This window comes from Barbus barbus (assembly GCF_936440315.1).
Source record: "Barbus barbus genome assembly, chromosome: 7".
Lineage (NCBI taxonomy): Eukaryota > Metazoa > Chordata > Actinopteri > Cypriniformes > Cyprinidae > Barbus > Barbus barbus.
Window position 1 is genome coordinate 24,541,756 of NC_136735.1, and position 144,179 is coordinate 24,685,934.

Sequence of the window (144,179 nt, forward strand, 5' to 3'; positions counted from 1 at the left end):
TCATCTGTCTTTGTACATCCACATACAGTGGAGATCAAAATTTGAGAACAATTTATGAACATTTGATTGTTTCAAAAATAATGTAATCTTTTATCATTCAAAATTTGAGGGAATTTTAGTTGTGGCTATACCATGCTATTAGAACAGTGTTTTATAATATAACCAAGGCACTTCGACAAAAACCCTTTATTTTGTGGGAAAACACAGTGATCAAAATTAGAGAACAGCAATGATCGTAACATGAAGAAAGAATACAACTGAAATTTCTGAAGGTTACAGCAGTCAGAAATTAGTAGGAAGTGTAGAGGATGTTGCTTTGCAAATCTGTAGCTACAGGACATCACTACTCTGGTATGATCTTGGTCCACTCTTCTTCCAGTCTCTTCCATAGTTTGGAGGAAGTGTCAAACCATGACACTTCCTCCTCCACCTTTCACTGAATTCTTTACACATTTGGGTTCAGGCTTTCCCCAGTTTGATGACGAACATAATGTTTCTCATCAGACCCAAATAAATTAAACTTGCTTTCATCACTGAAGAGAACTTTGGACCAGTTCTCCTCTGTCCACACAACATGCTCCTCAGTAAAGGTTAGTCTTGTTATGGAAGCAGACTTCACACAATGGGTTAATTCAATGCAGATGGATTTATTTGACAGCAGAGTAAAAGCAGATGAGGGGATGGTAAGTATTATTTTCAAATGTCAGATCAATGGAGAGATGAGTCGATAACTGGAATGTATTTGCCTTGACAGGAACTCGTGGACACTGGAAGAATCACACACCTCACTGTGAAACTTGAACAGACTGGCAGGAGATCGCTGGAAGAAACTGGACACAGGAGATTGGAGGACACGACGCTGGAGAGGACACAGGAGGTAGGTTAACAGGCAGGTAGTAACAGGTAAGTCACTGAGATAGCTTTAGGAGTCCACTTCGTTAGAACGTGACCAGACGTTTGAGTGCAGTGAGGTGTGTGGCTTTATGGTGCTTGGTGATGAGGCTCAGATGGCGTGCAGGTGTGCTCCATTAGTATTCAGGTGATGGTGTGCATTGTGATTGACTGGTGTGGGAGCCTGGCCGATCTGTGACATTACCCCCCTCTCCATGGCCTGCTCCAGAGGGCCGAGGACCCCGACGTCATGGTGGTCTACCTCTTCCCCTGGGAGCTGGTTGATCTGGATATATGTGGAATGGAATTGGAAGTGTTGGGTCTAAGATGTCATTTCTGGGGACCCATGACCTCTCCTCCGGGCCATAGCCCTCCCAGTCTACAAGGTATTCCAGCTGACCACCACGGCGCCGGGAATCCAGGATCTTCTTCACCTCATAGATGGCGCCGTCCTCCAGTATCAGCGGGAGAGGGGGTTCTTCACTCGGACCAGGCTCTGTGGAGGGAGAGACAGGAGAGTGGTAAGGTTTCAAAAGTGACACGTGGAAAGTGGAATTAATTCTGTATTGTGGAGGGAGTTGAATTTGGAAGGTGACTGGATTGATCTGTCTCAGGATGGTGAAGCGGCCAACATATCTGGGACTAAGTTTTTTGCAGGGCAGGCGCATCTGGATGTCCCTCGTTGACAGCCAGACCTTTTGTCCCGGTTGGTAGAAAATCCACATCTCCTCTCCTCTCCTCTCCTCTCCTCTCCTCTCCTCTCCTCTCCTCTCCTCTCCTCTCCTCTCCTCTCCTCTCCTACCAAGGTCACTTTCTATCACAACAAGATCAGCAACACTTCAGCCACACTGCCAACTATTCACAATATTCTTCTCTCTCCTCCTCCACCTCTCTCACTGTTGATGACCTTGCCACTTCTTCACTGATAAGGTGGAGACTATTAAACCGTCAACATGCAGCTCACTATCCTTCTTTTTCTCTTCTTATGGAGACTGATATCTTCAAGTTCTCCTTTTGAACTGTCCTCCCACTTGTCCTCCAGACCCCCCCCCCCCCCCCATCACGTTTTTACTTAATTAAAAAAACAAACGAGTCTCTCTCCTAATTTTCATGTCCAAAACATTCCAAAGAGTTGTTCAATGAACTATGCTTTTTTTTCTTACAAAACAACCTTTTCAATAACAACCTGGGTTCAAGAGCAGATACATCACAGAGAATACCTTGTTGTCTGCTGATGAATCAGCTGGCAAGAGTTAATTCCAAATCATCTGTCCTTCTCACTGCAACCAAGATCATACAAAGCTTTTTTTCAGCCTGGTCGTTTGCCGTTCTGGATGCAGGAATGCCACATTCAGAAGAAAGTACTCCTTGTAATCATAGCCAACTCATCAATCAATCCACACATGTCTATAGGGTTCTTCAATCTTAAAGCCAACTGAGGATATCCCCCCATCCCCCCTCTATAAACAACACACTAAAGACCAGACTGAAAAAAAGGGGAAAGAGAGGAGGAATTGAGATCTGGATGACCAAACAGACTCAAAACTGGATCCCTTGAGACAGCAGCTCATGCATGTATGAGATACAACTCTGACAGAGTCTCTTTGTTCAAAAATAATTTGAATTTGGACATATACAACCATTTAGTAGTCTCTCTACCTCTCTCTCTCTCTTTCTCTCTCTCTCTCTCACACACTCACTCTCTCTCTCTCTCTCTCTCTCTCTCTCTCTCTCACACACTCACTCTCTCTCTCTCTCACACTCACTCACTCAATTGTTTGTCCTCTTTTTTTCTGCCCGCCCTCTTTTGACTCTGCTTCCTCTTACCTCAAATGTACAGTAGCCATGCAGTTGGAATTGATATGCATTTCATATGATCTGACTGTATAATATGAGCTATACCACATTTTATCCCTTACTATTTTTTTTTTTGGTAAAGCATCAAATGTGTGAGATTTCCATTGTAATGTATAACTACTGTACGCTTTGGTGACTAATTTTGGTACACACATTTGTATTATCTCAAATACATTTTGCACAATCTTCTTATGCCCCACTTGCATTTCGAGTTGTGGGGTTGGAGTGGACCTTCATGCCTATTTTATTTTTTATTTTTAAAACCAAATTCATACAAAATTGCCACTGTCTAATATAGTTTTGATTTGTCATCAGATTGAGTTGGGCTGTATGTATTGGTTGTTGCAATGCCATTTTTGGTCTATTTAACCAGTAAGGTTTACATAGATACAATCCTTTACAATAATGAATGTGCCTGTCAATGGAACAATGCTGTCCTTACCTCCCCCTCACATGAACATATATAGACCTTTAGCCATGTTCGCTGTGGAGGAGGGGGATGGTTGCCACCAACCTAAAAGAGCTCTTTTCATCAGGGACTCATTAGAATTATAGAATATGTAGTCACGGGGAATCAGCAGTGTGTATAGAGTAACATGACCAAGATGAATCAGATGACTTTATATGCCTGACTCCTTCAAAGTAAGCACAAATAAAGTCAGACCTCCTCAGAGAGACAGGTATGGATTTACACAATGAGGGGAAGTCTTCTAAAATGTTATCAAAAATATGTGTGCAATAAATCAGCTTCTTTTTAAATTCTGCACTATTTGTTTTACTGTTAGTTAAAAGGGCTTCGTGCAATTTAAAACATGCCTGAATACATGCAAGAATTCATACAGAGCCCCTAAGTACGGAGCCCCTTAGAGCTCATGGTGGTGGAAAGATTTCGGGGTGGGTGAAAAAAATTCGGGGTGGGAGAAAAAAATATTTTTCAAATCTTTTGCGTTCTCTCGCAAATATTTAGAGAGCGCAAAGTTTTGCGAGGGAACGCAAACATCTTTGCGAGAGAACGCAAAAGATTTGAAAAATAATTTTTTCTCCCACCCCGAATTTTTTTCACCCACCCCGAAATCTTTCCACCACCATGAGCTCAAAGGGGCTCCGTATATTTTGGCCAACTACATACAAAAACATTTAATTACTTGGTTGAATTATTTGTTCTGCATTTACTAAAACACTTACAGAGCATATGAGTTACTTTGTTGGTGAATTATTACCTATAGCAAACAAGGCACAGGATAGAGAGAGAGAGAGAAAGAGAGAGAGAGAGAGAGATTATTCATAAGGCTGAGATAGCTATTTTATTTTTCCCAATTTTGTTTGTCTATTATAGTTTCCAAAATGGATTCAGTGATTCTGGTAGAGATTTGAGGTTCAAACTGAAAGTCATGCAGTAATAGTCATGTGGGATTGAATGCATGCCGTGTGAAAGCTGTATCAGAAAGACTGATATCCAAGGGGATAAAATTAGTTCAAAGTGACCTCAAAATTACACTCTGATATCAGCATGGATTTTACACACATGGACACTTTGTAAAATTAAAACATGTTGATCGATACTTTTGATATATGACCTGTATATTGATCCAAAATGGAGAAGGGGAATATAAAACAAATTCCTTGTGCATCTGAATTAGAAGCAGCATATTGAATTGTAAAACAGGCCTGTTTTCTCTCTCTCTCTCTCTCTCTCTCTCTCTCTCTCTCTCTCTCTGTGTGCATGTGTGTGTGTGTGACATAGATGCTCAGCTGGGCATTAACTCCATCTGTTCTCTCTGAGTGCCTTCCTCTTTCTGGACAGTTGGACTTCATATACATTTGTTAGAAGTGTGTGTGTGCATGTGTGTCACTTTAGTGAAATGGGGGAGGGGCACACATTAGGTTTAATGATAACATATTGAAATGTAAAGGCATCAGGACACATCTGTAGATTTATAATCCATGATTCACCACAGTTAAATGCACAGAGCACAACTGAATGATGAAAATAATGTACCCATAATTTTATCTTTTAAATTTTACTCGACGTAATGCAATATCTGGTTGATTCTCCTGATTGGTAAAGCTGTTTTTCTGAGCCACTTCTACAGTATTGTTAAACTAGCAGCAATTTTAGCACAGAATTACCATTATAATCAGCTTCTGGTTGATGATTAAACAGAAGGCTACAAACTGTTACATAAGAGCTGATAGTTTATGCACACGTTGTAAAGGTCTTGTACAACTGTGTGATTGATGATTATCACCATTGAGGTTGACAGGAAGAATGTTATTTCATGGTATGACAGGTGCAGACATGTCAACTTAACCTTACAGCGTTAAATTAAATTAAACACTGCTGGTATTCAAGTACACTGCATTCAGCTCATCAAGCAGCGACTGTAATTTCGCGTAACTCAAACAGCGCACAGCAATCTTACAAAATAAAGGCACATACCTATGGGGGTTGTTTACATCGCTAAGCCCCGCCCCCAGCCTGTTCTGACACGTGTCAATCAACCAGAGCCGTGCGGTGACGTCACGCTCAGAGCCGGGGGGAAGGTGGACGGACAGAATGGCGACCCAGTGCCGGAGCTCCAGATGCACGGCCGAAAGAAAAGGATTCCGGCGGGAACTCGACTCATGGCGACACAAACTCATCCACTGTGTCGGTAAGATTAATCACCCCGTGCTCGGAAAAGCCGTATTTGCGTAACGTTATTTCTATAAGCTCGCACCATCCATCCGCTCGGGTCCTTTCTCTCGCGGAGCTCCCTCCCCCAGCCGCTGCTAGCTCTCGGAGTTGCTAAGCGAGCGTGTGTCAAGTTCAAAAATAACATTTACATAGAGCTGTGGTCCGCGCGAGCCCAAGGTAATTAGCCTTTGTAGCTAACAGAAAAAAAACGGACACCGGCCAAGCGAGCTCTTCTGGCTCCATTTTCTTTGTCCTTACTTCTTGATTCCTCGATAACCGAATTATCTTTGCACTCACTGACCCTTTCTGCACCGAATACCGATCTACAAACAACCGTGTGATTGTATTATAATGATAATTCATCATTTGAATTTCTTGCGTGAATTATTTGGTCGTTTGCACCATTGCCCTAGATTGTTGTCAAACAGTAGTAAGTTAACAGTTAGAGTTTTAAGAAGTCATTGGGAGAGTGTTTCTTTAGTAATGTACTGAACGGTTTTTTGATTTTTTTAAAACGGGTACGTTAGTTGAATAGATACCCAGCTTACTCTTTTAAAATGTGGTAAAACCAGTGTTGTTAACATTTGTTTGGCAGAGTTCACGGTGTTCAGCGTAAATCCACAGTCACGTGACTAACGTTTACTGCTTAACCGGATCACTAAGTTAAATAACCTCCGGTTTAGCGTGAATCTGTTGACGTGTTTTATACACTGCTGTAAACGGTACTATATATTGAATTTGTGCAAATGAGTTGTTAAAATTGTTGTTTTACTACAACAGAATATAATTGATCTAAATAGAATGTAAATTTAATAGATTGTGATTTGTTGTATTGTTTCAAGGGTTGGATACAGTCGAGGTTTTTAAGGTTAAATTCAGAGATTTGGCCTGTTTAAAACTAGATTTGTAATGATAGGATGGTTCATCAAACATGTCTAAAATGTTTTGCGTCATAAAATGTCATTTGTGGCTTTAATGGTTTGAAAAAAGTCTCATGCAACCAAAAAATATTGATTAGTATAAAAACATTTACAGAATGTAGCATTCTTGGGTGGGCTTTTGTGTGTTTCTTCTAAGGACATAATGTGAATGTAGCCATGAAGGGCATCATTCATGCATACGATGCAGCAGCACTGCAAATATTAGCTTTTCTCACTTTTATACCACCTGAAATTTTTTTTATTAATTTTTTTTTTTAATGCATAGGCCTGTACTTGTCTTGCAACTAATGATTTTCTGTGCAGTGAGCATTTGTTTTTGTTGTTAGGGCATTTCATAGAATTATGTATTGCATGTACAATTATTTTGTATTATCCAGTTGTAAACCAGAAACAGTTTTACATTTGTAGACCTTTTACCTTTTAACAAAACCATCAGCCACCACTTTCTGGCAGGGAAGGGTTGTGGCAGATCTGTGTAGGTTTAAGGGCACTTTTTACTCTCGGATTTTATTTATTTATTTTTATACTTACAAATGACTTTTTTTTGCAGGGTTTGAAAGTATACTGGAGGGAATATATGGATCAAGGCTGCTGCAAGATCTCAATATATTTGATGGTGAGTTTTATGTGTGTGGTAATATTCATCCGTGCTTGGTCTTAGAAAATTCAGCCTTTTTTGATGTTGATGAATATTCATATGATTCTCCCTCAGAGTGTGAACCAGAGGCTGTGGATGATTGGTCCATAAATGCAAACTGCTCTTTTTGCAACTTGCAGCTAGAGAAACTGAATGTAAGTCAACCCTCAAAAGCCACAGAAAAAATTAGCTTATTCTGGGATGTTAGTTAGCAAGAAAAGTCATGCTTTGCTATTTGTATAGAACAAATAGTTGCGTGATTAGCAGCTGTTGTTCTGTTTGTTAATGCAGTTTCTTTATAATATATGGTTAAACAAGTTCATTAATTATAACTAAGGACAACTCAAGCCTGTGAGACTATAGTTAACACTTGTATGGGCTGTATGTGACAGGGGTCAGTAACTGACTATTATTTTTGTGACACAGGACCACCCTGCTGTGGCCGTGCCTGGCTCGCCACCCCCTGCTGAAACTCCCCCACCTCAGGGCCTGTCCACCTCTGATAAACTCCAGTGCCAAGCAGACCGATTCCTCAATGCTATATTTCGTAAGAAGGGTGAGAAATACATTTTTACTTCCATTATCCATAGGGAGTGAAGTCATTGTGACAGCTATTACGTATTTTACGATTGGTCCAGAGCAGTTTTTTTTTTTTTTCTCAACTGGTGGGGTCATAATCCAAAAATGACTGGTAGGTTTCCAGACAGCTGGGGGAAAATGATGCTTAATGCAATAAAATGCAGCTTACCATTAAACTCTGTAGACCAGTTTTTTCAATGTGTTTACGGTGAGTTTACACTAAAGATTCACAACAAAATGAGCTAAAACATTTTTGCAAAAATGTTGCATGATTTGCAACATTCAGAGTCCGTGTCTACACTGGACAGAATGGGACATCAAATTATTACTTGTGTTTACGGTGAGGGACTTGGGACTAGGGCTAGGCCATAAAACAATATCATATTGAGTCGCGATAAAATATGTCGATAACAATGATAACCTCTGGACATTTTTACTCGATATGGATTAATCTAACAGCCAGTCAGTGCTTGTCGCTAATAGGCTAACTCTGCATGTTCTGTATGTCTCTGCATAAATGAACGTCATGTTTTTGTCTGATACACGTGACGTTCACTGTGTTTTCAGCGTCTGCCTCTTAATAAATAAGGGCTGCTCTGAGAGTCATTTCACAACTTTTTGCCCTATCTTTTGAGCAAAGCTACTGTCAAATACACACTGAAACTGAAAGTAAAATGGAAAGACTTTCACAATAACCCATCAAAATAAAAGTCCAGTGAACAAATTGAAGAAATTATAATATAAATATATTACTATTGTATACTAATGTAATTCTCAAGTAATTAATAATATTAATAATAATAATATTTTTAAGGAATATCATACAACCAAGGTATTTTTTCATTAAGCTATATAGTTATACAGTGCTGTTGTGCAGCGTTTTGTTTGACAAAAAATACAAATGCAATGTTTTGTTGTAAGTTACATTTATAGTTAAGAGTATTTAAAAGATATTTAAAATACTGATTTAATTGTTAAAGTTTTATTGATTATTTTAATTAGACCCCATTTTTTATAATACATTTGTATTGAATCATAAAACACAGAATCCAGGACAAAATAAAATGAAATCCAGAATTTAGGGGAAAATAAAATGGATTTCATGGTAGCTCTGTGGAGTTTAATTCTGAACAAACAAAAAATCTTACAATTATTCTCAAGGTCTAACAGACATGTGGAAAGCATTTTCTTCCCCATTAATGCTAAATGAATTTGTGATAACTATCGATATTGTATGATATAGAAATAAACATTGTGATAATATTTTTCGCCATATCACCCAGCCCCACTTGGGACGCCTCCATTGTAGATGAGGCAGTGTATCATTTCACTAGCAACAGATCTTTATTTCAGTGTTTCTGTCAGCTTTCTGTAGCGCAGCTGCTGAGCTTGGCGCCTAGCATCCAGACACATATGTGACCCTGTTAGGGCTGGGCGATATATCGTATGCAATGATCATGTGCATCTCGTCAGTAAAGCCGGTTCTGTGATTAGCGGTAAATCTACATCACCTGCTTTCAAATGGAGCAGCATTTAATACACAGAGCCGTAGATCACTGACAAGCTACGCAATATCGAGTTCATTATCACAGATGAATCGCCTTCGATAAAGAACTCCATATTGCGTAGCTTGTCAGTGATCTACGGCTCTGTGTATTAAATGCTGCTCCATTTGAAAGCAGGTGATGGAGATTTACCACTAATCACGGAACCGGCTTTACTGACGAGATGCGCATAACAATCTCGCTCAATATATCGCCCAGCCCTAGACCCTGCCTATGAAAACCCAACTAAAGTCTCAGTCTAATTATGAGATAAAGAGTGCCAAAGTAGAATGAAATGAAAATAGGTTATTTGTGTTTATTACTATAACTGATAGATTATATCAAGGTATTTGAGGTACAGTACTCAGAAATTGAATAAAGCAAAATACAACACTATGAATGAAATGTACTTTTTTTTTTTCAGTCGAGCAGTAAGTGATTTTCTCTTTTGTTGTTTGATTAGCATTATTGACACAGACAGCAGCAAGTATATTAGGTTGCAGTTACTTTAGGACCAACTGCATACAGTAGATCTAACATATCAATGTGTTTTGTGTGAATTATTTGTTACTAAGTGCATAAAATCATTGAAATTCAAGAGACATTTAGAAACCAAATTTGTAAAAAAATTTCTAGTTGTGTCCAGTTCTAAGTAGATACTACACCAAAAAAAGTAAATAAATGATCTCTTCATTTACTCACCATCATGGCCTCCCGGATATATAACTGGATATAAATACACTGAACAACAATGTTAATATTGCTGGTTACTTCATTTTTATATTCAGTAATATTCAAAATGAGATTCTAGTAATATGTTACTGCCATGGATATTCCAAATCATAGCAACAAAAGCATCTCAGCTGCCATACCATATACCATGCAGTGGAAAAGCGCCATAAGGCTTCTCAGTAATTGGCCACTGTTATGATTGGCTAATGTCATTCCATAGGAAACAGTATCATCGTCCCCTCACTATTGCATGTTAGTGTTTTGAAAACACAATCAAAATAAAATATCCAGACAAAGCATTATTAACCCTTTAACGCGTACGATCACACGGTGTGATCAGCCTTGGCTGGTCCCTGGAGCGTACGATCACACCGTGTGATTAGAACCTTCAGTGAGTCACATCATCAACTGCTGAATTCAAATCTGCTTTCGCGCGTTGGCTGCCGAGCGCTTGTCATATTATCACAAATATTCAGTGTTTTCAACCATATAATGCTTATTTTAGGTTTCAGACATTTAAATACACATAAGTACTAGCAAAACCATACATTTATAGTTTGTAAAATACACGCTGATGTCTATGGAAGCAGCAATAATGATCCTTACAAATATAATCTGACAGCATGTTTTATTGATATCATATACAGATTGTGTAGATAACTTTAAAGTTTACTCTGCTCTTCTCCCAGTTTAACCGGAGACTTTAACGTTTTTCGGGAAGAGAGGATGAATTTACATGGTCTTATTCCCACAGCTCGGATTCAGCGCGAACAAACATGGCGGCGCCCATCACCCGGTATAGATCAACTAACACGGTCATTATAAAAGTAATACCAAAATAAATGTACTTGCACATATTTGAGAATCGGAATATCAGATATTTCACACAATATTATGAATATTTGTGTTTGTGAATATTAATAATAAAAAAGGAAAAAACGAAGTAAAAGCGATCCATGTGTCATACAGCGCTATTGTTGCTGCGGTGTGTCACATGACAAGCACGACGCGTCGCCATGGAAACAATAAGGCTATACATTCTAAAATAACGGTCGCCTGAAAAAACTCACGCTGGGGGCTCAGCTAGAATATTTTAAACTCACGTGTGAAAAGGTTAAATCGTTAACTTATTGTTGATGCAGCTGCAGTGAACTTTGTGAACTCGAACTAGGGGTGTGCGATATATATCGTCTGCGATAATATTGTAATTGTTGTTTTAACAATGTGCAGTTTGACACTATCGAGTATTTTGCAAAAACCAAACAAAACACCTACGGAGTGCACGCTTGCATTAGCCTATGTGGTGAGGAAGCGGGTTAAACAGTGCACGTGTGCATTTAGAGTGTGTTCTTTCACTGCATGATTCAGTATTAAAGGAACACTCCACTTTTTTTTGGAACTAGGCTCATTTTAAAACCCCCTAGAGTTAAACAGTGAATCCATTCAGCCGATCTCCGGGTCTGGCGGTAGCACTTTTAGCTTAGCTTAGCATAGATCATTGAATCGGATTAGACCATTAGCATCTCGCTCAAAAATGACCAAAGAGTTTCAATAACTTTCCTATTTAAAACTTGACTCTTCTGTAGTTACATCGTGTACTAAGACAGACGGAAAATGAAAAGCTGCGATTTTCTAGGCCAATATGGCTAGGAACTACTATCATTCCGGCGTAATAATCAAGGAACTTTGCTGCCGTACCATGGGTGCAGCAGGCCCAATGATATTACGCAGAGCCTAAAAGTACAAACCCGATTCCAAAAAAGTTGGGACACTGTACAGATTACGAATAAAAAAAGGAATGCAATGATTTACAAATCTCATAAACTTATATTTTATTCACAATAGAATATAGATAACATATCAAATGTTGAAAGTGAGACATTTTGAAATGTCGTGCCAAATATTGGCTCATTTTGGATTTCATGAGAGCTACACATTCCAAAAAAGTTGGGACAGGTAGCAATAAGAGGCCGGAAAAGTTAAATGTACATATAAGGAACAGCTGGAGGACCAATTTGCAACTTATTAGGTCAATTGGCAACATGATTGGGTATAAAAAGAGCCTCTCAGAATGGCAGTGTCTCTCAGAAGTCAAGATGGCAAGAGGATCACCAATTCCCCCAATGCTGCGGCGAAAAATAGTGAAGCAATATCAGAAAGGAGTTTCTCAGAGAAAAATTGCAAAGAGTTTGAAGTTATCATCATCTACAGTGCATAATATCATCCAAAGATTCAGAGAATCTGGAACAATCTCTGTGCATAAGGGTCAAGGCCGGAAAACCATACTGGATGTCCGTGATCTTCGGGCCCTTAGACGGCACTGCATCACATACAGGAATGCTACTGTAATGGAAATCACAACATGGGCTCAGGAATACTTCCAGAAAACATTGTCGGTGAACACAATCCACCGTGCCATTCGCCGTTGCCGGCTAAAACTCTATAGGTCAAAAATATAACATGATCCAGATGCGCAGGCGTTTTCTCTGGGCCAAGGCTTATTTAAAATGGACTGTGGCAAAGTGGAAAACTGTTCTGTGGTCAGACGAATCAAAATTTGTAGTTCTTTTTGGAAAATTGGGATGCCATGTCATCCGGACTAAAGAGGACAAGGACAACCCAAGTTGTTATCAGCACTCAGTTCAGAAGCCTGCATCTCTGATGGTATGGGGTTGCATGAGTGCGTGTGGCATGGGCAGCTTACACATCTGGAAAGGCACCATCAATGCTGAAAGGTATATCCAAGTTCTAGAACAACATATGCTCCCAGGGAAGACCTTGCATTTTCCAACATTACAATGCCAGACCATATACTGCATCAATTACAACATCATGGCTGCGTAGAAGGAGGATCCGGGTACTGAAATGGCCAGCCTGCAGTCCAGATCTTTCACCCATAGAAAACATTTGGCGCATCATAAAGAGGAAGATGCGACAAAGAAGACCTAAGACAGTTGAGCAACTAGAAGCCTGTATTAGACAAGATTGGGACAACATTCCTATTCCTAAAGTTGAGCAACTTGTCTCCTCAGTCCCCAGACGTTTGCAGACTGTTATAAAAAGAAGAGGGGATGCCACACAGTGGTAAACATGGCCTTGTCCCAACTTTTTTGAGATGTGTTGATGCCATGAAATTTAAAACAAACTTATTTTTCCCTTACAATTATACAATTTCTCAGTTTAAACATTTGATATGTCATCTATGTTGTATTCTGAATAAAATATTGAAATTTGAAACTTCCACATCATTGCATTCTGTTTTTATTCACAATTTGTACAGTGTCCCAACTTTTTTGGATTCGGGTTTGTACTTTCAGGCGCTGTGTAATATCACTGCGCCTGCTGCACCCATATAGCCATTTAATATTACAGTATAATTTAAATGTTATACTATTTTTAACATTTAACAGGCTTTGAAAAATATAACTTTTTATACGTTAACTTGCAACAATCTTCACATAAACTATAAATTGTATGCATAAGCTATATTGATTATTCTTTATTCATGCTACAAAAGTTAATCAGCAAGCAGAGCAGCAAACTATTCCTGCTTTGATAAAAATCTTCATCCAGTGTTGCTGCTATTCCTCGCCAGAAGTTATGACCGATAACACTGTCTTTAAACTTGTTTAAACTAGCGTTAGAATTGTGGATATCTCATAACTCCCTCACATAAGCGCTTGTCAACGCTGCCATCTATTGATGTTGTGGTCTCCGGTAGATTGTTGTTATTGCATCTCTCCCTTTTCTTTTTGGCTGGCCCGGGCCAGTGTTGCCAAGACTTTGGTCATACCCCTATTATAAACCATAGTTTTATTTTTCATTTTTGGGTGGTAAATCTCTTTAATATTACACCATGAGCAGTTAACATTTCACTGCAATGTTTCCTGTACTGCTATGAAAAGCTCGTATGAGACCTACGAATTATGTGTTTGAATCCGTCTTAGAAATTCTTTAAAGAGTGAATTCACTGACTAAATTATCTGATTAACTTGTTTAATGTCTAATTTTTGTTTGGCTTGGTACAATAAACAATTTTGGTCATAAATTTGGTACTTTAATGAGCCACATCTGGGTTGTAAAGAAGAACTAATTGAGATCCACTGCTCTACAGAAGAAATATTAATTTAATAATCAATATATTATGCACTTTTATAATTGCATTAAGGCCACCTATAATTGCAACATGTAATTATAGGTGGCATGTAATTATAGCCCCCCCCCCCCCCCAAATACTTCCATCCTAAAGGTTCTTTTGAGCAGAAGTGGTTTTGTTGGACCAGATTATCGATGGCTAAATAATATATTGCATGTCATATTTTACATGTTTTGGCCCATGGTGTTGGAAAAATTGTGAAAGCCTGTGTATGTACACGTCTAAAAAAGTATGATGAGGAGAGAAAGAGAGAGCAAGATTTCAGATTTGTGTTACGGTTGTTGTCTTGTACACCATGCATGCGTGATGCAAGTTCAGTTAATCAACTCTAAATTCTTGAAATGCATTGTTTTGTATTGACAAATGTAGTAAAAGTAGAAAATGTGTTTTTACATAAGGAGCAATTTGATGAGATCTTCAACTAGTTTTGTATTTTTCAATTTCTTAGAATTCCCTCAGAGCTGCGATTCCAGCATACCGTTGGTGGCGCAGGAGTTGATGCGCAAGATGATTTGGAGGTTTGCCTTAGAGTATGCGTGTAAAAGCCAGGCTCACGAGGGCCTGAATGGCCTAAGTGACACCTCTGAGCTTCTCCCTCATCAACCGGATCCTGATGGGCCTCTGGACCTCACCATCAGCCGAGCTTCTCAGGCCCTGGAAGGTAATCAAGGTTTTTTTTTTTTTATGGAAATCAAAACGGTTTTCTCTTCAACAGACCAGATTCAGGAGTTTGTAGCTCTGCAATATTAGATCACTGTTAATATTCAGAGAGTCTGATCTATTGACTTTAATTATGCTTATCATTGAAAGGTACACAACTCTGGATAAACAGGGTGAATTTACAGAGTGTGTGAATATTTCATTACTTGCAATGATCCTGTGCATTTCTCTCAAACTTGATATTAATTGCTGTTTTTTCATGGACTACCTTCTCATAGTTGGAGTACTTGACCTCTCTAAGAAAAACACATCAGCAGAAAATGAAACTACTCAAAGAAAGGATTCAGGGTGAGTACTTCAGGTTTTGTTTACCAAGCTGTGTGCTTGACTGTTTATCTTCATCCTACCAAAGCCAAAGAAAAGTTTGGGACCAAAATGGTAACATTTTGACCCAGTAATGTTGATGAGCTATTTATTCCAGAAAATATTTATATTATTTCCGAATCTTTGATTCATTTGTATCCTATCTGATTGTTTTGTGTGAACAAATTCTACTCCTCATTTTATGTGTTTTATGTATAATTTAGTAGCTGTTTTGTTGCACTGCCAAAGGGTTGACTCTTTTCTAACTTGTTGGAAGGTAACGTCACATTTGCCAGCAGTCAGGGTATTTACTTGTTCCTTTGTACCGCCTGTATTTATTCATTTGTGTATTGATCTATTCGTTGATTTATGCAATACTATTTTCACATGAGAAATAGATACCTGAGTCTTATAAAATGCATCTGCATTGCAAAGATACTGGAAGTAATCTCATAAGCCCTTGTCTTTCTCCACACAATTGACGAGAGACTGTCCTTCCAAGAAGTATCGTTTGCAACCTAAGGCCAAAGACAAAGTGTTATATACCCAAACAACTCAAAGGCTTTGTGTTATACAGACAATTGAGAAGCGAGTGATGTTACCAAAAGACAAGGCAGTAAAGGAGTGGACCCTGAGTGCGTCCTGTCATTGGTCCGCTCACCCGTTCGTTTCTCATCCTCCTACCCACCTCCCCTTAGGAGACCAATCAAAGAGGACTATTTGGATCGCAGCTCTGAGTTTGTAGAAGGTTTGCTCTCTAAAGCCTTGAAAGATATTCGGTCTGGATCACTGGACATTCATAAAGCAGCCATACTATACGGGATACCTCAGAAAACCTTACAGTTTCAGACAGAGGCCTTATTGCCAGAGTGGAAGGCAGGGGAACCATCGATTTTTGGCGGCAGGGGCAAAGAGGCAGTGTGCCCAACCAATGACACTCGACTCGTCCTGCAGAAGGTAGCAGCATGGGCTCGCTCGCAGTCAGAGCAGTCCGAAGTAAGAAAATGCAAATTTATGTCACCAGAGCACACCGAGCTAAATTTCCCAGCAGCCGTGACTGCCTCGTCATACCTTCACCATTTAACCTTGCAGAGGATGGTCTCGCAGCTACGGGAGCAGAACGATGGGCCTTTCGCCAGTACCGAGCCAGCCACATCTCCTCGGAGTCCTGCCACTGGGCCAGCTGTGCACATCCGAATCCCTCAGGTACGCGTCAGTGCTCAGCCCAAAGCCCAGCTGGATCTGGCTGGCCTGGTGGATGCTGTAAACCAAGACAACAAAGCCTCTGATGGCTCCACTGCTTTCCACAAACTGAAGACCATTCTCCCTAAACAGGGCTTGATCGAAAGCCACTCGGGCCTCGAGTCACGTCTACTCCAGGGTGACCTGCCTCCACTGTGTCTGAACATGAAGAACGGGAGCATTGGCGGGAGCGTCACTGGAAGTGTGGTTGACTCCGGAGATGATGACCGTCGAGACAAGCAGCCACGGAAAAAGCGGGGCCGTTATCGGCAATATGACCACGATATCCTGGAGGAGGCCATAGCCATGGTGATTAGTGGGAAGATGAGCGTGTCGAAAGCTCAGAGCGTCTATGGGGTGCCACACAGCACCCTGGAGTACAAAGTCAAAGAGCGAACGGGCATGCTCAAGACCCCACCAAAAAAGAAGCTCCGCCTTGCTGAAGCAGCAACCTCAGGCTCTGGAAAGTCAGGGACAACAACCAATGCCTCATCTACTGCCTACAAACAGTCTTAACTCAAAACCAAAACCTCAACTATTTCCTAGAGATGGTTTTAACTAAACATCGCCTAAAGTACAGCCAACGTGGATTTTTTTTTTTTTTTTTTTTTTTTTAACATGCAGTCAGGACCTCATTCAGACTTGGAAGATACACTTGAATCCTCAACCACAGGTTAAATGGTACATTTTATCAAGTTACAAAACATGCCTTTAAAAATTCTATTCAGGGGTTTCACTGTGGATATCTATATGAATATATATTTAAAATATTGTAAAGCACTGTTGATTTTTAAGTTAATTACTCTTTTAAAACTAAGAAATATAATATTCAGGTTTTGTTCAAACATAAGCTAATCTCAGCTTAATGATTGTTGTATGCAGTTTTCACACTAATTAGTCTTTGTAGTGACTGGTCATTTCATTTGAAGTCTATCAACAGTATTTTTTATGGTGTCTGTTTGACAGCCTGGTGACAGCATGACTGTAATGTCTCTTTTAACTCACCAGTGGGAGATGGCCATCCTTATATTCAATGGGTAGAGATAGGTACGAGTTTCCACTCCAGCAAAGGAACAACACTATTATGTAAATAGCTTATTGGCTAGTTTATTATAGAACATAAGTAATATATCAGTTTCAGTATTAATGAAGTACATCAATCTGGACTGTTGCCAGATCATTGGAGTGAAAGCTAGGACCATCTCAGGCTTTTTGTGGATGAGACTTCCCACATTCTGCACTGATAGTGTTTTTTTTTTGGTAAGTTCAAATACTTGTTTTTTTTATATATATATATATATATATATATATTACACATACACACACACACACACAACATTGCTTTCTTTTTATATCTTGCCCCTTTCCATTTTTTCCCTGCAAATCTGCTTAGCAAATCATATGGGGTGAGTTGGAAATGCAATGTAACGCAGGTCGGAATGAGGCACAGGAAAAAAAAAAATGCTTGATGGCAGTCTCAGTGAATGTTTGTTTTACACTGAACAATAGATTACATTTTTAGTAATTAGAACTACTGAAATCCTCACTCAATATTCTCTTTTCAGATTTGAATTTCTTCTTTATAATGTTGTGTTGTTCCTCAAACTAAAGACATCTTTGCATTATCTGTCTGCTGAAACCAAAACAGTTCAGGGTCATTTTGCCTCTCCACGTACACACTCCATTAATGAAGCAGTTCAGAGTAGGGTGCTGCTGAACTTGGATCAGAATTTCTCCTTGTTCGTATTTCATGATGCACTTACCATGGGACTGAAATGCAAAGCCTGATTCAAGTGCTGCTCTGAATTGCTTTGTTTTATGTCCAAGTTATGTCTATAGTTTTACATTTACATTATAGTTTTGCTGCTCTTGGTTGTTTTGTTCATGCTACTGATTACTATAACTTTTAATGGCCTATAATACAAATGCTTGATTTAATGATACTGGTAATTCAACTCCAAATCCATATTTATAGCATGGACTTTTTCTTTTTTACTGTATTTAGAAGCTTGTATAGTTGAAATATATTTAGTTGCACTTTACAAAAGTTGCACACATACTTGTGATACAGGTTTTTGTTTGGTACTTGCTATGAAAAATATTGCCATACACTGACTTTGAATGGCATCTTTTTTCAGTTATCTGATTCACAAGTATTATTGTAGTGCTTTGCAAAGTGTAGCTGAAATGTAAATTTTGTGATTGAAGCTTTGGAAATATTAACATTTCGATATGCAAAGTTAATGTGTTTATCTTTGTGTTGTGAATGTTCTGTAAATGGTTTACCTCTTGTTGTTCCTTAGTTAAATTCCCCTTCTTCCTTAAGAGAGAGAACAGATTTACAGATATATTCTTAATTTTAATTTAGAAGCATTTATCAAGCCACCCTGAATGTTCTTCACAGCTCTTAAAATGACAACACAGTGCCTGCTCTTACAGCTACTGCTCAGTTATTTTGCAGGCCAGTAGCAGTTTTACATAAATCTTTGAAAAAAAAAAAAGAAAGTATTTATATACGGCTGTGGATCGTATATAAAATCTGTATTGCCGATTTATATACTGTTACCACAATTACCAATGTAACTTAAATTTTTCAGTTTTTTTTCTCGGGGACAGATATGTCACAGGCACATTTTCATTTTTAATGTAAAGGGTGGTCATGTAAGCGTTAATGCCATGCAGATTTAAATCATATACATGTATATTGTCAGTGCTGCGTTCTCATTTTCATTGTATAGGATACTTTTAGGCTCCCTTTGGGGAATGCTGATCTGTTATTTCTCTTTTCTGTTCTCATTATACCTAATATTGTGTCCTGTATAATTTCAGTCCAAAAAACATTTGTATTCTCAGGGTAACAGTCCTATTGAAACATAGCGCATGATCGTTTTAGAACTGTTATTTTATATCAAAATAAGGGCCCTTAGGATTCTTTATCAAATATGGTTAATCCAAAGCCAATTAGTTTTCTCCCATATTATGGGGACAGTTTATGTTCAGGACTGGTTATAGATCAAGGCATAATATAAAATTATTTAAATTGGGTTTAACATTTTTTCCCTTTCAAAACAGTTTGGCTTGATTATAGATGGATCATTAAATAGATCAATATCACCAATTTAGGCCAAGTATTCCAAGTATGTGTAATATCATATTCATAACGGGTGCAGGATATGAGTCATTTTGCAATCAGTTATTTATGCATATTTGTTGCACTATGATTGAGTATGTATTATTCCTTCTAATTCTAATATCTAATTGTATTTGTGTTATTTCTTTCGATGTAATCAGAATATGAAGTTTAAATGTTGTGTTAGTTTTGTGTTGAAGCACTTTGTTGCTCTTGCACATTGATATGTGAAATGCTTTACTGCACTTGCATGCATAAGTGAGTTTCATGTCCTGTAATGTTTCTCAATATGCAACTTTTTTTTTTTTAATCCCAGGCAGATTGATATATATATATATAATCTTTATTACGTTTTGATCAACTTTAAAATGGGGAGAAAACTAAAAGCTAAATGGCTATTTAAGCATGTATTTGTGTCTGAAATATATTTGGTGTGGTCTCATTTATAACATTTCAGGATTAGGGTAAGGTTAATCAAAGAAATAATTTAATTGTAATAAGATGGAGATACTGAAGGCATATTACTATATTACTCCAGTGTGTTTTAATATCCTACATTTAAAACTGTGCAATTTATATACTTTTTAAGTTCTCTTAACTTTTCTCTCCATCCTTTACAAATCTGTGTTACCCCTTGGGCTAGTTTTATTTTAATTGAAAATAGATGACATATTGTCTGCAAATGTTGTTGGTTTGTAATTGGTTTTATCAAGAGACACATTGATTCATCAGGAAACAACATTATTCAGGTTTGATTAAAATAATTAAATATTCTGTATAGTTGTCCTGAGTGTAAGCGTTGCTACAATCGCCATCCTTTGCCTTCAAGTTACCAATAAAAATTGTTCCACGTACAGAGTTGTTTGTACTTTGTTGTAAATTTCTAATACATGCATAAACTTGACAGAGGTGGAATGTTACTTTATCTGTGGCATTAACACATTTTTAATTCTGCGCATATATGACCATATGCAATGCGGTGTCATGGGGTGCCTTTAACAAGATGAGGAGTGCTCTTGGATATATACCAAGATGGCGCCGCTGTGTTCGGACGCCGTTAGGGTCGCTCCACTGAGATTTTGCTTCAACTTTCTTTTTTACTTAGTTTTACTTTCTCTTTTTACACATCTCCCGTCGGCACTGATCACCTACAACATATAAACACTTTTGGACATTGGAAACCGCTACACCAACCTGTTTCAGGACACTTTATCCACGAATCCTGCGTGGCCTCTGGAGATTCTTCGGGAACGCGGAGATAAACAACACCCCCCCGAGGCGACGGATCAAGAAACACCGCAGGAAGCGCGCTGGAATTCGAGTCAGACTCAGGAAAAGGGCTCACAGTCCTCCTCTCCCAAGCATTCTCCTCGCTAATGTCCAATCCTTGGAGAATAAGATGGACGATCTTAGAGCCAGGATTAGTTTCCAACGGGACATTAGGGACTGTAACATCCTTTGTTTGTCAGAAACGTGGCTTTCGTCCTCGGTCCCGGACACTGCTGTAATGCCGAGTGATAACTACTCTGTCTTTCGGACGGACAGAACAGCAGAGGCCGGTAAATCCAGGGGTGGAGGAGTATGTTTCATGATCAACAAGAAATGGTGTGATCCCAGGAATATCTCCATTCTGTCACGTTCCTGCTCGCCTCATCTGGAACATCTTTCCATTATCTGCCGCCCATTTTATCTGCCCCGGGAGTTTTCATCGATCATTGTTACTGCCGTGTATATTCCACCACAGGCGGACACCGGCTTGGCTTTGTCTAAGCTTCACGATGTGCTCAGCGGCTACATTAACAAACATCCTGACGCTGCCTTCATCATCGCGGGGGACTTTAACAAAGCCAACCTCAAGCAGGTCATGCCGAACTTTTATCAACATGTATCCTGTCCAACTAGAGGACCAAACACACTGGATCATTGCTACACTCAGTTCAAGGATGCCTACAAAGCCCGCTCACTACCGGCTTTTGGCAAATCGGACCATGCCGCCATCTTTCTAACACCGAGATACAAACAAAGGCTCGTTCAGGAACCTCCGGTGCAGAGAGTAGTGACGCGCTGGTCCTCCCACTCAGAGACTATGCTGCAGGCGGCGCTTGATGACGTCGACTGGGACATGTTCCGGGCGAGTTCTTCTGACGTCAGCGAGTTCACGGATGTAGCATTAAGCTTCGTAAACACGCTAACCGAGCAAGCTACAGAAACAATAACGATAAGGACATTCTCCAATCAGAAACCGTGGGTGGACAGAACAATCCGTGCCGCGGTTAACACACGCACCGCCGCTTACAATGAGGCTCTTCTGTCTGGGAATACGAGTACAAAGCATCGTGCTATGCTCTCCGACGCGCAGTAAGAGCCGCCAAACACAGATACAGAGAGAGAATTGAGTCTCATTTCCAGCTCAACGACTCTCGACGGATGTGGCAGGGACTGAGGACCATCTGTGACTTCGGAAACAAATCCTCCGCGGAGGTGAGAGCAGATCCGTTGCTGGCCGACGAGTTAAACATCTTCTACGGCCGCTTCGATGGCAATGGCGGCGGCGCGTTTCTGCCGACCAGCGCGTTTCTGCCGACCAGCGCGTCAGGAAGCAACAGGCAGAGCAGCGATGATCCTGTAATCACCGTGTCGGAGGATGAGGTTCGGAGGGCGCTAAAGAAAGTGAACGTCAGGAAAGCTGCCGGACCTGATGGGATAATCGGCCGTGTTCTGAGGTCCTGCGCCGATCAGCTCGCTGGTTTGCTCACTTCTATCTTTAATGAGTCCCTTGCTACCGCCGTGGTTCCCACCTCATTCAAAAAATCCATCATTATCCCTGTGCCAAAGAACAATAAACCCTCTTGCCTGAATGACTATCGCCCAGTTGCCCTCACATCTATAGTCATGAAGGTTTTTGAGAGACTTGTAAAGAGCCACATTTGCTCCTCCATCCCTGATACTCTGGACCCTCTTCAGTTTGCCTATCGCCCAAACAGATCCACGGCGATGCCATTTCTCACGTTCTCCACTCTTCCCTCACACACTTGGATAGCAACAATGGAAATTATGTAAGGCTGCTATTCATTGACTATAGCTCAGCTTTCAACACTATAGTCCCCATCAAGCTGGCATCTAAACTCACAGACCTCGGCCTAAACTCCTCACTCTGTGACTGGATTCAAGACTTCCTCACCGGCAGACCTCAAGTGGTGAAAGTTGGCCAGTTCACCTCAAACTCCATCACTCTGAACATAGGAGCCCCACAGGGCTGTGTCCTGAGTCCCCTGCTCTACTCTCTCTACACGCATGACTGCGTGTCCTCTCACAGCTCCACATCTATTGTCAAATTCGCTGATGATACTGTGGTTCTGGGCCTCATCTCCAACAACGATGAGACCGCATACTTGGATGAGGTAGAGAGACTCACATCATGGTGCCAGGACAACTGTCTCTCTCTGAATGTGAGCAAAACTAAAGAGCTGATCATGGACTTTAGGAAGAGACAGCAGCAGCCCTACACTCCTCTTATGATCAGTGGGACCCCTGTGGAGAGGGTGAGCAGCTTCAAGTACCTCGGTGTAAACATCTCCGAGAACCTGACTTGGACTACACACATCCAAACACAGGTTAAGAAAGCCAGGCAAAGACTGTACCATCTGCGACAGCTGAGGAAATTCAGGGTCTCACCAGCAATCCTGAAAACTTTCTATTCAGGGACCATAGAAAGTGTATTGACTCAGTGCATCTCAGTGTGGTATGGAAACAGCTCCAATCAGGACTGCAAAGCACTACAGAGAGTTGTGCGCTTAGCTGAGCGCATCTCAGGGTCTGCTCTCCCCTCTCTGCAGGACATCTACCTCAAACGCTGCAAAAATAGAGCTGTCAAAATAATCAAGGACTCAAATCACCCTGGTAACCGTCTATTCACTTTGCTTCCATCTGGTAAGCGCTTCCGTTGCCTGATGGCAAAAACTGAGAGACTTAGGAGGAGCTTCTTCCCCCAGGCCATCAGGCTCCTAAACTCTAACTCTGTGTCATAACATCACTTGACTCCATGTAAATATCACCATATCAATAAGCTATTCATAATTTTTCTCTACCTCATATTGCTGCTATTATATACCCTGTACAACTTTTTTGCACATTAGTTTGCACATTCCTCTTAGTACTATTTAAGTCAACAACATACTGACCTGCACATTTATATTTATATTTTTTATCTTATCTTTTTATTTTATTCTTTTATTTTATTTTTTCTACTTTTCTTCTCTTAATATTTGTATACTTTATAATTGCATTGTCCTTGGAGCGGACCTGACCTACATTTCACTGCTGGTTATACTCTGTATAATTGTGTATGTGACAAATAAAACTCTTGAATCTTGAATCTTTTAAGTACAGCTATGCAAACTTTATAATTGTGGAATATGTCTTTTGGTAGGATTTTTTTTTTACTTTTAATCCAATTCAAATGTATTGCACATAACAGAGTAAAAAATAAAGAGATGAGAGGTGTAGCTCAGCTCACATTCATGAAAAGCTAATTATGTCAGTGATTGAGTAATAATTAACCCAATTTATTTATGTAGTTCTTTAGGGCCAAGTGTGGAAGACCGGTCCAGACTGGAGAAGGAAGATCTAATGAACAGAAGTTCTAATGCTCCAGTGGTCTGGAGAGTCACTGTGTTGGAGAAGGTCCTGTGTTCGCTTTGTTCCCATCATAGACTGCTACTCTATCATATTTTAAAGGACATGCAGGAAGATTACAACATCTCTGTAACACTGCGGGATGCTCACAGAAGACAGTTTAAGGCTGGATCTCTCTGTTGCCATGCTGATAAAAAATCACTTAATGAGGCCCCAATACTTTCATTAAGTGACTGCTCAGTAACTGCTGGCATTTGTTGCAGAACAGCTTGTAGACTTCCAACATGTGCATTTTCTCCTCTATGCGTCTGTCTGAGGAACATTCATGGAAATTCCTGCCAAAATACATCAATGGCATGTGTTGGCCAAGATATTGGTTCCAACCCCACTGTTTGTTGTACTCACTCAAAACTACCCTCATGCCACCTTCAGCACAATGGTGATCATGCCTACATTTCTCATGTAAGAGGAACTCGAATCACCCATCAGGGTGATTACAACTCTCACAATAGATGTAAAGGAAGCCGGAGCCCCTCCCCACCACCACTATCACCAAAGCCAGTGGACCTGGACTGTAAAATAGCTGTCAAGTCCAGTATCTTACAAATTCAGGACTGCAGGTCATTAAACATGGCACCTCCGTCTCTCCTACCTCACAGAACCGAGGATGAAGATACAGCTTTGTACTCAAACACTCCTCTTTGTGTGGGATCTCCTGATGAATGTTGTGAAAAGGTTGTACTGTTGCATACACAAGCAGAGAAGGAGAATGACCACCAGTGTGGGTCTTTTATAGGAGATCTAATGGAAAGAGTCACTGAAAAGCTCAGAAGTATCCAACCTTCAGAGAAGGAACACAATCTTCTTAGCCATGCCAGTCAAATCTCCAAGACAGATGACACCCATTTGACAGAGATTATAACAACTGTGCTACACAACAGTAGTGACAAAGATTACAACCTTAATGAGCTTTTACAACAGCATGTAGCCACCGAACAGCGATCCCCTCAGACACGTTCCCGTAAGAGACTGGAATCGTTAGTTGCCATGAGCAAGTCTCCTGATCTTCCTTCATCAAGAAGACAAAGCTTACAAATCAAGAGAGATCTGGCCAGACTTAGTCCATCATATTTTAAGAGGAATATAGGGTTTGAGCGAGAGAGGTCCTTAAAAACTGTTGAAAAATCTGATTATAGAAAGTTGGACAGAATACCCAGGACAGTGGACTCAAACCCTGTAAAAGATACCTTAGAAAATTCAACCATACATGCACCAACTAAGGAGACACCGAATAAACAAAAGAGCCAAGAAACTCAACCCCAACACGTATGTCTTGAAGAACCACTGCCTCTTGATGAAAGGGCACAATTGCAAACAACAGATGGAGACCGGAAGATAAAAGCAAAAACTCATAAAGAGAAAAATCTGACTGTTCAAGTTGGAAGAGCCAGACGAAATATTGTACCACCTCAGCGTTTCTCTTCCTATGTTACTGAGCCACGGAAAATGTATTTTGCAGCCTGTTTTGCAGAAAGTATATTCACCAAGCATTCCCCTAATGACAGTACCTCAACAGCACTTGGCTCTACAGAAGAAATTGTCTGGCCAAGTGATATATGTGACAAACAGCCTTTTCAAACTGAGGATAAACAAGAAGACCGTGATGTGCCACAGAACATAACTTCATCAAAAGATGAGATTTCATACAAAAAAGAGCCACCATGTGAGCACAAAGATAATGGAAGGAATCATGATAAAGAGAGTGCAAGTAAAAGGAAACCATGCCAGAATTCTACTTCACCATCAAAAAGATCCAAACGCCATAAGACCAACAGTCTAAACACTGACGCACACAGTCCTACTGAAACTATATCTAACTTGACTACCACTGAGAGTGGACAAGAAGCTAAAGCAAGCTTGTCTGGACTAAAATATGATAGTCCAATAAAGCTCATGTTTGTTTCCTCTGTGACAGGTGAAAATGGTGTAAAATATACTCTCAAAGCAGCTGCCTCGGGCTCAAGTTCCCATGGAGAGATGTTTGATCCGTGTGTGGAATCCTCGTGGGCAGGTAGTGCCATCGATGAACATTTCCAGGATTCAGTCCTTGAATCAGCTCCAGGAAGAACTGTTGAACATGGTGGAAACAAGTGCACCTCACCAAAAGTGGTTTCACTTGATGCAGTATTGCCCAGTTGTTCAAACAATGAAGATGAAATCCAAGAAACACTACCAATTGTACTTCAAACATCTCCTGTAAAAAGGCGTCCTGGGCGCCCCAAAAAAATAGGACCACATATTGTGAAGTCTGTGAAACGTCCCATTGGCAGACCTCCAAAACCCAAAACAACAAACTCGAGTTCAACTGGTAGAACGTGTTCCAGTGCAATAAATCATAGGACAACAGAAGTGTCTTGTAAGGATGATGGAAACAAAAATCTAAAAATCACCATAGTGTATGGAAGATCAAGAAGGGCAAAAAGAGTAGTTTCTGAAGATCCGAGTAATATCCCAGAACAGCAACATGTTTTTGAACTATTAAATGATGGCACGCACAAAATATGTTCTGGAAAGTCTAGTAGTAATGATCAAATGACCAAGGAACTGCTTAAAGATCACCATTTTGTTATGCCGATTGAAGACAGGAAATGTGTCTCTTCGAGCAGCAACATCAAATGTCAAAGACAGAGTGACACAGCAGTGTCAAGAAAACCAGGAAGACCTCCCAAAGTCAAAATTTCTGGGATCTCTGTCACTGTCACCACAGGGTCACCAAGGCAAAGAAAGATACATATAAAAAGGGACACAAAAGATTCACATCTGCTCAGAAAGACTCTTCTCGTTGATATTCAACCTTCCAAAGAGCAGAAGACAATCTGCATTCCTACTGTCATTCACAAGGATATAGTGAATGCACCAAAAGAACATAGTCAGAATACCAGAGGGCAGCTCATACCAGTGAGGCATTCTGTTCGAGAACGGAAACCCTCCATTCATTTGCTCCACTCTGTCGCTACTGCCAGATCCTGCGCATTGGTTCGCAGGTCAAGAAAACTACTGCTGAATAAGGTTAGCTGTGAGTCCAACCAGAATAAAAAGAACAGACAAGAGCAAAAAGTGCTCCCAAAAAATGCACTTTCCATGAGGACCAAGAATGTCAGTTGCGTACAAGACATTGTTCGTTTTTCTACCATTTCGATGGACTCAATTTTTTCATCAAATGAGGGCTTCAGGTGGTGGCCCACCTCAGCATCACCTGAAACTTTAAATGAAGAGTTAGCTACGAGGATCAGACTAATGTCCAACACTTGGGTATCAGATGTCCTCGAAGCTAAAAAGTCAGGAGAGATTAAATCAGATCTTAAACCAAAAACTTGTGAGAAGCTCAGAGGTTCTGCTAAGAAGTCTGCTTCTGCCATCAAAATGCTTTTTGAGAAAAACTATAATATGGAGAAGCTCTGTACTTGGTTTATGCAGTCCACAGAAACTCAGTCCCTTGCTATTGTAAAGAAGGCCACTGCAAGAAATCCCAAGGATGTCTTTCACTACAACCTCAGCAGACCCAATTGCAAAGGCAAAGTTTGCCCAAGTCCACAAGCAGACAGACTCAGGAAACATGTCAAGAAATTTGCTAAAGTTGTCCCAAAGAGTCCGTCAATGCACAAACAAGCTCAAGAAATGCTGTCCAAGTCAACAAGGTCACAAGCCAAGAGAAAGCTTTTTAATACATCATCATTTAAACAGAGGCATGACGTTAGGCAGCGAATGTATTGGTCTAGAAGCACATGGATTGTCTATAGAACAGCTCTGCTTAGAGCGAGCCTAAGGTTTAAAACCAGATCTAGGATAACATTAGCAGGTGATATGGCACAAAAAGTGTTTCGTGACCAGATGAGGACAAGGACTTCAGGTGATGAGACTCTAGAATTATGGAAAGAAATGCATAACTTGGTAGGTAAGACATCCAGACCAGTCAAGAAAGTTCAAAATGCATTAAACCTTCTAGTCAAAACTCCTCAGAAAATGATTGGAATTGAAAATATTTCAAAGCAAAACAGAATCGGCTCCAAAGCTTGGAGTCCAGAGTCCCTAAAGGAGTGCAGGGTGTTTCTGAAAAAGATCAACTCGCCAAACACAAAGTCAGCGACAGAGGAATGTAACATTTGCACAGTAAAGCTCTATGATGTCTCCGATCAAGAGGAGAATGGTGATGTTTTGGTGGGAGGAACACCTCCCAGTAGAGTTAACTTTCCAATACAGCTGCACTCATCCCCAAAAAGCCAGAGCAAGGGAGGAAGAAAAAGAGGCAAACGGAAAAGTTGGAGCACAAGTCCATCTCCCCCAACAAAAATGCTCAGACAATCAAGGAGCAGCAGGGGTGTTCTAGGATCAAGGTGGTGTGACTTTGTGCTCGGTAAGTCATCTTTTAACATCATTTCATTATGCCTGAAACATACTCTATGCAAGTACGGAGGGCAAATTCATTCTAGCTACAAAAGCTCTGTTTTGAGCATCCTAGTGTTAGATCATGCCTCCATGCCAGAAATATCTGATCTTGCACCAGACACCAGGTCCTGTCAGAAAATCTTTTGTACTAGAACAACTAGTCACCAAAATGGTCTAATACCCAAAGTCTGTTAACGAGTCCTGTCTGGTACTCAAAACTGCATTAACAGTCTTCTATCAGCCAAGAAGTTGAGAAAGCCAGGGAAGAGCAGAAGCAGGAGATGAAGTGATGATAAAAAAGGAGCAGAGTTTATTGAATAGTCTTTGTTGTGTATGTTTCTATGCAGAGACTTTTTATGAAAAACACAAATCCAACAAGTGTTACTACACCACAAGCATTAGCAATGGAAAATTACGGCTTCACATTCTCTTATCTCGTACACAAGGACAAATATCCCTTTAAACCACACAATCATAAGACTGAACAACAATGGAAAAATAGTATAAAAAGAATAATTTATATGACTAATCAATTAATGAATCAAGGAAATTAGTATATAAATGGTTCCAATTATTATTCTATAGTTATAAATGATTGATTATAAATTGAGTAAATGGAGAATACATATAAAAAAGTAGAACAACACACATATATTGATGCTCTCTTAAAGCAAAATAATTTGCATTTGAGGATCCTTAGCAAAGCAAGTTTAAAGATATTTTTTTTGTACTAAAGAGAAGTTATACTTAACTGAATAATAACCCATCCAGTTTAATAAAGATATATTTGAATGTAACTCACTCTGACAGTAGTACTGAGGTTTGCTCCTGCCAGACCAGTGCAACAGCCCATGCCAAGTTCAAACTGACCGTTGTGTTGACCAAGCACTCCTGTCTGCTGCATACTGGCATAACGTATGTTTCTGGCTTCTGTACAGAATGTTTTATTTGATATTAGATTGAACAGTTAGATTTTTTTTGCCTTTGCAGTGTTTACTTTGTATTGATTCTGGTAGCATGGTACCAGAATGGTCTGCTTTCAAAAGTACACTTGTTTTTAATCAGATAAGGGTTTAAAAACAGCACATTCTGTATATGCAGTATTTACTTGAAAACACAAATCTAAATATCTTCAATTTTGTGCTTTTCAGGGTCATTGAAATAACTTGGGACCAGTTTTTGGGCAAGACATTTTCTTGAATTATCATACGGTGCCTTTCAACAGTGGTCTGGCTGAGTATCACAAGCATTATGACATGCAACCTCTGCAAGCGTCATGTAGCAAAAAACAAACAACTTTAAGACACGTGTTTGCACTATTTAAACGTATTTTGTGTTTTTATGTTTGTAAAATGTTTTATTTACCTTTTAAAATCTACTTTGAATTTTACTTTTGATGCAGACCATGAGAAGATCTAGTTACATGAAGGAGAATCAAAGGTTACAAGAGCATTGTTGTTTTGTTTGCCCAAATCTCATAGCAGAGTTTAGCATTAAGGCAAACTTTATGTAATTCTGGAGAAGACGTTCATTTCACTTTTTTTTTACACTTTATAATCTTTTGTGCTGTAAGAGCTCTTTAAATGGGATTTTTGTGAATATTTCAGTTTTTAAACATTTATCTTTTTAAGTTGGGAAAATATTCTTCAGTTATGTGCTGTTAATGTCAGACAAAAACTGCCCACTTAAAAAGTACTTGCAATGCATTCTGGAATTTGAAAATGATGGTAGTGTCTCCTCCTTTTGGGTCTCAGTTTATCTTCTCTTATCCTGTATTTATGGAAACCTCCTGTGAATTTAGACTCTTTGCCAAGTTGTGTAAAATCATTTAAGCATTAATTTACATCCAGGTTCATGTTCTCGTTGCACTACCAAACCCAAACTGCTACCTTTTCCGTTTTATTCTCGACTAAAACCATTGTTATAATGTAGTGTTTTTGGTGCAATGTTTTGCTCTCAGAAAGATGTAAGTTTCTATTTTCCTTTCTTTTTAAATTAAAAGCTTTTAACATGATCCAGAGGCAAATGTTCCACATATTGTTTCTTAAGTACAAAAACTTGTGCAAATCTTAATTTGTGATCTATTGTAGTATGTGACACCTACCTCCTGAAATCTACTGGTAAGGTATGGTAGATTGGTCTAAACTGATAAACACTGTAACCATGTCATTCATTTAGACCTCTACCAAGAACATTGTAACCACATTGTAACTGGTTATACAGCCTGTATGTTTAGTTAATTATTTAAATACTGTGTTGTTAGCTCTAGTTTCCATCTGCTGTTACCAGTCTGTGCCCCTGCCCCCGAGTATGTAGAAGGTTAAAATTGCCCTATTGTGGCGTTGATGTCCGCTTAGTTCCCTGTAACAAGACTGGCTTGCATCAGTGCAATACAAGTTTAGTCAATGCTACATTGAGTCCACCTTAGATGTATTTAGATGCACAAAACTGGTTTGTTCGTTTGTCACCTAGTTTATTCTATTAGATTTAAACCATTGTCTGGATACTTGTCAGCTAGAGGTGTTTGTTCTGAAACTGCTGAAATTATTCACACATACAGTTGTGTTCAAAATAATAGCGTGTTTAAAGCGAGTAAAGCTCAAACTCCTTATAACTTTTACTTTAATACACAGATGCATTGGGAACATTGCACATTCTAAATCAAAACATGAAGAAAACTTTTGCACATTTATTACTTTACAGAAAGCAAAAGGAATATTAGGCTGTTAAAAAAAATTGCAGTGTCTGCATTTTTCTTTACAAAGTCAAACATTTACTTTATAAACCGAAAAATGCATGAAGATTTAGCTTTCTTGTGAATGACTGAACTAACATTTCGTAGTATAGCCACGGTTTCTGAGAACTGCTTCACATCTGTGTTGCATGGAGTCTGGCACCTGTGAACAGATATTCCAGCCCAGGACGATTGCACTACATACCACAATTCCTCTGCATTTCTTGGTTTTGCCTCAGAAACAGCATTTTTGATGTCACCCCACAAGTTTTCTATTGGATTAAGGTCTGGAGATTGGGCTGGCCACTCCATAACGTTAATCTTGTTGGTCTGGAACCAAGATGCTGCTCGCTTACTGGTGTGTTTGGGGTTGTTGTCTTGTTGAAACACCAATTTTAAAGGCATTTTCTCTTTGACATAAGGCAACATAACCTCCAAGTATTTGAATGTACCCAAACTGATTCCATGGTCCCTGCAATAAATAGGCCCAACACGTATGAGAAACATCCCTATATCATGATGCTTGCGCCACCATGCTTCACAATGTACTGTGGCTTGAATTCAGTGTTTGGGGGTCGTCTGACTGTCTGCGTCCCCTAGACCCAATAAGAACAATCTTGCTTCAGTCCATAAAATATTGTGCCATTTCTCTTTAGGCCAGTCAATGTGTTCTTTAGCAAATTGTTACCTCCATTTTTTTCAACAACGGGACTTTGCGAGGGCTTCTTGCTGATAGCTTGGCTTCACATAGGCGTCTTCTAATTGTTACAGTACTCACAGGTAACTTTAGACTTTCTTTGATCACCATGGAGCTGATCATTGGCTGTGTTTTTGCCATTTTGGCTATTCTTCAATCCATTCGAATTATAGCTTTCCATTTTCTTCCACATCTTTCTGGTTTTGGTTGCCATTTTAAAGCATTTGATATCATTTTACCCGAGCAGCCTATCACTTTCTGCACTTTGTTTTCCCCTCTCTAATCAACTTTTTAGTCAAAGTACGGTATTCTTTTGAACAAATGGAATGACCCATTTTACTCAAATTTTCAGAGAGAAGTGCACAGTACATTTGCTGCCTTTGTCCTTAAATAAGGGCCACTTGTTTGACACCACTGCTATTATTTTGAACACGCCCTTTTCAATTAATGATTAAATTACATAGAATCGACAGCATGCATGTCATGACTGTTGGTTTTCTATTACTCTACCACACCTACTAGTAAAATATTTGCCATGTAGAAATAATTTCTACCGTTTCAAAAACAGTGATTGATCTGGTTAGTGATGTTGGACTGCTATTATTTTGAACACAATTGTACGTACATCTGTGCCAACATAAAGGTTTCCATCAACTGCTTTAGGACCTCAATAACCATTCAACCTGCTGGAGTAATCCAAAAACTGTGGCAAATGTACAGACAAATATGGTGCATAATATCTTTATACCTATGCCAACCATATGCTGGAGTTGAAGCTAATGATAATTGTCAGAAGGCCTTCTGTATATCGTCTTATGTTTAGATTTGCCATTGAAGTTTTGGCCACTGTAAACTTGTTACCTGGTGCTATATGTTGTACATAAACATGCAAATTATGTACACATTGTATTTTCTCTGTTTTTATACTTGCCTTCAAAGAAGTCATCTCAATCGTTAGAACAATAAAAGCTATTGCAAGCAGATTGCCTAATTGTGTTACAGGTTTATTTAGACAAAAAAATGCATACAAATGAAAGCGTTTTGTTACTGTAAAATATTAGCCATTTTTAACACACACCAACTCTTTATAGTAGGATCAGTTTCCTTAAAATAGCAAATTATAAAAAGGGAATAGTTTGGCTCACTAGCTCTTGCACTTTTTTACAACAGCAAGTAAATGAATGTTAACATGACTCCTACCCAAAGATAACCTCTTGAGAAGTGACATTCATTTTGACATTCAAGACCTTAATCCAGGTTGACACTATAAATAGTCAGACTAAACCGTTACATTAGTCTCTTTGTATTCAAATTAAACAGTATATAATCTCAGGGAAATCTAAAGAAACTGTAGGATGGAATGGGGCAAAAGTGGACCTTCTTAAGTAATCCACTCTTATGAACCATTGGCCTCCTAGTTCATAAGGGCAGTCAGATCCTGCTTGGTTTTATCCAAATCAGCAATCTTGGCACGGCGACTTGGTCGCACTGATGGAGGTGCTTCAGGAACACTCTCTTCATCACTACAGAAAGATTAGATGGAACAAAACATAAGCAACCTACTAAATGAAAAATGTACATTTGAAATGAACAAAACCATTAGTTAAAATGCAGAATAAACCAACCTTTCATCAGAGGACAACTCTGCTTTACTGGCTTTCTTCCCATTCTTTGCAGTGGAAGCTTTTTTCTGGCCTGAAACAGAGCAGAAAGTTAATACAATCACATAGGAGAAAGATTCATTGTTGCATTTTACCAAATTAAATAACTCCACCTCTTTTTGCACGTTTAGGTTTGATCTCCTCTTTGTTCACCTCTGCAAGGATGCAGATAGTTTTGTTAAATGTAACATACATTGAATACTACAGGTATAAGAAAACCACTTCCATTTTTATACTGAACCTGAGAGAGAATCAACTATCAGTGTCAGAGACCTAGTGTATTAATGGCCAAAATCTGCCCCCGGGAATGGATTTTAAAGGGGTTTTTCAATACGTGCGTTGCTTACATAAAATATTTTAATTCAATCAATTGAGAATAATGAATTTCATAAATGTTATATTACACATTTGCAAAAAAAATTTAATATAACATTAAAACAAAAATTAAAAAACAATTATGTTTAATAAAGAATTATGAATCTGCACAATTACTACAGTTATTCCCCCTCTTTCAAACTACATAGTAGCTCCACGAACACTCGCCTATGCGGTCTATGCTAGATGGATAAAGACTGGTAAAATGTGTTGGCTAGTACCTCCAGTGTTGTCATCCAAGGTAAGCAAAGTTGTATCCTGATTACTGGCTGATTTGGAACAGCGATCTCCATTTAGCTTGTTACAAAGCTTCTCAATAACCCCTTTACTGCACTTATCTTTTACTTCCTGTAACCCACACACATGAGAAACAATCACTTATAATTGCTTACCTTAAAGCCAATCTAATCTCTGACAATATTTTATCAATTTCTGCTTAATCTCCTGCTTTTACCCATTGCTTCTTTTCTACCATTTATAAGTTCACAAGAGAGACATAACTATGTAAGTACCTTTAAAATATCTTTTAACAGGAGTTGCAATTCACTGTTAGCAGGACCAGATTCAGTGTTAATCTCCAGCCAGCTGAGAGTTTTACAGTACAGACGCACCTCAGGAGCAGAAACGTCCCTCAAGATTTCATTACAAATACGCACTGCCAGAGAGTCATGCAAAGACACAGCCTGCAAAAAAAAAAAAAAAAAGTTTGATAATTTACCTAATACCAACAGATTAAAGTGCATTGAACCGAAACCATTGCTGTTATTTTTGTAAGCGTGCATTGTTTGTATTGTATATTCAAGTGTACCTGTATGGTAGCAGGTTGCACAAGAGCACTGGCTCGTGTTAGTTCAACAAACAGTTCAGCCACGTTGGATGTGTCTACCTCAGACAATGGAGATGTCACAGGAGCATTGAACAGAGTTCTCATGGTTGGTAAAAAACTCTCCTCCACACACTCTTGATTTGTTCTAGTGTACAACAAATATAAATACATGTCTGTGCGGTCACAATAATGGTGCAACCATGCAACAGCCATTACATTACAGGATTAGCTCACCCAAAAATGAAAATCTAATTTTTTTTTAATGCAAGTGTTTTGATCAATGTACAAACGTGAAAAGCCTAAATTAATCTGGTTCAACATGAGAAGTGGTTTCTTCAGAAGACTTGAATTAAACTACTTAAGGTCATGTAGAGATCATTAAAATAATCCATATGAATTAAGAAGCAAGTGTTGGTGGAATGGACTTTCAATGGAGAGACAAACCTCTCAAGTTCCATTAAAAATACTTGTTTCAAAAGACAAATAAAAGTCTTAAGAGTTTAGAACAACGCAAGGGAAATGACAATTTTCATTTTTGGATGAACTTTCCCTTTAATTACACTCTAAACATTTAGGTTTAAGGATGGGAGAATCTCCCCACATGTATACCTGCTGTCCCGGGCATACAGCTGTAAGAATACCCCCAGGCAATAGCGTAGTCTTTGGTCATCCTCTGTTACAGGATTGTACCACAGCAGAACCAGACGGGACAGCAGCTTTGGACTTAAAATTCTCCCACAGTACATCAACTTGGCCAGACCCTCTGCTGTCTCTGTGCGGAGCTCACAGATCTGAAATAATGACATCTTATCTGGTACAGCATTTGCAGTACATTTAGCACCATTTAGGCACATTTTCAAAATGACTGCCAATCAGCTTTAACAAGTTGCCAAAAAAAAATTCTGACAAGAAAAAAAAAAAAATCAACTTGTCATTCTCTCTTTTCCTCCTGGCTCAGAATCATGAGTTTATATCCCACATTTCTGCCTTTTTTCCTTAGAATTGACAAACTCGCAATTGAGTTAAATTGATTTATAAAGTCCAAACTAGATGAAAACTTGCATTTGCGAGAAAAAAAATAAATCAATAAATTGAGATGAAATGTGTAAAAATTATAGGTTTAAAAATAGTATTTCATGATGTTACTGTAGGGCTAATAAAATATGTCCCTTATGAACTGCATTTGTGAATATTAGAGCCATTGTTAAAATTTATGCTAGGGTAATCACTAGGGCTGGGTATTGTGACCAATTCTGCGATTCGATTCTTATTCTTATGGTTTCGATTCGATATCGATTAGCTATCAATATTTCATTTAAAATGTTAGTTTTGCAGACATGGGATCCATATTTTGATATAAATGCTGGTAACTGAAACTCTCCTACTTAAGTTTATTACTGAAATACACATCTACATTAATAATAGGGTGCACACAGTTGTTTTTTTTAGTGGAGCAATTCGAAAGATAAGTGAAGTGACATTCAGCCAACTATGGTGACCCATACTCGGAATTCGTGCTCTGCATTTAACCCATCCAACGTGCACACACACAGCAGTGAACACACACACCGTGGCCAAGCCTAGTTCTGGGTGAACCGCCTTCTTGATCATGGTGTCTCCCCTGCCAGGTAAGTATATCTATAGATGTGACACCTTCAGGAGGAGAGGTGAATATTCATATCCTCTTATGTGAAGCACTTGCATTAAGAATCGATTCGGGGATTTCCCGAATCGATATCGTTGCGTTAAACTGAAGATCGATTAAAATCGGAGAATCAATATTTTTTACCCAGCCCTAGTAATCACAGCAGGTTCGATCCATAGTTTGTCCATTAAAATATCTGCATTTAGCTTCAAACGGCGTCTATGACAACAGTATTCTATAGCAATGATTTGTATTCCAGTTCTGACATCCAAAAGGACTAACACATTTTTTTCTCTTATTCCATGGATTTTAACCGGTTCCCTCCACTTGTTACCAGTGTTTTTCTGCCACGACAATGCGTGCGCTGATGCAAGTGATGTAACTGACTTCTACTCCAAATTGGTCTATAGCCAGACAAGTTTCAATGTATCGATGAGAGCAATTAGCAAAAAACTGCCAATCAACTGAGCAAAAATCAAGTCCCTATCTATATTTTGTTTCTCGTTCAAGAAACCGTTTAACACAACTGTCACTTGCCGTTTCAGCTGCTTTGTCAGGGAATATCAGGTTTACTACTGTTAGCGACATTCCAATGTAGCATAACCAATAACAATGGATGGGCAGTACCTCACTATCAAGAAATTCTGAGAGCATCTTCAGAATGCTCTGGACAGTACTCTCCTCCTCAGTTTGTTGTTCAGGCTGTCCGTTACTGTTGTCTGTTGAGTCAGGTGCTTGTGAGATAGGAGCAGACTTGTCTTGCAAGATGTTGAGGCCATTGAGCAGGAGCTGGTCAACGAGAGCTCGGAGCGCGCTGATCCTGATTTTAGGCTTATCTAGTTGTGCTATCTAAACAAAAAGTAAATTACCTCTAAGCCACTAGGACAAAGTGAATTTATTCATCTTTATAACAAGTGTGTTACAAGTACCTGCAAGAGTAGCACAAGGTGTGTGTTGGCAATGTCTTTACTGTGGAGAGCAGCCGTTCCCAAACAGATGACAGCCATGTTGCGCACAGCAGGGTTAGGGTTGGACACACTTGGCAGTATCTACAGTAGAATTGAGAGATCACTTTGAAGTCATATTATAACTGCAGCCCTAATTAAGTATTGCACTGATTTTGGGCTGAGAGTTCAGTAACCAAAGTGGCTGATAAAAGTGCTATGCAGACACAGGCTCGTCCTATACCACAGAATGGCAGGAAATGGCTATTGATGAGAGTGCTTTTATGAGTATTGTACCAGTGACTCTATAAGAGCATTCATGGTAGGGCAGATTCCTCTCTTGATGTTCATTTGCTTGAACAACTCAGCACACATCGTCAGACACTTCAACAACGTCTCTGGATCACTCTGGGGAAAATACACACATGACATAAGATTACATTAAGTGGCATTATATTTAAAGGGGACCTATTATGCCCCCTTTTACAAGATGTAAAATAAATCTCTGATGCCCCCAGAGCGCATGTGAAGTTTTAGCTCCATATACCCCACATCATTTTTTTTCTAGCTTGTTAAAATGGCCTTTTAGGGTATGAGCCAAGAAGCGCTGAATTTGAGCATGTTGCTTTAAATGCAAATTAACTGTTGCTCCCGGAGAAGAGGGTGGAGTTTCAAGAGCTCAAGATCTGGCATTAGCAGTGCTAGCCTTTGCAAATCAACATTCCACTATTAGCAAAAGCCTGTTCTCTTTATAGAAAATGTTCTTGGTTTCAAAATCAGTCATCTGATTAAACTGTACATAATAAATTTGCGTTTATAAATTACAAAGATGGGGAGCACGGTGGGATAAAAATAGCATAGCTGGTCTCATGCTATCAAACTTTAGATGTCCCACTTCTGATTATGAGATTGACAACTTCAAGCGATTGACTCACATTGTTTTCATATGCAACTTTTAATTACCACATTCCTATTCACGATCATTCTGGCAGCACATGAAGGCAGCAGCAGTGAAAACAGACAGAGACAGTGATAGCTTTAGCAATTAGCCTTACAGAGTGCCAAGAAGCTATTTCAGAAAGGCAATTTGGAAAACAAACACGCAATACTTACTTTGTCTGGAGCGGAAGCGTTGGCATTGAATCCTAAACATATAGGGACATTACCGATTTTTTCCAGGATATTTCCTTCGAAAATTAAATTTAACCAGTGTCCTCGGCTCAGATAAGAGGAGATTATGGCAACTCGTGTTCATTAGTGCATCCCAAAACACAACACTTGTAAAGCCTCTTTGATGCTGACATTGTATATAACTCCAGTAATGGAGGACCGCAGCTTTTCACTCAGGGCTGTTTATGCTAATAGGGCAGAGTGTGTCACAAATGGGCGGGACTTCTTCCCCTAGGTGACATGAACAGAGGGAGAATCTGAAACAACTCGTTTGGAGAGACCGTTTATGATTTATTGGTTTAAAAAAAATGAGTTGGTGGATTTTAACATTATAGGCTGGTTGTTTTCACACACTGCGTCCACACAACTGTGTTCAAACACCTTATAAAAGTGATTTTTGCATAATAGGTCCCTTTTAAATTCAGCACTTAATGTCTGTAAAAGTGTGTGTATGTATATATATATATATATATATAGATAGCAAGGCAGTGTCAACTATTCAGAAATGTTCACCTATTACTTGAAGCCAAGACTCAGGCCATTTCACACTCCATCTTGTAATATATTAATTTACAACAATGAGCAAGCAATGTTGACTACTAGCTATCAATTAATTCATGATCATATGATACGTTTAACAGTGAACAAATTTGATTCAACACCCCATCCACAAAAACGCAGACAATTTTAAATTAGACAAATAAGAAAATTACTAATTTCCAACAAAGTAGGTAAAATTTGTTAACGCTTTTTGAAAAGTCTCATACTCAACACCAAGACTGCATTTATTGGATCAAAAATACAGATAAAACGGTAATACAGTGAAACACTGTTACCATTCAAAATAACATTTCTATTTTTATAGAATTTTAAAAAGGAATTTACTTTGTGAATCAGCCATTCAGCAGCAATTACTCCAGTTTTTAATGTCACATAGTCCTTCAGAAATCATTCTAATATACTGATTTGTTGTTCAAATAACATTTCTTATTATTAAAATCACAGTTAAGAGTGTTATGCATACAAGTATGAGTGATTGTATTTAAATGATTTGTACCTTCTCCACATGCTGCGCGACTGAAGTCCTGACAGCTGATGCATTCTTCTAGAGTCTGCGTCGCCTCCATTATCTGCACTCGCACCTCTGCCAGCTATAGAAAAATATTTTAATATTTTATTGAGGCCAATCTAATGCAAGTTGTTGATGTCACTAAGCAACAGTGGTGTATGAAGTGTCACTCACTCTGACTTGTTTTCTGCGTTTCTCATTCTCATCCACAGGTTCAGAGATGGGCAAAATGGGCTCTCTCACATCAGAGATTATTTCAGCAACCTGATTAAAATAATCATACACATAAAACAAACTGTCAGCAAATTGCTGCAGAGGAACTTTCCTGCATTAATGAGCAGATCTCAAAAGGCCACATTTACATAATCAACCAACTACAACTTTTTCAACCATCTACCAGTGATTAATCTTGTTGCGTGCATGACAAACACTTGAACCATATATATATATATTTTTTTTTTTTTTTTTTGCACTCAGTTTAGGTCTATTTAAATAGTTGATATGTACTGGACCTACATGTAGACCAGTCCTCAATCCCAGTCCAAGGGACCCCCTGCTCTGCACATTTTGTACATCTCTCTTATCTGACACACCCTGTTCAGTTCATAGAGCTCCCACTGAAAGAACTGATGATCTGAATCAGGGGGCTGTTTCATAAAACAAGTTTACCAAATAGGCCAGGTTTATTTCAGTTAGTCCGACTTATTTTGAACCAAATCAACTGACAATAAGTCTGGCTTATTTGGTAAACTTGTTTTATGAAACAGGCCCCAGGGGCCCATTTCAGAAAGGAGGTTAAGTGAAAACTCTGAGTATGTTAACCCTGAAATCAGGGAAACTCTGGGTTTTCGGTTTCAAAATGGGAGGTTTGTCAAACCCGAGAAAGCAGGGTAAGTCAAGCCCGTTTCTGAAAGAGAAGTAACTTATATTCAGAGTCAGTTACCGTAGTAACTTACTCCGTGAACCTAATCTGGTCGGGAGCAGGTTTTCTTTGGTAAACCCAGAGTTTCTTTCGGTCTCCTCCCCCTTTTTATAGTGTTAGCGAAGTTTAAATACCTTATTCATTCACGCTGCAAAATAAATTATCTTACTAAGTATTTTTGTCTTATTTCAAGTACAAATATAAAAAATTCTTAATATGCATCTTATATAATTGTCTATATTTAGTCTTTTTTCCTGGGGGATTTTCCTTTTAAGTGTCTTTTACATAAAACAAGTAAAATTGTCCGCCATAGGGTAAGAAAAAATCTTAATGCAAACGGAAACAAGAATACTTTTAATTTCTTACCCTATTGGAAGATAATTTGCAAAATAAGAAAAATGCACTTTAAAACATCAGAGATGCAGAGCACATTATAGGTCCGCTGTATGCAGATTCTAAGGAAAGTGTGCATCCCTCTCACACTCATTCTGAGAATTTTTTCCTGGGCACAAATCCGTCAAAGAGGGGTTTCACAGGACTGTAGGTCAGTGGTATAAAAATTGGTTTAAATGAGGCAGATCTGATAAATGATGTTCACTTGATAACATCATTCTGTGACGTCTGGAAGTAACCCAATAATCCGAATTTCCTTCAGGACTTCCAGTGTGGAAGCTTGAATGCACTGATGACAAGCATATCCCAACCATCACCCCTTCTGAAAATGAAACCGATTACTTTATGGAATGGAAGGATGCCAGATGGAAGGGTAGTATAAGCCATAACCACCACCACAGCTGTTAAATAAACAAATTAGTCACAAATTTTTGGTCATCTTTATTTCCTAATACAAAAGAAAAAGTTATTTTTTTTACTTTTGGATTTTAGAAATCTTCCAATACTTGACCATCTCCTCTTCATCTGTCAGTGGTGCAGGTGCAGGTTCTCCCCCCTTTTTGGGAGCCTCTGCCTTCTTGCTGTCGACAAGTCAGTAGTTAATTTTATTACTGTAATTAAGAAATGTAACGGGTTGGATTAGAGAATATTTAATTATGTGAAAAAAGCTGCAGCGCATTGAAATAGACACTGAATGATATTTAATGTCAAAAGTCATGTAGCCCACACCCATGAACCTTTCATGTTTAAAGCTTTACCTTGATTTAATTGTGTTTTTATACTTTTATATAGTTTTTTTAGCTGCTGCCACGTTCTTGTTTTTTTTTTGTTTTTTTTTGTGATCATGAGATACCATTAAAATGCATTTTAGTTCAATAATTTATGGTTTTCCCCTCTGATATTATAAAAGTTATTAAGTTATTGGCAGTTATTAAGAATTAAAGTTATGCATTGACGGAAGTACGCACGCTGATGTCTTTTTGGCGGGAGCTGTTGCCATGGTGAATCGTAATTTCGGCGCTCCGCTGATCATGACTTTTCATAGTCATGGTGCACGCGCTTAACTCGGAGTCAACCTACTCAGAGTTGAGTAAACTAACTCAGTTCAGCTGTTTTGTAACCGAAAACTCAGAGTTTCCTGTCTCAGAGTAAGTCAACTCTGAGTTCATGTTTAAACTCAGAGTTGGTTGAACCTCCTTATTGAAACGGGCCCCAGGTGTGCTAAAATAAGGAAAACAAAACAAACAAACAAAAAAAAAAGTGCAGAGAAGTGGTTCCCCAGGACTTGAGTTGGGAACCACTGATGTAGACACAGCCAAAGAAAAACTATCTGAGAGGAATAAACTGATACAATCTTACATTGATTTTTTTTTTTAAGTGTCTGATTGTCACACAAAGACTGACCATCTGAATTTTCTGTGTCTCGTCTCTCAGAAGTCCAATCAGTTTCTCCACTAGCAGACCAATCAGAGAGGTGGGCGTGCTGGGCATCACAAGAATTTCCTGTAGCACTGCTACCATGCGCTTCCTAGAACAGTTCATGGGATGATTAACTTTAGCATAAAGTAAATCTACCTTTTAAGTGTGTCTGTACCAGAGACAAAAAAAAAAAAAAAAAAAAAAAAAGTACTTGACACTCAGGAACTAAAGACACTCATTTTATAAAATGTTTGATCTGCACTGATTAGTAAGAGACGTATTGATAACTCAGACCTGCCCCCTTCTTCAGAAGAGTCCAGACACCCAACTAGCATAATCAGCTGCTGTCCAACGAACTCTTGGGTCATTGCCATCTCAAGCTGTGTCATATCAGCTTTCTGCTCCTCAGACAGCAGAGTAACACTCCTTAGATAACTGAAACAAAAATGCTTCCTTATTTAGCCGGGTTTACATTTGCAATTGTTTAACGGTTAAACTGAATTCAGAAGAAAAAAAAAAAAAAAAAAAAAAAAAAAAAAAAAAAAGTGGAAGAAATTAAATTAGCCCATTTAAAAGGGTTACACTTAAGTTTCTTGTAGAGTGCAATCACCTGTACAGATACTCAGCAAATATGGCCGCCTCAGGGAGTAACTGCTCCAGTAGTTCCTCACCCTCATTTCCTTTACTCTTGACAAACTCGCACAACGCTCTCCAGTACAACACATTTTCACATGTTAGGAAGTCCACAGGAATTAATTTCCTGTACAGAGAGACATATACCTACAATAAGACTAATGTTAAAAATTGTCAAAGACATTAATTAATTTTGCTTAGGTGAACCAAAGGCTATAGAAATACAAAGACATTCTAAATGAAAGAGCCAATTGCTGATTGGTAAAGTCATTAAATGTGTTCGACTTGAAGCGGCGCTGCACAGAATGATCAGTGTATGACAAAGTACAGCGAGAGCGATTCGAAAGCATAAGGATCCATCTGCTCTCTTATCACTCTCGTGGTACTTTGGTACTACGCTTCAAGTCGAACACACCTAATGCATCACTGCAGCGGCCGTTAGAAGCTCTGGTTCCCATAGAAACCTGAGGCTGGACCAGCCGATACGCATGCATGCATCTTGAGCGCATTATAACTGCGCATGCGCATTGGCTGATCTAGCCTGAAAAATAAGCTTTTTGAATGCTATTTGAGCATAAGAAACAACATTCATGTGGCAGTTCATTTCAGATTTTGTTGCTCATTTGAATTATGTAATTTAATTGCGAGTTCAGCAAGCAGTTGTTGAGATTTCAGGATTCCCCCATTCATTTAGATAGGACTTGGTCTTGTTCGAGCTGCCCGGATGCATTGCAAATATGGTTGCCGAGTGAACAAACTTCCTTGAAAAGGACTTTGGGTGAACTAACACTTTTGTAAATATTACATACTTTTTTTAAATGAACAAAATAAGAATCTCTCTTATTATCTCTTACACGTTCTCATCTATAGCACGGATACAGATTTTTTATAATAGCTAGTACTGACTAGAAGGCCCAAGATCTGAAGACTTTTCAAAATGGCAAATATCGGAAAAACTAGCAAAATGTATATAATACAATGCTTCTAGGTGAAATCAAAGAATGATGAAATAAGCCCCAAAATATTCAAATTTTCATATTTCCATAAAACTTCTCAAATTCCAAATGAATACACAAAATGCAGGCACTTGTAGATAGTTTGATTTATGCCACAAAGCTGCAGTCACTGAATTACGCTTGTTGCAGTTTTTGGGTTCAAGTAACTGACCTCTCATCCAGCCTGACACCATTCTGCAGGAGTTCATCAGGGCTTGTTGCCATGGAAAATATGGCATGTAAGGTAGTAACTGCAGTTTCTGCACAGTTCTCCACATCCAGTCTGTGCAGCAACTGCAAAACATCTCCTTGTAGCAAGCGAAGCCAAGCAGGCAGCAAATAGGTCTTGACGACCTCCTTCACCGAGTCTGAGGGAGATAGACATGATGTGTTTTATTCACTTTAACCGTCCTGTCAGCAACATGGCTATTTGTTGGCAAGCACAGAGCAATATGTGACACTGGATCACAAAAGGTCAGTTTTTTTTAAATTGAGATTTACACATCATCTGAAAGCTGAATATATAAGCTTTCCATTGATATATGGATTGGACAATATTTGGCCGAGATACAACTATTTGAACATCTGGAATTTGAAAAATAATTTTGCAAAAAATAAAAAAAAACTGAGAAAAATCGCCTTTAAAGCTGTCCAAATTAAGTTCTTAGCAATGCATATTACTAATCAAAAATTAAGTTGATATTTACAGTAGGAAATTTACAAAATATCTTCATGGAACATGATCTTTACTTAATGTCCTAATGATTTTTGGCATAAAAGAAAAATCAATAATTTTGACCCATACAATGTATTTTTGGCTATTGCTATAAATATACCCCAGCGACTTAAGACTGGTTTTGTGGTCCAGGGTCACATATAAGATACGCAATTTACAAAACTATATAAGATTAACAACACAAAACTTCTAAGATGCATTCAGATGAGTCTTTCCCAAATATTTCTATTAAACATGTCTTGTCTGATACTTTTCACAGTAAAAGGGATTCGAAATGGAAGACACAATGGTGCGTTTCCCTCGAGTCTTTAATGACCCAGTCATCAGCTTGTAAACAACTTGTTTGTGCATAGACTTGGAGGACCTTGTTGTTGAGATGCACATGAACTGTAATACGTGCACAATTGGATTCTCTGACAGTTGGCTCAACAAACACTGTACTTCCTTACCTGCAGAGTCACTGAGTCCTTCATGCAATAGACGGACTCTCTGAGCAATGCTCAGTGCTCGAATATGCACTTTCTCTGCCAGTACCTAACACACATACATGAACAAACAAACACACATTACATTTGAACTTATAGTGTACAATACCATTCAAAAAAAGAAAATCATACAGGATTGAACAGCATAAGGGAGAGTAAATGACAGGATTTTAATATTGAGGTAAACTATCCCTTTAACAGCTGGTTAGTCAGTTTTTGTGTTGACAATTTCACCTGATAAGCAAGTTTCCTGACTGTCTCTTTGACATCCCGGGTACGCTTGTAGATTTTAGGAAGTGTAGAGGCAGAGGGAGCAAGGCAAGACAGCGCAGCACGCCGAACCTCAAGGTTTGAGTCATTTTCCAAAAGCAGAACATAAGCTAAAAACACAGAATTAATCACTTTTATCATTTTTACCTTTTAATTAATATTCCTTGAAGAGTCATAGATCAATAATGAACGTTTTTACATGTTAAGGATGGACTGTAGCTCAATGTCCTTTAGTTTCAAGTAAGAGCATGTTTTCGAGTACCTTTAATAGTGGGGCAGTCCGAGTTACTGGGGTCCTGGAGTCTGGCCATGGCCAGCGCTGCCTGAATCCTGACATTAGGGTATTTGTCTGTGACTCTGACCAGCATGGCCTCATGGATTCTATCACATAGATCATCATCAATCTGAGCATTCTCACTTAGACTACCCAGCAACTTATTCACCAGCTGACAAACACGAAACCGCACGGCATGGCTGTTCGCACCATGAGACTGAGGGAGAAAAAAGATGATAAATGAGAAGAAATCTTATGTAAACAAGTAGCTCTATGATAAGATATGCTCTTCAGTGTGCTTTTTCTCAGGCTAAATGCCTGTGTGAGAGACACTACCTCTAACAGGAAGTTGAACAGGAAGTTCAAAAACTCATTCTCATCTTCCTCCTCCTCTTCAGCATCCTCATTAACAGGAGTTTCAAAACTAGCAGCAAATTTTGAGACAAAATCAATGACATTCTCCACTGCTGGCTCCCGGGTGTAAATGATCATGGCATACTTCAGGCAGCGGATGAACTCCTCATGGAATTCGGTCTTATCTTCCAACTACACACAGAACAGAACAATCTATACTACATCTGTTTTAATGTCTAAAATAGATCTAATACATTGACGTTTTTTTCCAATGTATTAGACAGCAATGCTGGGTAAAACGCCTATACACTTACAGGAAAAATGTATATTGTGAAACATTACAATTTAAAATGTTTTTTTTTTTTTATGTTATTTATTCTTGGGATGGCAAAGCTGAATTTTCATCAGCCATTCATATTTTCTGGCATGCAATGCTCAAAGGGGTTATGGTGGAAGATTTATTTTTATACATGACAAATTAATTTATAAATTAAAATTGTTGTGCTACTTTCTTTTACTTCATGAATGTGTAATATGGTTTCTTATTATGAGAGTTAATAATTAAGCGTTTGGAAAATGAGGCATACATTAGCCAATTATTCTTGTGATTATTATACTTGTTAACTTGCATATTAATCAGATAAATTTATCAATCAGAAATCTCTTTTTTCTAATTCTTTAGCACTTAAAAGAATTACAAAATTATATAGATAGTATTATGGGGAACACAAACAAAACTGTTAAAACTGTGCTTTATTACATGTCAGAAATTAACCTAATTTGGTGCACAAAAAACATTGCTTATCAATGCTGAAAAAAAGTTGTTTTTTTGTGGAAACTGTGACGCATTCTATCAGTATTCTTAAATGGACAGAAAAAAAAATGTAAAAATGTAATCAATGTAATGCAGCTTTCTTGAATATATAACCATTTTAAAAAACTGATTCCCAAATGTTGAACGGTGGTGTATCATTGTGTGTAAATCTTCTGTACCTTATTATATCTGTTCTTCAAACTGGCAACAAGTTTGGCCTTGTTATTATGAGCTTTCTGTGCTCGCCGGAAAGCCTCTTCAATCTCCAGATCACGGTCTCCAGACATGCTGATGTTACTAAAACACAAACCCAAATCATTAGCAGAATCATTAGCGTTAACGTTACCTGATCTTTCCTCGTCTCATCGGACGCTTTTAATGATCTAAATAAAGAGTTATTCATTAAATGACCTAGCATATACGACACAACACGATGTTTTCCCAAACTAATCAAAACAAATAAAATAATTAAAGAGTTAAATGTCAAACAGAAGCTTGTTTGTGCGAAATGATCAACTGTTAGCCCCGACAGTTAGCATCAACACAAAAACATGACCAACTAACTAACAAGTATCATTGAAACAAATTAAAGTTAACCATTCGTACTTGTTAGTGACTGTGTGAAATACTTAGTTTAAAACCAAGATATTAGTGAAATAGATTTAAACCGTGTCATACCTGCTGCTAATCGCTTTTGAACCTCCTCTATTGAATAACGGCGAAAGCGCCACTTTTCAAAACGTCCTCTCGAGAGAGTAACCTAGCCCCGCCTCTGGCTGTCAATCATAGCCAGCTGTGGCCAATGAATACAAACCTGATAGAAACGCTTGAATTTTCTAAATACGTAGGTTATCCTCCAGGGGGCGTAAGAGCAGCGTTCAAATCTGTTTAGAAGCTCTCGTTTCAAATCTCAGGACGTGGTTTTGTCTCACTGGAGGTCTTTGTGCATTAATTAATATATGTTTAATTTGATTAATTAGTTTATTGGAGCCTGGCAAAGAAATGTCTTTACAATGATTAAATAAAATGGATTCATCCTGTAATTACAAACACCTGAGAAAGAATAGAATAAATCAATGTTTATTTATTATTTTCACTGACAGGCAATCCTGAGAAGGTAGATCAGATTTTAGGTAGCTCAACTCATCTGAAGGCAGCAAAGCACATTTATGATCATGTGACGCAAGCATGAATATTGACAGTATAGCATAGCCCTATATACATTTCCATTATGCATATATCTTGGTTATAATGAAATACGGTTCAGTGTATGAGGATTTTACCCTTCACATTTATTTGAAATAGCTTACGCAAGTAATTTTCTACCTTTAAAATTTACCTGGCCTTCGTCCTCTACTGCTCGGGGACACAGAAAATCCATTTATTTTTGTTTTGTTCATAACAATCTTTATACACTATACTAAGTTAATGAGTGTGGAGATTGCGCGAGCTTGTGTTTTGTTGTGCTCTTGGGCGTGTTGGCGTTGATGGGAGGGGCCATGATTACACTGCAGTGTGACCCGTGACTCGTAATGTAAGACTGTAGTCACGCCCCGGGTGAGAGACAGGTGTCCGGGCTGGGGGCACATGCCGTCAGTGAGTCGTGTCCCGCGGGGAGCGCCGATGGCATTATCACCGGAGGCAGCTTCGCGGCGGAGCGGGGGGTGTTCGCCGGTCGCTGCAGCATGCACAATGCTTTCGGCTGTCGTAAGGACTCTACCTTCAGGATCACGTAGAGGCAACCAGGGTGTTGCGCAGCCCAGTTTGTGATTGATCAGCGTGCTCTAACGGGTTATCATGGCTTCCAGCTGTGGGAAGATGAACCAACCCCCCGGCGGCAGCGGTGCATGTAACGGGTCCGCTATTGCGGATATCCCCAATGTGAATGTAGAGCAGGAACTGTATGATTATCAAATGCACACGAAAATGTGCAAGAAAATAGCGCAGCTGACAAAGGTAAGCGCGTGATTTTAATACTCAACTAACGGGACTCTTTATCTGAATTATCTGTTTCCTAGACATCGATCCGTTCACTCATCCGCAGATGTGTGTCTACATATACATACAATACATACAATATATATATATATATATATATATATATATATATATATATATGCAAACATACAAATTTCTCTTTTTGCTACCTACTGCGCATATTTTAAGCTAAATCATTTACATAGCCTGTAAAGGCACAGTTTAAGACAGTAATAATAATATTAATAAATTATATGTTAATGGTTGTCAGTGTAAATTATATATATATAAATGATCAGTATTTTATGCTGCCTGACGCACTGGTGTGTGTGTGTGTGTGTTTTCTTCATGGAATGCAACAGGGTTGTGTTTTAATGCACTCGGCGTCGCTTCACTGTCCTTCCATTACAGGTGATGCAGAACAGGCAGAGGGTAATCCAAGACCAGTCACGATTTCAATAGATGTTGTTTGGTAGCAGATGTGCTTTCTTGGAGTTTATGTAGTTCAAGACGGGCTACTGAAGTTCACGCTGCTAATAGCTTATCTAAAATAATCTGACCCGTGCGTGATCGCTGGCAGCAGAACAGCGCCTTTATTTATGATCCGGTTTAGATGTGTGTATTAGAACCACCCCTTCACAAGCAAGCAGCATCCAGTTGTTATGACCCGTAGAAGCTTATAACATTGATGAGGCAAACGCGACAGACTCGTTCAGACAGTTCTCTTCTACATAGTAATTCAGTTAAGCCATATTTGTTTCAGTTCTGTGTTGGTTCCACTAGCAAAAAATGCACACTGGAATTATGTTTGTTAGGCCATATTGTAATGCAATAGTGTTATTTATTAAAAGCTACCATTTTTGAATAGTGCCCAGGAAATAGTCAATATTGGCAATACATGAATATTGTAATTACATAGGTATTATAGTGCCATGACATTTCTAGGTATCTGATGGCACCGTAATACTTTTTCTGAGGGTCTTAGTACTTTTTTGGAGCTTTATAATGTACTATTTATTTACATTTAAGACTGTAATAGAAAAGTGTAGACAATTAATACTGATTGTCACTTTGGATAAAAAGTATATTCTAAAATACCAAGTGACCAAACAATGTGTTTCACAGCACATTAAATTTACTGTATGTGAACAAAATAAAAATAAAATTATTGACGAAACACAACTTCCTAGATGCAAACACATTTACAGAAACCTCCCCTTATGTCAACTTCTGGACATGGGATTTCAGTTTGAATGATGCATTTTGGTTGAACTGCACTATGATGTATTACAAAATCAATAGCCATAATTCTATCTGACACTGCCTGAAAAATGATTGTCCTCTTGGCCGACAATGAAGAATAACTAAAAAAAAAAAACATTAGGGTTAAGGGATGTATTATCTACACACTATTAATAGCTAATACACACATAGTCATTTGGGCCTATACGTTTTTGAACCCTTATGATTTTTGGTCATCTTTATTGGGACTGTAAAAGAAAAATATGGCTTAAAATAAGGCTTAAAATCGTGTATTCTCTATATAGCCTTGGAATAGAGCACTTAAATATACATGTACAATACTGTTTGTCACTTTAGATTAAAAAAAAAAAAATCATACATTAAAATACCAAAAGACCAAACAACCGACAGCATAGCCCACACACTGAACACATGAAATTAAAAGTAATTGAGCACAAAATTTAGTTTAGCAACAAAGAACTTCTTAATAGAAACAAACGCATTTACACAAACTTCCCTATAATTGTCAACCTTTGGACTTTAAGTTGAATTATGTGTTTTTGTTAAACTGCACCTTGATGATGTATGATAAAATCAATAGCGATAACTATATCTGTCGCTGTGTGAAAAATGATGACCCTCTTGGCCAGTTATAAAGTGTGAAAACAGAGGTTGAAGGCTTTAATATCTATACACTATTAATGGCTGATGCATACACAGTCATTTGGATCTGTTAATTGGATCTGAGAGAGTATGTATCAGGTTTTATTAGTATGGACCATAGAGAAGATGCCATATTTACTGAGAGTGCAAACAAGGCTGTGGGGGATGTAAGCCTTTTCTGTGGACTTTTTTGATTTTTGGAAAGCATTTTTCATTTTTATTTTTGGTATGTTTGATACCCAGGTATGCAACAGTGCAAGCTAATGAACGGCCTGAACGTATGTCCCTCAAAGCCTCATTTTTATTCTTGTCAAATTAAAAAATGGTGTCTGCCCTGACTAAGGTCCACTGCTAAACAAAATAGGTCAGGGCTCGAAATTCAAACCTGCCATGCTGTGCGTGTGTATGCATGCATGAGTGTGTATGTGAGAGTATGAGCTTGAATGTCACCTCTGTGTGGATTCCCTCTCTCTATCATCATGTAAACATACTCCTAATAGTTATCTTTAGCTGTGTGTTTGTGTGTGTGTCTATTCGAACAGATGTGTGAGTCATGCCCTCTCTACATTCAGCTCAGCTTTGTGACGCTTAGTAATACTACTCACCAAGCCACACTATTTTTACCAATCAGGAGCATAGGAGATTTGATCTACTTCAGTCTATTATTAATATAAGAGCATGATGGGAATGTCATGGGTGGCATGACACTAAATGCTAAAAAACGTTTGAAAACTTTAAGGTCCAATCAGGGGTGTGTTTCCCATACAACAACGTAACTCACAGCTTAACTATTACATAATTTTGAGAAATTAACAGTCATAACTGTTTAAACTGTACTTTAAACATGGTCACACTTCCATCATTTAGTTTACCAACTAGACTGTCATTATTTCCATTAAACACAGGTGGTGGAGAAATTACTTTTGCTAATTAATCAATTCAAAAATCACAATTAATGTGAGATTTACACAAACAACGCGTTAATACGCAGCATGTAATTGGCATACACTTATGGTTCATTTAGTCAGCAGCTTTTTACACAATGTAATTTTTTGAGATGCTGCTGTTGTAAAAAATTACTACTTAACTATATTTGTCATTTTCGTGCTTGATGTTTGATTCATTCTCATAAACATTTATGCACATACAGACTCTTCAAAACAGTGCTGATTAAAGCTGAGGCTAAAATATTTAGACTTCGATGTATATACAATTTAAATGGAATTAAATATAGAATGTACTGTATAATATTAGCTTGCTTTTTTTCTTTAATAGCATGATATATTGAAGTCCATATTTCATACTTGCAATGCCTCTAACCTTAGGTTGAGTTCCAACCAAAGAAGTTTGCATTGGAACTATGATTTTGTAAAACTGATTTGTTGAACTATATATGTAATGACAGAATTTGCGACCATAGCTGAGCTGGCTAACAATGCTTTTGAGAATGCATTATTTGCTTTGAGTGACTGCAACCAAACTTTACATCTTTTTATAATTCTGGCAGATATTTAAATGGTACCAGGTTGAAATTATGAACATTTGTGAGGAATAACTAATCATTGGATTTGCCAAATGTTTGTGATGTTTGTTGCTTCAGATCTTTGAAAGTTGTTCAGAGTTCTGCTGGATGCACATACAGTAGAAGTAAGCAAACTAAATATTCAAGCCAATTTCTATCTGTGAAAAAAAAAAAAAAAACAGTAGCCCACTTCTTACTTTTGGGTAAATAGAAATTGTAATATCAAAGTCTGCACAAATTTCCATTAATAAACAGTTGTTTCCTGTACAACCGTTCATCTATATCAGATAAACCAACACAAACAGTGGTTGGTCATTTTACATATCAGATGGCCACTTGGGGAGTTCTTGGCCAGAAAATGTCAAAAGCTTGGCTAGGCTGCAAATGTTAGACAGGCAAAATGTGGTTAGGCTTCTCACAGTAGCTAAACAGTCATGTTGAACAGACTTTTATAGAGCTAAGGGTCATTCACATTAATGATAATAACGATGACTAACTATGAAGTTTTAATAATCATTCTAAATATATGAAAATAAGGAAGTCCACAGGATAACGGATCAGATGAATGGTATTGTTGGAACCACTTTCAGAATGTTTTTTTTTCCAGCTGATATATGTTAAAAACATTGACTGAATCTGTTTGACTTTAAACAGCTTTTAAACCGGCACATGCTTAGAAACAAAACTGAATATTATCATGTGTTGCAGTGGATGCTAAAATAGTTATCGTTTTAGTTATCTTTATAGTTATTGTTCTTAGTGTAAACAGGCCTTCACACACGCAAATGCACAGACTCCATAAATTCACTAGCCGTGTCAGAAATGGCTGTTATAAGCAGTTTTTGAAATGCGGACAAATGGGTAGAGAAACAGACACAGATGCTTTTATCATTTGTGTTTGTTAAGGAGGGAGAAGGAAGGCATGTATCAGATTTCATTAGTATGGATCTTAGTCAGGCAGGGAGGCATATTTGCAGAGAATGAAAACAAGGACAAATATATAGAGAGACAGGTATTTCAGCACTTTCTATTTAAAATAGTATTTTATATAAACAAAAAAATCAATTCCTATAATCTGCTGTTTATCCCAATTTTCTCCCTGTCCCAGTCCATTCTGGTCTGCTAGTTAAGTTATGAGTGCTGTTGCTCTATATAAATCTAGCAGACTTTCAGACGTACAGATATATGACATCACTTTCCCTTTTATTCTGTGCACCGTAAAACAGTAAATTCATGTTCAAGGACTGAGAGAGAGAGAGAGAGAGACAGAGAGAGAGAGAGAGAGAGAGAGAGAGAGAGGCAGGGAATAGACCGAAGGTAAAAGTTATGTCGGGGGACAGAGAGAGAGAGAGAGAGAGGGAGAGAGAGAGACAGAGAGACAAAGAGAGCGTGGTCGGCTTACAGAAACACAGGGGGACAGGAAAAGAGGTGGGGAGAGAGAGACGGGTGAGTGAAGAGAAGGAGGCAGTGACTTCCTGGCAGTTTATCATATGGAATGTCCAGCTCTGCTGTGGTGGCGATTAACGACAGACAGTCAGGCGTCATGGTAACACACGACCCGCTGGAGGGATGAGTGAGACATTGGGAATCTGATGACACCCCAGGCATGGGGACTTGTGGGTAGGACACATTGATGGATAGCCAAAGTGACACATAATATTAGGACTCTCTCATATGCCTACACATTCAGGCTCAAATACACAAACGCTACTCACAGATTACACTGTGTTATGATGAAACGACACTTTCTGCAAACAGGGTACAAAAAATAAATAAATAAATAAATAAATATCTATATATATATATATATATATATATATATATATATATATATATATATATATATATATATATATATATATATATATATATATATATATATATATATATATATATATATATATATATATATATATAATTTTTTTTTCCTTTTGACAAATGGTCAGTGAAAGGGGTAGATATTTTATTTTCTGTTCATTTAATAAGAACTTTGTAATTTTTTCAACTGTTACAAAAATAATGCAGGTAATAATCTTTTGTGTGTGTGGGTGTGGGTGTGTGTACTTTTTTATTTTTACAAAATCAGAACTGCTGCGGAGTAGCCCAGTACCTGTGTGACTGGACATAAACAGAGAGAAGTAGCTCCGGCAACGGTGTTCTTCCTCAAGACACACGCAGTTCTGCTTATTAACCACTAGAGCACCAAAAGTTGTGGACTGGAGCTTTAAATAAAGTTATATTATATTGTGTTAATTAAACTGAAAAACTATACACTATGGGTAACAGGGTTGGAAATTTAGCCTAAATTAAACTACCACTCAGTAGGGACTAAAGTTGGCTTGGGAACAAATGTTGGGCTTTACTGTTACACACACACACACACGCACACACACACACGCACACACACACACACATATACACACACGTATACACAATGAATATTTTCATTGTCAATTAATATTTTCTTGAGAACTTGAGAACGTCACAGAATGTAACTTTCTTTTGTAGTGGAGAATATATTACTAGGTTATTGAGTTGTGCACATTATGTGGGAAGTGGGCCTTGGGAATTGTGGTTTCTTATTATACCGATTCAACAGATTATGTCAAAATTGTTGGATAAAGTCGAGATATCCTGAAGTGGGACAGACCTAAATTAAAACGTTTGGTAACACTTTATTTTACGGTTACATCTATTGGTTGCTTATTAGCATGCATATTACTAGAATATTAGCCATGTATTAGCGCTAATTAAGCACATATTAATGCCTTATTCTACATCCCTAATCCTATCCAATACCTAAATTTAACAACTACCTTACTAACTATTACTAAACAGCAAATTAAGAATTTATTGAGTGAAAAGTCTTAGTTATTAGTTAACAAGTGTTACCTATTCTAAAGTGTGACCAAACGTTTTACTTTTTCAAGTTTTAATTTCATGTTAGATAATTTATCTAAGATATATAAGCATTCTCAAAACAAAAACTTGGGATTAATGCCTCTAATGCTTGAAAAATGCCAGGGGACACCAATGTGAAAATGCCAAACACAGTCGAACAGCTGTGCACAACCAATCACAAGCACTCATAGAAGGTTAACATAGATGTCTGCAGAGCGTAAACAGACACACATGTACTAGATAAACTGCAGCTCAATAACTGCAGACTGTGGGTGTATGACTGATTCAATCAGAGAGGTGAAAGATTTCATCAGTGAAAACAAGACTCTTTGTTTAGCGCTATAGGCCTGGACCTACACTCTTACAAATAAAAGTTCCAAGAGGGTTTTTTTCACAGAAACAAAAGAACCATTTTTGTTTCCCCAAAGAATCTTTCAGTGAGCAGTTCTTAAAAGAATAATTTTTTTCCTAGTGCCAAGAACATTTTATAATCTAAAGAACCATTTTTCACTGTAAAGAATATTTTGTGCATTGAAAAGGTTCATGGAAAGGTTCTACATGGAACCATAAATGCCAATAAAGAACCTTTATTTTTAAGAGCATGAAATTAATATACTGCAGTCCTTGTCTTGCGGTCCATGTGTGTTTAACTGTATAGCTGTATAACTGTTTTAATTATATTTATGTGTGTGTGTTTTATGTATAGGTGATATATTCTTTAAACACTAAGAATGAGGAGCAAGAGGCAACTCTGCAGTCGCTACGCCGTGTTGCCACGGAGACGCAGGGCAGCCTCCAGCCAACCACAGGTCAGGATGAAGAAGAGGAGGAGTCAGCATCTATTCTGAGGACACGCCTTCTAGAGCTGCAGGCCACCGTAGAGGAAGTAAAAACAAAAATGGTCACACATACATATATGTATTCTGTAAATGGACTCATTATGAGCATATTAAATGCAACATGGAGAGAATCACTTCATTATCTTAGGATGTGTGGATGTGTATCCATTTCAGGTGGAGGAGCGTGGACAGAGGGCTGAAATAGAGTATGCGGAGCGCATAGCCATGTTAACCCAGGAGACATCAGATCTGCGCAGAGACTTCCAGAATCTGCAGACAGATAGAGACAACCAACACAAATTACTGCAACAAACGCAGGAAGAAAACAAGCGCTTGGAGAATGAGTGCCAGGAGCTACGGAGAGCCAGAGATGAAGAGAGAAAGCGAGAGGAGGAGGAGAAGATGCATAGAGTGGAGGAGGAGAGGAAAACAGAGATGGAGGAGAGGAATCGAGAGTCACAGGAAAGACAACGAGTAGAGGAGGAGTGTGAAGAAAGGTTGAAAACGGTAAGAAAGGAGCTACAGGCTCTGAGGGAAGAGAAAGAAAGAGCGGAGAAGGAATGGAAGAGGGATGTGGAGGAGTGGAAGAAGAGAGTGAAGGAGATGGAAGAACAGAGGAGAGAGGAGCAAAAGGCAGCTGAGAAGACACTACAAAAGAGCCTCAATGAACATATCAATCAGTGGCACCAGAGAGAGCAAGAAAACCGCAAGTCCCAGAATGCAACACTTCAGCAGAGGCTGAGAAAAGCAGAGACGGACTTGGAGGTTCAAGAACAGAGACTGAATGAGAGCAACAGACACTGCAGCAAACTTCAGGAGAGAGTAGAGGTACACATGTGGGTCCAACAGGGTCCAAAATGAACCTTTTGCCACTTTTGCCCATTTTAGGTTAATCGACACAATCTAACATAATGTCATCTGTATTTACGTTGTTTATATTTTAGAATAAAACAAAATAAATACAATTTATATATATAGCATTGGATAAAAATGTCATATATTTTTCTAATTTTTATTTATTTATTTATTTTTGGAATGAACACCAGTAGCAGTCTTGGCCACAGTTATTATGGTTTCTTATTTTTCATTAAATTTGTATTATTTATTTAATAAAAATGTAAAACAAATTTTACCCATATACAGTATATATAATATATATCATTTAAGTGTCAATTTATGGCCATTAGACGTACTTTTTTAGTGCATAATTCTTTTTAATATGAAGTGAAGTGACATACTGCCAAGTATGGTGACCCATACGCGGAATTTGTGCTCTGCATTTAACCCATCCAACGTGCACACACACAGCAGTGAACACACACACTGTGAACACACACCCGGAGCAGTGGGCTCCGTATATATATACGAGAATAATTAGGTTTAATGAAATACAAATGATATAAAAAAATTTAATGTAAAATTTGAAACTTTTTAAAATTTCAAACAAACTCATCTTACATTATTATCATGGAAAAACTGAAAATTGTGATTTCCAGGCCTAATAATTCATGAAGATGTATGTGGCGAATATATTTATGCATGGCAAAAACAAAACACTCATTGTGTACACACAAAACAGTATTGCTTTACAAGACAGTTCACATAAATTCACTTCACTGACCATGTGTAACTGACCTTTCAGCGGGGTATTCGTCTCAGTGTAAGGGGGCAGTAATTCCTGCTGTGACTGACACTTCCGAATCTAATTGAGACAGAGATTAGAGGGATCAGTCAAACACCCAAAATTACCATCACTCAGACACACACAGCTGTGTAGAAACAGATGGCATACCCGACTTAAACAGTCTGAGACAATACCCCACAGATCTGTAGTCGGTTTTTCTACAGCAAAGTCTGCACAGAACCTGCAAAAAATAACATAGGCTTTTTTTAAGTGGGACACAAAAGTAAGTCGTCACACTTAGTATTTAGAACAGGATAAAGCCAAGTGATTAAATCAGTAAGAGTTGCTTGCACCATTGACTCCACCGTCTCTGATGCAGCTTTTTAAGTACGCTGCGGCTAATGCGCATTAGATGTGCCTAAAAAATGCCAGTGAGATGAGTAACACCCTCTCTGCTTTGGCATGACATCCTTCACAGAAAATTAATCAGAGGCACCTCAGATCTGCAAACTCAGAGCAGCTGCTGTGATGTAATCAAAGGTTCGTGGGCTCAGAGTGTTCATGGGGTGGCCAGAATCGACTGATTAAAGTCATCTTGGGTGTCATGGGCCTGACAGATGATGCCGTTATGGTTGTTCATCGCCGCTGCAGGATCATTCGATAAGAGGATCCAGCAGAATAATGGACAACTACATTTTTTAGTTTCTTCAGAAAGTGTGAGTGTTGCTAGGGTGGTTGTCAGATCTAAAGGAATCTTGAAGAAAAAACTAAAAAGAACATTCTTAAGAAATACAAAATAGGAATACAAAATATTCTTAATTTTATTCTTACGTTAGAAAAAAGAAGAAAATAACAGTTAAGAAGAAAACAGAAGGTTTTAGTACTTCCTTCAGTGCAAGTCTATGATATTTTCTCTTCAGTAATCCTCAACTTTAGGCCGTAGATCGTGGACAGAAGCCTGAAATCGGAGGAAAATCTGTGCTCCTTAACTTGAGTGACGATTGATATATGTGAATTAAAGACATGATCTGAGAGAAGTGCTGATACGATACCTATGCCCAAGAAACATTTAGCAGGCTGAATAGCTTGACCTGTCTGTGACTTGCAATGTATTTTGACCGGAAATGTCATCACCAACAACCTACAGCCAATGAGAGAGCAAGATAAAGGGCAAAGGGAAATTTCAGGGGGAGGAGTCATAGTCTTACATCCCTGTATCACTTCTCATGCATGCATTTTTTACACAAGACAGAGTGGTCAGGGATTCTTCCTAATGAAATGTGTCATATGTGACCCCCAGTCACTGATCTGCCATGACGACTTGGAAAATTGTATAGTGTATACCCAGCATAAGTATAAGCAATTGTAATAGTTATGCTGATTCATGTTACTCATTTCTCTTACAGGACCTGGAGGAGCAGTTGGAGGATGGACGTCACCGGGTGACCGAGGCTGAGGCTGTGGCAAAGAAGGCAGAGGAGGAGTTAGCTGTAGCCAAAGAACGATTATTACTGCAAGAGAATGAGCTACAGAGCAAGTCAGGTGCACATTCACAGCACATATCAGTTCAAGGCTTGTGTACTTATATTTGTCATCATTAGAAATCAAATTAATCACATATGCTAAATAATTAAACTGATTACTTCAATATTTCAAAATCAACATTTGGTAGAAAATATTTCAAAGAGAGTCTAATAAATAACCGAATAGACAAAATAAATAGTTTCTTTAAAAATAAATGTATCCATAGGTTTGTTTTACTTCCATATCACAGAACAGAAGCCTACAGTCCACAGACATGCACTTTACAATCAAGTTTGTCAGTCTGTCCAAGCTAGATTTAGGGGGCCGTTCACACAAGACCTATTTTCAGTGTTTTTTCAGTACTATTTCTATAATTGTTGGTCCACGCAGGCATGTGTCAGATGGACGTCTTTGCCTTTTTTGCGTCACATCTCTTTTTTCAGTCTCCCAGCATAAGTGCCCTGTTTTCGCAGTCAAGTTCAAAACAGTTCAAATTTGAAAAATGTGTCTTGAGATCTGAGCATTCTGTTCCTTTCCATTGCGCTGCATCTGTCTTGTTTCTCTGGAAACAAAGCTAAAGCATAATTGTGGTACTCCGAGCTTAAATTGCTCTGAGGGTAGGAAAATGCCTTTTTACAGAATTTAAACAGAGGATTACGTGGAATGATTAAACACACACTTTTTGCGTATTATTTTTTAGATTAGTAATTTAACGTTAAATAAAAAGCCTTTATTACAGTATAAACATCTACTACCTTTTTAGTAGCAATCATCGTTTACATGTTAATTGTTCCAGTGTTGATTTTTACATCTCTATTGAAATTATTGCTTTTGTCATATGACACTTGAGATCACCAGCTTGTTCACTGATTGTTCTGCTTCCTTTGATCCAATCATTATCTTTCTCATTTCTGCAGAGGAGTTAATGAGCCAGAGTTCATCTCAGGTGAGGGTCTCTGCTGAAGTGGAAGAGCTGAGGTTTCAACTCAGTCGTCTCAACATTAGAAACAAAGAGCTGGAGTTTCAGAACAGTGGCCGATCCAATGACCACGCTCGCATGCTTAAACAGGCAAGCCACTCAAGTCATGTTTGAAGGATTGTATTTATAAGTTGAATGCACATGAACAGCACCACATTGTCGTAATTACAATGAGAAACTCAGGATTTTATTTTAGCCCTTAGTTGGGGGTGTGTATGCAGTGTTAATATTGATAACTAAAATTATTAAAAATAATTTTCGTTAATTGGAAAAAGCGAGAAATAACATAAAATATAAATATTAGATAAAAAAAACTTGAACTGAAACCAAAAATTACCTAGCTGCAATAAAAATTATTAAAACAGAAATAAAAATAAATTAAAGTTAAATAGAAGTCTTAAAAAACAAATAAAAATGACAAAAGCACATCGCAAAATTAATAAAACTTAAACTAAAATTAAAATGAAAACTAAAAAATTTAACGAAAACTCATTCAAAATATTAATAAATACTGTAATATCTGATTAATAGCATATTTGCAAAACAATACTTTTTGTTTAAATAAATTAAAATAAAACAAAAATTCTTTTATTTAAATACTACAAGTGAATTTAAGCATCACAAATAAAATAATACACTATAAAATGACTGTGATTTATGAAGATTACATTTAACAGTCTTTTTAAATTATTAGTGTTTTAAGGATTTAAAAGAGCATTAGATGACAGAAAAGGTACTCTAAAAGTAAAAATAGGATAAATTAGCATGCACAATAGAATATCCAACATCAATCAATACTGATAAAAAATTCTAATATTTACTGATAACCCAATGAAAGAAATCTTTTACAGTACCTAAAATTCATCTCAGACAGAAAAATTGTGATAAGAATTGTACAATGTGCTACTGTTTTTAAACACCTGTACTATTCTCTACAGCACCTCTAACAAGAACACATTAACCGCAGGGTGAAATGCTGTGAAATCACATCCCAAATGAGGCCTGCCATCTCAGACACACACGCATATACAAATAAGTAAAGCACACCTTAAAATGTTCTTTGAAAAGCGTTTGTATGCAGAGAAAGATCAGCCAAGCCCCTAGAACATCTTAAAACATCATAACTGACACACCAGAGGATTAAAGTAGTATCATTCTTTTGAAACTACAGGATTACAGTTTTATATCATTAAGAGCCATGTGTGTGTGTGTGTGTTTTAGCATGCAGATACTCTATCCTCTATGCGTCTGGAGCTGCAGCGAGCTCACACTGAGGAGATCGGACGCCTTCAAAAGGAGGTGGAGAGCGAAAGAAAGAATGACAGACAGGAGCTGGAAGAAGAGAAGAAACAGGTTCAGCAGAAGATGGAAGAAGAGAAAGTAAGGCTGAAAGAGCAGCTTCGGAAAGCACTAGAAGAAGTGATACGCAAACATGCCAGTGAGATGCGGCAAGCGCACGCAATGCTGGATGCAGAGAAGAAGAAGACGCAGCAGGTAAGAGAGCAGATTTCGACTGCAGTTGTCATGTGAACTTGCAGACACACTAGTAAGTCTTCTAATAAGTCTTCATACCTTCTCATTTTCTGCTGTTACTACTAGTGTGAAAGGTGGGCAGTCGGCACTGACTTTCTGATTTGATTTCATTTGGAAATATTTAAATGCCAAAAGTTTTTATTTTCTTTTTTCCAATAACAACAGGCAGAGACTGAGCATGGGATTTTATGAATATCTTATGAGAATATATATAATCTGTTTGTTTACACATCTATATTGGTGTGGCTTTATTGTTACAGGGGACAAAATAATTTTCTTTGTGCTATTTTTATAGACACACATTATTATTCACAATGCAAATCTCCAAGCCCAAATCCATTCAGACCAATTATGGAAACTAAGCTGCAAAAATGGGTCATTCTGAAATCAGAATCACATTAACATATGACGCATATTCAGCATTCAGAAACTTGGCCCACCCTTATGAACATGCAGAGATTAGCCATCATATCATAATAAGTCAGTCGCATAAAAGTCTTAAAGGTACAGAAGCTAAAAATGGCCTATTTAAATGTTTAGTTGACCCAAAAATAAAAAATAATTTATTCACCCTTTGTTTCATTCCCACATGACTTTCTTTCTTCCATGGAACACAAAAGGAAAATGTTCACCCTCTTCCATGTAATGAACCAGGGGCTTTCAAACTCTGAAAAGAACAAAATAGCACAATAAAAACATCATAAAAGTGGTCAATACAACTTATGTGCTTCTAAAAGATGAACAACGTTCTGCTCAGAATTGTGGCTTGTGTTCCACAAAAGAAAAGAAAAAAAGATGGTTTAGAATAAATCTATAATATAAATTTTATTTTTGGTAGAGCTAATTCTAAAAGTTACAGTGTAAAGGGTGGGAAATTGTTATATAATATTTAATTAATATTTTTCTACAAGAAAGTGTTCCTGTAGCTCAACCTGAATGTTGTGACACTGATTTCATGATTCTAGTTGCCAGGGAATGTATGAACTGAGAAAAGTGTAAACGTTAAATGCAAATAAGCCAAGGGAAAAACATAAACAAATATAAGGCAAGGAAAAAAACACCTGCAAAGATTATATACACCTTCTTTAAAACCATTTAAAAATTAGCAAAGCAGTATTAAAAGATCTGATGTATAATTTGATATTATTGTTGAAATATTATTGAAACTTAGAGATACTAGTATTATAATGTTGGTTTGAATACAGATTGAGGAGGAAATGAAAACCGGAGAAGACGAAAGAAAGGCTTTTGAGACAGAGAGGGAGGAGCTACGCAACCAACTGCAGCTGTCCAACAGAGAGGTAAGTTACTGCAAAGAATACTACTACATTTGTCCTTTGCTTTTCCTCTTAAAAGCCAAAACAATCTTGGATATGTTTGCATAACATTGTTGACCTGCTAATGAATCAGGTCACCACAAACAACTTGAACTATATACATATCAAGCTTTTTCAAATTGGTTTGAAGCTCAGGCAAAGCTCATGCTCAGTCCTTCTGCTTAAATACACAGAGACAGACTGAGAGGCCCAGAGCTCTCCACATGACCATGATAAATGAGAAAACAAAAAGAACATTTGTAGTGCCCAAGGCACAGTGCTTCGTCTAATGCTTCATCTAATATGCCAGCAGGCTTGGAACTGGGTTATGATAACGAAATAGTGCTTAATAAGTGATAGCTAGGAAGAGGATTGTTGTTTTAGTGCTGTGCTGCAGTGAAGCAAGCATCAGTTTCTGCTATTTATCAGAAAACCATTTGTTCTAAGTCAAGTTAAATATATGGATTGTGGTTGTATCCTAGTGTTTAATGATCTAGGTTGGTGCACAAAAGGTTGTAGGTTAAAATCCCACCAGGGACAATGGTTGAAATATCTAATGCCAGGTTGTCTGGCTCATTTGTTTCCAAGTGTTTCAAACACGGCCCTTAGGTTTGCATGCAGCTACAGCCAGTAACACTTTAGAAAACTGTTTCTTACTTACTGCATAACTAATAAGTTATGCAGTATTATTGAAGAACTATCAGGTAATTATTCATTAACACTTAACTCACTACTGTTAACTACTAAGGAAGATGGGTTAACTAATCACTATGTAATACAATTTTATGATTGTGTTAAGTAACAGTTAGCTAATCAATAACTAATGTATTCTGTCATATCTCCTGAAGGACTACAATTAATACTATTAAATAATCTACTAGTTAAGGTTCAAGAAAAATAACTATGAAAGAACTACTAATGAACAGTCATACACGATTACATTGAGTTGTAACCCTTTTATATAAATGTTATTAGCAGTAATAGTAGTAGTAGTAGTATGAAAATGCAATATTAATAAATGCAATATATTTTATAGAGGTTTTGCCCGTGTAGTTAATTGTTTTGTGAGTGTGTTTTGTAAGAAATTAGATTCTGATATGAACCCGACCACCACTCCAGTGCCTTGCAATGTGTGCCTCCTCAGCATATACCACATTACCATTCATTCAATTCCTGTATTTAATGCAAGGACTAAGGGAAAGTGAAAATACAGTTAACCAATTAGTAATTAATAGAGAATTATCAAGTAATTCTACAGGAATAATTTCAAACCTGAAACAGTTAGGCCTATTCTAAAGTCAAAATATTGGGAACCCATTAGTAATTAATAAAGAATTATTAGATAATTCCCCAAGAACTGCTTAGAACCTGAAACCGTGTTCTAAAGTGAACCTACTAGTAAATAATAATTACTACATCATTTTGACTCAAATCAAACTTACAGTCCTATAAAAAAAAACTATAAAAGTAATCATAAACTTTGTCAAATACACGACACAACTTGTTTACGATCTTTATTTCAGATGAGAACATTTCTTAATGCAGCATATTTTATGTCGTTTTAACATGTATACTGCCCACATTTAAACTAATTTAACAAACATTTTATAATCAAAATTAAACATTTAAAAGAAATTAAAGTGGACTCAACCGGACTCCTGTTTTCTCGGTAGCGGTGCTGGATCTCGGGTAAATCAGCAGATTTCCTACAGAACATGTGCACAAAGTAATTATTTATCATACAGGCAAGAACTTATGTACAATTATAGTAATGAGTCCTGTTGGGTGTGCAGCAAACAAAATGCATATTTCATTTCCATTATAGGCTAATAATAGTAGTAGTGGACTGTAACAAAGTTGCTACTGTAGTAGTACTTTGTACTTGTCCTTTTACTCAAGTAATTTTGAAAATGAATAGGCCTACTTATAATTTTAATGGAGTAAAGTTTTATTGAGGTATCTGTACTTTTACTCAAGAACTTGATTTGTGGGCCACAACCTGACTATTATAGTGACTATTTGCGTATAACTGTTCAGTAGTTATTTCATAGTTATTTTTCTTGAACCTTAACTAGTAGATAATTAATAGTAGTCCTTCAGGAGATATGACAGAATACATTAGTTATTGATTAGCTAACTGTTACTTGTTACTGTTACAATAATACTAAAATTGTATTACATAGTGATTAGTTAACACATCTTCCTTAGTAGTTAACAGTAGTGAGTTAAGTGTTAATTAATAATTACCTGTTAATTCTTCAATAATTCTTTATTAGCTATGCATTAAGTAAGAAACAGTATTCTAAAGTGTTACCCTACAGCCAAAAAGTACTAAAATGATCTACTAAAGCTCATCTGCCAACATGTTTATAGGATGTCATGCATTTTTCAGATTTCACTGCAAAAAAAATAAAAATGCCATTTCATGTGTGCTTCCAAACAACTGCAAAATAATGGGCGGTATCAGTGCAGATGGATTAAACGGCACCTGCAAAATGATTTATGAATCCTGGAAGCCGTTTCAGAAACGGTAACTGTATAAGCAAATTAACAGGACTGAAAGGCAGGTAATCTAATTCACGCTGTGCACCATGCTGTCACTTTGAGAACGAAGAACACATAGTGTGACAGTACTGCTAAATTGCTGACATTAATGTGATAATAAAATATCCGCATGAGCGATTGTTTTGTTCAGAACTATATTTAGAATAGAAATCATACATTAACTTAGACTTTATCATAGTTTATGTCTTAAAAAAGGACTATTTCCTATTTCAGTCACTTAACTGACAGCTCTCTTTCGTAGGACCTGCTGTCCAATAACCTCACAGCGACAAAAATGGTTGTTCGTGACCCACCCATTGAGAACCACTGCTTTAAATATTGGGACACAGATTTCCTGTGACACCCTATAAACTCATTAAAATGTTTTTGCTATTTATCAACAGGATCATTAAACATGCCATCAGGCTTCTTCGTTGTAGCTGTTTCAAAGAACAGTGCCATTATGAATTATGTGCATGTCCTGCTTTAAACATAATGGCATTCTGACATTATGCACAAATATAACAAAAATAAAATTGCAGAACATTAATGAAAAGGGAAAATTGTTTTTTTTTTAGTTTTCAACAACTTCAATTCCTATATAATATTAAAGTTTGTAATACACAATAATGATTCAAAAGTTTGGGTTTGGTAATATAAAAAAAAAAAAGAAATTCTTTTATGGTCAACAAGATGCATTTATTTGATCACAAATGCATTAAAGACAATAATATTATGAATTTGAAATAACTGTTTTCTGTGTTGAAAATGATTGGGCTGCTTAATATTTTGGGGCAGATGTTTTGATGAATAGAACATTCAAAGCGATAGCATTTATTTGAATTAGAAATATTTTGTACGATTGATCAACTAAATAAAAGTATTAATTTCTTTAAAAAAACTGAATTGAAAAACATTTGAATGATAGTAAATATGATTAGAAATTACACCTTGGTGAATTATAGGAAAAAAAAATGTTTTTCATAAATGGTGACAACATTTCCGATTAAACAACATTACTTGTGACAATATTACCGGTAGCTGAGTGTCGTAAGACAGTAATTGAGTAACAATTTACTCAATCTAGAGAACGGATTCAGGCACACCCTTTAACAATCCCCACTGTATACCCTTGAGTAAGAACCTTAACCAATGGTTGCTTTAAATAAAGACTATTCAATAACAGAACATAATTTTCTTTGTATGGGCCACATAAATTATATCAAACTTGAGTGGATTCCACATGCTCTTAAGGTCTTTGCTGATCAAAGTTTTATTGGCTTGCAGATGGCAAAATTGGAGGGGGTGATTCAGACGCTGGAGAGAGAAAGAGAAGAGGAGAAGGAAAGGGCAAAAGACAGAGAGGAGGAGTACGCAAAGGTGGAGTGGCAGTCAGCATGTGGCCCGGAGTGTGTACGAGTGAGAGAAGAACTGGAAAGCACACACAGCAGTATGCAGCAAATACAGGTTCTCACTCCTTTTTGCTCAACGCACACTTCCATTTGACATGTGGACAAAGTGTCAGTGATGTCCCTTTGCATTACTGTGCAGCTCTATCACACATACTCACAAGCACACACAGATCTGCAATTCCCTTATAGCAGCACAAGGTTCTGCTGATCTCAGCAGATCTGTGCCGCCCAGAGGAAATAGAGACGTTAATATTCACCTAGAAACCGATCTACTTCTTTTTCTTCCTTAATCCATGGATCCTTGAATCTATCCATCCTTGTCCTCCTTTCTTTTTATGTCTCCCACAGGAGGAGTTTGCTGCACACAAGGAAGTGTTACAGGCAGAGATTTCTGCTCTACAGCAAGAGCGAGACATTCTACAACAGTCCAATCATGGTATAGAAGAGAGAATCAGGTGTGTCAGAATGAAAGTGAGACATGAAGGGACAGAAAGAGAAATTCGCACACATTACATGTGTTTCTAATAGAGCTGCCTGTTAATTAAAATATTTAATTGTGATTCATTTTAATTATGGTATTAATGAATTTTTGAGTCTGTAAGATTTTTCAATGATTCTTAGGCTCACCAAGACTGCATTTATTTGATCAAAAATCAAGTTTAAAAGTTATTTCGAATTGCAATAATATTTTGCAATATTATAACTGTTTTCTATTGTAGTATAATTTTAAACAAATTTATTCTTGTGATGGTAGCAGCCATTACTTCATTCTTCAGTGTCACATGATCGTTTAGATGTCATTCTAAGATTTTGATTTTGTGCTCAAGAAACATTTTTTATTATTATCAATGTTGAAAACATTTTTGCTGCAGGGAAAATGTTTTCAGGATTCATTGAATGTAAAGTTCAAACAACAGAGTAAACATAAAATAAATTGGGTAAAAATAAATAAACTGTTTCTCACACGTTTTGATCAGTTTAATGCATCCTTTCTTTCAAAAACAGAGAATTTTTTACCGACCACAAACTTTTGAACCGTAGTGTGTATTAATGCCCCCAAATGGATGAATTTAGTTTTTTTTTTTTCTTTTCTGCAACAGCACACAATGCACTTGCCTCAGTACTAATATGCAATAATTTAATTAATTTCACACCCTTTATAGACTTTCTGGCAGAATCACAAAAATAAACAAGAGCTGTTGTTCTGAATGCCTTATGATGAACTAGAGCCATGCTGATACTCAGCAGTCAGCAACTGTGGCAATTAAAGGCAATATAAACAAAGGGATACAAACTGCATCCCAGTAGTGTTATAATAATATTACAGTCTTCAAACACATATTGGTCAATTAAATTAAGAACCAGAACTAAACCATTGTATATACGTATTAGTCAGATGCGATAATATGTTAACTTTGACATCCCTAGTTTCTAATAATGTGTAAAATGAGTATAATTTTATTCATTTAAATGCAAATGTATGTGTGTAGGCTACAGTTTGAGAAGCAGTTCTCTGATCAAATTGTGGAAATGAAGAGAGAAAGAGAGGAAGAGATCAGAAAGATGAACCAACAGTGGCAAAACAGAGTAGAAGAACTGCAGACACAGGTAACACACACTGACAGTTTCCTCAGACCCATCATACACACAGTTCACGCTATCAGCATTATTTTTCTGTCTCTGTGTTGTAGTTGGAGGAGAGGAGAGCACTCTCAGAGAAGATGGAAGGAGAGAGAGAGAGACGTTACGGTAATGGAGAGATGGAACGAATGAAGCAGGAGATCCAAAAGACAAGAGATATGAACAGCACGCTCAGATCTCAGCTTCACTCCACCATTCAAGAGAAAGAGAGACTGATGAGACAGCAGTTACAAGTGCGTATACACCAGAGCTGTCAGGAGATCAAGATTTCTTATCATTAATATATTTATCATTACTAATGAATAATCATTAGTAATAAATAGCAATTAAACTGAGAGCTGCTAAAGGGACAATTCACCCAAAAAACATTCAGTCATCATATACTCTCATGTTATTCCAAACCTCTGAGTATTTCTTCATTCATTTGGAACAGAAAAGAAGATATTTTGAAAAATGCTTCATCTACATAATTCAGGAAATTGGTGTCCAATGATGTTTTGGATTCCACTGACTGTATGGACAGAAGCCACTGAAATGATGACAGTGCGCACACACACACACACACACAAAACTGTGGAAAGAACTCTTAATGTTAGTGATTTTGTGTTGTCCTGCAGGTGGTAAAAGAGGAAGATGAGGACGAGGAGGATGGAAAGGCTACGGGAGAGAGGGAAGATGAGAGGGAAAAGCGGGGGTGGCGTGAGCGAGAGGAGGAGTTGTTGCGTTTGGAAAGGTTAAACCACCAGCGTGCTCTTCAGGCCCTGGAAGCACAAGCCAATGAAGAACTTCAGTCAGAAAGACAACGCTTGCTCACACAGCACAAACTACAGCTGGGTAACCATCATACCCCATACAGAATGTTTTTGCAAACCTCATAGTCACATTCTTGATATAATACTTACTTAGATACAACAATACTTAATTAGAAAGTCTGTTCTACCAAAAGGGCACAAACAATCTTCCCTAGTCATCCAAGTTATCACACTACTAATGGGGCAGCAAGATTGTGTAAAATTATTAAAAATAATAGAAAACAAGGTTTAAAATAAGCTAAAAGCATATGTCTGGTAAGCTGAAATCATGTCTTATTTTAATTTGTTCCCATAACATAGGCCATTTATATTTAAGAACCAGGGTTTTCATGATATTGGACAACCCGAATATACTGTATGAGGGAATTTTAAATGTGTGATTTCTATATCTGAAAAAGTTTAAGTGTAAACCACGAACAACATTCAATTATTGGATTTTATTTATTTTAATCATTATTTAAAAAAAAATTGTTTTACATGAAATGTATGATAATAAGATCCCTTGCCAGTGTAGATATACCTGAAATATCTTGGTTAGTCTTCAGATATTGTTGTTGACAATGGGGGGCTTTGGAGTGATGGAGTCGGAAAGGCTGAGGACCTTTAAGACATAAGGCAGTGCATATTATCTAACACAACTCAAATGAACAAAATGATATCAAAATAATACATACTGAATATTGTGCACTATAAATAAATACAACTAATCAGCAACGCATTAGAATTAGATTAGCATTTTGACCTATGGCATTTCAGTTTAAATTAGTTTCAATCTTTTTTTTTATATATACAGACATTAAAATGAATGAACATGAATCAATATAACTCTCCTTATTTAAAAAAGTTACTGGCCTACATTTTCCAATTTATCCTTCAGCCTCATCTTCTATGGATATGAATAAGAATGAATGTTAATTAAAGGACTAAAATGGAGCGTAATAATATTCAAACGGCAGACTGAAGAGAATAGCAGGATATCTTTGTTTATTAAAAGGTTTATTCATAATATGCTGATTGCCGTATTTGCAGAAATATTCTAAAGGCTTTATTAGAATATTGATGCTAATTGTAAGTACTGTCATTATCTGTCATAATGAGTAAGGTATATAAAACAAGTTTGTGTGAAAAGACCTTATTCCTTAATAGAGGAATTTATGAGTTTATGATTATGAATTTCCTTTTGCACAACAGCACCATCTAGTTCTACTGACTAAAGTAGAGCAAGACTGAACACGGCATGTCTGATCTAATGTGTCTTCCAACTGTGTTTGTATGTGTGTGTAGACAAGCAGAAGGCAGAGCTGACCCAGCAGCACACTGAGTGGGTGAGACAGGTCACCCAGAGACACATGCAGCAGATCGAGGACCTTCAGAACGAAATACACACACACACACAAATGATGGCCCTGCAGCAGGTACACATACAAACCACACAGACACACACACACACACTTATACCGCCTCAAGGGGTTCATCACCCCACGTCTCTCTCTCTATTTGTCTCCTCCTCAGGATCTGAAGCAGCAAAACCGCTTACAGTCACTAGAGAGACAGCTAGATGAGAAGAGCAGCGAGGTTCAGGAGCTAAAGAGAGAGAACGAAGATCTGAAAGAGCGCATGAGTGCAGTCATCGCACAGAAAGAAGAACAAGATGACCATAAAAATAAACACAAGAGGTCAGTACCAAAATAACTACAAGCGCAATCACACACAGAAGGTCAGTAACAAGATGACCTCAAACACGCACACAGACAGGAGGTCAGTAACAAGATGACCACAAGCACACTCACACAGGCGTCAGTGGCAAGAATGACTGCTGACTATCAGCAAAAGTCCACATGGCTATTTATTCTTGTTAAGAACTGCTTACTTATGCCCATTATTCACTGACAAGGGGCCCATTTGAAACTGTTCCATATGTTTCCACTATTCTCCATTTGTTTATCTAAGAATCACAAATGAACATATTTAAGTAAACCTGAGAAATTTCCGTCTTCCATTTGAGCTTCTGTTGACCATATTTGATGTGCTGTGTGCGTGCATTGATCTCTTTATTAGATTAGATTAGATTAGATTCAACTTTATTGTCATTGCACATGTAAGGTACAGGGCAACGAAATGCAGTTAGCATCTAACCAGAAGTGCAATAAGCAGAGGTACAGGATATACAGTGCCTACAATATGTTACATATGTACAGAAATATACAGATAAGGCAGTAGTACTATGGACATAATTTACAAGTTTTTAAATACTATCAGTGTGATATACAGATGGGTGATATGAACATACTATACAGATGGGTTGTGCAGTAAATGTATGTACACTATGAGCAAAAACTATGAAAATAATTACAAATGGATATGGATAAGCTAGAAATTAAGATATATAAACACTAGTGCAATGAACATTGAAAGTGCATAGAAATAAAATTTACAGTACATAGTACTCAGTGTAGATTGGTTGTTTTTTTGTTTTGTTTTTTAATTTTTATGATTTCAATTTAATGATGGGGAGGGGTGAAGAGTTTGTAGTGGTGTGTGAGGGGGGTGTCATTGGGCAGAGTTTAGTAGGGAAACAGCTGTAGGGAAAAAGCTGTTCCTGAGTCTGCTTGTCCTTGTTCGGAGGCTCCTGAAGCGCCTCCCAGAGGGCAGTAAGTTAAACAGTCTATGGTCAGGGTGAGAGGAGTCCTTAAGAATGCCGCGAGCTCGACGTAAACAGCGTTTTTCTGGACGTCCTCAATGGCAGGGAGTGGTGTCCCTGTGATGCGTTGGGCGGTTTTCACCACCCTCTGTAGTGCCTTGCGGTCAGCAGCTGAGCAGTTCCCGTACCAGACTGTGATGCAGTTGGTCAGGATGCTTTCAATTGCACACCGGTAGAAGTTCCGCTGGATGATTGGAGACAGGTGGTTCTTCTTCAGTGTCCTAAGGAAGAAGAGGCGTTGATGAGCCTTCTTGACTAGGCTGGATGTGTTGGTGGTCCAGGTCAGGTCCTCCGAGATGTGGGTTCCCAGGAACTTGAAGCTGGAGACACGTTCAACAACCATCCCGTTAATGTGGATGGGGTCATGCGTTCCACTTTTCTTCTTCCTGAAGTCCACAATGAGTTCCTTTGTCTTGCTGGTGTTGAGGAGCAGGCTATTGTCTATTGTGAGCAGGCTATTGCTTATGTGAATAAAAGTCTAAATGAAATCTGATCATTATATAAAGCTATATGTTTCTTCAGAACACTTGGATTGAATTACTCAATTCATATGAATTTCTTTAACAATGTCTTTATGAATTGTTTAAAACATCAAAGTTCTGAAGGAATGAACTTCCAGTGGAGGGACTTAAAGGGATAGTTCACCCAAAAATGAAAATTCTGTCATCATTTACTCACCCTAAAGAAAATCCAAACCTGTATGAATTTCTTTGTTCTGCCAACCACAAAGGAAGATGTATTGAAGAAAGTTTGTAACTAGGCTGTTTTGGGGCACCATTGACTTCCATAGTAGAAAAAAAAAAATACTATGGGAGTCAATGGTGCCCCAGAACTGCTCTGTTTCCCAGATTCTTCAGAATATCTTCCTTTGTGTTCAGCAAAACAAAGACATTCATACAGGTTTGGAACTATTTGAGGGTGAGTAAATGATGACAGCATTTTCAATTTTGGGTGAACTATCCCTTTAAATGTCTTAGGATTCATTAAAAATATGTTACAGGTTTGAGAGTAAGCAAATGATGACGGATTTTTATTTATTTTTATTTTTTGAGTGAACTAACCCTTTAAACCTGCTGGTGTCAAACCACGAAACACTAACATAATAGTCCTCATAAGTACAGGTTTCTGAAAAATAACTTGGTCTGGCCAGATTGACACAAAACAAAACCTGGGCACTCTACAGGATGCAGAAAAGACATGCATGTTCAGTTGATCTTGTTGATATGCATGTCATTTGCACAGTGGCTTCGGGCAGTTTCTTTCTGTTGTCCCCTGTTAGGATCTAAAATCACTTTATTTTATTCAAGATTATTTAATTAAATGTCATGTTAGAATTGATTGAAACCAGTTTTATTTGTTTGATATTAAATAACTACTGGCATCTTGTGATGGCATGAAGAAGCTATTATGAGAGTTTTCAGATCTTTCTGCTCCACCACGCACCTGAACGATTTAGGTGGAAAAGTGGTATTAAACAGAATGTCTGAGTGTAAAGGGACCAACCACATGCTGTGTTTTTATGTGACGTTTAAGGCTAAGTAAATCTGATATCTGCTATAGGCCTGAGGACAAAGCAGAATATACTTGTGTGATATTGATGTATTGTATCTGATGTGCAGTTTCTCGGAGGAACGTGATGAGGCGGTTGAAGCGGTTGGGTTGGATCACAAGAATAACATGGAGAGTGTGAAGAGAGAGCACAGAATGGAGATCCAGACCATAATATCAGACTTCAGCACCGCCCAAACACGACTACAGGCCCGCATAGTTGCCTTGGAAACAGAGTACCTACTCCTCCCACATCAATAATGCAAAATGCAAACCACACATACATACAGAATTAACCCAAGCAAGACAATATATGGCAATGGCTTGTGACTAGGATTTCCTTCAGATTGAACTGAAGCGAGTTAAAATTCATTGCATGCTAATTTATGAAATATATTGGCTAATTTAATAGTAACCGTTGCTATAAAAATGCAGTAATTACAGGTCCGTTTATCACATTTTACTATATTTTACCACTGCCTACCATTTTACTGCATCAAATAACAGACTCATAATTACTAAAAAAGTTGTACAATAACTTACACAAAATACAGTACTAATACACATACAAGGTTCTGTTAAAATTATTAATATTATCTATATTAGAATGTCATGTTATACAAGTAAAAGTTTGACAGTGTTTTAGTGCCATATTAGAATAAGAAAATAAAATTTGAAGAATCAAAATCAAAACATTTAGAAAATAAAGACTTTTTGTAAATAAAACTGTAATATTTTTTTTTAAATTAAAATGACAATAATAAAGACGTAATATTATGTAATAATTAAAGAATGCTACACCTTTATTCGTGTCTATTCTAGTCTAATTGTGAGATTATTATCTCATTTTGACTTTTTGTTTTCTTTCTTTTCTTTACTAAAACAGTTCAAGGGATATATTAAAATTTCTTAAAGGGATAGTTCACCCAAAATTTTTAATTCTGTCATCATTTACTCACCCTCAAGTAGTTCCAAACCTTTATGTCTTTGTTCTGCTGAACATAAAGAAAGATATTCTGAAGAATCTGGGAAACAGAGCAGTTCTGGGGCACCATTGACTTCCATTGTGTTTTTTTTTCCCCCTACTATGGAAGTCAATGGTGCCCCAAAACAGTCTGGTTACAAACTTTCTTCAAAATATCTTCCTTTGTGTTCGGCAGAACAAAGATATTCATACAGGTTTGGAACTACTTGAGTAAATGATGACAGAATTTGCCTTTTTGGGTGAACTATCCCTTTAATGTTGCATTTAATTAATATCTGTGTGCCTGCTTTGTGTGCTTGTATTTTATGTTTGTAGGTTGAGAGAAAGGGAAGAAAGGGGAAAGAGGAGAGTAGAAGACCTGCACACAATTGCTAAACTACAGGACAAGCTCATCGAGAGAGACCAACTCATCAAAAGTCTAGTGGTTAGACACACACATACACAGACAAGTACGAGACACAGGATTCTAGTACCGTTCTGTCTCATCACATAATTTATTTTTCTATTTCAGGAGGACCTCCACCAGCTATCCCAGCATCCAACTCTGTGCAGCAATGAAATATTGAAGCCTCATGACTCTAGGACACAAGCAGGGACCCTCACACCTACTATGAAGGTAGCACAAATTCACACTTTTTCAAATCCAATTCCATTCATCTAGTATCATACAATAATTGAAAGAACATGTTTATTGAAGCTTGAGCTTAATCTGTTGTAATCTGCCTTGTGTTTATAGAAAAAAGGGGTTGAGGAAACTAGCATCCCAAACCTCTGCTCATATGATGGGGGGTCACCTAAGGCCAAATGCTCACCAGTTATGGAGCGTGGATTGGCCAGTCTGGAACAGAGCGGACGAGGGACCACCCTAACAAGGACACACACACCCACCTCCCCTCATTCTGAACACAGAGCCTCTATCAGACAGAGCCGCCCACCTTCACAAGAGGTGCGACATCAGCCGCAGTTTAAAATCAACTACAACCAGCACATCAGGTAATCACCCACATAACAGCCAATCCTGAAATCTCCTGAAAACATTTTTTTTTCTTTTTGAGGTAGATAAATACAAATCTCAGTGTATGGCCTATATTCATGTGAAGAATTAATAATACAAAATTACTAGTGCTGTCAAACGATTAATCGCATCCAAAATAAAAGTTGTTTACATAATATATGAGTGTTTACTGTGTATATATATTATGTATATATAAATACAAACACATGCATGTATAGAAGAAAAATGTTTATATATTAAATATATTTATATAGAATATAATAAATATATAAATGCATATACATGTAAATATTTTCAAAATACATACTGAATGTGTGTTTTTATATATACATAATAAGTACAGTACATACATTATGCAACAAAAACTTATTTTGAATGCAATTAATCATTTGGCAGCACTAAAAATTACATATTTTTCATTGATTACATGCTTTCACCCAAAGAAACTTAAAAATTATTTGTATGTGGTGCCTTTTCTACTCCGAGATAATCTCATATTGTAAAACATGGTCTGAAATTGCTTACAAAAGTATATTTAAATGTGACAAACAACATCCTAATAACTATTTTAAACTAGTGTTATTAACTCAAACTATTAAAACAAAAATTCTTAACTGAAATATGAGAAAATCACATAACATTACTTAAATTTAAACTAAAATTAAAAATGAAATAAAATGCAAATATATATGAAAATACATGCAAATATAAAAGCTAATTTGAAATATTATGAAATGGTATAACATTAAATAATACTACAATAGCACTCTTCAAAACTAGCCCGAAGGCCAATAAAATATCCTTTTTACCTTCTATCTGATATACAATACTTTTTTTTTTTTTTTTGTATAATCCAAGTAGCAGCACTGGACATTTGTAAAGCAAACAAAAACCTTCCCAAAGGTAAAAAAAAAAAAAAAAAAAAAAAGTCTAAAATAGTTGGATGACCAACTATATTTACCAAAATGTGCATACACATCACAGCATACACTACAGTTGGAAGAAGCTGGCACCTGAAGCCTTGCACGTTAAAGTTAAAAATTGTTCTGCCCTCTTTTACATAAAAAATTTGGTGCATACATTCTAACCTTGATATAAAAAAAAAATCCATATTAGACATGTTTTGTTAACTACCTATTCAGCTGCTTGAGCTCAAAGTCTTTTAAACACAATAAAAAACCTTTTCCTGATTTAGTGTTAAAAAATCCTTAACTTCCTTAAAATCCTTCCTTAACTTTTTCTCTTTCTCTCAAGATGTCATATTTACATTTCCTGCTCTCATTTATCTTATACTTTTGTTCCAGGGCTCCAGCTGAACAGAGGGTTATTGAAACCGGGCCTGATGGACAAGACCCTCAAAAACAGGAGTGGTTCACCAAATACTTCTCTTTCTGAGATTCCACAAACCTTGTCCATATCTGTGTCCCAACATTTTGAGAACAAGCTCACCAAAGTCTCCTTTTTCTGCATAATTACACTCAACTGCAAGCTAACACCAAATAAGCTTTTCTACAGGATGCATCTCACTTTTATCCTGTTGATCGAACAGCAGCACACAGGCCCAATGTCTTAAAATGTTACAAAAATGAAGAGATTATGCATTGAACCATGAAGAATTCAGAGTGATAAAGGACAACATAGAGTGGTTGGGCATATCAATGAGCAAAAAGAAGAGAATGTTCCTGTGCCGAGGCTTCCTCCATCGATGTTGTGGTCTATCCTTGCACATTATGCTTCCAGCACAAGGATGATCAAACAAGGTCTAAAAAAACCTGAACAGGTCTGCAGCAAATCCAACATGGACAATTATTAATTTATAAAAATGAACTGCCAAGTCTGGATTGCTGGAAATGTGGTGTGGAATGCTGAGACTTTTCTTAATAAACAAAATGAGAACGCAAGAACAGCTGGTTTTGCCAAACTATGCCAAAACTGTATCTCAAGATAATTAATGTATATCAATAAATTGCATATTTTTGTTTTTTAAATTGCATGATTGCACATTTTCTTTATTTGTTTGAATATCTTTTTACAGAACATCAGAATATTGTACTTGCTCTGGACTGGTCATTCAAAATATACAGGTCTATCTATTGTGTTAATTAAAACAAACCTTTCACTGAAATAATTTGCAGTTCATAAGAGCTTCTGTAGCTGATGGATAATTGAGTATCTCTGACTGGAAAGATTTGAGGGCACTCTTCAGTGTCCTCTGCTGGTTGCTCTGGGCTTTGCTCTTGTATTTCATGCTCAACAGTTTATCAGCCAGATAGTGCAGCCACAACACGTTGGAATGAGGATTATAGGTGGACCAGCAGTTACTGAGACAGATAAAAACAACAAGAATCAATCATTCAATGGTTTAGAATGAAATCATTTTAAATAAGTTTTGTCTAAGGCTAAAGCACATACTTGTTTTCTTTCTTCATTAGACGGTAGATTTCAAACTGATAATCTCCCTGACCCATAAACAACTCCTCATCATTAGATATATCACATGACACCGTCAGTCCATCTAAAAGAGAGAGACAAACAACATGATTTCAAAATGTAATTTTTCCTATTCATTTGTATCCGGCTGTACAAATTTGTTCATGTCTTCCCAAAATTATATTTTTCAATTTTTATCAAAACATTTCAATATACTTAAAAAAAAAAAAAAAGTATGACTTTTATAGAAAAACATTAAATAAAAGTAACATTAATGTAAACAAAACATGTCTGGTAACAGGGTTGCAAATTTAGCCTAAATATAATTATCTTAAAAGTATAACTGTCAATTTTCAACCAGCTTTGTATTGTTACGGTCAGTAATGTATGTAAATGAACAATTTGTACTCTTTCTCCATAATACTTATGCTACAAAGCGATGCAAATCTGCAGACTTGTCCTTAAACAGCTACCTAGTTTGGGACCAAATATTGATTTTTAGTTAATTTATGAAAAATCTGCAAATTAGCATTTGTAAAAGCCGAAAGAAAATTAAAGTTTGCTATAATAAATTCTACAGACTGTCAAAATTATTTTGCTGCATGATTTTAATTGTTAGATGCAGTGCATAAAGTCAAGGAAGGTATCTGAATTCAGGCATTTTATGAGTAAAAATAGAATAAAAGAATTCGCCATTTTATGATTGAGGCTAGGAAGACATTCAAAATTAAGTTCATATAGGTTAACATATACATCTATATATAATAGTTAATTTGTGACTTTGAAAACAAGTCACGAGGACAAACTATTTGCACTAAAGAGAGTAAGAGAAAGTTTTGTCTTAGACTGACCGATCTCCAGGCGTGAGAGTGAGTAGTCGATAACGTTGACGTGAACCCCTCGTGTCTCTATGGAGTGCACTGTTCCATTCAGAATGAACTCATTGTGCTTGTGCTTAATATTCTTCACCAGGATGTTTCCCCAATGAAGATCTCTGAAACATCAGCACACAACATTTACATCAGTTTACACAGAAAATGTTTTATGCACAACATGGTACATTTATAATGAAACATAAATTTCAGCTTTAAACATGTTACCTGTGTTCAAAGCACAGCGCTTGCTCAGCTACAGCCAAAGCTGCAGTGACTTGATGTAGAACACTCTTGGCCTGGACCATGGAAGATAGCTGCAATGGTACACACAAACATACTTTTAAGTTGTCATAAGGATACACTATAGTTGAAAGTATATGGATACCCCACTTCTAATTAACAGGTTTAGCTATTACAATGATTTTTAAAGGAATAGTTCACCCAAAAATTGGGATTTATTTTTCATTAATTACTCATCCTCATGTAGTTCCAAACAGTAAGACATTTCATTTGTGTTTCGATGATGAACTTATTTGTAATCAAACCTGATATTCCATCAAAATCCCATTCCACAAAATTTATGCCTAATCCATATGAATCAATCAGTTTAATCCAAGTCTTCTAAAGAGACACAATGACTTTAATTAAGAAACAGAAATCGATTTAATTAAGGTTGTTATTCACAGACTGTATAAACACTCATCAATGCACAAAACTTGGCACAGAACCCCCCCCCCTTTAAACCATACAATGACAAAAGCATCAGTTGGATGATGGGGCCTGAATTCACCTCAAAGGTGTTCAGTGGAGTTCAGTCATCACAGAAATTAATGGAATAGCGCAACTTGTATAAAGAACCAATAAAACAAAACTCGTGTGTGTGTGTGCAAGGTACCTTTCCATTAATGTTCTCTAGATCACTCCCTCCAAACTCAAACTCCAGGATTAAAAACAGCTGCTCGTCATCAAAGAAATCTATGACAACAGAATGAATACATTAATGGGGCTATGTATTTTTTCAAAAACGCTTTAGAAAACAGGTCGGGGCTGAGTACCAAAACAAACTTGTAGCCAGTCAGCAGTAAGGGGCGTGTCTACTCATGATGTGGGGAAGAGAGAGCGCGCTCAGTGCACATGACGGACATTAGCCGAGCGACGACAGAAAGATAGAGATGATGGATAAAAAACAAGAGGAAAACGTCTGCGGAACAAAAGAAGGCTTACACTGTGTCTACACCGGACACGACAGTTGTCGTGTTGCGCCAGCTAAAGTCTGTCTACACTGGACACGACAAAGCGACCGTTGAAAATCATTTGAAATGTGTGTCAATACGTCTTAAATAGAACACGGCAGCAGTTTACTGCCGTGATCCAGTGTCGAAAGCTTCACTGATTATAATGAGTTCTACAGTATTTTGTTGCGCCACGCCGCTCGCGTCCGGTGTTATGATAAGGCAAAAAGTAGGACCCGTGTAAATATCGGATCAGCTTTCCAACGCTGGAGAGAAAGCATGCGATCAGACGCTGAGGTTACTTTGTTTCTTCTCGATAGGTGAGTAACATTGGTTTTGCTTTGTTTCACAGAAATAATTGTTGCCTGGGTTCCGTAACATTACGTATGTGTGGGGCGGAGCTATCAAAATAGGGGCTAGACCCTTTTGGGGTAGGGACGTGTTCGTTTTGGTGATTTCAAATATCAACATTGGCTACCAGAAATCACTTACCCCACCTTTAATAGACATTAAATGTCACAATACAATTAAACAGTGTACAAACGGTTTATACTTTTAGCTTACCAGGTCTGTCATTCTCAGATCCCTTCTGGCGGTCAAACTTGTCCCAGGCTTTGAGCAGAGCTTCCGGATAGCATCCACGAACACAATGTAGACTAAAAAGTAAAGGAATAGTTTACTCAAAAAAAAAAAAAAAAAACCTACTTTTCAAAACAAAATCACCTTCTTCGTGTGTTTTTCATTCTTATAACTATAACACACACACTTCTTTCACCTCACTTTACACTCAAATTAGCGAAGAAAAAAAAGCTGCATACTTGTTGAGCCCAATGAAACCGTCTGTCTTGTTAAACTCCTTTGTGTTAAGACTGCTCAGCTCTCTGTAGGGACATTGAAGATGTGTTTGAATATTTACACACCATTACATTCAAATGTACAATAGATTTGCTGAGTAATGCCAGACTTCCTACTTGGAAATGATGATTTCATGGAGGATTTCGCCAAATGTTTTCTGGTGTTCACCATTGACCTGCTGACTGCCTTCTACTGGGATGATCTATAGAAGTTACATTTAAACATCACTTTTGTAAGTTTAAGAAATAATAACAATACCAAACTTTTAAACTTCACCAAACAAATGACCAAACTTCTATTCCTACATATATAGATGTACATATAAGTTCACAATATATTTCAATTACTTCATGTTTACATTAAATCACCCTGTGATATGTCAGACAGTAGTTGGTACTCTTTTACAATAAAACCATGTGTGATTAAATTGTGCACATACTTTGAGAGCAACAGTCTCGTTGGACTCATTTATGGTTGAGAAGACCTCTCCAAACGTCCCTTCACCGATCTTGTTGCAGTGTTTCATGCGAGCTGGAGGGATACAGTCACTGAAGGAAAGTGGGCTGCTCTGCTGACATTCCTGATACACTTTTTCTGCATCACTTATATCTTCGTCATATGAAATCTGAACCACAGACAAAGGAGGACCGTGAAAAAACAAAAACAAGAGAATAGAGACAAAAGAAATCAGTGAGTGAGTGAGTATACTCACTCTGAAAAAAAAAGTAAAAAAAAAAAAACAACAACAATGTTCTATTATATGTTATACCATATTACAGTAACATTTTACTGTAGACATTACATTAACTTATTTTTCATAGATATATTGTATGCGTTTTGTGTGTTTGAGTATACATAAAATTACTCTCTTTCCCCCCTCCCCCCGTCTTAGTCCCATCAATACAGGAAAGTTTATAAGTCTTAGGGATACAGTTTTTTTTTTTTTTACATAATTGTTCATTAGTTTTGAAGAATGAACACAAATCTCTTTATATTTTTACCATGGGGGTGTTCATGGTGGACCGGAGCATGCGTGAAGGTGTTAATCTGGATGGTGTGCAGACAGGGGAACCAAACAGGTCTAGACAGTTTTCAGCTGGAAACCTGGAGCCTGGGGACTTCAAATGAGACTGAACCAAGCGTCGAGGGGTGGGAAATGCTGTGGTACACACACACAAACATTCAGCAATTTATACATAACGGGTGCTTTTAGGAAAAGTGATGAGCACTTAAGGCCATTTTACACACGTTCAAGTTCTCAAAGGGAGAGAGGTATTTAAACAAAGGTGGCACTGAAAGCTTTCCGCCAATCATGTACCATGTAAAATGCCCATTTAGCTCTTAAATATGCACACTTTGGGTAGTTTGGTGTATGAATCAAAGACTGGCTTTATCTAGCCTGCTGTAAACACATACCAGTTTTCTTCTTATGTAGGGACAGTGCTGCCTTTAGTCGGCTCCAGGAGTGTGTTGTGAGTGTGTCAGGAGTGAAGTTGGCCAGGATGGAAGACAGATTCATTTGCTCCATTCTGAGAGGTGTCACAGCCAGACCAATCCCACTGGTGCCCTGCAGCCAGCCGCATGTTGATTCCTGCATGAACGTACAGAAAAAAGACCAAGCAGATGAAAAACTTGGGTAAAATCAATTTTTTTTTCTACAAATCAGTGGCACTTTTCCTATATCTGAAAAATAACATCCTTCAGCCAAAGACCCACTTTTAGGTTTCATTTACTAAACACAGACTAACAATGTCCAAAAGGGGCTGTAAGTGCACATCCAATCTTCTATAATGACTTTACATTCTACAAGCCTATACTGAAAAAAAAAAAATTATATATATTATCTCTACGAGATGAAGCATATTGCTAGGTTGTCAGATGTTGGTCTGGGATAATAAAAAATAATAATAATAAAATTTTGCTTCTAGTGGGACCTTAACAATAATGTTTATTAAAAAAATGTAATTACTCATTCCCTTTTAAGTTGACAAACATTGGAAAACTAAAAATTTTAAATGGAACTGTCAGTTTAACATGTTAATTTACTGTGACAAACATATTTAACAAAACAATAATTCAAAATAATGTTAATAATAATACATCATGGCCCTTGACCCATGCATACATTACACAGATATTTTAAATAAGCAATTCCCAAACTAATTGTAGAAATGTGTAGGAATGTTTTAAGAGTGAACGGTTACATCATACAAACTCAATTATAAAATGTAAAAAACAAAACATAAATCATTTTCATTTACTTGTAAAAGAATTGAATGCATTCTTGACAATGATAACTGACCCCTGCATAAGTATCTGCTCCAGCAGACAACATGCTGCCACAGGAACTGTAGTCTCCTGATACAGCCTTTGTTCGCCCTTCCTTTTTCTTGCGCTTTCCATTGAATTCTCCAGTACCCCTCTTTGACCAGCGGCTGACATTAAGTCCACTAACGCAAACTTTACGACCGGTGCCAGAACCAGCAACTGTGCGTTCTTTAGGCACAGCAGGTGGTCGTGTTTTGCTATGAGCTGCAGAGGCAGGTGGAGAGACTGGAGGTAGTTGGAATGATGCAGACAAGTGTTGAATAACTGCTTCAGCATTATGGGGAGTCCTATTATTTATTGGAGTGTTTAGGATAATGTTCCCGGTCTCCTTAAAAGGTGGAGAGGTGGCACTTTCCCTGTGGCACGTGTATGGGGACTCAGTACAGGGTGCTTTTGTTGGCCCCTGGTGGACAGAAGGATATGCACCCAAGTCAAGACGTGGAATGCGGACAACAAGGGAAGATAATAGACATTCTGCTTTAAGATGCTCAATGAGGGACTGGTTTGAGCAAACTGCTCCAGGAAAAGGGGAAGTGGAAAGAGAACTGGAGGAGATATAGATTGATGATTTGGATATTGAAGAGAAGCTGGATGATACGGTTACATAGGTTTTGCTGTTCTGAGTGGTTGCTGCCACAGAGGACTCCAAACAAACTGAGGCAATCTTCTCTACCCCTTTCCTGCTGCAGCTTTGCACCATGTCTGAGCCATCTGTTTTTTTGAGCTTTATGATTACATCCACTGTGCGACACCTACATATCAGACAAAACAGACAACACTTAATTAAAACATTTCATTAAAATAAAAACATTTGACAGTTTTAAACTATGAGTCAAAGGCTTGAACATATATTCTCATTCTGTATTGATACAATTTTCCGCATTCAGAAAAATAATCAGAACATCAAAATAATGAAATGACAAAACAGACACTTTGCAGGGATTCCAGCATTTCACGAGGTGCACCCTGGGATACTTTTTAAGCAATATGTTTGCTGAACATTTGTAGGCTGCTATTCCCTCACTATCTGATCAAACTTCGCCATGTTAATGTTACTACAGTTGTTGTTTTGTAAATAAAGTTAATATTATAAATGAACTGCTCCATCAGTTCAGTTCATATACGAGTCACATTCACCCACACATTTTGAGTTTTAAGCACTGACTGAAAGTGGAATTCTAATTACAGTACAAAATAATGGGATAGGATTTGTCCATACAATAAAAGTGAACTACTCTAAAACAACAGGAAATCATGTAGTGTATGATGGTAACAGACTCAGATTTTTAGCTTCAGACTTTGATTCCATCCAGTCGGAGAATATCAAACATGTTTGATATTTTGAGACTATTTTAGAACACACATTATTTTCATGTTTGTCACGCATCTCCCAGCAACAAGACACACATTTCTGCATGCATTTGTTGTTATCGGAACAACTTTAAAGTCTAGTAGTGTGTGATCCTCAGTTGTTTAGTGTATGATGGCCAGGTTTTCCTCTGTGACTATTACAAAGTCGGTAAGTGTATGATGCCCAGTATTTTAAAATCTGTTCAGATTATAAAAGTCATGTAGTGTATTCCACCCTATAATTCAGTTATGAAACAACATGACAGTGATTAAACGATGACAGAACTTTCATTGTCAGTGAACTACCCCTTTAATTAAAAAAAATAAAAAGTTATAATTAATATATTTTGAATTTTTGCTATATGCTCCTCTAGAGATAAAAAAAAAAAAAAAAAACATTTTTGCATGTTTTCTCTATGAAAATAAATAACCATTACTCACCTCTCTTTTAGCTCATCTGTTAAAGATTTTAGGTGTGACTGTGGTGACCCACATCCAAATCTTGAGCTTGCCTGTGCAGATGTGGTCTCTGCACATCCTTCTTTTTCCTGATCCCACTCTCCTTCCCTAGCTCGTTCTTCCACAACTGCTTCCTTTTCTCCCTTCATCTGCTCCATCACTCTCTCTCCAGAAGAGACGCCTGGGTTTGGGAGCTGGTGACTTGTCTTCTCCTGTGCTGTGTGGTCACAAACTTTGACATTCTTCAAACTATGAAGGCTGTTGTTGTTTGTTGTAGGTTGGTGAATTTCATCAAAGCTGAGAGAAGAGATTTCACTGATGGAGGGCTCTGGTAAGTTTTGGAGCTGTCTGCAGACAAGGGAAGGGGTGCTTGATAGCAGGGGACGTTTACTTGGGAGCTGCTGGTCATCGCTATCATTGAAAGAGGCCAGAGCCACACGGTTCTGTGAGCTTTTGCGGTTCTTGAGAGCAGCGTGAATCTTTGAGTCATGTTTATCCATGTAGAATGGCCTTCTGCTTGCAACGCGCTTGTTTTTGGTGCATGAAGGGAGGAAATCATCTGAGGAATCTAACGTGCGGTGAAGAACAACAGACTAGGAGGAAAGGAAAAAAGTGGGAAAGACAAGAACCCTGGTTTAACGACAGTCCATCAAAATTTTCCCTCTTACATACAAAGTACCCCCAGCATTCTGCTACTTACGATCCTCTTAGTTCGGATAGGTGCCACTGGTCTTTTGCGATGTGTAACAAATCTGCCCAAATGAGGAGGGTTCAATACTTTCTTGGCACTACAGGGGTACAACACAACATTTCACTTATGCTGACTGAGTTATGTAACACTAGTGATTTTCAGATTTTTTACAAAATGTGTAACAAGCTTACCCAGCACATTCATCAGATGTTGTTTTTGGACGGACCACCTCCTTCATCATCAAGGCGTCATCCTCATTTTCACTGCTGCTGAAAACGATTAATTGTTTATTTCGTTTTGCCTTTGTTGTTTGAGCTGTTGTCCTCGCTGATGGTTTTGCATTTGCCTTTTTTCTGAAGAAACAAAGTCATACAGAACAGTGAAGAAAAAGATAATAGCTGTTCAGTCTACTGAGAATTTCTAATGGGTTTTAGAATCTTCAAATTATGAGCAAAATAAGATCTAGGGTTCATGTCATTGAAAGTTGACAGAAAAGTCTGCATTGAAATGATATATATTCTGTGTTGATAGGTCATCTGTTCTACACAATGTTGTTGAGTTGTTTTCCCACAGTCCTGACCTGGACAATACGGACGGCATGTAGTTTTCCTCATCACTATTTTTCTCCTTTATGGCATTCATGCCTTTGCTCTTTGCGGCGTGGGAGCCTGTTCCTCTTACTCTCCTTAGAACAGAGAAAGGAATGAGAAAAATGTAATGCATAATAACAGCTTGACTATAGAAAAGTTCAACCAGAGTTTGGTAATATAAAATGGCAATATTAATGAATAAATAAACAGGTGAGAGCATGTTTTACCGTTTCTTGGGATGTGTGATTTCTGATATGGACAGATCCGATGAGGGAGTGCTTGAAAAAGAGAAAGCTGCTTTCTTCAGGTCAGGGGAGAACCAAGGCTCCACCTTTCGCATTCTTTTACTGTACGTCTTGATAAACACCGGCCCATTTTTTCCTCTTGCATTCATCTTGGATCTTTACTACAAAGTAGAATTAAACCATTACTATATAAAAATGGAGAAACAATATAAACAACTTGTAGCTTAAACTAGAACATGTACTAGCCAAGGCAAGGTCTTGGGTAATCATGTAGTGACCAAAAAAAAAAAGCACAAATGTATTTCCTCTGCTAACGAATATATGTATGATGAATGTTAGTAACACTTTACAATAATGTTTACTTTGTTAATATTAGTTAACTTAAATTATTTAGCATGAACTAACAATCTATAATTCTTCTACAACATTTATTAATATTATTTCATTTTAATTTCAAGATTTGCTAACACATTTTAAGATCAAACAGGTGTCTGTTAACATTAATTAATGCATGAACATTTTTATTAGCCAACATTAACAAAGGTTAATAAAAGCTATAAAAATACATTACTCAATGTTAGTTCAGGTTAACAAATGAGACCTTATTGTACAGCGTCAGCATAATATTTTATAAACATTCCCCCTCCCAATCTCCGAAATAAATGCATTTTGAATTTCATTGCATTTCAGTCTATTACAATCTTTACAGATGGAGATGACCTAAAAATCATCATGTTTTAGTCTTATTGGAAATGTAGATTTTTCTAGAGATTTGTATAAACTGATCATTAATCCATGATCCCTTGAAACAGTTTGAGTACGAACACAAAAATGAAACACAAGCAGACAACTTGAACGAAACACTCGAGAACAGAGACATTTCACTGAGTTTTTAAATATACATATTTTTAAGGCAAATGCTTCTAGATCAGAACGGATCAAACGGGTTGTAGTTACTAAAAACGGACTTTCTAAATATAAATTATTTGAAATCATTTGAAAATAAGTAGAAATAATTCATTAATTCTTGACTGCATACATGCATAAACCTCTAACGTTATACAGGAAGCAACTGCACTACCCATAGTTTAAAAAACAAAAGCGTTATTATGTTGACAATTGCATTTACCTCAACAACTTATCAACATGTAGATCGCTTCTCAAGATTACTTAATAGCTGTATAAGCAAAAAATATGAAGTCTTCGATTACAGAACCAATGAACAATACAGAAGACCACGGCGATGAACCGCTTTACGTTCAAACCTGAGAACAGTTGCTGATTGGCTTTTTCTTCTTCGTGTGTAATGAAGGCTCGTTCCTTTGGAGCATTACTGCCACCTTCTGTACACTGTGGCTGTTTTCTTCTCCCCCAGTCTCCAGATCTAAGGCTGCAGGCAGCAGCCATCATCTAGCTCTGCGTGTTCAGCTCTATGTTATCAAATTAAAAAGTGCCTTAATTGCACATTAATGCACTGCTTAGTCCAGACTTTTAATCATGCAACAACAATCCATAAGACTTTTCATATAAGTCAGTAGGCCTACTACTGATATCATCACCATTAATGCCAAATCTTTATTTTTTTTATTTCAAGTTTAAAATAACAACAACAAAAAAAAATCCTGTAATTATAGTCCATTACTCATTTAATACATTAAATAGCTACATTAATAGTCATTCCTAGTGGGTGCCTTTTAGACATCATAACATTTAGAAACTAACCACATATTTTAAAATTACTTTTTGTGTAATGATAGAGAGATGTAAAACATCTGGAAAAAAAAAAATTAATTATTGTGGTCAAGCTCAGGCGAAGAAATTTAGGCATTTATAAATCAATGAATACAAATTGGAAGATCAAAAATGTCCAACCTGTTAGGAACAAATAAACAACAGTTTAAAAGATTTATGATTTTAATGAATGGACATTGTGTACATTATCTTAGAAAAGTCATTGTCCGTTTAATCAGGTAATAAATTATTTAAATGTATCCATCTTTTTTGTTCATTAGCCGCTATAGGTAAATAACGAGAAGAATAACAACGTGCCGTAAACGGTAAAACTGTTTGCACTACAAACCAGTGTGCTCATAATTAAGATAATACATTCAAATAATATGGTAAGACACATCAATTTTCAATTTCAAGCAGCAAAACGGTCTGTTTTGTACAGCTAAAAATAGCTAGACCCGGATGACACCGGAAGCTAAACCCATAGAATTTACAAATAGCCATGCCCATTTTTACAGCAAAAAAAAAATGTAAATGTATAAATTACTTTCTTGTCAGCACATTAGTTTATAATTGTTTTGTCGGTAGCACTTTATTTTACAGTACGTGTACTTCCCTGGTACATACATGGTAAATATATTGTACCTACAGGCAAATGAGTGGTAACACAAGGTACTTACCTGAAGTGTATGTGGTAACAAATAAGAAACACGGCTGTACTTAACAGTCCTACGTGCATGGTAATTAACTACATATTTACCATGTATACATTAGTAAGTACAGTAAAGTATCTAATTAGTTACCATGTACGGGCACTAAGTTACCTGTAAGTGATCGTTCTTACCCACACTTGTCTGTATGTATAAACTAATTACCATGCATGACTGTCAAGTACAGCCGTGTTTCTTATTTGTTACCATGTACATACACTTCAGGCAAGACTGCATCCGGACATCATTGAACGACCAAGGCAATGCAAGTATCGTACATTTAACTAAACGAAACGGAAGTTTGTATACTTGGTACTTTTAGTATATTTATAGTATAGTATATTTTTAAAGCTGTACTTTTACTTGTACTTAAATTCAAATTAAGCAAAATAATCTACTTCATTACTTTTAAATTATAGTTCATTACTGAGTACGCCCACGATTTGAATTGATATTCAAACCTTTGACGGCACTTCAGTAGCCAATAAAGATATCCGATCGTAAACGGACTAATAAAAGCCCTGATATCTGAACTGAGAAAAGCTGCCGCTGCGGTTTTGAAGAGCTGATCGGACAGTGAGAGAGCTACCGTAGGCCAATATACACCGATGCTGCATCTACTCTGCTCTCTCCTCTCCGACAGTGAGTTTGACGTTTGACACTCATCCGCCTGCTGTTAATTACAGAGTCTGTAATTGACAGAGTCCGCGCAGGATTGCAGGTATTCCGCATAATTTTAATCATTCCCGCCCAAATGTGGAGAGCGCTTTATTGTCAAGTCCAGGCCCGTCGCGACAAGGCAGGCAAACCAAGCAATTGCTTGGGGCCCCGAGCTGGCCTGGGGCCCCAAGACAACGACTGGTTAAGAATAAAATGCAGCGACAAACTGTGTGAGCGCCCCATTGATAGTGAATGCAGTAAAGTACAATGACACTGTTATCGGGATCCCCCTCAAGGGGGCCCCCCTCGCTGACAGCAGCCAGCCAACCACGCGATCTCTGCTGCCGGCAAAATACAAAACTTCCTCGGCAGTCATGAAGCGGAATTATGCTTCTCGAAGCCAAAAAAGAAAGAAGAGAAAGGAAGAGGAGGATAAGAAAAAACAAGACAGTGGTAAGTGATAAATTACACACATAAAATAGCTCTACTTGTCTTGTACAAATGGTGCAATTTTGCAGCAGGTAGGCTAGCAGAAATATGTTTATGTATGTTAGCTAAGCTAACGTTACCTGCCTGACAGCAAATGCTGCTTGTAACGAACAGTTAGAGCAACTTTTTTTTGAACGGACGGAATATGGTTACATACTGTAATATGTTTTTTAACGGGATAAGGAAGACGCAGATCTGTTCCAGAATCGCTGTTTATCATATTTAATGACATGACATTGCTATAGCTTTGTAATAGGTTTTGATGAAAGTGGCATAGCATGCTATACTAACTATTCCACTGTGATAAATAATCTATTTAGGAAAACCACACAATAAATTCTGTGCATCAAACATTAGCTTGGGATGTTTTTAAGCATTGGTAGTCGACTCACAGCACTACTAATAATTAGTAAACATTTAATTATAATTTCATTGTTTGTTAACAGTAAAAAGTTTATTTATATAGCACATTTCATACACAATGGCAATTCAAAGTGCTTTACATAGAAGAAATTAAAATAATAAAAAGAAATAAGAATAATTAAAACAGTTTAGAAAAATAAAATAAAATACAGTACAGTCGGACGAACAGCTGCACAGTGCTCATTCAGTAAATGCATAGCTAAAGACTAAAGATTAATTAACTGTCAATTTACCTTCTATTAATGATTGTTATTATTATAAAGTGTTACCATCTTTTCTTTCTCCCTCAAGGTGCTTTGCTTAAATTTCTCAGCCCTCAGGCTCTTCCTAAGGATACCTCCACTGATGAAGGTAGAGTGAATTTCTCTCACTGACCTGAGCTGAGCTGTTAAAAGTGACCTCTTTCAATATGCTAACAGTGAAATGGTAATTTCAGATTTTTTTTAATTATTATTTTCCCAGCTACACCATCAACTTCATCCTCAACATCAACAGATGCATCACTTCTCAGTGCTGATGTTTCCTCTTCAGCACAAGGTACCACAAGCTCTATAATTATAGCTGATATCCTGCACAGCCCAGAGTTTAAACTGATAAGTGTGTGCTGTCATATTGTTAGAAAAAAACAGTGCAAATCACTACTGAATTCCCATCAAACTGTGTAAATACTAGTCACTTTTGCCCATGGACATTTCAGAATTTTTATATAAAGTAGTGCCTGTCAAATTTCTAGGTGTCAGACACTCAGTGATGCATTCTGTACCTGAACAGATGGATTATATTAATAAAAAAAACATAATTTTTCCCCAGCTACACCGTCAATACACAGTCCTGACTGATAGTGTGCGCTGTCAAATTGTTAAAAAAGGACCAGTGCAAGTCACAAACATGTTTGAGAGAACTGAAAAATGTTAATGTGAGTATGTATGTGTGTGTGTTTTTAAGTATGTTGGATTTAGTTATTGTGCACTTTTTTAATGTATATTTGATTTTATGGTACAGTGGTGTTTTTTGCAAATGTTCAATTGTTGAAAATGTTCAAATTTTATGCACTTTATATGCAACAGCAGTATTTGCACTCTAAACATTTTTTTATTTATGCACAGTATATGCAACAGCAGTATTTGCACTGTAAACCTTTTTTATTTATATAAAGTGTGAGTGAATTTAAACTGTATGTGGTTCCTTTGCGTGCGTGCGTGCGTGCGGGGGGCCTCCATGTCCATTTTGCTTGGGGCCCCCAAATTCCTTCAAACGGCCCTGGTCAAGTCAAGTAAGTATTATTTGTATAGTGCTTTTAACAATGCAAATTGTGTCAAAGCAGCTTTACATCAACTTGATATAAAGCTGGGTGGCTTTATATCAGCTTTACAGTATTTAGATGGGGAAATAGTCTGTAGAAATAGTGTCATTCTCCTCTGGCCAGACAAAATAAGCAGTTTAAATCTAGGATAAAGCAGAGTCAGATTGTGCAAAGGACTCATCTGGTTCCTGTGGTCTTGTCCATCTATGAGACAGGGTTCTTCACTGGGTATCAGTCTCTGGGGCTCATGTCCTGTCTCCGCTGATTTTCAGGACTGTGGAGGTCATCTCTAGATGCTAGTGATGCGTGGATGAGCTAAAACATCACCCGAATCCACAGCTTCAAATAAATTATCCACCCGTCAACTGTCCGCACCTATATTTTTGTCTGATTTAGATAACCGCACCCGATCGTCACATTCACATTTTTATTAATATAATCCATTCAAGGTTCATACAGTCATGAAAAACCTGGAAAAGTCATGAAATTTTAAAACGGCAATTTCCAGGCCTGGAAAGTTTTGGAAAAAATAACTAAACCCAGAAATTTCACAATTCTCTGTATAATAGAATTATGTTTAATCAGGTCCTGAATTTCAGTGCGGTATTGCGCATATAGCATTACTCATTCCCGCAGCTTTCGACTTTAAAATGAGGGAAATTCCTGCAAAACATTTATTCAATATAGCGTGTAAATAAATTCACACAAACCATCAGATCAAATCAGTCATTTGAAAACAGTGTGAGTGGTTCAGCTGTACCGTGTCTCTTTAACCTTCTCTTCACATCGGCACATCTAGAGCTGAATGTTGCGATACAAGACTTTAGCTTGCGTTTCAGTACAGTTGACAGAATTGTCAATTGCCTAATCGGTCATTGTTGCATCATCACAATTTATTATTTGCAAAAAATAATTATATTATCTTTTTAAGCCTTTCTGTACTCACGATGCAGAGGCGCTTTTCTGTGTGCTCACAGTCACATCCAAAGCGCACGCTTTTTGCGCTTAAGTGGCCAAATATGCACAAAATTACGTCAAAATGGTCGCCCTGGCAAGTATCCTCATAAGCACTGTTGGTTTTGTTTTAAGTTAATGTAAACAGTTGCGAATGAAAACGCATGTGTATCATTATTGGATCCGTGAAATAGGTCTTTGACAGCAGCCTAATAAAGTTGTGCCGTTTGTCATTAATGTTAATCAAACAATAAAAGACAGAGAAAATCCCTCACTGCTCTTGACTAAATAATTTTTTGTTGAATAACTTTAATGTTAATTTGCAGTGTATTCAATTTCTGTAGCCTATTTAACACACGTTCATATTTTAGAAAATGTAGTTAATATTTGCATCATTAATGATTTATCTTATCCACCCGCGACCCACCCACAAATAATCAGAATGCAATTTTTTATTACCCGACCCACCGGACCCGTGAATTATCCATAGCGCCCGCGGATATAACCGCCATCCGCGCATCACTACTAGGTGCTGATCCACCATCTGATCTGGATACGGACTGGATTCGGGTGGCTGCAGTGACAATCTGATCTGGATCTGGGTGGCTACGGTGACCTCGGAATAAGAAAGAAACAGACTAATATTAGCATAGATGCCATTCTTCTAATGATGTAACAAGTACATTGGGTGTTTTGGGAAGTGTTCCTGGTTCCGGTTGACCTAATTAATGCAGCCTAACAATCCTTTATCAGATTTGAATTATAGAAATCCGATAGTGTATTATGTGTAAGCCAGGTGCTTCCTGAACAGTGTTAGGTAGATTGTTCCAGAGTTTGGGTGCTAAAACCAACTAAGATGGCGCCGCAGATGGCAGCTACTGTGCTTTGCTCTTCAGTGTTTGTACTGTTTTTGTTTGTTTTTCCTGTTATTTGTTTCTCAAATACGATCAGTTTTACCAGGTAAGACCTGCTGAACATTCGGCAGAACACACCACAAAATTTTTAACCGGATTTTGACTATTCGGTCGTTTTGCTGGACATTGTAGTCGGCTCTGGTCAAACGCTTCAGGAGGACGCGCAGACGGGGGAAGCGAGCCGGCGCGCTCGTGAAGCTCAGATAGTGTGGATTTCGAATGCTATAAATACTATAACTACTATACCTAGTTGCCTAGACATACACAAACTGACACTGTACAAGAACTTTACATATATACTGTACATGAAAGTGTGCAAAAAGATAGAAATAAAAATAAAAATTGTATATATATTTCGTACATTAAATTGTTGTGCAGATTAAAGAGAGATTTTGTGGGAAGTAGCGCATAGTGCAAAAAGATTTGTAGTGCAATGCTTAAGTAAACATTATTTTGTAGTGTAATGCTCAAGTAAACATTTTTTCTTATTTAGTCTTTGTAGGAGGGAGTGTTCATAGAAAGTGTCTAGTGTGCATATAGTGGGATGAGTGCGTTACTACAGGCGGTTTGTATAGCCCACTCACCTGTGTGTAGCACACTCAGAATTGCACTTTGGAAAAGTTGTCAACTGTATTAATGAGTTGGGTGAGTGGGGGGTCAGAGGGGGACAGGGAGATTGGAGTTAAGAGCTCTCACAGCCTGGGGAAAAAAGCTGTTGAGCAATCTGACAGAGCGAGCCTTGATACTCCGGTACCTTCTACCTGATGGTAGGAGCTGGAAGAGGTTGTGGGAGGGGTGGGTGGGGTCTTTCACGATGCTGGAGGCCTTGCTGGAGCATCGTGCAAGGAAAATGTCCAGGATGGAGGGGAGAGGGGCACCGATGATCTTTGCGACAGTGTTCACTGTCCGTTGTAGGGTCTTGCGGTCAGCAGTACTGCAGTTAACATACCAGACAGTAATGCAGGTGGTCAGCACACTCTCAATGGTGCCCCTGTAGAAAGTGGTGAGGATGGGTGGCGGGAGACTTGCCCTTTTCCGCCGGCGGAGAAAGTGGAGGCGCTGTTGTCCCTTCTTGTTAAGTGACGTGACGTTGGTGGTCCAGGTGAGATCCTCTGAGATGTGTACCCCCAGGAATTTAGTGCTGCCGACTCTCTCCACGGTTGAGCCGTCGATGGTCAGTGGGGGGTGGTCAACAGAGTTTCTCCTGAAGTCCATCACAACCTCTTTTGTCTTACTCACAATTACCCCTTTTCCACCAAAGCAGTTCCAGGTGCTAGTTCAGAGCCAGTGCTATAGCCGGTTCTTAGTTGGTTCGACTGGCGAACCCTTTAAGAACCGGTTGCTTTTCCACAAGCTAGAGAGCCAATACAGAGCCAGGTCTTACGTCACTGAATACGTTTCATGTTTCGGATCACTAGCGCGGCACAACAGGCATCTGTACAAAGTATCAGCGCCACGCAGATCGATCGATCGGCACACAACACACTAAAGCACCACGAGAGCGATCCAAAAGCATAAAAAGCCGTCTGCTTTCCAGTCGCTCCCGCAGCACCCCGATATGCCTCGCACCGACCGGTCCGCGCAGTGCCGATCTATCCCGAACTAGTGTTGTCAAAAATATCGATATTTCGATAAATATCGATACTGAAATATCTGAACGGTACCAATATTAATTTCCCGAAGTATCGATACACCGATACTAGCCGAGCTGTCACTTTCACTTCCCTCCAAAGGCGCGTGGACAAGCACCACACGTGACCGCACTCGTCTCCTTCGCTCTGGTTAAATAGCAAAAGTGAAGTGAATAGAAAGATGACTGCTCTGGTTGTTAAAGAACACAGCAGGAGCGCTATCTGTAGGATCTATGATCTCCGCGATGCAGAGAACGCGCACGGAATCCAGTCATAAACACGGAATTTACAGTTTAACGCGGAATGTCACTGAATTTGTCCAAGTTTGGATGAATTAATCAAAAGTAGGTCATTGCACTTAAATCAAATCGCGATATGGACTAGTATCTGTAAATATTAAGCTGCAAAAGTCGATTTAAATATGAATCCTGCATGTTCTGCGCGTCTCTGTGTGAATGTGCTGCACGTGCGGTTTTGTTTACTAATGTGGCGCTCGTGGTGATTTCAGCGTCTGCCGTCTCAATGAGGACATAAATACATCAACAATATCTCCAGAACTGATCCTTAAATTTTACCATTTAATTTGAGTAAAACTAGCGTCATATCATACACACACAGAACTTTAGAAGTATTTACGGCAACCCGTCAAAATAAAAGTTTGTTTTAACTTAGCCTATTCAAGACCGTGTGCCAGAAATAGGCTATATTACTATTATTTAGTAGAATGTACATATTATAATACTACTACTTACTACTACTGTTAATTTTTTTAAAGAAATAATCACAAAATATTTAAATTTTAATAGTAAATCCCCTTCATTTGCCAAAAATGTAAATGTTTAATTTTCATTCATTCAAATATAAATGAATTAAAATTGTTTTATGCCTTCATCTGATATCCAATAAAATTTAAATACACAACACAGAATTTCTGAGGGGGAAAACACATTTCATAAGGCTACTGTAAGAATAAATGAAAAATTTTAATGTTTGTATGCATTCAAATAGCCTAATAGACATGCTAAAACACAGAATTTGGTAACAAAACATAAGGTGAGAAAAAAAGAAAACATTTCATACGGCCCTAAACGTGTCATTTTTGTTACACTTTTAATAAATTAAATGTTAAATTGTATAATTTTCATGATTTTAATGAATTAGACATGCTTTTAGATTAATAGCATTTAATTTGACCATTAAAAAAAAAAAAAGAGTCCAGAAAAATTCAAACGGAAAAAAACGGAATCCAGAAAAATTAAAATGGAAAAAATTGAATGTAGAAAAACATTTAACGGAATTTGGGGAAAAATAAAACGGATTTCATAGGGCCCTATATCTGGAAATATTTTGGTTATGAAGCAAATGAGAATATCAACAAATAGAATTTTGGATTTTAATTAGTACATGTATTAGTAAACGTTAGTTTCAATTAACATTTAACTAAGATTAATAAAAGATTAATAAATAAATCAACAAATGCAGTACCTCAAGACATTTTTTTGTTCATGTAAAATATACCGCATGTTCTCGACTTGTTACATTTATCTTTAAATTAAAAAAATTACCCCCTTAATATTGTGGCAGTTTTTTTCTCCGTGGTATCGAAAATGGTATCGAGTATCGATATTTTTCAAGGTATCGTATCGAAGTTAGAAATTCCAGTATCGTGACAACACTATCCCGAACAAGCCTAAACAAACTATCAGCAATGGGGGACGTTGCGTTGCTATTGATGTTCATGGCTTTGCGAACCTACATCGGCATCCAAACACGGCGAATCAAACGTGTTCGCGTTTAGCTGCTATTTCAAATATGGCGGTCCAAGTTTCTGTTCGTCTTGTTGGTCACGGTAACCCCGCCCCCAGCCCCTGACGCAAGCGGTTCTTTCTTCTAGCCCAGCAATGTTGTGGTGCTACTTACGAACCGCTTTTCCTGGTTCGGAGCTGGTGCTTTGGATGTCGAAAAACAAAGAACCGGTTTGAAACTAGGCTCTGGCTCCAAACCAGCACTGGAACTGCCTTGGTGGAAAAGGGGTAATTGAGGGACAGGTTGTTAGCACCACACCATTTCACCAGCTGTGCCACTTCCTCTCTGTAGAGCGTTTCATCGTTGTTGCTGATGAGGCCTACCACAGTTGTGTTGGGTCCAGTGTGTTTGGGAGACTGGATTTGATGTGATGCATGACTAACCTCTCAAAGCACTTCATCATGATTGGGGTCAGTGCTATGGGACGATAGTCATTCAGACTGGACACGGGTGACTTCTTTGTTACTGGAGTTATGGAGGTGGATTTGAGACACGTGGGGACGACTGTCTGGCTCAGCGAGGTGTTGAAGATGTCTGTTAGGACATCCGTTAGCTGTGCAGCACAGTTTCTCAGTACACGTCCAGGTATGTTGTCAGGGCCCGCAGACTTTCATGGGTTAATCCGGGACAGGTTCTTCCTTACGTCGGCTGGAGAGAGACAGAGTACCTGGTCGTTTGGAGATGTGAGTAGTTTCTGTGCAGGTGTGTCGTTCTGTATCTCAAGTCGTGAGTAGAAGTGGTTGAGTGCATCTGGTAAGGATGTGTCATCATCACTGGCCCGTGGTGGGGGCTTGTAGTCAGTGATGGTCTGAATGGCTTGCCACAGGGACCGAGTGTCTTTACTATCTGTGAAGTTGTTGTTGATTTTTTTAGCATATTGTTGTTTTGCCTTCTTGATTCCATGAGACAGATTGACTCTTGCTGTTTTGAGGGCTACTTTGTCTCCTGATCTGAATGCTTCATCTCTGGTCTTTAGCAGCCCATGAACCTCTGCTGTCATCCATGGCTTCTGGTTGGCACGTGTGGTAATGGTCTTGGGGACTGTCACATCATCTATGCACTTTTTGATGTAAGTAGTCACAGTTTCAGTGTACTCCTGCAGGTCTGTGTGGTTGTTGTAGGTTGCTGTCTCTTTAAACATGTTCCAGTCTGTGTCCTGGAAGCAGTCCTGCAGTGCTGAGGTGGCATTGTCTGGCCATACTGTGATCTGCTTTTGAACCGGTTTGTCGAGTTTGAGAAGTGGTCTATATGCTGGGATTAGCATAACAGTGATGTGGTCCGAGTACCCGAGGTGGGGGCAGGGTTCAGCTTTGTATGCGTTTTTCTGTGTTGTATAAACAAAGTCCAGTGTGTTGTTTCCCCTTGTTGCAAAGTTCACATGTTGGTAGAGCTTTGGTAAAACTGTCTTTAGGTTTGCATGGTTGAAGTCACCGGCTATGATGAAAAAGCCATCGGGGTTATTTGTTTGTTGTTCACTGATGGCGCTGTACAGTTCACGAAGCATGTTTGCACATGGGGGTATGTAGACCGCGACAATAACAATGACAGTGAACTCCCGTGGCAGGTAGAACGGTCGACACTTCACAAACATAAACTCCACCAGCGATGAACAGTGTTTTGATAATACCGCAGCATTGTTACACCAGTCTTTGTTGATATACACACACACACACACAAGCCACCTCCGCGGGTCTTACCAGACAGTGATGAATCTCTATCCACTCGGAAGCTGGTTAGCCCGTGCTGCTGAATGGCGGAGTCCGGGATGTTGTCGTTTAGCCATGTTTCGGTGAAAACAAACATACAACAATCCCTTGCCTCATGCTGTGTAGACCGACTGAGTTGAATTAAGTCCAGTTAGTTTTCCAGAGAGCGAACGTTTGAGAGCATGAGTGTTGGAAGAGCCGGTCTTGTGGGGTTAGCTCTTAGCCTCGCTCATATACCTCCGCGCCTCCGTCCTCTCTCACACCGCTTGCAACGCTGCCTTGTGCGGGTAGTGTCAGTAGGTGAGGCTGCGGTCTCGAGGTCTGGCTCCAGCAGTAAACAAAGGCCTTGTAGCTTCTCAGTAGCCACCGGCGAGAGTTGGTGTTTGTATGCGTTGCCGATATCCAAAAGACTTTGGCGATCATAGATGAGTTTTGGAGTGATTTCCTTATGAGTTAGCTATTTGACACTATTTGAAGACGAACAGACGACATTAAAAGACATAAAATCACCGTCTTTGGGACCCGGAGTAGCCGCTGCCTCTGAACGCGCCACCATTTTGGATCGATTTACCTCTGAGGGGTTGGCATTATCTTTTCTCAGGTGTTCGGTCATCTCAGATCATTTAAGGGTTGGATCCAGACTGAAGATTCTGTAATTCCTAGTTACCACGGGATGTTAATCCCGTGGCAGAAACAGAGAAACAAATAGAGACATAATTAGCGTAGCTGCTGTTCCATCTAAGCAAAAATGATTTGTTCAACCCAAGCTAAAGAATAATAATAATGTACATTTGATCAGATATATCTGCAGTACAAGATTATAAAATGCAATATGTGAATGCTTGGCTAAAGAGATGTGTCTTTAATCTAGATTTAAACAGATAGAGTGTGTCTGAACCCGAACGTTATCAGGAAGGCTATTCCAGAGTTTGGGAGCCAAATGTGAAAAAGCTCTACCTCCTTTAGTGGACTTTGATATTCTAGGTACTACCAAAAGTCCAGAGTTTTGCGACCTTAGGGAACGGGTTGGATTGTAGCATGGTAGAAGACAAGTTAGGTGCGCAGGAGCTAAACCATTTAGGGCCTTATAGGCAAGTAATAATATTTTGTAAATGATACGGAACTTAATAGGTAGCCAGTGAAGAGACCGTAAAATTGGGGTAATATGATCATATTTTCTTGACCTGGTAAGAAATCTAGCCGCTGCATTTTGGACTATCTGTAGCTTGTTTATTGTAGATGCAGGACAACCAGCTAGCAGTGCATTACAATAGTCCAGTCTAGAGGTCATGAATGCATGAACTAGCTTTTCTGCATCAGAAACAGGTAGCATGTTTCAAAGCTTGGCAATGTTTCTAAGATGGAAGAATGCTGTTTTTGTAACATGGGAAATAGGATTTTCAAAGGACAAGTTGCTGTCTAATATAACACCCAGATTTTTTACTTTAGAGGACGTAACAGTGCATCCGTCTAGTTGTAAATTGTAATCCAAGAGATTCTGTGTAATGTTTTTTGGTCCAATAAGTAATATCTCTGTCTTATCTGAATTTAATAGGAGGAAATTATTGGTCATCCAATCTTTAAAATTTTTTACACAATCTATTAGCTTAGATAGTTTAGAAGTTTCATCTGGTCTTGTTGAGATATATAGTTGAGTATCATCAGCATAACAATGAAAACTAATCCCGTATTTTCTAATAATTTTACCAAGAGGCAACATGTATATTGAAAATAGCAGAGGACCTAGGACAAATCCCTGTGGTACTCCATACTTTACTGGTGATAATTGAGATGACTCCCCATTTAAATGAACAAAGTGGTAGCGATCGGACAGATAGGATCTAAACCATCTTAAAGCCTGCCCTTGAATACCAGTATAGTTTTGTAATCGATTTATGAGTATGTCATGGTCTATAGTGTCGAACGCGGCACTAAGATCAAGTAATACTAGCAATGAGATGCAGCCTTGGTCTGAAGCAAGACATTTGTAATTTTAACAAGTGCAGTTTCTGTACTATGGTGAGGCCTGAAACCTGACTGAAATTCTTCACAGAGATCATTTTTTTGCAAGAAGGAGCTCAATTGAGCAGACACAACTTTTTCTAAAATTTTAGACAAACGGAAGATTTGAAATGGGTCTGTAATTTGCCAGTTCATTAGAATCTAGTTGTGTTTTCTTAATAAGAGGCTTAATAACCGCCAGCTTGAATGGTTTTGGGACGTGACCTAAAGATAACGATGAGTTAATAATATTGAGAAGCGGTTCTTCTGCTACAGGTAACAACTCTTTCAGTAGTTTAGTGGGTACAGGATCATGTTGTTGGTTTAGATGCACTGATAAGTTTATTTAGCTCTTCCTGTCCTATAGTTGTAAAGCACTGCAGTTTTTCTTTGGGTGCGATGAATGAAGCTGAAATACTAGACGCAGTAGAATCTACATTTGATATTGTATTTCTGATGTTATCTATTTTATCAGTAAAGAAATTCATACAGTCATTACTATTAAACTGTGAGTGAATATTTAGATTGGGTGGCGTCTGTTTATTTGTTAATCTAGCCACTGTGCTAAATAAAAACCTTGGATTGTTTTGGTTATTATCTATGATTTTGTGGATATGCTCTGCCCTGGCAGCTTTTAAAGCCTGTTTATAGCTGGACATACTGTTTTTCCACGCAATTCTAAAAACTTCCAAGTTAGTTTTTCTCCATTTGCGCTCAAGATTATGAGTTTCTTTCTTGAGAAAATGGGTATAACTGTTGTACCATGGCACAGTACGTTTTTCTCTAACCTTTTTCAATTTGAGGGGGGCAACAGCTTCTAATGTATTAGAGAAGATAGTGCCCATGTTGCTAGTCATTTCATCTAGTTCATGTGTATTTATAGGTACACAGAGCAGTTGAGATAAATCAGGCAGGTTATTTGTGAATTTGTCTTGGTGGCTGGAACAATAGTTCTGCCCGGACGATAACGCGGAGCCATATAATTAATATCAGTAATACGCAGCATGCACGATACAAGGAAATGATCAGTAAAATCATCCCTTTGAGGTACAATATCTATATCGGTAAGATCAATTCCATGCGATATAATTAAATCTAGCGTATGATTAAAACGATGAGTGGGCCCGGGGACGTTTTGCTTGACTCCAAAAGAGTTTATTAGGTCAGTAAACACAAGTCGTAACGCATCATTTGTATTATCAACGTGAATGTTAAGATCTCCGACAATTAACACTTTATCAACATTAACTAATAGATCTGAGAGGAAACATCATTTGTATTATCAACGTGAATGTTAAAATCTCCGACAATTAACACTATCAACATTAACTAATAGATCTGAGAGGAAATCTGCAAATTCTTTTAGGAAATCTGTATATAGCCCTGGCGGTCTATACACAGTAGCCAGAGCAAGAGATAGGAGAGATTTATTTTGCATATCTAACAGTGTAACATTAAGCAGAAGTATTTCGAATGAGTTAAACCTCCTGTATCCTGTTTTCTGAGCAACATTGAGAATATCACTATATATTGTTGCCACACCGCCGCCACGACCAGTCTGACGGGGCTCATGTTTATAACAGTAGCTTGGTGGAGTAGACTCATTTAGACCAAAATATTCATTTGGATATATCATGAAATATATCATGAAATATCTTGATTCTCACCTTTATAGATTATTAGTTGATCTAGTGGGCGATGGTCAAAGTAACCTAATAAAGTAATTATTAACCTTGCATAAAAACCTGTCTGTTAACTTAATTAACAGATATGGGTGTCATGCCATAACATATTTTAATACGACTGACTTTATATTTAATGTGAATTTAACATTGAAAGTTAATGTGAATAAAAACATTGTAAGTTAGGCTACTAATCATAACACTTTCACTGTACAGAACGAAAGCAAAGAACATTTAGCTACATTATCAAAGAATACTGGCAGTCTAGAGTTCAAGCACTCTCAAAAACTCCCATTAAAATCACTGAAGCTGTTTACACAATTAAATAAATATCTTACTTAAATATTCAAATACACATTTGCACTTTGTTGTTTCTAACGAGAGATTTCGCCAGAAAGAGTTAGCGAGTGAAGAAAACACCAGCATTTTAGCGATGAATCATCTTACTTCTCTGATTGGTCAGTGCATTCATAAGCTCAACAGAATCGTGTGTGATTGGTTATAATGCGCAACACTGTAAAAACGCATCTGTCTCTGGCACAGCGCCAACCAGCGAACGCAGATTTGAATTTAGCAGCTGATGATATGACACGCTGAACGATGTAATCACGCAGGCGTGATTGTACTAAATATAGAAAATATTAAATCGGCTATTTTTTGTCTTTTGGAAGCTGCATTCAAAATCCACTTGGCTCAAAAATCTGAGGGGGCACGTGCCCCCTCACTTTGAATGGGTATGACGCCTCTGTGTTCATCAGATATTCATCCAAATGGGTCAAGGCTATCCCAACATCAAAAGAGGACGCAGCAGCGGTAGCAAAGGCTCTGCTAAGTGAGATAGTCCCGAGATGGGGAATTCCACAAAAAATCAGTTCTGACAATAGAACACATTTTGTCAATGAGGCAATAAAACAAGTGGGTAAGTTTTTAGGAATACATTTGAGGGCACACTACAGTTACAGAGGTGCTGTAGACCGGCAAAACAGGATAATTAAAAACAAATTGGCTAAATGTTGTGAGGAAACTGGACTCACATGGGTTAAAGCGCTCCCGATCATCCTCATGTACATGAGAATGAGAAAACAATTTAGGGTAAACCTGAGCCCATTCGAAATTCTCTTTGGTAAACCACCATTTATGGGAATAGACAGAGGTAAACAGCAGCTGCCATCAACAGAATTGTGTGAGCATGACATGTTGAGTTACTGCAAAGAAATGTCTTCTCTGTTGTCTAACGTCTGCGTGCATGTGAAAGCTGCCCAGGGGAAAGTTGCTGAAACTCCCCTGCACGACATCAAACCGGGTGATTTTGTGGTGGTACGAGATCTGAGGAGAAAGAGTTGGTGCTTCAGACTACCAACACGGCTGTGAAGGTAGCTGAGAGGGCAACGTGGATTCATGCCAGCCACTGTAGAAAAGTTCCATCTGCATCTCAGGAGGAGGAACGAAGAGAGTAAGAGATCCGAGACACATGTCAACAAATGCCAAGATCCTGTATAAACACCAAGTGCCTTTATGATTGCAAATGGATCTGTGGTGAAAGTAAAGCTTAGTAAAAATTAGGAATTACGATAGAGACTTAAAATTATTTGATGAATTAGGTATGGTATTTATTTGTCTTTATTTTTGTATACCACTATTGAGTATTGAACTAAAAAATGTCTTATTTTATTATATTGGAAATGATAGTTTTACAAAACAGGTGTGCATACAAGGCTCATATTTGGTATGTGAGAAGTGACTAAGGGTCTGACCCATGTCAGAAGTTTTTAGGAATAAATTTGAGGGCACACTACAGTTGCTGTAGAATGGCAAAACGGGATAATTAAAAACAAATTGGCTAAATGTTGTGAGGAAACTGGACTCACATGGGTTAAAGCGCTCCCGATCATCCTCATGTACATGAGAATGAGAAAACAATTTAGGGTAAACCTGAGCCCATTCGAAATTCTCTTTACTCATACTCTTTTAGTGTTTACTCATTTAGCCCGGCTTCCAGAGAATGAATATGTACTTTTTTTTGCGACCAATTAATTTGCCTTCACAAACCAAATTAACCAGGAGTCTGTTAAATGATGGGTACATCATGTTGTTTTCACATTCCAGACTACAGTGAAAACTTTACCAACATCATCACTCACATGAGAATGGACGTAAAAGAGCCTGAACGAACAAACAATGTACGGTTTGAATGCTTGGCAAATGGGGAGGATGGGGATACTGGTTGTTTAATACTGTATTACCAACTGGACAGGATTGTTGCTGTTGTTATGTTTACCATGCATTTTTCAGTTCATATCCAGCTCAGTACAGAGAATGGTATAGAATAGCGTGTCACATCAGATGATTAAAATGATGGCTTATTCTGATGACATGTTTTTGAATCTGGAGAGAGAGAAATCGGGTGATGAAGACACGACTATTAGTAGAAGCTACAGTGAAATGTGTTAAACTAATCCAGAAGATAATCTAGCCCATCTGCGTCTATACTGTTTAGCTTGCTTACAATTAGGGTCTGTCCCCGCACAAAAAGCCTTAGTGGGTTTTTCAGAATTCTTTCAAGAATTTAGTGATCATTTATGCGAAAGTCAGAGATGAAGAGTATAAATGTGATGTAATGACTTAAATTTGCTTTGAGATTATCATTATTGTTTTATGAGAAATTATGCATGTAATCTTGATAAAGTAGAGATAGTTCTAGAACCCGAAATTATGGATCTGATCAACTGGTCTCTTAACGCAATTGACACCATCTTCTCGACTAGAAGTTTGTTATCGGGAGAACCCAAGTGTCCTGCTGGTACTTTCGCAGCTGGCTACACGATGGACGCATGGGAGAGGTGGCGGGTCGTGTGTCTGGCGGCTCTTTCCGTGGAGGACATTGACGACATCTACCTATTCGGAACCATGATAACTGGGTTTCTGCTGTTTGGATTAGGCGTTGCCCTGAATTATCGGAGAATTCAGGAGACGGGAACAGCTGTCCAAATCCTCACAAGGCTGCCCGTCATGATTGAAGCAGTTGGCAGAGCGGTCGCCTCTGAGACAGAGACTATTAACCGCAATATGGATTCGATCACGGATAAGCTCTCGGCTTTGGAAAGGAAAATTGATGAACAAGGAGATCAGAATGGACAATGAGAATAGCTGTGATATTAGGCAGCTGTTCGCCCAAAGACACAACAATCTTATCTCTTTTCGGCTTCCCAAAACAACAGAACAGCTTGGCCAGGTTGCTCTGGAATCTAACTCCCCGGATGAATGCTGCAGGGAGACGCTCTTTCTTCCCTCCCCCCTCAACAAACACCTTGTGATTGTCGAGCGTTTGGGTTCCGGCCAAGGTCGTTTCCATGGCAATTGCTGTGTCGCGCCACAATCTGCGGACTGAGACAACTTGTTTGGAGTGCCAGCGCGGCGGATCTCTAGGCACACGAACTTACACATACACACACTCATACGCTCATACATACAGATATTCATTCACCTCCCATTACCCCCATCCAACGCCTTTGCCGCTTCTTCCCATCAGTCTGATAATGGGTCTGTGTTAGCGCTGTAATGGCTGCAGACCGGATGGCTGTTCGTCTGAACTGGATTACTCTCTGCAAGTTGTGTTCCTATATTGACTGTGCTCTATGCTGAGGTTTTTTTGTCTGTTCTCACACTGTACTCCCGTTCAGGAGCATAGTGTGAGGATTATATTTTTTCTCCTTCCTTTCCTCATGTTGGGCTGTATTTTTCTTCTCTATTGCATTTCGTTGCCTTGTACCTACATGTGCAACGACAATAAATTGAATCCAATCCAATCCAAAAATCCAAGATGTAGTAATTATTTTTTTTATACAATTAGTTATCAATGAGTTATAAAAAGGGGGAAATTGTTGAAGAAAAATTAATCTTGGTTGATTTTACATGATTTTCTTTATTCTCATGGAACATAGTTGTAATGCCACGCCAGCAGAGGGAGCCCTCTCCCGTGTATTGACTGTGTTCAGCTCCTTCTGCTTCACAGGTTACTTCCTGCTTGGTAGATATTTAGCAGGGCCTGGCTAACAGGCTGTTTGCGAAGTATTGCCAGTCTACCTGCCTTACTGAGCATTCTACTATCCTTGTCTTGTATTACTCAGTGTTTGACCATTGCTTGCCTTATTTCTGTTTATCGCTTCGGATTGTCCCTTTCTCTGACGTTTGGATTGGACTGCCTTTCAGTTTACTGACCTTTGCCTGCCTCACGTTTATGCTATCCACCTACCGATTTGGATTTGTTTGCTGTGGATCTTAATAAACATCTGCATATGGATGCTAATTCTGCTTCTGCCTCGTTACATAATACTTTGCCTCCGATGGATCCAGCGGAAGTTTCTAATCTTCAGGCGGCGTTCACTTACCAGAGCGACATTCTCAAGGGATACCAGGAACAGCTGGGTAACCTGCGAGCTGCAAACGACTACCTGACGCAATATATCCGATCGCTACCACCCGCCATGCCCAAGAAGGTAAGCTTTGCTTTACCCGATAAATTCGATGGTACAGCTGAGCAGTGTAAGGGATTTCTCCGGCAAGTAGATATCTTTTTCAACCACCATGGGGAAGGTTTCGAGTCTGATGAGAAGAGATGTGCTTTTCTCATGTCTCTGTTAACCGGTAAAGCGATCGATTGGGCCGCGGCGGTCTGGGACAGTTTGTTTCAACTATCCTACACATATTTCGTTCAACAACTCGGAGATGTGTTTGAGCATCCAGCAGGGGGCAGGGATGTCTCTACACAACTTTTACAACTATCTCAAGGTCGCCAATCAGCCGCTGATTACGCCATTCAGAACTCTCGCAGCTCAGAGCGATTGGAGTGATATTACACTCAAGGCCGTGTTTTAACAGAGTTCGAATGTCGAATTACAGGCAGAACTAGTGTGCAAGGGAGAAAATCGTTCATTTTCGGAATGTGACACTTGCTATCAAGATTAATAATCTCATGCGCAGCAACCCCACTAAATCTAAGTCACCATCATCGAGAATCATTCCGGCCAACCAAACTTCTCCAATACCCAATCCAGCCCCAACTCTGAACCCATGCAGCTTGGAGTGACACAACTCTCTACGGAGGAAAGATCATGCCGGCTGATACACAACCTTTGTTTTTACTGTGGAGAGGCAGGCCATGTTAAAGCCACGTATCCACTAAAAGCCCAGAGGACCACCACAACTACCAGCTGGGTGAGTGTTGACAATCTTTCTCTCCCAATTACGAAATTTCTCACTGATTACTATTGAAAATGATTCTCTTGATTTCACAGCGTTTATTGACTCCGGGTCTGCATTGAACTTGATCCATCAAGACCTCATCAAAAAATTTGACATCCCCACGCAACTCTGTGATCCACCAATCAAAGTTAATGCTGTTGACAATAAACCCATTGGAGATGGAATCACTCAACAAACTCTGCCCATGCAACTTCAAGTACGATTATTTCATCTTGAAACCATCTCATTCTACGTAATTGATTCCCCACGCCACAAAGTTATCCTGGGATACCCTTGGTTATCTGTTCACGACCCAGTCATCTCTTGGCATCATGGTGAGATTACACAATGGTCCCAATTCTGCCATTCCTATTGTCTGAGCTCTTTAGTTGCCAAGTCTTGTCAAACCCCAGTTCCAAACCAGTCACCATTCCTGAAGTTACCAGAAGTATCAAGAAGTCTTCAGCAAGACTAAAGGTACCCTGCTTCCACCTCATCGTTCCTGGCATTGTGCCATAGATCTCCTACCCAACGCGATACCTCCCAAAAGTAAGATCTATCCCGTCACGCCCTGAAACCCAGGCAATGGAAGAATGCATAGAGGAAGCTCTTAGCTCTGGTTTCATTCATCCATCCACTTCCCCAGCGGCGGCAGGCTTCTTCTTTGTAGAAAAGAAAGATGGAGGAGTGCCTGCTGCCCTAGAACAACTCAGAGAAGCAACAATTTACACCAAGTTAGACCTCCGGAGCTCCTACAACCTCATCAGAATTAAAGACGGTGATGAATGGAAAACAGTATTTTTGACCACTAGGGGGCACTATGAATACCAGGTCATGCCGTATGGGCTAGCTAATCCACCAGCAGTCTTTCAGTCCCTTATCAACGAGGTCTTCAGCGATCTCTTGAACAAGTACGTAATTGCATATATTGATGACACACTTATTTACTCAAAGACAGAAAGTGAACACACGGATCATGTCAAGACTGTGCTATCCAGACTGTTAGAGAACCAACTTTATGTAAAAGTCGAGAAGTGTGAAATCCACGTCAAGCAAACTTCGTTCCTGGGGTATAACATCAGCCATCAAGGCGTGGAGATGGACAATTCCAAGATTTCTGCAGTCACTAAATAGCCCCAACCAACCACAGTCAAGGAACTTCAGTGCTTCCTAGGATTTGCCAACTTCTATCAACGCTTTATCCGTAAATATAGCATGATTGCTGCACCACTGACATCCCTGCTGAAAGGTAGTCCTTCAAAATTAGAATGGTCAGAAAACGCCACACTTGTAAGGCTCCACCCATCCGGCCCAAGGAAGGTCTCCGGTGGTGGATGAAGGTTTCCTGCGTGCTCGGTCTTTCCAAATGTGCAAAGTTCTTCAATTTTAATTAAACTTTAATCTGACTCCATTTTATCATTTAATCTGACTCCATTTCTTTATGACCTCGTATTTAACTTGAAATACAAATTGATTGCTTGTCCATTTCTAATTTATTATTCTGATATTTGATTATTCTAGTTAACTCTTGACTTTATATTTACTCGTTCATTCGGTTGCTCATGTCTTTAACAAGGATGCAACGTAATCTACTAGAGTCAATAATTACAGAGTAAAACAGAATAAGGTCAAATGTAACAATTTATTATCAGTCAGGTAAATATTGTATGTATTATGTCAATTCCACAGCAATTCAAAGAGATCAAATCATATCAATACAAAACATCGAATTCTCAAAGATAAATCTATGAGTAAAGAATGCATACCTGACTTTATAGAAATACATAGTGTGAGCATTGAGACCATCACTACGGGCTTCTGGTTACAGAATCGCCCCTGACCTTTTGCCACATTCTCCTTAAGTACTTCAGACCAGAATAAACATCCCCCAAACTCGAGACAGGAACTAACAATTGTAATTTGCAATTTAATCAAGTCGAGTTGGCACCTTTTGGGACAGAAGGTAATTTGCATGAAAACCACTAGGTGTCGGTCCGCCCTCTACAGTATGCAAAATGTCTCTGAACTCTTAGGATTTGTATTACCTTTTAGTTTACTTCTTATAAGAATGAGACCATTGTAACAGTTGCCCTGAGACAATTCAAATGATACCAAACATGACTGTAAATAACACTTGCATTAATGTAGAATATTACATTCTTCTATTGATCATTCTGAGTGAAGGGAAGGATGGGTGATGGAAAGGAACTGATGCATATGTGAGAGAGGCATTTTCTTGTATTCTCTCTCAGTGGGGTGTGGAGACAGATGTCTGTATGTTAATGCACTGTGTGTGTGTGTTGTCCATCTCAGGAGTTCAAAGTGTCTGAGGTTCTGTAATCCTTACAGATTCCTCTCTCTGACCACGTGGGTCAATTCCAGATTATTCCCAAAGAGGTCACTTGTCAGACACTTGTTGTGGTCCTTGTGATGTAGTATTTGCAGCTGTGGATGCCTTTAGAAAGGCCTTTGTGTATACCAGTCTCAGCAGGTGCATGTAGCTTGAACTCAGCAGGTAGATGAACGGGTTCAGGGTTTCACCTGTCTGGTTGAGAACAACACGTGTGCATCCTTTCATTTCTTGAGTCGTTCCATCATGGAGAAACCTCTGTCTCTAGTGACACTTTCCCTAGGACTTCCTTGCCTCTTTTGTTGAATCTCGTCACCATCAATTGTGCAGATGTCTAGGCAGACTCCAATAGGTGAAGGTTTCTCGCTGGTTACATACTGCTTTGTGTGAGACACTTAACAGCATCTTAATGGCTCAATGATTGAACAATGATGAACTCGATGTAGAAAGCTGTGAGATTTGGCACAAGAACATATAACAAAGCAAAAAACATAACATCATGTCAACAAGTGCGAATGGTACATTGGGTCTCTGGTATCTTTTGAGGTCTCATATCATAAGGTGATCTCATTTTAAAACAGCTAATTCCTCACTACCGCTCTGATGGATTTTTAATGGTAGTGGAATTAAAGAATGCTTGGTCTGAGTGGCTTATATGAAAAGTTGCAAAAAGTCAGTGTACCTTACATGTTTATAAAGATGCTATGCATCATTAAAACATATGACAATAATAATAAACATTCAATCTCAATTACAAAGGTATAGACATATATATAATTCTCCAATGCAAGTCACCTAAGATTTCAAGGTAGTGATCTAAAGTGTGCTTAGGTACGAGAATGGAGATCCTGGATCCTTTGTAATTGTGTGTGTGTGTGTGTGTGTGTATGTGTGTGTTATGCAAGCTACGTCACATTCGATGGCATAGTCAAGTTGTAAATTTTGTAGTTGATGAACAGAAGTGCCCACACTTCATATTTAATAATTTTGATAATATTTCTGTTATTAGTGATGTGTTGGGAAACCAGCGGGCCCTCTGGTTTGCCAAAACATCCCAATAACAATCAGAAAGTTTAAATCTTTTGAATTTTCATGGCAGATTTGACTCTGCATTCAGAATTATACATCATCGATTTGTGACAGTAGCCATACAGATGTATTATGTTTTCCATGAGTTGGCAGATGGTTGTAAATCATAACTATTATGTGTGTCTTTCTAAGACTGCCATCATGGGATTAACTAAGTCCTATGTGTGAGAATCTATGTGTTTCTGTCAGTGTGAAGATGGACAATAGATCTTTAGTGGGGTACCACATTTGGAATCTAAGCCATAGTGTTCAGACTGGACAGTCTAGATGAGGTGATGATGCGATGGTGGAGGTTTGTGTTCTGTGCTCATGTCTGGGAGATGGGTGAAGTCTAATCTATAACAATCTGTGTTGCAAAAATTTAGTTCCGGTGCTAATCCGGAAGGCCATGTAAATATTTGTGTGGTAGTGTGCTGTGTGAATGGCCTCTTGAAGTGTTATTGCACCCATCTCCCGCAATTTCAGGTTATTTCTAACAATTCCGCCGTCCTGGCTTGATGTAGCTGGAATCAGGTGCCTTCCTGGTATCTCACTTTCAAGGAATTGCAGTGGTCAACCTGAAACAGAACCAAATACTGAGAGAACCACAGTTAATTTAACAATTCCGCTGTCCTGGCTTGATGCAGCTGGCATCAGGTGCCTTCCTGGTATCTCACTTTCAAGGAATTGCAGTGGTCAACCTGAAACAGAACCAAATACTGAGAGAACCACAGTTAATTTTGAGTATTTTTCACCTCCCTTTTAGCATTTTTCTAGAAAATTTAGAAGATTGGGTGGTGTTATGTGGCTATATTTAACTGTGGAATATTAATCTTAATCAGTCCTTCTGATCAGATTAAAATTTTGGTTGGTGCTACCCAGCGACGAGTGAATTGGTTTGCATTTGCTTGTGCCACACTTATTAAAATGAAAACCCAACTCCTCCCTCTTGGCACAATAGAATTCACGTGTTAATTCATTTAAATATGGAAAGGCAGGTCAGAGCTGATGCAATGCACAATCACTGTTTTTATGTTTCAAAGGCAAACGGCTAATTGTTGTGACTATTTGTTTCATTTAGTCTTGCTGATCATTTTCATTAAGACAATTGTGAAATCACTCTGTGGCCACATGGCAATTCTATGCTCCTGTATCTGGTTTAACTGCAGCTATATGGAAAATAGCACAGTGTATCACCCAAGAGACAAACAAATTCAACATAAACACACACATGTAACTTAAATTGCAATGCAATTCCAGTATTACAGTTATTCTAATTTCACACAAGAGACACGGTCTAGCATGTATGTAGCATCTACAACCTTAAACCTAAGTGTTTCGTACACTTACAGTGAAGCAGTCATGTGTTTCATAAAGAATAAACTCAACTAGCCTATGTGCACATGTAGTAGCACAAACAACTATAATGTGTGTAACATGTGCACATTGTGTTTAGCACAATTATAAATTTGAAAATTCAAACAAGATCATTGAAACTGGGATGTTTACATATTAAAGTCATCACTATTAAGCTGCTAGCCCACTAGCAAGTGAAGTCAACATCTGGAGGCCTTGCATCAGCAATGCAGTTACCTCACAAAGAGTTTTACATGAGGATGACTTGTTACATGTAAACAATTGATCTTTACTTTTAGAAAGTGAACCTGCTGTCTTCACCATACGGCTGTCTGCTGTGTTCGAATATTTGATTATTCTGTCAAACTCTGATTATATTTTACCCGCTTAGATCAGGAAACTATATCGCTTCGAGTTCCTCACCAGGTCTCCGGCACAATTTCGTCAGTTCCGATGACCCAAAACAGAGGTATTTGGCTAAATATCTGAGAATACTTAGCCCACTTGGATGTCCCTCAGGAACTTAATTCAATCGTTTACTTTAGTATAGTTTTCTTTTTTGACCACCATTTAAAGACATTAGTCGATCAACTTTACCTTTATCAAAATGGCTTTGTTTTGGCCAAGCTCGTGGCTTGTTCCACGTAAAACTTATCTAAAGTAACATTAAATTAGAACAGAGGTCATCGACGCATTCAGATCTAGGCTGATCAAACAGCATCTGCTGATTCTAGACAGAAACTTACTCATCTCCTCATCCAAGCACACGTGAATCCAGGTATCGGTTATTAGTCGTCACTAATCTCTGACGCAAACTTGTGGAAATATACGAATCCGATAATCTACTTGGGAAAAACAAATCTCAGAGTCGGTCAGAATACAATCAAACGTTTACAATTTATTGACCAAGTAATGAATCAATAATTAGAAATTATTTGTCAACAAAACTACACACAGCGTATGTTTCAAACGGCTCATTGCTTCCCTGTTTAATTTCCTCTCAGGTCTATCAGCGCTTCAGGCCACAGGCTCACAAGAGCTCGGCTACGAGTTTCTCTCTGTGGCCTGCATCTTAACGCGGCATCATCATTATCACTCTCATTTTCAACCTATAGCTCAAAGGTTTCTTCCAGTGCTGCCTGTTTAACTGCAGCCACTGGAAAACCTGATTTATCGCAGCAATGTTCAAGAGCTGATATGTAATTACTGCCGGTTTGAAGTTTTCTTTGAATTTGGATCAATTGTTGTCGCCATTTCTTCGCGCTGTCTAGCCCACCTCTGTTGTTTGTAGGCAAACGCTTCGACCTGTGCTCTAAGCTTTTGCAATTCATCCGAACGCACTCTCGATTTCTTTGATACTCGCTATTGTTCGTTCATTTTCGGCTAATGTTTCCTTTACCACTTAAATGAAGAAAGATATTTTTATATGCGCAGAAAAGCCATGTTTTCCAGCTAATTCTTTTGCCCACCGGATTTTTCGGCTCCGGTTCTAAACAGGGTATTCCGACCCGTTCTAAAACTGTGTCTATATGTGAGATGCAAAAAGCTTTCCCTCAACACAAAAGTAAAATGAAGGAACTTACCGCAGCAGTTGCAGACAGGGAAGAAGAAGCTCAAACCTCATATCCTCAGTCAGTGAGAATCAAAGCGAAATTCGCGCTGGAAAGACGTCCTCGCCTGAGTAGGGAGATCACGGAGGCTGGTCACCACTTTGTAAGGCTCCACCCATCCGGCCCAAGGAAGGTCTCCGGTGGTGGATGAAGGTTTCCTGCGTGCTCGGTCTTTCCAAATGTGCAAAGTTCTTCAATTTTAATTAAACTTTAATCTGACTCCATTTTATCATTTAATCTGACTCCATTTCTTTATGACCTCGTATTTAACTTGAAATACAAATTGATTGCTTGTCCATTTCTAATTTATTATTCTGATATTTGATTATTCTAGTTAACTCTTGACTTTATATTTACTCGTTCATTTGGTTGCTCATGTCTTTAACAAGGATGCAACGTAATCTACTAGAGTCAATAATTACAGAGTAAAACAGAATAAGGTCAAATGTAACAATTTATTATCAGTCAGGTAAATATTGTATGTATTATGTCAATTCCACAGCAATTCAAAGAGATCAAATCATATCAATACAAAACATCAAATTCTCAAAGATAAATCTATGAGTAAAGAATGCATACCTGACTTTATAGAAATACATAGTGTGAGCATTGAGACCATCACTACGGGCTTCTGGTTACAGAATCGCCCCTGACCTTTTGCCACATTCTCCTTAAGTACTTCAGACCAGAATAAACATCCCCCAAACTCGAGACAGGAACTAACAATTGTAATTTGCAATTTAATCAAGTCGAGTTGGCACCTTTTGGGACAGAAGGTAATTTGCATGAAAACCACTAGGTGTCGGTCCGCCCTCTACAGTATGCAAAATGTCTCTGAACTCTTAGGATTTGTATTACCTTTTAGTTTACTTCTTATAAGAATGAGACCATTGTAACAGTTGCCCTGAGACAATTCAAATGATACCAAACATGACTGTAAATAACACTTGCATTAATGTAGAATATTACATTCTTCTATTGATCATTCTGAGTGAAGGGAAGGATGGGTGATGGAAAGGAACTGATGCATATGTGAGAGAGGCATTTTCTTGTATTCTCTCTCAGTGGGGTGTGGAGACAGATGTCTATGTTAATGCACTGTGTGTGTGTGTTGTCCATCTCAGGAGTTCAAAGTGTCTGAGGTTCTGTAATCCTTACACTAGCCTTCACCAAACTCAAGGACAGTTTCACGTCAGCACCCATTCTCAAACATCCAGATCCCAACCTGTCGTTTGTCGTAGAAGTTGACGCTTCGGATAGAGGAGTCGGTGCGGTGCTCTCCCAACACCATGGCCAAACAGGCAAGCTCTACCTGTGTGCCTGTTTCTCAAGAAAACTCACGGATCAGAATGCAACTATGATGTCGGCAATAAAGAACTCCCATCTATGAAAGCAGCCATAGAAGAATGGAGACATTGGCTGGAGGGTTCCATTTTCCCATTACAGGTAATCACAGAGCATAGGAATCTGGAGTACATCAAGAGTGCCGAAAGATTAAACCCTCGTCAAGCACGCTGGTCACTTTTCTTCACAAGATTCCAGTTTACCGTAACCTACCGACCTGGCAGTAAAAACAGCAAGGCCGATGCACTATCCAGGCGGGATGATCATCCTCAAACAGAATCCAAGCCAGAATCTATCCTACCACCATCAGTTATCGTTGCACGCGTTACATGGCATCTGATGGATGAGATTCAAAGAGAGCAACAGAATGAACCCACACCACAAGGTTGTCTCCCCAACAAGCACTATGTACCTGAAAATCTCTGTGTAATGCAATGGGTCCTGGTCCATACATCACTTTACTCAGGCCATCCAGGTATCTCAAGAACCCTCCATCTTACACAAATGATGGAAGATGGAAACAAATTTTGCGAATAACTTCCTACAAGCGCATCAAAAAAGTCATGTGACTTTGCGCTATGAGATGGAATAACTTGACTAGCAGCAGACTGATCTCGTTCCACAGCATCTGAAATGTTGTTATGGTCGTTCTGAAATGCCTGCGCAAAGTCTGTCATCAAAGTATCTCTGTATTTAGAATTAGCATAGAACTGACAGTCTTCTGAAAGCTCTGTCAGTTTAGCTTGCAAGACTGTCCGTGAAGGGCTATACCAAAGAAAAGGCCCAGTGGTTTAATGGATAACACACCAGTCTTTGGAGCGGAGGATGGTGGGGTCGAGTCACACCTGTGTCAGCTTTGAGGGGTTACATTTAAGTTGTTTGGGCAAGAAATGTCTGGATGATTAGTTCAAAGTTGCACTAATATCAAATAATATCACTATAGCAGTGGTCTTCAACCCTGCTCCTGGGGACCCACTCTCTTGGAAAGTTTATTTCCAATTTTCAAGCAATCTTGAGGAGCTTGATTGGCCGCTTCAGGTGAGTTTGATTAGGGAAGCTGGGGAACAATAGTCCGTCAAAGGTGGGGAAGAGGGGGAAGGAATAAAAAGACAAGGGGAAGAAGACAAATGAAGAAAAGAGAAGGTGAAATTTTACGTTCAAAGACAGTTCTTCCTTAGCATACGCACAGTGATACATTTTCCGGTTTCTTCGTGCGGGAAAATTGTGCATTTATATTACACTGTTTCCTATTGCAGGTGCTCACCATGACCGGGGTTCGAATCCACCTAAAGACAAGTTTTTGTAATATTGTTAATTTCATTAAATAAAGGAAGTTTCAAGGTTAATAAAATTAACATGTACTTTGTTTGATATTCTTTCATGAAAATTAAAGTATACCAATGGAAATGTGTTTTTGTTGTTATTATTAGTTATTTAGTAGTCGTTGTATTGATATTTATTCTGATTAAGCATATTATTGTTATTTGTAGTTGTTGTGTTGATACTATTTATTCTGATTAAGCAATTTTTAGGTTACATTCATTCAAGACACATCTGTTATTTGTTATAAAAAAAAAATGCAAAATAGTAATTAATATGCTGAAAAATGTCTGTGACAAGAATGACAAAATGTACAAATTATCTTTTTATAGACATGCTCTATTGTTGCAGTGTACTGATGAAATAGTGTTACGAAAGTAAAAATAAAAGAGCAATCATTTGCCAATTAGTTTTTTTTACAATTATGCTAACAGAACAGTAATGAGCATTAAATAAGTTTTCAAAAACACTAAATAAGTTAAATGAAAAGTTAAATAGGGTTTAAAAACAGTAAATCATAAGTTAAATAAAATATTAATGTTTAAAAAAATAAAGTTAAATAATGTTCAACACAAACATTAACAATAGTGAACTATATTTAAACAACTATATATATATATAACACTACAATAAATTAAAATATATACATTATTTGGGAACAGTTCGCTGCATTTCCTCTAACCACTGTTCTTTTGTAACAGTCTCAGTCTGTGTATTTATTTGAAAGAAATACAGAGGAATGGCACTTACAGTCTCTTCATCATCATCATCCTGACCAGCATCCTCTGGCTCTGAGGGGAGTAGTGAAACAGACGTTTCAGAGGGAACAGGTAAGACAGCAGTCCTGAGGGTCCATGAAGGAGACAGTGTGGGGTCAGGGACCAGTGAAGGGGATGTGGAACTCAGTACAGCCGTGTCACTGCTGGTGACCAGGGTGGAAGAAGCCAGTGTCAGTGTGGAGGAGGGTGGTGACAGAACAACCTCTGGATCAGCATTGGTGTGATCCTCGCTGATGTCACAGAAGCCCTCATCTTCATCTCGCTCCTCCACATTAAGGTCCTCGATGAGTTCTGCAGTCTCCTCTGAGTCTGGGTTCATGTCCTGCAGTGCCTGACCAGTCTGCTGGAACAGATACTGCACTCCAATGAGCTCACCTGGAATAAAAACAATAAACAAACGGATTAAATAAAATAGTTGTGTATCATATTTGATACATAAGGCATTTGTAGTCGCTAATATAGTGTAATAGTGTGAAAACATGTAGCTCATAGTCGAGGAGGAAAAAAAAAAAAAAAAAATGATTCAGAGGCCAGAAACCTATAACTGTGGGGGCAAAACATATAATGCAATGCAATACAATGATGACTGAGAGACATACAAATAAATGTTCCTCAAAAACCTGATGAGCATATTTGATACTTACATGTAACTTGTTTTTTCGAATCAAGTAAACCTAAGTAAAGTTGCTTCAGTACAGTAAATGGTCACCAAATGTTACTAATAATAAAGATTTCACAGCAAAATGACACGTTAAGTATGAGCTGAAGCTAGATGTTAGTACAATTATACTGAAAGGCCTTTTACTTGATAGAAAATATTAATCAGACGACAGAGGGCATGCTTCAAGAAAAACATTTATCATGCTGATAATTTAGAGGTCTAAAAATACAGATACAGCAGACTTTATAGGCTTAAATATAAAATATCGACTGAGATTATACAGAAATTGCAAGTTAATTAACAATAATAAATTATCTTACCGGTGTAACGTGCACGGGGACAAAACATGGGGACCACTTTCCTCCCAAACAGCTTTTCATAATTGCGGTTTACACAGTGAACAAGTTCTCCTGTGTAGCTGCGTAAAGCTGATAGCTCCAATGACAGGGAAGCAGCCTCCCAATCCTGGTTTCACCTGTGTAGAACCTCCAGCAAATAAATCTGAAAGGTCTTGGATACAATTAACGTGCTTCTTCTGGACACTCAAGATGTGCTCCATCCTTTCTCGGTCCATAAGAGAAACTCCCAGGGAGTCGTTGCCCTTGCTGCTCAGGAGCTCTGTAAGCAGTCGTTCAAGGAGAAGGATGGTAGTCTCCTCTCCACAGGTCATCCTCAGGCAATGTAGAGCCAGCTCCTCCCTGGTCAGATGCTTGCTCACATCTTCATCTGTCAGTGCAGGCCAACCCTGGGACATCAACAGCTCTCTCTTTGCTTTGCGAAGCGGAGACATCAGCTGCATCCCATTCAAAGATGCACGCTGATAGCCGGGACATGAAGATGGGGTACAGCTGATGGGCATCAGTTGTACACCCCAGGGTAATCCTGCACATAAAATGCTAGATGTCCAAGCATATCACGAGATGTGGCCAGCCTCTGAATCTGGTTTTCAGCAGACGTACAACACAGGAGGTGGATCCAAACCAGCCTGCTGGTATCTTTTCACCAGACCGTCTATCATCATGTCCAGTCCTGCTCCTTCCTGGGCTGTCAGCACACTTATGAGCACCTGACCAAACTCGTTGCCAACAGAAGTAAGCCAGAGTCCTGTAAATGTAGTCCAACAAATCAAACATCACACCATGTAAAATACAGATACATTGATGTATATAAACAACAGCATTAATAAACAAAAATCCACAACTAACCTTTTTAGTGGAATCCATCTTCAAGACAGAGCCATAAGTGGATGTTATCCTTGCATGGATTTAATCCAGCCTCGTCAGAATGTCTTGGCTGTAAATGGTGAGCAGCCACTTGCAGCTTGGCACCACTGTAGGCTCTGGGGGCTCCTGGAATTTTACCGGCATCACCCCGGGTTGATTGAGGAAGTCAACACATTGGGTGGTGTCCCGGGCCAGACGATGGAGCCACTGCTCGCTGTGGTTTTCACGCAGCTGCTTGATCACCCGCGTGGGGCTGTTGCCTAAGCGACGCTCACGCAGGAGCCAGATTACCTGCATATCACAGGCATACCTTAGGAAAAGCAAAATCCACACATTCATATATTTTAGATATTTGATTTTTGATATTAGTATTTACATATATATGTGATGATGGGCTAACAACTGGATGAGGAATGAAAGTGTACTTACTTCCTTGTGAGGATGACCTGAAACTCAGAACGATGGCCCAGATCTAGCTGTTGCAGGACTGTATAACTCCAGGACATATGCGATGTGCACTTGGTACAAATGAGGGTTTCTGTGACCATGTTATATGTTCTGTCAATGTCTAGAACCTGCTGTGCCCTTTTGTGCAGACCGCCTCCTGTCAGCTGATTTTGTCCGTAGGCAGGATTGGGACAGAGAATCTTGACCCTCCACAGCTTGTATGGCATCCACAGCAGAAGAGAATGGCAAAATAATCTGTCTGGAGCTGGAGACTGATTATAGATAAGTTCTGGCTGTGGTGGGTAATACCAGACCCGGAGGTTATCACAAAGCTCTGGCTTTCCCTTGGATGCCATTTTGAAAAGCCTTTTGCCAATCCACTTGTGATCCTCTAGTGGCAAGGTCTCCGACCACAAACGAGGAAGTGGAACTACAGATGGAGCTGTCAGACAAAACATTTAGTCAAGGAAGGTAATTAATTTAATAAGCATTTTATTTTTATCCTCTGGACCCACTCTCCTGGGAAGCTTATTTCCAACCTGCTTCAGCATACCTGCCTGCGATTTTCAAGTAGTCTTGAGGAGCTTGATTGGCCGCATCAGGTGTGTTTGATTAGGGTTGTAGCTAAGCTCTTCAGGATAGTGGGTCCCCAGGAACAGGGTTGAAGACCACTGGCCTAATGGTCCACAATAGCCATGAGATTTAGCACAATTTTCGGGATACTCTGTCAGGTTCCATTGCATCAGACTGTCTATGAATGCCTCTGAGATGAAGGCAAAAGAGGGCCTAGTGGCCTAATGGAAAAGGCATCAGCCTTCGGAGCCGAGGGTTGTGGGTTCGAGTCCCACCTGGGTCAACTTTGAGGGGTAACTTAAATTTGCGGCGCCAGAAATGCTAGGATGATAAGTTCAAAGTTACACTATAGCAGAGGTCTTCGAACCACTCTCCTGAAAAGTTTATTTCTAAATTCCACAATGCTAAGTTTATTTCTACCTGCGATTTTTCAAATAGTCTTGAGGAGTTTGATTGGCTGCTTCAGGTGTGTTTGATTAGGGTTGTAGCTAAACTATTCAGGATAGTGGGTCACCAGGAACAGGGTTGAAGACCACTGGCCTAATGGTCAACAATAGCCATGAGATTTAGCACAGAACTGTCAATTTTCTGGAGACTCGGTCAGATAAGGCATCAGCCTCCGGAGCTGGGGATTGTGGGTTCAAGTTCCTCCTGGGTCATCTTTAAGGGGTTGGGTTTAAGTTTACTGAACAAGAAATTCCACAATGGTAAGTTCAAGGTGACTCTAGCAGAAACAACTTAACAAGAGACTTAGGGTCGTCTTTAAGGGGTTATATTTAAGTTTACTGAGCAAGAAATTCCACGATGGTAAGTTCAAGGTGACTAGCAGAGACAACTTAACAAGAGACTTAGGGTCGTCTTTAAGGAGCTATATTAAAGTTTACTGAGCAAGAAATTCCACAATGCTAAATTCAAAGTGACACTAGCAGAGACAACTTAACAAGAGACTTAGCGTAGAACTGGCAATCTTCTGAAAGCTCGGTCACTTTAGCTTGCCTAATACTGCCTGTGAATGAATCAACCAGAGAAAATGCCCAGTGGCCTAAAGAATAAGGTATAAGACTTCAGAGCTGAGGATGAATTATTTGACCAGAGAAAAGGCATAATGGATAAGACATCAGTCTCCAGAGCTGCGGATTGTGGGTTCAAGTCCCACCTGGGTCATCTTTAAGGGGTTCTATTTAAGTTTACTGAGCAAAAAATTCCACGATGGTGAGTTCAAAGTGACTGTAGCAGAGACAACTTAGCGTAGAACCGACCATCTTCTGAAAGCTCTGTCACTTTAGCTTGCCTAAGACTGCCTGTGAATGAATCAATCAGAGAAATGGCCCAGTGGCCTAATGGATAAGGCATCAGCCTTCAGAGCTGAGGATTGTGGGTTTGGGTCCCACCTGGGTCAACTTTGAGGGGTAACATTTAAGTTTGCGGTGCCAGAAATACCAGGATGATTAATTCAAAGTTACCCTATAGCAGAGGTCTGCACCTCTGGACCCACTCTCCTGGAAAGTTTATTTCCAACCTGCTTCAGCACAGCTGCCTGTGCTTTTCAAGCAGTCTTGAGGAGCTTGATTGGCCGCTTCAGGTGAGTTTGATTAGGGTTGTAGCTAAACTCTTCAGGATAGTGGTTCTCCAGGAACAGGGTTGAAGACCTCTGCACTATAGCCATGAGAATTAGCACAGAAGGGGATTGTGGGTTCAAGTCCCACCTGGGTCGTCTTAAAGGGGTTCTATTTAAGTTTACTGAGCAAGAAATTCCACGATGGTGAGTTCAAAGTGACTCTAGCAGAGACAACTTAGCGTAGCGCACTTTAGCTTGCCTAAGACTGCCTGTGAATGAATCAATCAGAGAAAAGGCCCAGTGGCCTAATGGATAAGGTATAAGACTTCGGAGCTGAGGATGAATGAATTGACCAGAGAAAAGGCCCAATGGATGAGACATCAGCCTCCGGAGCTGCAGATTGTGGGTTCAAGTCACACCTCGGTCATCTTTAAGGAGTTATATTTAAGTTTACTGAGCAAGAAATTCCACGATGGTGAGTTCAAAGTGACTCTAGCAGAGACAACTTAGCGTAGCGCACTTTAGCTTGCCTAAGACTGCCTGTGAATGAATCAATCAGAGAAAAGGCCCAGTGGCCTAATGGATAAGGTATAAGACTTCGGAGCTGAGGATGAATGAATTGACCAGAGAAAAGGCCTAATGGATAAGACATCAGCCTCCGTAGCTGCGGATTGTGGGTTCAAGTCCCACCTGGGTTGTGTATAAGGGGTTCTATTTAAGTTTACTGAGCAAGAAATTCCACGATGGTGACTTCAAAGTGACTCTAGCAGAGACAACTTAGCGTAGAACCGACCATCTTCTGAAAGCTCTGTCACTTCAGCTTGCCTAAGACTGCCTGTGAATGAATAAATCAAAGAAATGGCCCAGTGGCCTAATGGATAAGGCATCAGCCTTCGGAGCTGAGGATTGTGGGTTCGAGTCCCACCTAGGTCAACTTTGAGGGGTAACATTTAAGTTTGCGGTGCCAGAAATTCCAGGATGATTAGTTCAAAGTTACCCTATAGCAGAGGTCTTCAACCCTGCACCTCTGGACCCACTCTCCTGGAAAGTTTGTTTCCAACCTGCTTCAGCACACCTGCCTGTGCTTTTCAAGCAGTCTTGAGGAGCTTGATTGGCCGCCTCAGGTGAGTTTGATTAGGGTTGTAGCTAAACTCTTCAGGATAGTGGGTCTCCAGGAACAGGGTTGAAGACCTCTGCACTATAGCCATGAGAATTAGCACAGAACTGTCAATTTTCTGGAGAATCTTGTCAGTTTCGCTCGCTGAGAGGAAGACAAAAGAGGGCCTAGTGGCCTAATGGATAAGGCATCAGCCTCCGGAGCTAGGGATTGTGGGTTCAAGTACCACCTGGGTCGTCTTTAAGGGGTTCTGTTTAAGTTTACTGAGCAAGAAATTCCACGACGGTAAGTTCAAAGTTACTCTAGCAGAGACAACTTAGCGTAGCACCGACCATCTTCTGAAAGCTCTGTCACTTTAGCTTGCCTAAGACTGCCTGTGAATGAATAAATCAAAGAAATGGCCCAGTGGCCTAATGGATAAGGCATCAGCCTTCGGAGCTGAGAATTGTGGGTTCGAGTCCCACCTGGGTCAACTGTGAGGGGTAACATTTAAGTTTGCGGTGCCAGAAATACCAGGATGATTAGTTCAAAGTTACCCTATAGCAGAGGTCTTCAACCCTGCACCTCTGGACCCACTCTCCTGGAAAGTTTGTTTCCAACCTGCTTCAGCACACCTGCCTGTGCTTTTCAAGCAGTCTTGAGGAGCTTGATTGGCCGCCTCAGGTGAGTTTGATTAGGGTTGTAGCTAAACTCTTCAGGATAGTGGGTCTCCAGGAACAGGGTTGAAGACCTCTGCACTATAGCCATGAGAATTAGCACAGAACTGTCAATTTTGTGGAGAATCTTGTCAGTTTCGCTTGCATCAGAAAATGCCCAGTGGCCTGAGAGGAAGACAAAAGAGGACCTTGTGGCCTAATGGATAAGGCATCAGCCTCCGGAGCTGGGGATTGTGGGTTCAAGTCCCACCTGGGTCGTCTTTAAGGGGTTCTGTTTAATTTTACTGAGCAAGAAATTCCACAATGGTAAATTCAAAGTGACTCTAGCAGAGACAACTTAGCGTAGCACCGACCATCTTCTGAAAGCTCTGTCACTTTAGCTTGCCTAAGACTGCCTGTGAATGAATAAATCAAAGAAATGGCCCAGTGGCCTAATGGATAAGGCATCAGCCTTCGGAGCTGAGGATTGTGGGTTCGAGTCCCATCTGGGTCAATTTTGAGGGGTAACATTTAAGTTTGCGGTGCCAGAAATACCAGGATGATTAGTTCAAAGTTACCCTATAGCAGAGGTCTTCAACCCTGCACCTCTGGACCCACTCTCCTGGAAAGTTTGTTTCCAACCTGCTTCAGCACACCTGCCTGTGCTTTTCAAGCAGTCTTGAGGAGCTTGATTGGCCGCCTCAGGTGAGTTTGATTAGGGTTGTAGCTAAACTCTTCAGGATAGTGGATCTCCAGGAACAGGGTTGAAAACCTCTGCACTATAGCCATGAGAATTAGCACAGAAGGGGATTGTGGGTTCAAGTCCCACCTGGGTCGTCTTAAAGGGGTTCTATTTAAGTTTACTGAGCAAGAAATTCCACGATGGTGAGTTCAAAGTGACTCTAGCAGAGACAACTTAGCGTAGCGCACTTTAGCTTGCCTAAGACTGCCTGTGAATGAATCAATCAGAGAAAAGGCCCAGTGGCCTAATGGATAAGGTATAAGACTTCGGAGCTGAGGATGAATGAATTGACCAGAGAAAAGGCCTAATGGATAAGACATCAGCCTCCGTAGCTGCGGATTGTGGGTTCAAGTCCCACCTGGGTTGTGTATAAGGGGTTCTATTTAAGTTTACTGAGCAAGAAATTCCACGATGGTGACTTCAAAGTGACTCTAGCAGAGACAACTTAGCGTAGAACCGACCATCTTCTGAAAGCTCTGTCACTTCAGCTTGCCTAAGACTGCCTGTGAATGAATAAATCAAAGAAATGGCCCAGTGGCCTAATGGATAAGGCATCAGCCTTCGGAGCTGAGGATTGTGGGTTCGAGTCCCACCTAGGTCAACTTTGAGGGGTAACATTTAAGTTTGCGGTGCCAGAAATTCCAGGATGATTAGTTCAAAGTTACCCTATAGCAGAGGTCTTCAACCCTGCACCTCTGGACCCACTCTCCTGGAAAGTTTGTTTCCAACCTGCTTCAGCACACCTGCCTGTGCTTTTCAAGCAGTCTTGAGGAGCTTGATTGGCCACCTCAGGTGAGTTTGATTAGGGTTGTAGCTAAACTCTTCAGGATAGTGGGTCTCCAGGAACAGGGTTGAAGACCTCTGCACTATAGCCATGAGAATTAGCACAGAACTGTCAATTTTCTGGAGAATCTTGTCAGTTTCGCTCGCTGAGAGGAAGACAAAAGAGGGCCTAGTGGCCTAATGGATAAGGCATCAGCCTCCGGAGCTAGGGATTGTGGGTTCAAGTACCACCTGGGTCGTCTTTAAGGGGTTCTGTTTAAGTTTACTGAGCAAGAAATTCCACGACGGTAAGTTCAAAGTTACTCTAGCAGAGACAACTTAGCGTAGCACCGACCATCTTCTGAAAGCTCTGTCACTTTAGCTTGCCTAAGACTGCCTGTGAATGAATAAATCAAAGAAATGGCCCAGTGGCCTAATGGATAAGGCATCAGCCTTCGGAGCTGAGAATTGTGGGTTCGAGTCCCACCTGGGTCAACTGTGAGGGGTAACATTTAAGTTTGCGGTGCCAGAAATACCAGGATGATTAGTTCAAAGTTACCCTATAGCAGAGGTCTTCAACCCTGCACCTCTGGACCCACTCTCCTGGAAAGTTTGTTTCCAACCTGCTTCAGCACACCTGCCTGTGCTTTTCAAGCAGTCTTGAGGAGCTTGATTGGCCGCCTCAGGTGAGTTTGATTAGGGTTGTAGCTAAACTCTTCAGGATAGTGGGTCTCCAGGAACAGGGTTGAAGACCTCTGCACTATAGCCATGAGAATTAGCACAGAACTGTCAATTTTGTGGAGAATCTTGTCAGTTTCGCTTGCATCAGAAAATGCCCAGTGGCCTGAGAGGAAGACAAAAGAGGACCTTGTGGCCTAATGGTTAAGGCATCAGCCTCCGGAGCTGGGGATTGTGGGTTCAAGTCCCACCTGGGTCGTCTTTAAGGGGTTCTGTTTAATTTTACTGAGCAAGAAATTCCACAATGGTAAATTCAAAGTGACTCTAGCAGAGACAACTTAGCGTAGCACCGACCATCTTCTGAAAGCTCTGTCACTTTAGCTTGCCTAAGACTGCCTGTGAATGAATAAATCAAAGAAATGGCCCAGTGGCCTAATGGATAAGGCATCAGCCTTCGGAGCTGAGGATTGTGGGTTCGAGTCCCATCTGGGTCAATTTTGAGGGGTAACATTTAAGTTTGCGGTGCCAGAAATACCAGGATGATTAGTTCAAAGTTACCCTATAGCAGAGGTCTTCAACCCTGCACCTCTGGACCCACTCTCCTGGAAAGTTTGTTTCCAACCTGCTTCAGCACACCTGCCTGTGCTTTTCAAGCAGTCTTGAGGAGCTTGATTGGCCGCCTCAGGTGAGTTTGATTAGGGTTGTAGCTAAACTCTTCAGGATAGTGGATCTCCAGGAACAGGGTTGAAAACCTCTGCACTATAGCCATGAGAATTAGCACAGAAGGGGATTGTGGGTTCAAGTCCCACCTGGGTCGTCTTAAAGGGGTTCTATTTAAGTTTACTGAGCAAGAAATTCCACGATGGTGAGTTCAAAGTGACTCTAGCAGAGACAACTTAGCGTAGCGCACTTTAGCTTGCCTAAGACTGCCTGTGAATGAATCAATCAGAGAAAAGGCCCAGTGGCCTAATGGATAAGGTATAAGACTTCGGAGCTGAGGATGAATGAATTGACCAGAGAAAAGGCCTAATGGATAAGACATCAGCCTCCGTAGCTGCGGATTGTGGGTTCAAGTCCCACCTGGGTTGTGTATAAGGGGTTCTATTTAAGTTTACTGAGCAAGAAATTCCACGATGGTGACTTCAAAGTGACTCTAGCAGAGACAACTTAGCGTAGAACCGACCATCTTCTGAAAGCTCTGTCACTTCAGCTTGCCTAAGACTGCCTGTGAATGAATAAATCAAAGAAATGGCCCAGTGGCCTAATGGATAAGGCATCAGCCTTCGGAGCTGAGGATTGTGGGTTCGAGTCCCACCTAGGTCAACTTTGAGGGGTAACATTTAAGTTTGCGGTGCCAGAAATTCCAGGATGATTAGTTCAAAGTTACCCTATAGCAGAGGTCTTCAACCCTGCACCTCTGGACCCACTCTCCTGGAAAGTTTGTTTCCAACCTGCTTCAGCACACCTGCCTGTGCTTTTCAAGCAGTCTTGAGGAGCTTGATTGGCCGCCTCAGGTGAGTTTGATTAGGGTTGTAGCTAAACTCTTCAGGATAGTGGGTCTCCAGGAACAGGGTTGAAGACCTCTGCACTATAGCCATGAGAATTAGCACAGAACTGTCAATTTTCTGGAGAATCTTGTCAGTTTCGCTCGCTGAGAGGAAGACAAAAGAGGGCCTAGTGGCCTAATGGATAAGGCATCAGCCTCCGGAGCTAGGGATTGTGGGTTCAAGTACCACCTGGGTCGTCTTTAAGGGGTTCTGTTTAAGTTTACTGAGCAAGAAATTCCACGACGGTAAGTTCAAAGTTACTCTAGCAGAGACAACTTAGCGTAGCACCGACCATCTTCTGAAAGCTCTGTCACTTTAGCTTGCCTAAGACTGCCTGTGAATGAATAAATCAAAGAAATGGCCCAGTGGCCTAATGGATAAGGCATCAGCCTTCGGAGCTGAGAATTGTGGGTTCGAGTCCCACCTGGGTCAACTGTGAGGGGTAACATTTAAGTTTGCGGTGCCAGAAATACCAGGATGATTAGTTCAAAGTTACCCTATAGCAGAGGTCTTCAACCCTGCACCTCTGGACCCACTCTCCTGGAAAGTTTGTTTCCAACCTGCTTCAGCACACCTGCCTGTGCTTTTCAAGCAGTCTTGAGGAGCTTGATTGGCCGCCTCAGGTGAGTTTGATTAGGGTTGTAGCTAAACTCTTCAGGATAGTGGGTCTCCAGGAACAGGGTTGAAGACCTCTGCACTATAGCCATGAGAATTAGCACAGAACTGTCAATTTTGTGGAGAATCTTGTCAGTTTCGCTTGCATCAGAAAATGCCCAGTGGCCTGAGAGGAAGACAAAAGAGGACCTTGTGGCCTAATGGTTAAGGCATCAGCCTCCGGAGCTGGGGATTGTGGGTTCAAGTCCCACCTGGGTCGTCTTTAAGGGGTTCTGTTTAATTTTACTGAGCAAGAAATTCCACAATGGTAAATTCAAAGTGACTCTAGCAGAGACAACTTAGCGTAGCACCGACCATCTTCTGAAAGCTCTGTCACTTTAGCTTGCCTAAGACTGCCTGTGAATGAATAAATCAAAGAAATGGCCCAGTGGCCTAATGGATAAGGCATCAGCCTTCGGAGCTGAGGATTGTGGGTTCGAGTCCCATCTGGGTCAATTTTGAGGGGTAACATTTAAGTTTGCGGTGCCAGAAATACCAGGATGATTAGTTCAAAGTTACCCTATAGCAGAGGTCTTCAACCCTGCACCTCTGGACCCACTCTCCTGGAAAGTTTGTTTCCAACCTGCTTCAGCACACCTGCCTGTGCTTTTCAAGCAGTCTTGAGGAGCTTGATTGGCCGCCTCAGGTGAGTTTGATTAGGGTTGTAGCTAAACTCTTCAGGATAGTGGATCTCCAGGAACAGGGTTGAAAACCTCTGCACTATAGCCATGAGAATTAGCACAGAACTGTCAATTTTCTGGAGAATCTTGTCAGTTTCGCTTGCATCAGAAAATGCCCAGTGGCCTGAGAGGAAGACAAAAGAGGGCCTAGCGGCCTAATGGATAAGGCATCAGCCTCTGGAGCTGGGGATTGTGGGTTCAAGTCCCACCTGGGTCGTCTTTAAGGGGTTCTGTTTAATTTTACTGAGCAAGAAATTCCACAATGGTAAGTTCAAAGTGACTCTAGCAGAGACAACTTAGCGTAGCACCGACCATCTTCTGAAAGCTCTGTCACTTTAGCTTGCCTAAGACTGCCTGTGAATGAATAAATCAAAGAAATGGCCCAGTGGCCTAATGGATAAGGCATCAGCCTTCGGAGCTGAGGATTGTGGGTTCGAGTCCCATCTGGGTCAACTTTGAGGGGTAACATTTAAGTTTGCGGTGCAAGAAATACCAGGATGATTAGTTCAAAGTTAGTGGGTCTCCAGGAACAGGGTTGAAGACCTCTGCACTATAGCCATGAGAATTAGCACAGAACTGTCAATTTTCTGGAGAATCTTGTCAGTTTCGCTTGCATCAGAAAATGCCCAGTGGCCTGAGAGGAAGACAAAAGAGGGCCTAGCGGCCTAATGGATAAGGCATCAGCCTCCGGAGCTGGGGATTGTGGGTTCAAGTCCCACCTGGGTCGTCTTTAAGGGGTTCTGTTTAAGTTTACTGAGCAAGAAATTCCACGACGGTAAGTTCAAAGTGACTCTAGCAGAGACAACTTAGCGTAGAGCCGGCTATCTGCTGAAAGCTCTGTCACTTTAGCTTGCCTAAGACTGACTGTGAATTAATTAATCAGAGAAAAGGCCCAGTGGCCTAAAGGATAAGGCGTCAGCCTTCGGAGCTGAGGATGAACGTATTGACCAGATAAAATGCTTAATGGATGAGACATCAGCCTCCGGAGCTGCAGATTGTGGATACAAGTCCCACCTGGGTCGTCTTTAAGGGGTTCTGTTTAATTTTACTGAGCAAGAAATTCCACAATGGTAAGTTCAAAGTGACTCTAGCAGAGACAACTTAGCGTAGCACCGACCATCTTCTGAAAGCTCTGTCACTTTAGCTTGCCTAAGACTGCCTGTGAATGAATAAATCAAAGAAATGGCCCAGTGGCCTAATGGATAAGGCATCAGCCTTCGGAGCTGAGGATTGTGGGTTCGAGTCCCATCTGGGTCAACTTTGAGGGCTAACATTTAAGTTTGCGGTGCAAGAAATACCAGGATGATTAGTTCAAAGTTAGTGGGTCTCCAGGAACAGGGTTGAAGACCTCTGCACTATAGCCATGAGAATTAGCACAGAACTGTCAATTTTCTGGAGAATCTTGTCAGTTTCGCTTGCATCAGAAAATGCCCAGTGGCCTGAGAGGAAGACAAAAGAGGGCCTAGTGGCCTAATGGATAAGGCATCAGCCTCCGGAGCTGGGGATTGTGGGTTCAAGTCCCACCTGGGTCGTCTTTAAGGGGTTCTGTTTAAGTTTACTGAGCAAGAAATTCCACGACGGTAAGTTCAAAGTGACTCTAGCAGAGACAACTTAGCGTAGAGCCGGCTATCTGCTGAAAGCTCTGTCACTTTAGCTTGCCTAAGACTGACTGTGAATGAATCAATCAGAGAAAAGGCCCAGTGGCCTAAAGGATAAGGCGTCAGCCTTCAGAGCTGAGGATGAACGAATTGACCAGAGAAAAGGCCTAATGGATGAGACATCAGCCTCCGGAGCTGCAGATTGTGGATACAAGTCCCACCTGGGTCATCTTTAAGGAGTTATATTTAATTTTACTGAGCAAGAAATTCCACGATGGTAAGTTCAAAGTGACTCTAGCAGAGACAACTTAGCGTAGCACCGACCATCTTCTGAACGCTCTGTCACTTTAGCTTGCCTAAGACTGCCTGTGAATGAATAAATCAAAGAAATGGCCCAGTGGCCTAATGGATAAGGCATCAGCCTTCGGAGCTGAGGATTGTGGGTTCGAGTCCCACCTGGGTCAACTTTGAGGGGTAACATTTAAGTTTGCGGTGCCAGAAATACCAGGATGATTAGTTCAAAGTTACCCTATAGCAGAGGTCTTCAACCCTGCACCTCTGGACCCACTCTCCTGGAAAGTTTGTTTCCAACCTGCTTCAGCACACCTGCCTGTGCTTTTCAAGCAGTCTTGAGGAGCTTGATTGGCCACCTCAGGTGAGTTTGATTAGGGTTGTAGCTAAACTCTTCAGGATAGTGGGTCTCCAGGAACAGGGTTGAAGACCTCTGCACTATAGCCATGAGAATTAGCACAGAACTGTCAATTTTCTGGAGAATCTTGTCAGTTTCGCTTGCATCAGAAAATGCCCAGTGGCCTGAGAGGAAGACAAAAGAGGGCCTAGTGGCCTAATGGATAAGGCATCAGCCTCCGGAGCTGGGGATTGTGGGTTCAAGTCCCACCTGGGTCGTCTTTAAGGGATTCTGTTTAATTTTACTGAGCAAGAAATTCCACAATGGTAAGTTCAAAGTGACTCTAGCAGAGACAACTTAGCGTAGCACCGACCATCTTCTGAAAGCTCTGTCACTTTAGCTTGCCTAAGACTGCCTGTGAATGAATAAATCAAAGAAATGGCCCAGTGGCCTAATGGATAAGGCATCAGCCTTCGGAGCTGAGGATTGTGGGTTCGAGTCCCATCTGGGTCAATTTTGAGGGGTAACATTTAAGTTTGCGGTGCAAGAAATACCAGGATGATTAGTTCAAAGTTAGTGGGTCTCCAGCAACAGGGTTGAAGACATCTGCACTATAGCCATGAGAATTAGCACAGAACTGTCAATTTTCTGGAGAATCTTGTCAGTTTCGCTTGCATCAGAAAATGCCCAGTGGCCTGAGAGGAAGACAAAAGAGGGCCTAGCGGCCTAATGGATAAGGCATCAGCCTCCGGAGCTGGGGATTGTGGGTTCAAGTCCCACCTGGGTCGTCTTTAAGGGGTTCTGTTTAAGTTTACTGAGCAAGAAATTCCACGACGGTAAGTTCAAAGTGACTCTAGCAGAGACAACTTAGCGTAGAGCCGGCTATCTGCTGAAAGCTCTGTCACTTTAGCTTGCCTAAGACTGACTGTGAATGAATCAATCAGAGAAAAGGCCCAGTGGCCTAAAGGATAAGGCGTCAGCCTTCAGAGCTGAGGATGAACGAATTGACCAGAGAAAAGGCCTAATGGATGAGACATCAGCCTCCGGAGCTGCAGATTGTGGATACAAGTCCCACCTGGGTCATCTTTAAGGAGTTATATTTAATTTTACTGCGCAAGAAATTCCACGATGGTAAGTTCAAAGTGACTCTAGCAGAGACAACTTAGCGTAGCACCGACCATCTTCTGAAAGCTCTGTCACTTTAGCTTGCCTAAGACTGCCTGTGAATGAATAAATCAAAGAAATGGCCCAGTGGCCTAATGGATGAGGCATCAGCCTTCGGAGCTGAGGATTGTGGGTTCGAGTCCCACCTGGGTCAACTTTGAGGGGTAACATTTAAGTTTGCGGTGCCAGAAATACCAGGATGATTAGTTCAAAGTTACCCTATAGCAGAGGTCTTCAACCCTGCACCTCTGGACCCACTCTCCTGGAAAGTTTGTTTCCAACCTGCTTCAGCACACCTGCCTGTGCTTTTCAAGCAGTCTTGAGGAGCTTGATTGGCCGCCTCAGGTGAGTTTGATTAGGGTTGTAGCTAAACTCTTCAGGATAGTGGGTCTCCAGGAACAGGGTTGAAGACCTCAGCACTATAGCCATGAGAATTAGCACAGAACTGTCAATTTTCTGGAGAATCTTGTCAGTTTCGCTTGCATCAGAAAATGCCCAGTGGCCTGAGAGGAAAACAAAAGAGGGCCTAGTGGCCTAATGGATAAGGCATCAGCCTCCGGAGCTGGGGATTGTGGGTTCAAGTCCCACCTGGGTCGTCTTTAAGGGATTCTGTTTAATTTTACTGAGCAAGAAATTCCACAATGGTAAGTTCAAAGTGACTCTAGCAGAGACAACTTAGCGTAGCACCGACCATCTTCTGAAAGCTCTGTCACTTTAGCTTGCCTAAGACTGCCTGTGAATGAATAAATCAAAGAAATGGCCCAGTGGCCTAATGGATAAGGCATCAGCCTTCGGAGCTGAGGATTGTGGGTTCGAGTCCCATCTGGGTCAATTTTGAGGGGTAACATTTAAGTTTGCGGTGCAAGAAATACCAGGATGATTAGTTCAAAGTTAGTGGGTCTCCAGGAACAGGGTTGAAGACCTCTGCACTATAGCCATGAGAATTAGCACAGAACTGTCAATTTTCTGGAGAATCTTGTCAGTTTCGCTTGCATCAGAAAATGCCCAGTGGCCTGAGAGGAAGACAAAAGAGGGCCTAGTGGCCTAATGGATAAGGCATCAGCCTCCGGAGCTGGGGATTGTGGGTTCAAGTCCCACCTGGGTAGTCTTTAAGGGGTTCTGTTTAAGTTTACTGAGCAAGAAATTCCATGACGGTAAGTTCAAAGTGACTCTAGCAGAGACAATTTAGCGTAGAGCCGGCTATCTGCTGAAAGCTCTGTCACTTTAGCTTGCCTAAGACTGACTGTGAATGAATCAATCAGAGAAAAGGCCCAGTGGCCTAAAGGATAAGGCGTCAGCCTTCAGAGCTGAGGATGAACGAATTGACCAGAGAAAAGGCCTAATGGATGAGACATCAGCCTCCGGAGCTGCAGATTGTGGATACAAGTCCCACCTGGGTCATCTTTAAGGAGTTATATTTAATTTTACTGAGCAAGAAATTCCACGATGGTAAGTTCAAAGTGACTCTAGCAGAGACAACTTAGCGTAGCACCGACCATCTTCTGAAAGCTCTGTCACTTTAGCTTGCCTAAGACTGCCTGTGAATGAATAAATCAAAGAAATGGCCCAGTGGCCTAATGGATAAGGCATCAGCCTTCGGTGCTGAGGATTGTGGGTTCGAGTCCCACCTGGGTCAACTTTGAGGGGTAACATTTAAGTTTGCGGTGCCAGAAATACCAGGATGATTAGTTCAAAGTTACCCTATAGCAGAGGTCTTCAACCCTGCACCTCTGGACCCACTCTCCTGGAAAGTTTGTTTCCAACCTGCTTCAGCACACCTGCCTGTGCTTTTCAAGCAGTCTTGAGGAGCTTGATTGGCCGCCTCAGGTGAGTTTGATTAGGGTTGTAGCTAAACTCTTCAGGATAGTGGATCTCCAGGAACAGGGTTGAAAACCTCTGCACTATAGCCATGAGAATTAGCACAGAACTGTCAATTTTCTGGAGAATCTTGTCAGTTTCGCTTGCATCAGAAAATGCCCAGTGGCCTGAGAGGAAGACAAAAGAGGGCCTAGTGGCCTAATGGATAAGGCATCAGCCTCCGGAGCTGGGGATTGTGGGTTCAAGTCCCACCTGGGTCGTCTTTAAGGGGTTCTGTTTAATTTTACTGAGCAAGAAATTCCACGATGGTAAGTTCAAAGTGACTCTAGCAGAGACAACTTAGCGTAGCACCGACCATCTTCTGAAAGCTCTGTCACTTTAGCTTGCCTAAGACTGCCTATGAATGAATAAATCAAAGAAATGACCCAGTGGCCTAATGGATAAGGCATCAGCCTTCGGAGCTGAGGATTGTGGGTTCGAGTCCCACCTGGGTCAACTTTGAGGGGTAACATTTAAGTTTGCGGTGCCAGAAATACCAGGATGATTAGTTCAAAGTTACCCTATAGCAGAGGTCTTCAACCCTGCACCTCTGGACCCACTCTCCTGGAAAGTTTGTTTCCAACCTGCTTCAGCACACCTGCCTGTGCTTTTCAAGCAGTCTTGAGGAGCTTGATTGGCCGCCTCAGGTGAGTTTGATTAGGGTTGTAGCTAAACTCTTCAGGATAGTGGGTCTCCAGGAACAGGGTTGAAGACCTCTGCACTATAGCCATGAGAATTAGCACAGAACTGTCAATTTTCTGGAGAATCTTGTCAGTTTCGCTTGTATCAGAAAATGCCCAGTGGCCTGAGAGGAAGACAAAAGAGGGCCTAGTGGCCTAATGGATAAGGCATCAGCCTCCGGAGCTGGGGATTGTGGGTTCAAGTCCCACCTGGGTCGTCTTTAAGGGGTTCTGTTTAAGTTTACTGAGCAAGAAATTCCACGACGGTAAGTTCAAAGTGACTCTAGCAGAGACAACTTAGCGTAGAGCCGGCTATCTGCTGAAAGCTCTGTCACTTTAGCTTGCCTAAGACTGACTGTGAATGAATCAATCAGAGAAAAGGCCCAGTGGCCTAAAGGATAAGGCGTCAGCCTTCAGAGCTGAGGATGAACGAATTGACCAGAGAAAAGGCCTAATGGATGAGACATCAGCCTCCGGAGCTGCAGATTGTGGATACAAGTCCCACCTGGGTCATCTTTAAGGAGTTATATTTAATTTTACTGAGCAAGAAATTCCACGATGGTAAGTTCAAAGTGACTCTAGCAGAGACAACTTAGCGTAGCACCGACCATCTTCTGAACGCTCTGTCACTTTAGCTTGCCTAAGACTGCCTGTGAATGAATAAATCAAAGAAATGGCCCAGTGGCCTAATGGATAAGGCATCAGCCTTCGGAGCTGAGGATTGTGGGTTCGAGTCCCACCTGGGTCAACTTTGAGGGGTAACATTTAAGTTTGCGGTGCCAGAAATACCAGGATGATTAGTTCAAAGTTACCCTATAGCAGAGGTCTTCAACCCTGCACCTCTGGACCCACTCTCCTGGAAAGTTTGTTTCCAACCTGCTTCAGCACACCTGCCTGTGCTTTTCAAGCAGTCTTGAGGAGCTTGATTGGCCACCTCAGGTGAGTTTGATTAGGGTTGTAGCTAAACTCTTCAGGATAGTGGGTCTCCAGGAACAGGGTTGAAGACCTCTGCACTATAGCCATGAGAATTAGCACAGAACTGTCAATTTTCTGGAGAATCTTGTCAGTTTCGCTTGCATCAGAAAATGCCCAGTGGCCTGAGAGGAAGACAAAAGAGGGCCTAGTGGCCTAATGGATAAGGCATCAGCCTCCGGAGCTGGGGATTGTGGGTTCAAGTCCCACCTGGGTCGTCTTTAAGGGATTCTGTTTAATTTTACTGAGCAAGAAATTCCACAATGGTAAGTTCAAAGTGACTCTAGCAGAGACAACTTAGCGTAGCACCGACCATCTTCTGAAAGCTCTGTCACTTTAGCTTGCCTAAGACTGCCTGTGAATGAATAAATCAAAGAAATGGCCCAGTGGCCTAATGGATAAGGCATCAGCCTTCGGAGCTGAGGATTGTGGGTTCGAGTCCCATCTGGGTCAATTTTGAGGGGTAACATTTAAGTTTGCGGTGCAAGAAATACCAGGATGATTAGTTCAAAGTTAGTGGGTCTCCAGCAACAGGGTTGAAGACATCTGCACTATAGCCATGAGAATTAGCACAGAACTGTCAATTTTCTGGAGAATCTTGTCAGTTTCGCTTGCATCAGAAAATGCCCAGTGGCCTGAGAGGAAGACAAAAGAGGGCCTAGCGGCCTAATGGATAAGGCATCAGCCTCCGGAGCTGGGGATTGTGGGTTCAAGTCCCACCTGGGTTGTCTTTAAGGGGTTCTGTTTAAGTTTACTGAGCAAGAAATTCCACGACGGTAAGTTCAAAGTGACTCTAGCAGAGACAACTTAGCGTAGAGCCGGCTATCTGCTGAAAGCTCTGTCACTTTAGCTTGCCTAAGACTGACTGTGAATGAATCAATCAGAGAAAAGGCCCAGTGGCCTAAAGGATAAGGCGTCAGCCTTCAGAGCTGAGGATGAACGAATTGACCAGAGAAAAGGCCTAATGGATGAGACATCAGCCTCCGGAGCTGCAGATTGTGGATACAAGTCCCACCTGGGTCATCTTTAAGGAGTTATATTTAATTTTACTGCGCAAGAAATTCCACGATGGTAAGTTCAAAGTGACTCTAGCAGAGACAACTTAGCGTAGCACCGACCATCTTCTGAAAGCTCTGTCACTTTAGCTTGCCTAAGACTGCCTGTGAATGAATAAATCAAAGAAATGGCCCAGTGGCCTAATGGATGAGGCATCAGCCTTCGGAGCTGAGGATTGTGGGTTCGAGTCCCACCTGGGTCAACTTTGAGGGGTAACATTTAAGTTTGCGGTGCCAGAAATACCAGGATGATTAGTTCAAAGTTACCCTATAGCAGAGGTCTTCAACCCTGCACCTCTGGACCCACTCTCCTGGAAAGTTTGTTTCCAACCTGCTTCAGCACACCTGCCTGTGCTTTTCAAGCAGTCTTGAGGAGCTTGATTGGCCGCCTCAGGTGAGTTTGATTAGGGTTGTAGCTAAACTCTTCAGGATAGTGGGTCTCCAGGAACAGGGTTGAAGACCTCAGCACTATAGCCATGAGAATTAGCACAGAACTGTCAATTTTCTGGAGAATCTTGTCAGTTTCGCTTGCATCAGAAAATGCCCAGTGGCCTGAGAGGAAAACAAAAGAGGGCCTAGTGGCCTAATGGATAAGGCATCAGCCTCCGGAGCTGGGGATTGTGGGTTCAAGTCCCACCTGGGTCGTCTTTAAGGGATTCTGTTTAATTTTACTGAGCAAGAAATTCCACAATGGTAAGTTCAAAGTGACTCTAGCAGAGACAACTTAGCGTAGCACCGACCATCTTCTGAAAGCTCTGTCACTTTAGCTTGCCTAAGACTGCCTGTGAATGAATAAATCAAAGAAATGGCCCAGTGGCCTAATGGATAAGGCATCAGCCTTCGGAGCTGAGGATTGTGGGTTCGAGTCCCATCTGGGTCAATTTTGAGGGGTAACATTTAAGTTTGCGGTGCAAGAAATACCAGGATGATTAGTTCAAAGTTAGTGGGTCTCCAGGAACAGGGTTGAAGACCTCTGCACTATAGCCATGAGAATTAGCACAGAACTGTCAATTTTCTGGAGAATCTTGTCAGTTTCGCTTGCATCAGAAAATGCCCAGTGGCCTGAGAGGAAGACAAAAGAGGGCCTAGTGGCCTAATGGATAAGGCATCAGCCTCCGGAGCTGGGGATTGTGGGTTCAAGTCCCACCTGGGTAGTCTTTAAGGGGTTCTGTTTAAGTTTACTGAGCAAGAAATTCCATGACGGTAAGTTCAAAGTGACTCTAGCAGAGACAATTTAGCGTAGAGCCGGCTATCTGCTGAAAGCTCTGTCACTTTAGCTTGCCTAAGACTGACTGTGAATGAATCAATCAGAGAAAAGGCCCAGTGGCCTAAAGGATAAGGCGTCAGCCTTCAGAGCTGAGGATGAACGAATTGACCAGAGAAAAGGCCTAATGGATGAGACATCAGCCTCCGGAGCTGCAGATTGTGGATACAAGTCCCACCTGGGTCATCTTTAAGGAGTTATATTTAATTTTACTGAGCAAGAAATTCCACGATGGTAAGTTCAAAGTTACCCTATAGCAGAGGTCTTCAACCCTGCACCTCTGGACCCACTCTCCTGGAAAGTTTGTTTCCAACCTGCTTCAGCACACCTGCCTGTGCTTTTCAAGCAGTCTTGAGGAGCTTGATTGGCCGCCTCAGGTGAGTTTGATTAGGGTTGTAGCTAAACTCTTCAGGATAGTGGATCTCCAGGAACAGGGTTGAAAACCTCTGCACTATAGCCATGAGAATTAGCACAGAACTGTCAATTTTCTGGAGAATCTTGTCAGTTTCGCTTGCATCAGAAAATGCCCAGTGGCCTGAGAGGAAGACAAAAGAGGGCCTAGTGGCCTAATGGATAAGGCATCAGCCTCCGGAGCTGGGGATTGTGGGTTCAAGTCCCACCTGGGTCGTCTTTAAGGGGTTCTGTTTAATTTTACTGAGCAAGAAATTCCACGATGGTAAGTTCAAAGTGACTCTAGCAGAGACAACTTAGCGTAGCACCGACCATCTTCTGAAAGCTCTGTCACTTTAGCTTGCCTAAGACTGCCTATGAATGAATAAATCAAAGAAATGACCCAGTGGCCTAATGGATAAGGCATCAGCCTTCGGAGCTGAGGATTGTGGGTTCGAGTCCCACCTGGGTCAACTTTGAGGGGTAACATTTAAGTTTGCGGTGCCAGAAATACCAGGATGATTAGTTCAAAGTTACCCTATAGCAGAGGTCTTCAACCCTGCACCTCTGGACCCACTCTCCTGGAAAGTTTGTTTCCAACCTGCTTCAGCACACCTGCCTGTGCTTTTCAAGCAGTCTTGAGGAGCTTGATTGGCCGCCTCAGGTGAGTTTGATTAGGGTTGTAGCTAAACTCTTCAGGATAGTGGGTCTCCAGGAACAGGGTTGAAGACCTCTGCACTATAGCCATGAGAATTAGCACAGAACTGTCAATTTTCTGGAGAATCTTGTCAGTTTCGCTTGTATCAGAAAATGCCCAGTGGCCTGAGAGGAAGACAAAAGAGGGCCTAGTGGCCTAATGGATAAGGCATCAGCCTCCGGAGCTGGGGATTGTGGGTTCAAGTCCCACCTGGGTCGTCTTTAAGGGGTTCTGTTTAAGTTTACTGAGCAAGAAATTCCACGACGGTAAGTTCAAAGTGACTCTAGCAGAGACAACTTAGCGTAGAGCCGGCTATCTGCTGAAAGCTCTGTCACTTTAGCTTGCCTAAGACTGACTGTGAATGAATCAATCAGAGAAAAGGCCCAGTGGCCTAAAGGATAAGGCGTCAGCCTTCAGAGCTGAGGATGAACGAATTGACCAGAGAAAAGGCCTAATGGATGAGACATCAGCCTCCGGAGCTGCAGATTGTGGATACAAGTCCCACCTGGGTCATCTTTAAGGAGTTATATTTAATTTTACTGAGCAAGAAATTCCACGATGGTAAGTTCAAAGTGACTCTAGCAGAGACAACTTAGCGTAGCACCGACCATCTTCTGAACGCTCTGTCACTTTAGCTTGCCTAAGACTGCCTGTGAATGAATAAATCAAAGAAATGGCCCAGTGGCCTAATGGATAAGGCATCAGCCTTCGGAGCTGAGGATTGTGGGTTAGAGTCCCACCTGGGTCAACTTTGAGGGGTAACATTTAAGTTTGCGGTGCCAGAAATACCAGGATGATTAGTTCAAAGTTACCCTATAGCAGAGGTCTTCAACCCTGCACCTCTGGACCCACTCTCCTGGAAAGTTTGTTTCCAACCTGCTTCAGCACACCTGCCTGTGCTTTTCAAGCAGTCTTGAGGAGCTTGATTGGCCACCTCAGGTGAGTTTGATTAGGGTTGTAGCTAAACTCTTCAGGATAGTGGGTCTCCAGGAACAGGGTTGAAGACCTCTGCACTATAGCCATGAGAATTAGCACAGAACTGTCAATTTTCTGGAGAATCTTGTCAGTTTCGCTTGCATCAGAAAATGCCCAGTGGCCTGAGAGGAAGACAAAAGAGGGCCTAGTGGCCTAATGGATAAGGCATCAGCCTCCGGAGCTGGGGATTGTGGGTTCAAGTCCCACCTGGGTCGTCTTTAAGGGATTCTGTTTAATTTTACTGAGCAAGAAATTCCACAATGGTAAGTTCAAAGTGACTCTAGCAGAGACAACTTAGCGTAGCACCGACCATCTTCTGAAAGCTCTGTCACTTTAGCTTGCCTAAGACTGCCTGTGAATGAATAAATCAAAGAAATGGCCCAGTGGCCTAATGGATAAGGCATCAGCCTTCGGAGCTGAGGATTGTGGGTTCGAGTCCCATCTGGGTCAATTTTGAGGGGTAACATTTAAGTTTGCGGTGCAAGAAATACCAGGATGATTAGTTCAAAGTTAGTGGGTCTCCAGCAACAGGGTTGAAGACCTCTGCACTATAGCCATGAGAATTAGCACAGAACTGTCAATTTTCTGGAGAATCTTGTCAGTTTCGCTTGCATCAGAAAATGCCCAGTGGCCTGAGAGGAAGACAAAAGAGGGCCTAGCGGCCTAATGGATAAGGCATCAGCCTCCGGAGCTGGGGATTGTGGGTTCAAGTCCCACCTGGGTCGTCTTTAAGGGGTTCTGTTTAAGTTTACTGAGCAAGAAATTCCACGACGGTAAGTTCAAAGTGACTCTAGCAGAGACAACTTAGCGTAGAGCCGGCTATCTGCTGAAAGCTCTGTCACTTTAGCTTGCCTAAGACTGACTGTGAATGAATCAATCAGAGAAAAGGCCCAGTGGCCTAAAGGATAAGGCGTCAGCCTTCAGAGCTGAGGATGAACGAATTGACCAGAGAAAAGGCCTAATGGATGAGACATCAGCCTCCGGAGCTGCAGATTGTGGATACAAGTCCCACCTGGGTCATCTTTAAGGAGTTATATTTAATTTTACTGCGCAAGAAATTCCACGATGGTAAGTTCAAAGTGACTCTAGCAGAGACAACTTAGCGTAGCACCGACCATCTTCTGAAAGCTCTGTCACTTTAGCTTGCCTAAGACTGCCTGTGAATGAATAAATCAAAGAAATGGCCCAGTGGCCTAATGGATGAGGCATCAGCCTTCGGAGCTGAGGATTGTGGGTTCGAGTCCCACCTGGGTCAACTTTGAGGGGTAACATTTAAGTTTGCGGTGCCAGAAATACCAGGATGATTAGTTCAAAGTTACCCTATAGCAGAGGTCTTCAACCCTGCACCTCTGGACCCACTCTCCTGGAAAGTTTGTTTCCAACCTGCTTCAGCACACCTGCCTGTGCTTTTCAAGCAGTCTTGAGGAGCTTGATTGGCCGCCTCAGGTGAGTTTGATTAGGGTTGTAGCTAAACTCTTCAGGATAGTGGGTCTCCAGGAACAGGGTTGAAGACCTCAGCACTATAGCCATGAGAATTAGCACAGAACTGTCAATTTTCTGGAGAATCTTGTCAGTTTCGCTTGCATCAGAAAATGCCCAGTGGCCTGAGAGGAAAACAAAAGAGGGCCTAGTGGCCTAATGGATAAGGCATCAGCCTCCGGAGCTGGGGATTGTGGGTTCAAGTCCCACCTGGGTCGTCTTTAAGGGATTCTGTTTAATTTTACTGAGCAAGAAATTCCACAATGGTAAGTTCAAAGTGACTCTAGCAGAGACAACTTAGCGTAGCACCGACCATCTTCTGAAAGCTCTGTCACTTTAGCTTGCCTAAGACTGCCTGTGAATGAATAAATCAAAGAAATGGCCCAGTGGCCTAATGGATAAGGCATCAGCCTTCGGAGCTGAGGATTGTGGGTTCGAGTCCCATCTGGGTCAATTTTGAGGGGTAACATTTAAGTTTGCGGTGCAAGAAATACCAGGATGATTAGTTCAAAGTTAGTGGGTCTCCAGGAACAGGGTTGAAGACCTCTGCACTATAGCCATGAGAATTAGCACAGAACTGTCAATTTTCTGGAGAATCTTGTCAGTTTCGCTTGCATCAGAAAATGCCCAGTGGCCTGAGAGGAAGACAAAAGAGGGCCTAGCGGCCTAATGGATAAGGCATCAGCCTCCGGAGCTGGGGATTGTGGGTTCAAGTCCCACCTGGGTCGTCTTTAAGGGGTTCTGTTTAAGTTTACTGAGCAAGAAATTCCACGACGGTAAGTTCAAAGTGACTCTAGCAGAGACAACTTAGCGTAGAGCCGGCTATCTGCTGAAAGCTCTGTCACTTTAGCTTGCCTAAGACTGACTGTGAATGAATCAATCAGAGAAAAGGCCCAGTGGCCTAAAGGATAAGGCGTCAGCCTTCAGAGCTGAGGATGAACGAATTGACCAGAGAAAAGGCCTAATGGATGAGACATCAGCCTCCGGAGCTGCAGATTGTGGATACAAGTCCCACCTGGGTCATCTTTAAGGAGTTATATTTAATTTTACTGCGCAAGAAATTCCACGATGGTAAGTTCAAAGTGACTCTAGCAGAGACAACTTAGCGTAGCACCGACCATCTTCTGAAAGCTCTGTCACTTTAGCTTGCCTAAGACTGCCTGTGAATGAATAAATCAAAGAAATGGCCCAGTGGCCTAATGGATGAGGCATCAGCCTTCGGAGCTGAGGATTGTGGGTTCGAGTCCCACCTGGGTCAACTTCGAGGGGTAACATTTAAGTTTGCGGTGCCAGAAATACCAGGATGATTAGTTCAAAGTTACCCTATAGCAGAGGTATTCAACCCTGCACCTCTGGACCCACTCTCCTGGAAAGTTTGTTTCCAACCTGCTTCAGCACACCTGCCTGTGCTTTTCAAGCAGTCTTGAGGAGCTTGATTGGCCACCTCAGGTGAGTTTGATTAGGGTTGTAGCTAAACTCTTCAGGATAGTGGGTCTCCAGGAACAGGGTTGAAGACCTCTGCACTATAGCCATGAGAATTAGCACAGAACTGTCAATTTTCTGGAGAATCTTGTCAGTTTCGCTTGCATCAGAAAATGCCCAGTGGCCTGAGAGGAAGACAAAAGAGGGCCTAGTGGCCTAATGGATAAGGCATCAGCCTCCGGAGCTGGGGATTGTGGGTTCAAGTCCCACCTGGGTAGTCTTTAAGGGGTTCTGTTTAAGTTTACTGAGCAAGAAATTCCATGACGGTAAGTTCAAAGTGACTCTAGCAGAGACAATTTAGCGTAGAGCCGGCTATCTGCTGAAAGCTCTGTCACTTTAGCTTGCCTAAGACTGACTGTGAATGAATCAATCAGAGAAAAGGCCCAGTGGCCTAAAGGATAAGGCGTCAGCCTTCAGAGCTGAGGATGAACGAATTGACCAGAGAAAAGGCCTAATGGATGAGACATCAGCCTCCGGAGCTGCAGATTGTGGATACAAGTCCCACCTGGGTCATCTTTAAGGAGTTATATTTAATTTTACTGAGCAAGAAATTCCACGATGGTAAGTTCAAAGTGACTCTAGCAGAGACAACTTAGCGTAGCACCGACCATCTTCTGAAAGCTCTGTCACTTTAGCTTGCCTAAGACTGCCTGTGAATGAATAAATCAAAGAAATGGCCCAGTGGCCTAATGGATAAGGCATCAGCCTTCGGTGCTGAGGATTGTGGGTTCGAGTCCCACCTGGGTCAACTTTGAGGGGTAACATTTAAGTTTGCGGTGCCAGAAATACCAGGATGATTAGTTCAAAGTTACCCTATAGCAGAGGTCTTCAACCCTGCACCTCT

The 144,179-nt window shown here is 39.7% G+C and overlaps 4 protein-coding genes across 6 annotated transcripts; 2 read left to right on the forward strand and 2 right to left on the reverse strand.

Moving 5' to 3' along the window:
* Window positions 1-5,201: 5,201 nt before the first annotated feature.
* Window positions 5,202-32,903, forward strand: LOC306872660 (ligand-dependent nuclear receptor corepressor-like protein). Of its 2 annotated transcripts, XM_079421329.1 has the most exons (8): window positions 5,202-5,402; window positions 6,917-6,982; window positions 7,079-7,158; window positions 7,430-7,559; window positions 14,463-14,675; window positions 14,953-15,022; window positions 23,987-28,458; window positions 29,642-32,903. In XM_079421329.1, exons 1-8 carry the CDS (start codon window positions 5,306-5,308, stop codon window positions 29,653-29,655), a joined length of 5,142 nt encoding a protein of 1,713 aa, XP_079277455.1. In that variant the 5' UTR covers window positions 5,202-5,305; the 3' UTR covers window positions 29,656-32,903. The 2 variants fall into 2 exon arrangements, with proteins under 2 accessions (XP_079277455.1, XP_079277456.1); XM_079421330.1 differs by lacking the exons at window positions 23,987-28,458; window positions 29,642-32,903 and adding an exon at window positions 15,736-16,928.
* A 3-nt stretch (window positions 32,904-32,906) lies between these two features.
* LOC306872661 (condensin complex subunit 3-like) lies at window positions 32,907-47,674 on the reverse strand. Of its 2 annotated transcripts, XM_079421331.1 has the most exons (23): window positions 47,585-47,674; window positions 47,086-47,203; window positions 46,075-46,284; window positions 45,727-45,955; window positions 45,429-45,574; window positions 45,159-45,243; window positions 44,146-44,341; window positions 42,956-43,105; window positions 42,640-42,780; window positions 42,331-42,454; window positions 39,786-39,875; window positions 39,600-39,693; window positions 38,486-38,517; window positions 37,670-37,780; window positions 37,358-37,477; window positions 37,056-37,277; window positions 35,393-35,574; window positions 34,766-34,928; window positions 34,470-34,640; window positions 34,179-34,305; window positions 33,696-33,737; window positions 33,547-33,616; window positions 32,907-33,444 (listed from the first exon to the last, which is right to left on the reverse strand). In XM_079421331.1, exons 2-23 carry the CDS (start codon window positions 47,191-47,193, stop codon window positions 33,336-33,338), a joined length of 2,922 nt encoding a protein of 973 aa, XP_079277457.1. In that variant the 5' UTR covers window positions 47,194-47,203; window positions 47,585-47,674; the 3' UTR covers window positions 32,907-33,335. The 2 variants fall into 2 exon arrangements, with proteins under 2 accessions (XP_079277457.1, XP_079277458.1); XM_079421332.1 differs by lacking the exon at window positions 33,696-33,737.
* Window positions 47,675-48,418: 744 nt separating this feature from the next.
* LOC306873199 (uncharacterized protein) lies at window positions 48,419-77,676 on the forward strand. Its single transcript, XM_079422309.1, has 19 exons — window positions 48,419-48,862; window positions 55,918-56,097; window positions 56,225-56,878; window positions 59,081-59,216; window positions 60,116-60,267; window positions 61,399-61,671; window positions 62,916-63,011; window positions 66,858-67,037; window positions 67,331-67,437; window positions 68,473-68,590; window positions 68,674-68,856; window positions 69,241-69,457; window positions 70,720-70,850; window positions 70,948-71,111; window positions 73,756-73,920; window positions 74,985-75,093; window positions 75,181-75,285; window positions 75,406-75,662; window positions 76,989-77,676. Exons 1-19 carry the CDS (start codon window positions 48,704-48,706, stop codon window positions 77,077-77,079), a joined length of 3,477 nt encoding a protein of 1,158 aa, XP_079278435.1. The 5' UTR covers window positions 48,419-48,703; the 3' UTR covers window positions 77,080-77,676.
* LOC306873200 (uncharacterized protein) lies at window positions 77,670-88,038 on the reverse strand. The gene is made up of 18 exons (XM_079422310.1): window positions 87,869-88,038; window positions 86,722-86,900; window positions 86,485-86,589; window positions 86,096-86,257; window positions 85,914-86,001; window positions 85,196-85,806; window positions 83,379-84,156; window positions 82,493-82,667; window positions 82,078-82,235; window positions 81,516-81,701; window positions 81,193-81,278; window positions 81,040-81,102; window positions 80,786-80,877; window positions 79,885-79,964; window positions 79,215-79,303; window positions 78,966-79,108; window positions 78,097-78,199; window positions 77,670-78,005 (listed from the first exon to the last, which is right to left on the reverse strand). The coding sequence occupies exons 2-18, from the start codon at window positions 86,886-86,888 to the stop codon at window positions 77,801-77,803; spliced, it is 3,291 nt and encodes a 1,096-aa protein (XP_079278436.1). The 5' UTR covers window positions 86,889-86,900; window positions 87,869-88,038; the 3' UTR covers window positions 77,670-77,800.
* Between the last annotated feature and the right edge of the window lie 56,141 nt (window positions 88,039-144,179).

What these genes read in the sequence shown, in the direction of transcription:
- LOC306872660 (XM_079421329.1), top strand. Translation starts at nt 5,306, where the DNA reads ATGGCGACCCAGTGCCGGAGCTCCAGATGCACGGCCGAAAGAAAAGGA. An exon ending in CAAACTCATCCACTGTGTCG is followed by an intron (nt 5,403 to 6,916) that starts GTAAGATTAATC and finishes TTTTTTTTGCAG; the next exon opens with GGTTTGAAAGTATACTGGAG. An exon ending in AGATCTCAATATATTTGATG is followed by an intron (nt 6,983 to 7,078) that starts GTGAGTTTTATG and finishes ATTCTCCCTCAG; the next exon opens with AGTGTGAACCAGAGGCTGTG.
- LOC306872661 (XM_079421331.1), bottom strand. Translation starts at nt 47,193, where the DNA reads ATGTCTGGAGACCGTGATCTGGAGATTGAAGAGGCTTTCCGGCGAGCA. An exon ending in AGACACAGAAAATTCAGATG is followed by an intron (nt 39,876 to 42,330) that starts GTCAGTCTTTGT and finishes TATTTTAATCAG; the next exon opens with GTTGCTGAAATAATCTCTGA. An exon ending in CAGAATTTCTTGATAGTGAG is followed by an intron (nt 35,575 to 37,055) that starts GTACTGCCCATC and finishes TCATTATTTCAG; the next exon opens with ATCTGTGAGCTCCGCACAGA.
- LOC306873199 (XM_079422309.1), top strand. Translation starts at nt 48,704, where the DNA reads ATGGCTTCCAGCTGTGGGAAGATGAACCAACCCCCCGGCGGCAGCGGT. An exon ending in TGAGCTACAGAGCAAGTCAG is followed by an intron (nt 59,217 to 60,115) that starts GTGCACATTCAC and finishes TCATTTCTGCAG; the next exon opens with AGGAGTTAATGAGCCAGAGT. An exon ending in TGCAGCTGTCCAACAGAGAG is followed by an intron (nt 63,012 to 66,857) that starts GTAAGTTACTGC and finishes ATTGGCTTGCAG; the next exon opens with ATGGCAAAATTGGAGGGGGT.
- LOC306873200 (XM_079422310.1), bottom strand. Translation starts at nt 86,888, where the DNA reads ATGAATGCAAGAGGAAAAAATGGGCCGGTGTTTATCAAGACGTACAGT. An exon ending in ACGAGACTGTTGCTCTCAAA is followed by an intron (nt 81,279 to 81,515) that starts GTATGTGCACAA and finishes TAACTTCTATAG; the next exon opens with ATCATCCCAGTAGAAGGCAG. An exon ending in ACTCTCACGCCTGGAGATCG is followed by an intron (nt 78,200 to 78,965) that starts GTCAGTCTAAGA and finishes TCTCTCTTTTAG; the next exon opens with ATGGACTGACGGTGTCATGT.